General features: G+C 44.5%; 1 protein-coding gene across 1 annotated transcript; it reads right to left on the reverse strand.

The window, feature by feature from the left end:
- Positions 1-8,219: 8,219 nt before the first annotated feature.
- On the reverse strand, positions 8,220-99,108 carry CASQ1 (calsequestrin 1). The gene is made up of 11 exons (XM_073567020.1): positions 98,596-99,108; positions 86,261-86,345; positions 54,144-54,244; positions 51,481-51,592; positions 28,978-29,051; positions 26,146-26,276; positions 17,178-17,223; positions 12,989-13,043; positions 12,367-12,467; positions 11,828-11,902; positions 8,220-9,344 (listed from the first exon to the last, which is right to left on the reverse strand). Exons 1-11 carry the CDS (start codon positions 98,836-98,838, stop codon positions 9,096-9,098), a joined length of 1,272 nt encoding a protein of 423 aa, XP_073423121.1. The 5' UTR covers positions 98,839-99,108; the 3' UTR covers positions 8,220-9,095.
- Between the last annotated feature and the right edge of the window lie 45,071 nt (positions 99,109-144,179).

Consider the following 144,179-nt stretch of genomic DNA (forward strand, 5'->3'; position numbering starts at 1 on the left):
TGAATCCACCTAACAGTTGCCTTGTACATTCCATACTTAGCCATTTTTTCAATAAGGATTGTGTGAGATACTTTGTCAAATGCTTTGCTGAAGTCAAGATATACTATGTCTCAAGGGTTACTGCAGGAGGCAGAGGGGGTACTGGACCAACAGCCTCTCCCAGGGGAAACAACACTCTATCCCCTATTAGATCTCTCAGCAGGAATCAGGGTTCTTTGCACCATCCCCGCGGGTACCGGGGCTACGCGCGGGGGTCACGGTCCCTGCACGGATCATTCTCTCTGCACGTGCTGCTATCTCTGCATGGGCTGCTGTCTTTGTACTAGCTGCTGTCTCTGCACTAGCTGCTGTCTCTGCACTAGCTGCTGTCTTTGCACTGGACACAGTCTTCACACGGGGGTCAGGACAAACCTAATCTGTCACCGCAGACTCCAGCTTCACGTAGTCACGGGCTACGCTCTCTGCTCTGGCATCCGTCTCTATACAGGCTTCCGCCTCTGCACGGGTTTCAGTCTTTCCACAGGGACCAGAATGCACCTTGGCTGTCACTTCAGTATCCGGCCTCACGTACCTAAGGTCTGCAGTCTCTGTGCGCTGTACCACGGTCTTTACTCTGTGAACGGGAGCTCTGTCTCTCTCCCCGTCTGCATCAGCATCCTCTCCTGTTTGCTGCCCAGGCTGCTCTGAGGAAAGCGCATGCTCTTTTCCCGCTCTCTGCTCTGCTGGCTTCCTGTGCTCAGCCCCTTCTCTGTCCCCCGGGGAACCTGCTGCCCTGCTCAATGGTTCCGGACATGGAGCAGAGGAGGCAGCCCTCCCCCAGCTCTTCCTGCACTTCACCCCCTTACATTCCCCCTCTCTTTTAGCTCGCCATTCCACGGTCGAGGGGTCTTCGTGCTTCTCATCGCTCTTTTGAGGGGAGACAGGTACCTGCAATCCTCGTGTCTTCTCCTGCCTTTCTTCTGCCAGATATTGCCATACTAACTGGTTTAGGAGTTGCTCATCGGTTAGGTTGGGATATTCTTCCTCTACTTCATCGGCAGCCGTAGAAGAAAATTCCTGAGACGCATTTTGTGTTGTCACATAAAATTTTCCAATGGCATCCACTGTCTTCTTTTTCTTCTTCTTCTTGGCTTTGCCGCTAGCAGACGTTTCGCCCTTTACTTTATCATCAGCGGGAAACATAGGGGCTTCTTCCTGGGCTCCTCAGTTTGGCGACTTAGCCCTGGCAATTCTTCTCCATAGCTCCCCCTCTCTTTGACAGGAGTACTCTCGTCAAAACTAGAACCGGATGGATTAGGATCATGCAAGCGGGAATTTTCACCATCCACGCCGGGCTCTGCGGGCGTCACATCCCAGGGCTTCTCAGCCACACTCCCTGTCCCGCACCGCTGTTCTATCTTATCTGTCCAGTCAGAATCTTATGAGCCGACAGCCGGCACAGGCTCCACCTCAGAGGACGACACTAGTGGCTCTTTCTCCTCTTTGACCGGAACCGCAAGAACGTGTATCTCAGAAACTCTTGTCTCCTTTTCTCCTTGGCTAGCAGCTTGTGGCGGGTCTGATAGTAACTCATCTCGATGGACCACTCGGACAATCGTCTCTTCCTCCCCTACGGGTCGAATTTCACCGTCGTGGCCTCAAGAGCCAGGTTGGGGTTCAACCAATCCTGCCTCCACGTGCCGGGACAGTACAGACATATGTTCGTGGACAGTTGACATCCTCTGCACCTCTTCTCAGCGTCCTGTCTTGCTCTGAGCGACGCTCTTCTTCTTCCGCTGCACCATTCCTTCCAGGGGCGACGCTCCCTCCAATTAGCAGGACCCTCAGAGGAGTGAGCGGATCTCTGCCACCGCCTTTCTTGGGTAGGGCAATTTCTGGACAGGTGACCCACTCCTCTGCATGCCCAGCACTCACGTCTGCATCTGTCTGGTGGGCGCTTTGGTCTGGATCGTCGACCTCAGTGGGAAGCGTCTCTCATCGGTGGTTGCTCTTTACTCCCGGCTACATGGTTACGCTCTGTAGCCGCCGCTGAAGTCTTCCTCATGCTCTGCACTTCTCCTCTATCTTTCGCTGTCTGTTTCTGCACGTTACCTCGCATGCCGCTGCTCCCCAAGATAGCAGTAAGGGCTTCCCCCCAGACTCCCAATCTCCTCCCAGAGTCTTCTTATCTTCAGCCAGGAATCCTGGGTCCATGCCGTCTCTTCTTCGTTCGGGCTGAGTACTCCGCAGTTGTAGCAAGTAGACGGTCTTCTTCGCCACGTGGCACTAGTCTCACGTTGGGGGGCAGTCTCCACAGCAGGAGCCCACTTATATTTGGCTATTTCCTCATGGACTTGCTTAATCTCTTCTTTCAAGTCTTCTACCCATTGAGGGGCAGCTACCTCCCTGCTCCATACCTTCACCACCGATGCTATAATTCCCTGTTCCTGCTCGCCTCACTCTCAACCTGAGAGAAAGTCAAGTCTGGTTTTTCCCGCATGCGCTCTCGCAGGGCCTGCTTCATCAGCACATCTCCCAAACTGATCACCAAGTGATCTTATAGCACAACGTCAATTAGCCCTACACCTATGCAGTCTTTCCGCATAATGGCAGTATGGAGTTCCTGCAGGGCATTCATAAACTGCGTCACGGTTTCCCCCTCTCTTTGTACCCGGCGAAACAGTTGCATGCGCAGCTCCCCTACGTCAGTGGGGTCCCCATGCGTCTCCTCAAGTATCCGTAATACTTTGCCCAGGGTATCTCTCTCCCAGGGGGACCTATGCATGACAGAATCCCGTGCCTCCTCCTCAGGGCTGGTGTCATGGGATGCATCCACATCATTCCTCGGATACGCTCCATCCAGCCCCACAGCATCACATTGCTCCCATTAAACCTCAGCAACTTATTCAACATGGCTCCCAGTGGAATGCTGGTCCTGGGGCCTTCCCTAACTGCTTGGTCTGTCCCTTCCTTAACAGTGCAAATATGAATATTGTGAGAACGAATTATGAAAGCAGACAAAAGCATCAACAGGATTAAACAGTATAATGAGAAGTTTTCCTATGAAGGAACTTATCAGTCTGAAGGAGTCTTGACTGAAGTGTCACTCTTCTCCCACGTTGGCGCCGTATCACTAGCAGCGCTTGTCGTCTGAAGTACTCTGTATCCTGTATGTTTTTAACAATGTTCAGTCGAGATATGAGGGGTTACTACTGCAGTCAGAGGGGTATGAGATAAACGAGATCCCCTCTGCTCCAAGTCCTTCTCTCCAACTCTACAGTGATGCTCTCTTACCGGAATCAGGGGCTCTGCAGTAACACAAGGGTTACCGGAACTTCCCATCATTACCATCTCCCACACATCTCATCATTGCCCTCTCCCACACATCCCATCACTGATCTCTACCACACATTGATCATTGTCCTCTCCCCCACATCCCATCAATGACCTCTCCCACATCCCACACATCCATCCTTGCCCTCTCCCACACCCCCACCTATCTCATTGTCCTCTCCCCAGTGCATTGGAAAAAACTAATCAAGAAAACTACACTCAGCTCTCCGTACGTTCCCCGAGGCATTGCTGCTTCTTTCTTTGTCTCCGGCAACTTTCTCTCTAACACAGGCGCCTGCTCCATGCAGACATCATCAAACCGTGCGCGCCTGTGTCAGAGAGAAAGTGCCAGGCAGGAAGCAGAGGACGGATTCCTGGAGCTCTGCTGCCATTTTCTCCTGTAGACAGCGGAGCTGCAGGGATCGCTCCCTGCCTGCCGCATATGAGGACAATCTGTCCATGGGCCCCCCCCGGAGTTTTGGGCTCCAAGCAACAGGCCAGACTGCCCTCATTATTAGCCACCCTCCAAGATCCCCTCGTCTACTTCTGGGCACTGTTGCAGCTGCACCGGCTGTATGTCCGCCCCTGATTATTTTGTCCTTGTATGTGACTTCTTGCCTTTGACTCTTCTTGGCGACCTTTCCTGCCTCTGATTCACTCCTCCAGTTGGCAGCACTTTCATACAGTTGTGGCCAAAAGTATTGACACCCCTGCAATTCTGTCAGATAATACTCAGTTTGTTCCTGAAAATGATTGCAAACACAAATTCTTTGGTATTATTATCTTCATTTAATTTGTCTTAAATGAAAAAACACAAAAAGAATTGTCCTAAAGCCAAATTGGATATAATTCCACACCAAACATAAAAAGAGGGTGGACAAAAGTATTGGCACTGTTCGAAAAATCATGTGATGCTTCTCTAATTTGTGTAATTAACAGCACCTGTAACTTACCTGTGGCACCTAACAGGTGTTGGCAATAACGAAATCACCCTTGCAGCCAGTTGACATGGATTAAAGTTGACTCAACCTCTGTCCTGTGTCCTTGTGTGTACCACATTGAGCATGGAGAAAAGAAAGAAGACCAAAGAACTGTCTGAGGACTTGAGAAACTAAATTGTGAGGAAGCATAAGCAATCTCAAGGCTACAAGTCCATCTCCAAAGACCTAAATGTTCCTGTGTCTACCGTGCGCAGTGTCATCAAGAAGTTTAAAGCCCATGGCACTGTGGCTAACCTCCCTAGATGTGGACGGAAAAGAAAAATTGACAAGAGATTTCAACGCAAGATTGTGCGGATGTTGGATAAAGAACCTCGACTAACATCCAAACAAGTTCAAGCTGCCCTGCAGTCTGAGGGTACAACAGTGTCAACCCGTACTATCCGTCGGCATCTGAATGAAAAGGGACTGTATGGTAGGAGACCCAGGAAGACCCCACTTCTTACCCCGAGACATAAAAAAGCCAGGCTGGAGTTTGCCAAAACTTACCTGAAAAAGTCTAAAACGATTTGGAAGAATGTTCTCTGGTCAGATGAGACAAAAGTAGAGCTTTTTGGGCAAAGGCATCAAAAATCAAATCAATCAAATCAAATTTATTATCGCCAAGTACATATTACATATATACAAGGAATTCTTTGTGGCAAAGAGGCAACATAATATATAACAACAGATACAACAGAGTTTACAGGAGAAAAAAAGAGGCATTCAAAGAAAAGAACACGGTCCCTACAGTCAAACATGGCGGAGGTTCCCTGATGTTTTGGGTTGCTTTGCTGCCTCTGGCACTGGACTGCTTGACCGTGTGCATGGCATTATGAAGTCTGAAGACTACCAACAAATTTTGCAGCATAATGTAGGGCCCAGTGTGAGAAAGCTGGGTCTCCCTCAGAGGTCATGGGTCTTCCAGCAGGACAATGACCCAAAATACACTTCAAAAATCACTAGAAAATGGTTTGAGAGAAAGCACTGGAGACTTCTAAGGTGGCCAGCAATGAGTCCAGACCTGAATCCCATAGAACACCTGTGGAGAGGTCTAAAAATGGCAGTTTGGAGAAGGCACCCTTCAAATATCAGGGACCAGGAGCAGTTTGCCAAAGAAGAATGGTCTAAAATTCCAGCAGAGCATTGTAAGAAACTCATTGATGGTTACCGGAAGCGGTTGGTCGCAGTTATTTTGGCTAAAGGTTGTGCAACCAAGTATTAGGCCGAGGGTGCCAATACTTTTGTCTTGCCCATTTTTGGAGTTTTGTGTGAAATGATCAATGTTTTGCTTTTTGCTTCATTCTCTTTTGTGTTTTTTCATTTAAGACAAATTAAATGAAGATAATAATACCAAAGAATTTGTGTTTGCAATCATTTTCAGGAAGAAACTGCGTATTATCTGACAGAATTGCAGGGGTGTCAATACTTTTGGCCACAACTGTAGGTAGCAATCCACTGGACTCCGTTGTAAGTCCAGATCCCTGTATAGTGGTTAATGGGTGGTGGTTTTCTCTGGAATCTACTAGATGGAGTGCTTGTTCCAAGGGTGTCCGAGGTAGCCTTTTTGAACCTGTGGCCTCAGACAGACATTACATATACATGATGTGGAGAGATAGATATGTGATGGAAAGATAAATAGATGGATATGATGGATATTTAATAGTAAATATGTGTTGTTACTATAGGGAGCAGCACATTTTCCAGTATCAGTAGTTGCTTAGCATCACTCTGGTCTCCTTCCTAGGGACTGTTTTGAATGACGCACCTGTCAATCAGTCGCGCAGGTATCACTTTATGCTGTAGTGGAGCCTGAATAATTCTCTGTGCAGATCCCCAAATGAAGCGGAGAGAAGATATGTAATTATAGCATAAGCTCCAAACTCAGAAGTAGATATTATATATAATTATTCCCCTTGTTGTTTACTGATAGACTGCAGTCTGGGATAACCCCTCTCTGAGCATTGCATTGTGGAACGGTTGATTTACAAAAACAATTCTAAACTGGAGAGAGAATTGGCGGAGGTGGAGGACATCTTGGCATTGCGCTGCTACTGTAGGAGACCGTCCTTACTCTTACCCCTGTATATTTGTTACTTTCTCCATAAAAATTAATTCTACTCTCTTCTCCCAGACCTCGTCTGACAATCTTCTCCAAGAACTATAAGAAGAGGCGCAACTTGATGAGTGATTTAAGCAGGGACAGGCCACTGTATTGTTAGTAGGAGTGTCAATTTTGAATTTTAGCTTGGGACCAGGATTGAATTTTTTGCCCTAGCCAACTGAGAATGACTTGTGGCCCACATCACCCATCACGGCACTTGCTATACTATGAGCACATTACTTGGTCTTTACAGGTTACAGAAGTCTTCATAAAAGCCAAAATCTGCACCAAGACCACCACCAATCATGGGTAATTTATAGAACTTGTGTCCTCCTAAAAGATACATGATCCCACCATAATTGCCAACTGTAGCCATACATATTCAGGCCACACCCTTTGATGCGTGTTTTCATTAGATTTTCTCTGCCCACAGGGTTAGTTCAGGATATCTCCCCTTTTCCTGGAAGTATTACAGATGTTCTTCAGTGGGGTGTCAAATATGTCATACATTATAGCCAATGTGTGACTATAGCTTCAGCTTTTCCTTATGGTTATACCCCTGCTTACAGGACTAGGATCTATACCCATCATTTCTGTTGAGATTAGCCCATGGTAGTAAAACATGCCCCACCTATCTCGGTATTTAAGATTTATTAGGTCAACAGTCATAGAATCCCCCACCCAAATATTGGTCATGGGAGATATGTTAGGGAAGTAATAATAAAAAAAAACTCACATAAATCTCAGTCATGGAGATCTGTTAGGTGAACTATCATAGAAAACTCCAGTCAACTCTTAAGGGGGCTTTACACATAGCGATATCACTAAGTGTCACCGACTTTGTGACGCAGCAGCCATGTGACACTCACCTCTGACTGGCCCCCCCGCTGGCTATCGCTGATCACGCGAGATCGTCCCGGTCCATTTCTCGTCGTCGGCTTCCTGCTGGCGCCGACGAGCGAGCCATGGACGCGGGCGGAAGACGATCATCATCACCGTGTCTGACAGGTGAGTATCGACCGCCAACCGCTGCTGCATCACTAGTGATATCTGCCTGTTTGGCAGCTCACTAGCGACCATTTAGCGATGCACCAGCGATCCTGATCGGGTCATATCGTGGGCGGGATCGCTGGTGCATCGCTAAATGTAACGGGCCTTAGTAATGATGATTTGTTTAGTCAGCATTAATGGAAAACCTCAACCGAATTTCATTTATGGAGATCTGTTAGGTTAGAAGGCACTACTCATACTCGGTGATTGAGCTATGTTAGATCAACAGTTATGAAAAACTCCATGCACATCTGAGACATACAGGTCTGTTAAGTCAGTGATCTTGATAAGCTCTACCCAGACCTTAGGACTCTCCATGCTGTGAAGCATTGTTTTAAGCTGTATAATTAAAAAATAAGATGTCTGGTCTCTATCATATAACTTCACTATACTGGTAATCCTACTTAATTTGCATACTATAACACCAATTCTATGAAATTCTTCCAGCCTCAGTTAGTCATTACCATGGCATCTGCGCTGGCATGGAATCCATTGAATCTACTATATTACTAGTCCTACGCAGCTCATATGTGTACATATTGATATCCGATGCCAAATCAGAATAAAACATAAAACAGGCAAGAGTTCTAGCTTGAAAGAACAGCTGGCCTCAGTCTACCATCAAACAGGCGACAACGAGCTGAGATTATTGGGATCTAAAATCTATATGATGTGTAGTGGGGGTTATCCAACTTTTTAGGCCCCAACTGTTACCTCCATGCTTGGCTAAAGCTACGCCATCACCATCACGATTCCCAAGAAAGACACATACAAGGTTTTGGGTGTTATCAATTTTCTTTTTTCCAAATTGTTTGAATTGTTTTGTACCACAGAAGTCACAGTAGAGAACCTTTAAGACCTTGACAGTGATGCATGAAATTCATAGACAAATTTTGTGCAAACATCAAATGTCCAGAGGAAACAATTTTGTTCAAAATGTCCAAGTTTATATCCACGCTACAGACGGAGGGAGGTTAATGTCTCATTCCGATTTTTTTTTTAGCCTACACAGTGGGATAATCACTAGAACAAACTTACAGATGCCCTAATATGTGCGATTGCGCAGGCCCACCCATCCCCAAAGTGCCAGTGATTGTGTGCAAAACACCTATAAAATAAGCTCCTTCCCTTGAAAACCCCCTTTAACTACTTAGCATAATCAAAAGGTGTCATGTTTGAAGCTCTTTTCTTTAGGCCCTACATCTTGGAAACTTGTTTCAAAGGAGTTGAATCACTTGACCCGTTAATTGGCACTTCAGTGGATAGCTGTCCCCACTAGTTTGGCATTGACATAACAGAAATCGGGTCTGTTGTTTTGATGTGTTTTCCTTAGTATTGGGATACTTATGCTTTTTTGAGCCTTAGGTGGTTTTCCATGCGTGTATAGAAGAGATAGTCATCATGTGGTCATGAAATTTACATATTTAGGTGGCACTGGTTGATTATGAAAGATATCCTGAGAGATGCCCTTTGCCCACAACCATGGGTTAACCATGTTTTCTGCTGATTTTTATGATTTGAAGTAGATGTTACATGTTTGGGGTCAATGTAAAGCTTATGAGCTTTCGAGAATTCATACAAAAATATGTTGTTACTAAAGATTTTAGACTTGTGAATAACTAGTTAGATGCTAACGACTTAATCAATGACGTTTAGTCATCGTCGTCGTCATCATCATCATCGTCGTCATCGTCATCATCATCATCGTCATCATCATCGTCGTCATCATCGTCATCATCATCATCATCGTCGTCATCATCATCATCATCATCATCATCATCATCATCATCATCTTCTTCAGTATTGATATCTCCTTCAAGAACATCTTCAATCCAGTCTTCTAGTTCATCTACCGAAGGCAGGTCTTCTTCATCATCCATGTCCATCCAAACACTATCGGCCTGTGGGAGAAATTTTTTAAAATTCCATCATTAATCAATAACTCCAGTATTGCTACCATATGAATCACTAATCCATATCAACCATATCTATGATGGGAAAGGTTGGCCAATTCCAGAAATTCCAATTGATCGAACATGACAGAACAATTTCCATCAAGTGCCACTACAGATGAAACAGGACATTACAGACGTCTGGAAGGACCAGACCTCCAACGGTGGAGGTGGCATAGCTAGAACACTAAGAACCTGAGATGTTTCATTGTTCACAGTGTTTGATGAAATATCTCACCATTCATGGACAATGTGAAAGGATATCAAATGAAGTAGCAGTTCCTATGTTCAACTCTACCCCTCCCCCATACTCAAAAGAGAGCTAGTAGCCAAAATCTCTTGAGTCTCCTATAGATAGGAACACTCAGCATTGCTGTGTCATCTTTGAGAGAGCCCATGCCAGAGTTCTCTGGCAAATAATTAACTCTTGGAGACCAAAAGGATCAGCTGTCAGAAATAGGACAAGTCAGATCATTTGCTACCCTGACATCGTCTGTTGAGGAAGAGTCATAAGGCATGATTATTGGGCAATGTTCTTCTAATATGGATGGAGGCCTTAAGTGTGGTTACAAGGAAGACAATCTGTCATTTCTGAATTCTGATTGTAAAGCTGATGTTTTCCTGATTTTGATACTATAACGTCTTCTTTTTAAGCCCAGGATGTAGAGGTAGGTCTGCCGATCAGCTTCAAATTGCTAAATAGCAAAGCAGCATTGTCTGATGATTATAACCAGACTTCTGCATACCTCATCATCACAGACAACATTGCAGGAGGCAGCCAGAAAAAGCAGTAATTAGGTTCCACAGCAAGGACACAATGCGGTATCAGGATAATAGACAGTGACGATGGCAGACAGTGGAGATGGCAGTCATGGAGGCATGTGGAGCAAAAGCTTTCAGAGGAGCATTGAGGAGATGGACAACTTAAAAGGAACCATGGGAATTAGTGGGTTAGGGGGGATTGGTTGGTGATAAGAACATGTGAATAGGCAGCACAATATCTTCATAGGCATGCTGGATCATTAGATATATGAAGAATGAAACTGAGCAGGTCCTGTAAACGAGTGAGAGATGTTAACCAGATGGATCTACACGCTTTGAGATAGATTAAATACTATCAAGCAAACGTTATAATGCATAATTGGAAGACAGCCACAGATCAAAGGAACAGCGGGAAGACCTGTAGCTAATAGATGGAAGATCTGAGTGGAGAATATGAGAAGGAAAATTGTTATTAGTCCATATTTGATCATGTTTTACTGTAGCGTTTCATCCCTTCAACCACGTCTTATGGCGATAATATTTAGTGTATTTTATTGTTTCTAAGGTTCACAATAGTTCCATATTCACCCTCCTTTTCTGGTACAGGACTGTGACTTTGATTGATCATTGTACCCACTTGATCAGCTTGGGTAGATAATTGTAAAGATGACTAAATCTTAATTCGAGTCCTCTTCCAATGATTAATTTCTATAATTAGTAAATGATTGTTTAATTTTAATACCCATAGATCTATAATTTTGTCAAAAAGTCACCAAGACTTTACAAAAAATGCACCTCTCCCTTTCTTTCTGTTGGTTTATATATTGAGTTAATTTATGGTCTCCTGACAGTAAAAAGCCAGAAAGTTCAGATAAAATCATAGGTTTTTACCAGAATTGGATTAGAGGTAAAGATACCAGGTCAAAAAAATTGGGGAATTTACCGAGATGACCACAGACCTCTTCCAAGCCATAATTTGGAATGTCTGCAGCTTTTTACAAGCAAATATGATTACTTCATTACGAGTACATTGTGACACCCACGATGGATTAGGTATGTACTGGTTCACAAAATAAGCCACCAAGGAACCAGTTTTCTTGCCAAGTGATTTTAGCAATCTGATCTGAAGAATTAGTCTCGGTGGGAAGAGTTGGGTGATGGATGAGCAAGGTGGTGGAGGACCCAGAACACATGCCTAGTGACTTTTGAGCGAAATTGAGTGAAGTAGGAGTTCTTGCCTTCATCGTTAAGGTCACCATGGAGCAAGTTTTCTAATCTGTTTGTGATTTTAAAACCTGATCTGAAGAATTGGCCTTGGGGTGGAAGAGTTGAGTGATGGACAGTCAACATGATGGAGGATCCAGAGGACATGCTTAGTCGCTTTTGAGGGAAATCAAGTTAAGTAATATTTCCTTCCTTCATTTCTAAGGCCATCAGGGAGCCAATTATCACGATCTGGTTGCGATTTTAAAAACCTGGTCTGAAGAACGGGCCTAAAGAGTTTGTTAATGATCATCACTAGGTCTTGAAAAGTGGTAGAGAACCTGGAGCACATGACTTTTGTCCCTTTGTATAACAAAACTATAGGTTGAACATTTCCACAAATTTTACCCCAAGACAATAAACATAGATATACATGGAAATCACTGTGGTTTCTCAGGCTTACTTACATCAGTCACATTCACCACACCGATATGTGGGCGAGACAGGTCAATACCAAACTTCTCTTCCCAGTAGGGAATCAACTAAAAAAACAAAAATAAGTAAATGAAAAATAGAATGCACACAGATCCAGTTCTCCACACTTCTCTTCTAATCCTATTCATTCTACTATGCAACTAGGCACACCGTTCTTACATTCTGAAGAAACATTAAGGGTGCCAAGAACACCAAGGACACTTCATTCAGCTATTCCAAGTGTGCAACCATCTTGAACTGCACGTTAATCATCAAAAATACAGCATTTTTTTAAAGTAGTTCCTTGTGAGCCAGGCTGTGGGATTACAGCTTTTAATGTAGCTTTCCAATACAGTACTGTAAGAACTACGAATTTTACTTTAGTTTTAGTTAATCTAAAAAATGTTGTTCATTTAGAAATTTTCGAAAATCTAAATCATGTAATGTAATTTTAAAAATTCTTGTCATTTGTTAGAGAAAATTGCAAACGCTAAGCAGTAATTTCTTATATCCAAATAAGTGATTTCCTTACCAATGGGAAGTCCTCAGGGTCGATCCAGATAATGCTGAGGTCTGGGTTATCTGTATTATCTTCTGCAACCTCTTTGATGATTTCCAGGAACTCATAACCATCTGAAATACAGATTATGATCAAGGATCTTTCCATAGTTGCAAGACTTTAGTTACTGTATTTTAGGTTCTCCTTTGCTAATAATGTCATCATTTTTCAGAAAAGAGAACCATAAGGTTCCTCAAAACATCTTTGTTGTTAAAATTGGAATTTCTAATTTCATTTTGTGAATTTCAAAATTAAAAATCTTGGCAAAGATTTTTTTTCTTTTACACCAAGACATTTAGATTTTGATATATTTTTTAAATTAACTTATGAAATGGTAAATTTTAGATGCACCTCTACATGTCCATCTCCAAAAGTGGAAGCAAAGGTTGGGCTTGTTGACATGATACCACTTGAATACCACATAAACCTGAATATTTGGCCTATGTGTGCCTGTCAGAAAACTTTGCTGGCATCTCTGCTGTCTCGAAAAGATGCCAAGAACAGTAGGATAGGCTTGAATAATTTCTAGTTGCTTCCATGTGGAATATTTTTTTTTAAAGTTTTTGTTTGCACCCCTGAAATCTATACTACTTACCAGGATCATCCTCTTCTGCGAAAGCTACGATGTGGATTCCATTCAAATCATCTTCCTATAAGAAGAAAAAAAAGAGACGTTAGCACAGGGAATGGTGAGAGTCAGAAGCTTGATTTCAGCTTCCAGTTTCTTTGGAGCCTAATGGATCTTTCACACATAGCGAGATCGCTAGCGATCTCGCTAAAAGCGTCACCGATTTTGTGATGCAACAGCGATATCGCTAGCGATCTCACTTTGTGTGACACGTACCTGCGACCGGCCCCCCCGCTGGATATCGCTGATCGCGCTGGAATGTCCTGGGCCATTTTTTCGCAGCGGTGCGGCGTGACAGGTAAGAGCAACCCCCGTCGGATTGCTTATCGCTGCTGCGTCACTGGTGAGATCTGCCTGTTTGGCAGCCCACTAGCGAACATTTAGCGATGCACCAGCGATCCTGACCAGGTCGTATCGTTGTCGGGATCGCTGGTGTATTGGTAAATGTAACGGGACCCTAGGAGGGTGAATAAAAAACTGATATACACCCACTCAAAGTCTCTAACTAGAGTGATTTTGTGGAAACCAGGACTGTTACATCTAATTTACCCAACAACAAATAAGATAAGGATCTACATTACAATGAAAGGGTCTCCTAACAATCTTATGTTCATGAGGCCTTGTGGACCCATAACTAGGATCCTTTCCAAAGGATGCAAATAGGGAAAACACAGATACAACAGGATAGGATTTATAGTGCCAAGCTGACTCCCATAGCTAATGACTCTTTATAAATCTAATATTGGTGAAACCTTTTGGACCCATTCTAGTTAGTAGCTAATAGATGCCAACAGAGAAGCAAGTGGATCCAACAGGATACATTTTTTCTGTACGTTAAAGGTTGCAATAAATGTTTGATGAACATGTCATCAGTGGCTTACCTGTCTCTGTCCCTAAAATTTAGCTATTTCAGCAGAATATATGTAATGCGTTCCAAGTTTAGAAGGAGGACTGTTATCCATAAAGTGTATGACAGCTGAAGAACTAGAGGTGGCATGTGCTATAATGGATTATGAGCACATGCACGCTTAGCCTAGTTGAATGTACATATGTTTTGGTGGATTAGAGAGAATAGTTGTTGATTGACATCTATCCAAGGTGTATAGTCACCCTAAGGATACTCTACTAACCCTACAATCTTGTGGCTTGGAAAACCCTTAGCTAATTGTAAAAAAACAATGACCAAGATGATTTTATCCCTGGGAGTTAAGAGACGCCAGGAGTGTTCTCGGTCTTATAGAAGGACATATAAACATCTTGATACAGGAATTAGGACCTATACTTATTTACACTAAATCTATGGTCAGTTTGTGTTAGAGGCATTAACTAACGTAATTTTCATTATTCCCATCATTCTCGGTGCTCGTCTCTTGCTGCTTGTATATATGTCGTCCGCCTTTATTACATCGTTTACTTATTACTTTCATTAGTTCTGCTTTGTATCTCCTATATTAATCTCTGAAATGACACATCGCGCCGTACGGAGCTGAGAATCCTGCCTCAAATTACACCTTCCATTGCCTCAGTGACTCACAGCTATGAGAATGCAGTATACACCGCCAAACATTGCACATTAATAAAGGGCATGATGGTTTGATGAGGGAGATCAGCTGAGACTCAATGTATTGATAGATTTTATGCATAAATCAATTCAAGGAAAACTTCTAATTAAGTTGCAGAACACACAGTGCAATGTAAAACAGAAAAACTGGATTAAAGCTGTGAAATATAAAAAGGCCCAAAACACCATCCACATCAATTTCCACACACATACATGCCTAACTGTTGTGAGGGACTGACAGGGCTGTAGTCAAGGCCACTAACATCTGCATCAGTGTATCCTGGCCTCCCATCACATAAACACGCTGCCCATCACTCAGCATACCCGCAGCGCCTTTCACAGGGCCATCAGGGTCCTCTGCACGTTTCTAGAGGACTTCAGGATCCACTTTCGAAATAACAGAGTCACAGTCCGGTTCGAGAGGCGGAGGGGGAGTCCAGCCCTACGGGTCAAGGGTTGAAGTGTACTCACCACCTCCGGCTGCTATCTTCCGACCACACCCGTCCCGCGGTCGCTGTATCCCTCCGTGGAGGTTGGGCAGATGGGTTTCCCAAGAAGCAGATTGGGTCTTTGCCTTGCTCCTGGTCCAGGCTCCTTTGGGGCAGTTGTTATTTCCTTTCCTCCGGCTTTTGGTTCCCGCTGCCAAGGTTCCTGCTCCTGGCGACACGAAGACTCTGGTTTTGTAGGGGAGGATGACGGTCCTGACTGAGGCTTTGGTGTTGGATCCTGGGACTCTCACTGATGTAGCTCCCGCTCTGCTGAGCCTTCCCGCTTTGGGCCTTCCAGGCGATGTACCGTTTCTGTTAGCCGCCAGGATCCCCTAGCTTCAGGTGAGAGTGCCGCTTCCAACGCCTCACCGCTCTGCCGCGAAGGCCAGGCCCGCTCCTCCTCCTGCCGCCATCTCCATTCTATGCGGCCCACTCCTCCGCAGCGCAGCGTGCAGGAGTGATGCATCACCGCCGGTGCTGGGTCGCATAATGGCAACGCGCAGCTGCACCCATAATTTTCTTCTGGGCCCCACCCGTTCCAGGGTGTGTCGCTTCTGGCCGCTCCACTTATTTCTTGTCAATCTGCTTCAGAAAACGGGGTGCCAATGGCACTCGCCGCATCCTCTGAGGGCGGTCCCATGGACGTCGCCTGGCAGGTCTTCGTGCCATATCAGTGTTCCCACGAAAGACGTCATCTTGACAGTAGTAGTCCTTCTTGGCGCCAAATTCCTCCATCTTCTCAGGTGCCATGTTTGTCATAGACATGATATCAGCATCATACACAGTCTTTTTCACGATAAGGTTTTTTGCCATTTCCAGGGCATCCATTCCTCCTGGATTCCAAGTTGCTGTCACATCCATTTTATCACTTGCAGAACTTCACTGTTTCCTTTGGTTGTAGTTTTTGCGGCTAGTAACACATCATTCTCTTCTCTATTCGCGGTCCCCCCGCATAGCACGGTGTCGGCATCCTTCCAACTACGCCAAGTGTGAGGGACGGACAGGGCTGTAGTCGTGGCCACTAACATCTGCAACAGTGTGCCCTGGCCTCCCATCACATAAACACGCTGCCCATCACTCAGCATACCTGCCGGGCCTTTCAAAGCTCCATCAGGGTCCTCTGCATGTTTCTGGAAGACTTCAGGATCCACTTTCGAAATAACGGAGTCACAGTCCAGTTCAACTTTAAACAGAGCAACTTTACTGAGATTTGTACACAGCATATTCATATTCTTTCCAGCATCATCATCATCAGGGTTCACAGCATACAACTCCTCTTCTGTCCCTTTCCTTCTCTCTCTATTACTAAGCCAGCTTCCGGTGCGGACCGTGCTGAACGGTCCCACAGCATCTTCAATGCCCAGCCACACTCCAATCAGGTGTTTCCTCAGCCGTTTTGCCCTGGCTTTGAAGGCATCAGCCCACAAGATAAGCTGCCACATGGTGAGTGCTTTGCCCATACTGCACCAGCAACTGCAGACCCACTTTAACTGCACTGCCAGCACTGCTGCTACAACTCCTTCCTGTCATAATCCTGGTCAAAAATATATGCTGAGTGCTGTACTTGCCAAATGTTACGTGGCACAGTGTTGCCCAGGGCTATCCAGTCCTCCTGAGCTAATGGGCGCCCTTGCCCTGACTGACTTTTATCAGGCTGTATCCTACACCTTACCCCGTGCCCCTCTTATAGTAACCATTTCTATACTATGTACTATAATTCCCCCATCTAGTGGCCCATCTGAGGCAATGTTCCCCTTTTATATTATGTCTCATCTAGTGGCTGACCCGGGGTAACTTACTTTCCCTAAATATAACAAGCATAGCAGCACAATAGACAAAACATCTTACACAGTCATGTACTTTATATACAGCGGTATATACACTGAAGTAAACATGTATACCAAACTTAATGGGGTTAAGGAGAAATGTCATGCTTTGCAACCCCTTACATTGCCACTAGCCAGTTGGGGGGAGAAGATAGATGGTGATTTGGCTCCACTTAAAGCCTTGATGATAACACTAATATTAGCAGACAATGGTACATTAAATGTTATGATAGGGACAGCCCAGATGAAGGCTCATAAATAGGGTAACTCGTGTCACTTACCCAAGTCTCGTACATGCTGTCAGGCTGGAGTTTTCTCAGTGTTGGTCTGGAAGACAATAAAAAAAAGACATGGAATATTACCCTACAAAACCATCCGGAGTCATCATCCAAGCGTCTGACCCCTCAGCTGCCCATGAGCCCTCCAGAACCTATTGCACTTCATCCTCTGTTATGGTCAACCTATTGCTTCCTACCTACAGAAGTTCAACTAAACGGTGGCCTCCCTCACGCTCCACAGAGGGACACTATGCCGAGTTGGTCAACTTTTTTTCCCCCACAATACAAAAATATAATGTCATTGCTGTGTAGGAGGTGCAGTAACTATTTTCTTGTGGTCACAATGTTAAATGTTAGGATGAGCACCATAGCTATTATGGGTGCAAAATTAGTTTTTATTGAAAAATTGCTATTTTATGGGACACCATGACCTCTGCTATAGGGGCACCATGATCTTTGTTATAGGGATACATAACCTCTGCTATAAGTGCCCCATTACCTTTGCTATAGGGGCACCATGACCTCTGCTATAGAGGCACCATGACCTCTGCTATAAGGGCACTATGGCCTCTGCTATAGGGGCACTATGACCTCTGCTATAGGGCACCATGTCCTTTGCTATAGGGGCACCATGAACTCTGCTATAGGGGCACCATTACCTATGCTATGAGGGGGCACATGACCTCTGCTGTAGGGCACCATGACCTTTGCTATAGGGGCCTCATAACCTCTGCCATAGGGGCACCATTACCTTTGTTTTGGAGGACAATGATCATTATAAGGTTTTTATTGAGAGGGCACCATGGCTATATTTCTTATTCAAAGCCATTATTATGGAGGCCCCATGATGTATTGTTATATGGACATAATGGCAAATGTTATATGGATGTTACAGCTATTATTATGGGGACACCGTGGCTATTATTAATGGGATATCATTGCTTTTTTATGTTGGCACTATGGCTACTGTTAAGGGGGGCATTATGGTGTTTGTTAAAGTGAGACCATAGCTATTGTTACAGGGGCATCACATATATTGTTCTTGGGGACCATTCATATCTATATTAATTGGAAAAGTAATGGCTACTCTTGTGGGGGCACCATGGCTATTGCTATTTGACCTTATGGCTAGGTCATTTTAGATATTGTTATGGGACCATCAAGATTATTGTTATGGTGGCACCACATCTATTTATAATTAAGACCTAGTCTCCTGTTATAGGAGAAATATTGGCTATTGTTATGGGGGCATCATGGTTCTTGCTATTGGGCACTATGAGCATTGATGTGGGGCAATCATGGCTGTTGTTATGGGGCATCATGGCTATTATATAAACATTACGGCTATTGTTAACGTGGGGTATAGTTATTGTTATGGGGTCACCATGATATCTATTATGAGGGCTTCATAACTATTGCTACAGGGCACTGTCGCCTTTGTTAGGTGCCTTATGGCTATCGTTATGGTGGTGCTATTTCTTTAGTGCTTTGTGTATGGGGTACATGGAAACTGGTTACAAGGGCACGGTATAGGAAAGAGAGGACATGGCCGCCATGTTTGTTGGTGGAGCTTCTGTCTTAGGAATTTGTTCTTTTTCCTACTTTCTCTTTGAAGTAATTTCTTAAAAGTAAACAAGTCGTCGGTCTCGGCTGCGGTCATTTTCGTGATCCGTGGAGCGCTCTGATTTAGTATTAATGATGTGATATGTAAGAAACAACAATAATAACGTATTTACTCAGCACGGAGTAAAGGCCTCGCTGTCATGGCAACCATGGTCTCTGAACTGCCAATATTTAAAGTGTGTCTGTAGAGAGGAGCTTTCATCAGCCATACTGAGAAACACGGAGCTGTAAGACGTCCTCTTATCTACAGTTAACCCTCACGAGACACCTGTGATAGAGGCCCCACGCCCCTGCAAGGAGCAAAATGGAGATCTGCGAGCTTCTCTAAAGAGTATCACACCGCTCAGATGACCGTATTGCACATTGTAGGCTAGATACACTAGCTCAGTCATCAACAAGAAGAGGCAGATGAGGTCTGAGGAGACAGGGAAGAATCAACCATAGGAAGAGACAGGCGAGGTCTGAGGAGACAGGGAAGAATCAACCATAGGAAGAGACAGGTGAGGTCTGAGGAGACAGGGAAGAATCAAACATAGGAGAGACAGGCGAGGTCTGAGGAGACAGGGAAGAATCAAGCATAAAAAGACAGGCGAGGTCTGAGGAGACAGGGAAGAATCAACCATAGGAAGAGACAGGCGAGGTCTGAGGAGACAGGGAAGAATCAGCCATAGGAAGAGACATAGGAAGAGACAGGCGAGGTCTGAGGAGACAGGGAAGAATCAAGCATAAAAAGACAGGCGAGGTCTGAGGAGACAGGGAAGAATCAACCATAGGAAGAGACAGGCGAGGTCTGAGGAGACAGGGAAGAATCAAACATAGGAGAGACAGGCGAGGTCTGAGGAGACAGGGAAGAATCAACCATAGGAAGAGACAGGCGAGGTCTGAGGAGACAGGGAAGAATCAACCATAGGAAGAGACACACGAGGTCTGAGGAGACAGGGAAGACTCAACTATAGGAAGAGACAGGTGAGGTCTGAGGAGACAGGGAAGAATCAACCATAGGAAGAGACAGGTGAGGTCTGAGGAGACAGGGAAAAATCAACTATAGGAAGAGACAGGTGAGGTCTGAGGAGACAAGGAAGAATCAACCAAAGGAAGAGACAGGTAAGGTCTGAGGAGACAGGGAAGACTCGAACTACTATAATACTGAGGAGACAGGGAAGAATCAAACATAGGAATAGACAGACGAGGTCTGAGGAGACAGGGAAGAATCAACCATAAGAAGAGACAAGTGAGGTTTGAGGAGACGAGGAAGAATCAACCAAAGGAAGAGACAGGCAAGGTCTGAGGAGAAAGGGAAGAATCAACCATAGGAAGAAACAGGTGAGGTCTGAGGAGACAAGGAAGTATCAACCAAAGGAAGAGACAGGCAAGTTCTGAGGAGACAGGGAAGAATCAAGCTACTATAATACTGCCCCTATGTGCAACAATATAACTACTATAAGGCTAAGTTCACACGTAGCGTTTTTTTCCCGGCGGTTTTAAACGCGCGATTTTGCCGCGAAAAATAAGCATCCCATGCATTCCTATGGGATTCCGCAATGCTGTGCTAATGCTGCATTTTTTTCCACGGTGGAATCGCTTTGCGGTAAAAAACGCAGCATGCTCATTAATTTAGCGGAATCGCGGCGATCCCACACCCATGGGAATGCATTGTTCTGCTTACTTCCCGCATGTGGCTGTGCACACCATGCGAAAAGTAAGCAGAACATTTGGGGATGGTACCAACGGTCCGGAGGAGAGGAGACTGTCCTCCGGGCTCTGGGCACCATAACCCTGTAAAAAATAGAATTTAAAATAAAAAATATTGTTATTCTTACCTTCCGGCGTCCCGCGCAGCCTTCCCGCCTCTCTCCACGCTCCTGGTCCCAGTAATCCTTTGCGAGAATGACTATCTTTTACTACTGATGCTGCATAGGCACTATGTTTGACGAGTGTGACCAACCTGTCAATCAGTTCTCCAAGCGATGCTCCAGATCACTTGGAAAACGCTAGCATTCTGCAAGCTAATTACGCTTGCAAAACGCTAGTTTTTCCGAGGGAAAATCGCGGGAATTTAAAATGCGATTTTCCCGCGGAATGGAATCCGGAATTCTCGCGGTAATTTCCGCAAGAGTTCCGCTACATGTGAAAAAAATCGCATAGCACTCGGACCGCTGTGAATCTATGGGGCAGCTCCCATTATCCATTTTTTCTCGTCCATATTATTCACGCGAGTGAAATTGCAGCAGGCTGCAATTTGCACCGTATATCGGCCAAGACTCGTCAATGCAAGTCCATGGGTGCGAGAAAAACTTGCACACCACACGGATCAGTATGACTCGCGAGAAATATGCACCGGTATCCTTTGAAAAGCCAGCAATTCATGTGCGGTGTACAGTAAAATCACACTGACAGCTTACCATAGAATAGATAGAATAGAAATATATATATATATGTGTATATATATATATATAAATATATATATATATAGTATATATATATATATATATATATATATATATATAGTACAGACCAAAACTTTGGACACACCTCATTCAAAGAGTTTTCTTTATTTTCATGACTATGAAAATTTTAGATTCACTCTGAAGGCATCAAAACTATGAATTAACACATGTAGAATTATATAATTAACAAAGAAGTGTGAAATAACTGAAAATATATCTTATATTCTAGGTTCTTCAATGTAGCCACCTTTTGCTTTGATTACTGCTTTGCACACTCTTGGCATTCTCTTGATGAGCTTCAAGAGGTAGTCACCGGAAATTGTCTTCCAACAGTGTTGAAGGAGTTCCCAGAGATGCTTAGCACTTGGTGGCCCTTTTGCCTTCACTTTGCGGTCCAGCTCATCCCAAATCATCTCGATTGGGTTCAGGTCTGGTGATTGTCACTCTTCTTCTTGGTCAAATAGCCCTTACACAGTCTGGAGGTGTGTTTGGGGTCATTGTCCAGTTGAAAAATAAATGATGGTCCAACTAAACGCAAACCGGATGGAATAGCATGCCGCTGCAAGATGCTGTGGTAGCCATGTTGGTTCAGTATGCCTTCAATTTTAAATATATCCCCAACAGTGTCACCAGCAAAGCACCGCCACACCATCACACCTCCTCCTCCATGCTTCACGGTGGGAGCCAGGCATGTAGAGTCCATCCGTTCACCTTTTCTGCGTCGCACAAAGACACGGTGGTTGGAACCAAAGATCTCAAATTTGGACTCATCAGACCAAAGCACAGATTTCCACTGGTCTAATGTCCATTCCTTGTGTTCTTTAGCCCAAACAAGTCTCTTCTGCTTGTTGCCTGTGCTTAGCAGTGGTTTCCTAGCAGCTATTTTACCATGAAGGCCTGCTGCACAAAGTCTCCTCTTAACAGTTGTTGTAGAGATGTGTCTGCTACTAGAACTCTGTGTGGCATTGACCTGGACTCTAATCTGAGCTGCTGTTAACCTGCGATTTCTGAGGCTGGTGACTTGGATGAACTTATCCTCCGCAGCAGAGGTGACTCTTGGTCTTCCTTTCCTGGGGCGGTCCTCATGTGAGCCAGTTTCTTTGTTACGCTTGATAGTTTTTGCCACTGCATTTAGGGACACTTTCAAAGTTTTGCCAATTTTTCGGACTGACTTACCTTCATTTCTTAAAGTAATGATGGCCACATGTTTTTCTTTACTGAGCTGCTTTTTTCTTGCCATAATACAAATTCTAACAGTCTATTCAGTAGGACTATCAGCTGTGCATCCACCAGACTTCTGCACAACACAACTGATGGTCCCAACTCCAGTTATAAGGCAAGAAATCCCACTTATTAAACCTTACAGGGCACACCTGTGAAGTGAAAACCATTTCCGGTGACTACCTCTTGAAGCTCATCAAGAGAATGCCAAAAGTGTGCAAAGCAGTAATCAAAGCAAAAGGTGGCTACTTTGAAGAACCTAGAATATAAGACACATTTTCAGTTGTTTCACACTTTTTGGTTAATTATATAATTCCATATGTGATTCATAGTTTTGATGCCTTCAGAGTGAGTCTACAATTTTCATAGTCATGAAAATAAAGAAGGCTCTTTGAATGAGAAGGTGTGTCCAAACTTTTGGTCTGTACTGTATATATATATATATATATATATATATATATATGTCAGTGACACACATACTGTACATGTATATATCTTTATATTTCATAGAGACACACATACTGTACATGTATATATCTTTATATTTCATAGAGAGATAAATAACAGAATAGCTGATAATTCATTTGTCAGCTTCTGTAAAATCAATGCAGAGCCGACAGGATGGGGGACATGGTTTACAAACAGTAAACCCATGCAGAACAGTTAGATTTATATATGTCAGTGTCTAATACTGTTAGTAGTATGTGTGTGTAAAATTTGGGACCTGTATGTATTTACTAAAAGAATGCATTCACAGAAAAAACTGGCGTGGGCTCCCGTGCAATTTTATGCGCCAGAGAGGGAAAGCCAGTGACTGAGGGCAGGTATTAATAGCCTAGAGAGGAACCATGGTTATTGGCCTGCCCCCTGGCTAAAAAAATCTGCCCCCAGCCACCCCAGAAAAAGCGCATCTGTAATAAGTGCCAATTCCGGCACTTAGCCTCTCTCTTCCCACTGCCCTGTAGCAGTGGCATATGGGGTAATAAGGGGTTAATGTCACCTTTATATTGTAAGGTGACATTAAGCCTGGCTTAGTAATGGAGAGGTGTCAATAAGACACCTATCCATTACTAAGCCTTAAGTTTTGTAAAGGGTTAAATAAACACACATGCCGAATAAAGTATTTTAATGAAATGAAAAAACACACAGTTTTGCCATCTTTATTCTTATGCTAAATCCAAACGATGCCCTTCATCACCTGAAAAATTACAAAATAAAAAAACAACAATATGCCATAACTGTCCGTCGAAAAGTCCCATGCAGTAATCCATATCTGGGGGTTAAATAGTTTACAACCGGGAGCGGTGCTAATGCGACCGCCCCGGCTGTAAACCACTGAGGATTGAATGAGAAGCTACCGACAACAGCATTAGTGATGCCAGCGCAGCCTCCCAGCCTGACCTGAGGTGAACACTTGAGCATGAGAAAGTGACAGTTCATTTTCCCACGCTGCCGAGATCATAGCAGGTCAGGCTGGGAGGCTGCGCAGCATCAGTGACTAGCGGTGACGTCATTGATGCTGCGCAGAGTCACAGCCTGACCCCTGGTGAACTCGGCAGCATGGGAAAATGAACTGTAATTTTCCCACGCTCAAGAGTTCACCTCGGGTCAGGCTGGGAGGATGCGCTGATGCCACTGATGCTGCTGCTGCTGCCGGCAGCTTCTCAGTCATTCCTCAGTGGTCTACAGCTGGGGCGGTAGCATTATCACCACTCCCGGTTGTAAAACATTTAATCCCCAGATATACCAGGTATAGTATATTGTTGTTTTTTTATTTTGTATTTTTTTTACAGGAGATCAAGAGCATTGTGTTCTTTCATTTCATAAAAATACTTTACTACAGATGCACCTTTTCTGGGGTGGCTGGGACAGATTTTTCTAGCTGGGGGGGAAATAACCATGGTCCCTCTCTAGGCTATTAATATCTGCCCTCAGTCACTGGGTTTCCCTCTCTGGCGCAGAAAATTGCGTGGGAGCTCACACCAGTTTTTTTCTGTGAATACATTAAAGTATTTTAGTAAATACATATAGGTCCCAAATTCTACACACACATACTACTAACAGTATTAGACACTGACATATAAATCTAACTGTTCTGCATGGGTTTACTATATGCAAACCATGTCTCCTATCCTGTTGGGTTCTGCAGTGATTTTACAGAAGTCGACAAATGAATTAACGGCTATTCTGCTATCTTTCTATGAAATATAAAGACATATACAGTATGTGTCTCACTGACATAGATATATACACATATATATATATATATATATATATATATATATACATTGTATATACTGTATGTTTGGACGTATATTTGAGGCCATGGATAAGTTAAATGTCCATTTTGCAAGGTTGCCATAAAATCACGGCATACGGATGCCATTCGGATGTCACACGGATACTTAGATGCGAGGAAATCACATCCTCGCATTGCAAACGGAGTACATACAGATCACTGTTCACAAAACATTGATGCGATTCTCGTCCGTCAAAATCGGACTGATTTTTTTATACGTTAAGTGAGACTCCAGCCTAATACTTCTCCTACGTACAAGAATACAGTTACTATAATATTGCTCCTATGTACAAGAATATAATATAACTACCGTACTTTAATTCTGCTCTCTATGTACAAGAATATAACTACTATAATACTGCTCCTATGTACAAGAATATAACTACTATAATACTGCTCCTATGTACAATAATATAGCTACTATAATACTGCTTCTATGTACAAGAAAATAACTACTATAATACTGCCCCTATGTACAAGAATATAACTACTATAATACTGCTCCTATGTACAAGAATATAACTACTATAATACTGCTCCTATGTACAAGAATATAGCTACTATAATACTGCTCCTATGTACAGGAATATAACTACTATAATACTGTCCCTATGTACAAGAATATAACTACTATAATACTGCCCCTATGTACAAGAATATAACTACTATAATACTGTCCCCTATGTACAAGCATATAACTACTATAATAATGTGCCCTATGTACAGGACTTCAAGACTTTAACTACTATAATACTGCTCCTATGTACAAGAATATAACTACTATAATACTGCTTTCTATGAAGCCGAAAAGGTAATTTGCACAGGTAGATGAGTTCTCTGTTCTGTATAATTATGAGTCACTTTTGTAGCTGAAGGGAAATTGTTGGGTTAAATTGACCTGAATATAAAGTAGGTGACACTGTCCTGTTATATATAATGTTTCTATGGCAGCTAAATTATTATGCCAGGTGCCATGGTAACTTCCCCACAGAGCTGCCTTGCGCCCCTAGCTGGAGATGGACTGATGATACTATAATACTGCAAGTGTTGTTCTATATCTCGAGCTCTCAGATTCAAGACATAGATGGATGAAGGCCAAAATATCTTCATGTTCTAAAACTATGGTGGATCTATTAAATAGATCCCACAAAATCCCACAAGCCATGGATACAGTAGATATTAGGATAATTATCATCCGGCTTGTGTTATCTCCTCGAACCATATTTCAGTTTGCACCAAGTGATCTGAGGTGGAACTATGCCCGGTTTAAGTTTTTGTGAAGTTGGCATGATATGTGGTTGACACAATCAATAATCATGGGTGTCTTTGAAGAAGATCCTTGTCCTAACATCTTGAGAGTACCAGCCTAGCAGTAACTTACCTCTTGTGCTGGTGCAGGAAGTCTACAATCTCCTTTTCACTGTTGGGTTTGTTGGGAATTGTTACAGGCTCATCATGGAAAGGTTCATAGTAGTCAATCTCGTTGAGCTTCAGAGTCAACTTCTTGGCAACCTGGATTCATAAACAGATAATTAATTGGTATAAAATACAATTCAAACCTTATGAGTACCATCCCTGAAGAAACAAGTTTCCAAAAGCAACTTCTTGTCCCCAGTATCCCAAAATAGGTGATTCGAGGATTGGAATCCACAGTCGTTTTTCGGATGCACAAGCATGACTCATTGTCGGTGATGATAATATAAGAACTCTGATAATTCTAATGATTGGTGGAAGGAAGCATTGAGGAGTTGAACTTCTACCATCACTCTTGGACTACTCATAATTGTTGAAATGTGGACACCCCTTGAAGTTGGACTTTAATCCAAGAACTATTTTTCTTATTATGGACACAATAAAATGATCATAACCAGTATGGATTCCAATGTATCATCATTAATGACCACAACATGCCCTTTAAGATTAGAGAAACCACATTAGTTATTTTTCTTTAAATGCCCATCAAATGTGGCCAAATGTAGACTGTACCATCTAGCCACTTTATAATTTATAATATTCCGAGACTATTGTGCCCATTTTTTCAATTTCTCGGTGGGTTGCTGTCCTCCGCCCCTGATGTGTAGCCCACAGATGAGACGTCTTATCCAATACCTCATATGTAGTTTGCGCCTACAGCAGAAATTGATTGGGATACAGTAGAGCAATTAAGTCTTGTTATTGCACATGTGTTTCGGATATTAGTTGTAACTCGTGAAGGCAGACGGTAATTTTATTGCCTAAGTAAAGGGCCTCAGAACAGATCCCAGTCCTGTCAAATTTTTAACCCCTTCTGTTCCCAAACTTGACCCTGTTTGGAGATGTTCTACGACGTTAAGTGAGCAAACGGTGAAGAATCATTCAGGTTATACCAACCATCTAGAGATAAGGGTTTTTTTTCGATGGCTTATTGATGGGGAGAGGCTTTAGCATGTCATGGGAGAGTGTCCTACCACATCCTTAAGGCTGAATTACAGTGAAACCCATCAGCACTCAGATGGGTCACGATCTACAATGAAAGTTGTTGATCTGTGAAGGTGAACATACATCAATCACTCGCTGATCACCTGGTGTCAAAACCTGGATACTTCCAAGGGGCAGAGGTAACAGTTGCAACCGAACCAACGGGCCCCTTCACTAAACAGGAAGACACCATTTTAAACTGAACATATTTTTTGGTGGGTACAGGATTATCTAGATACCCTTTTTGAGTTGACTTGACCACCTTTTCCTTTTAATACTGACTGGGTGACAATGAACCCGGTTGATATTTTCTTTGAGGAACATAACGGGAGCAGGATTACTTGAGAGTTTATTTATGCTCTTCAATACTGTAACTTTTATTTAAGTAGTTTGCTTGATCTAGTAGAATTTTTGTGTTCTGTCCCTTTAAAAATGTTAAAATTACGGTAACGCAATACTAATGATTAATAACTAATGACTATGACTATTCCCTACCTTTATCAGCCAATGCTTCCTCCATATGTGACAACTCCAAGTCAGTGACTAACTACCCTTCCCCTGAATACACAATATATAGCCAAAGTAGAAGTCATGGCTTTTAATTGCAAAGTAGTGAATTGTATGAAAATACCAATTTCTTGGTCTGGTCACAGGCTTATTTCTTGCGCTTCTGCCACATCGAAAAGATTTGTATTCTAGCGCTAGGGTAATATAGCAGCACCTGTGTGTGTAGCTAACAGGCGATATTAACCTCTTCCTATCTTGTAATGGGTCATCGGAACTAGTAAGGAGGCAACATAAGTGGTAGTCAATGGTGTTGCCTTTATTCAAGAAAGGGTTATGGCAACTGTAAAACCTTTTTTGGGTGGGAGATTTCTAGAACTCAGAATCCCAGACGTGGTACTTCTCAGAGAGTACAATTGATTTTATATTCGATTGAGCACCAATTCATTGGTACTAGGATATGAGGTAGGAGTATGCATGACCAAAATTCGCCAGTGTGGCAAAATTTTCCCAAGAAATTCAGTTTGTCGCAAATCAAAAATACTCAATAACCTTCAGTTTTCCTGAAGAAACCATTAAGGTGTAATTCAATTTTAGCAGCACAATAATTGGGCTGATCACTCAAGCAGACACAGCTATGTATCCCTCCATGGCCCGTCCTCACAGGCGCAGTGAGACTTCTATTTTTCTCTCCTTATCCATTAAATCTATATTATTGTCTTCTCCTCACACACTAATCCTCTTCGTTTCTTTTCTGTCACACATACAGTTTCTTCAGTATTTTATGGCTTTGTCTACTCGCTATCCAGTTTCAGCACAAAGTGGCTGCTGCATGCCCTGCTTCAGCTTTTATACAGACTACGACAGTCCCTCTTGATAGGTTGTGCTATACTATTTGATGTGATAGCTGCAAGGCATCATGGGAAATCCACCAGAGGTCATGTGTTCCTTTTCTGGCCAATGCAATCCTCTGCAGTGTATAAATGTGTTTAGGCTATTCATGCAAGGCCAATTGCAAATTGTTCAGAAAATTGCTAATGATTCGACACATTCAATTTGCTCATCACTAGTTTTGCGCCTACTATTGAGTCTTTCCATGTAGTTAATGGGAACTCATGCTCCTTTACAGATATTTTCTTTCAATATGTCTCATTCTTAAGATGGAAGAACCCTTTAAATGTATTAATTCTATAGAGCGGATGTGATGAAGTTTAAAGAAATTGGTTTCGACATCAGTCAGGTTAACTCTTACCTTGCTGTCAAAAGTAGCGAAGAATGGTATGTAGGGGTGAAATTCTTCTGCGGCGTCCTCATAGGCCTTGTAATCTGCAAAAGGAAAACATATTCTGTAACCTATTAATTGGATTAATTGTGAAGGAAGTAATTATAAAAGATCGATCATCGCCTGATAAAAACGACCTTTAGCTCAATTGGCACAAACAATTGGAATAAGAACAGGACGGTGAACTGTACACATAGTTGTCAACTCTCCCAAATTTCCCAGGACTCTTTAGTCAAAAGGGTGTAGAATTATGTAAACCCCACCAAAAAAAAACATTTCTGGTCAGATCAGGACATTAACAAGAAGTGTGGAGCATGCCAGAGAAGGACTTGGCAAGGTTGGAAGCAGGGATAAATCATGAGAATTGTTGGCAACTTATTGAACCTTAGACATGACTTATCATTACCAAAGAATTGTCAAATCAGATACATTTTCTTTAGGCTTCTCCATTTTTGGCAAACCGTTTCTCGGAAAATTATAATCCAGTCTGCTGGCAGCATACTATAGATCAGGAAGAACTGAGGAGATTAATATGTATTTTTGTTGAAAAAACCCCCAACAGAATATTCTGGAACTCCTTTATTGAAACTTCTGCTCATTTTGGGTGTCCACTGGGTGGTTTTTCTCAATGAGTTTGCTTTGAGTCACAACTGAGTCACAAGTAGGACTGCCTACTGGACTTAGCTCTGAACTTAGTAGGTTTACAGAAAATGTGTATATATACTGTATATGCTGTGTATATATATATATATATATATACACTGCTCATAAAAACAGCACTTAAACTACACAATGTAACTCCAAGTCAATCACACTTCTGTGAAATCAACCTGTCCAGTTATGAAGCAACACTGATTATGAATCAATTTCTCCTGTTGTTTTGCAACTGGAACAGACAACAGATAGAAATGACAGGCAATTTGTAAGACAACCCCTATAAAGGAGTGGTTCTGCAGGGGGTGACCACAGACCATTTCTCTGTTCTCATCCTTTTTGGCTGTTGTTTTGGTCACTTTTACATTTTGCCATTTCTACCCCTAGAGTTACAGTAGCATGAGGCGGTTTCTACAATCCACAGAAGTTGCTCATGTAGTGCAGCTCATCCAGGATGGCACATCAATGTGAGCTGTGGTAAGAAGGGTAACTGTGACTATCAGCACAGTGTCCAAATCATGGAGCAGATACCAGGAGATCTGCCAGTACACCAGGAGACTTGGAGGGGGCCGTCGGAGCGCAACTACCCAGCAGCAGGACCGCTACTTACTCCTTTGTGGAACAGAAGGAGCAGTGCCAGAGCCCTGAAAAATGACCTCCAGCAAGTTACAAACATCCATGTCACTGAAAAGAAAGCGGCGAGCACCACCGATAGCTCATGAGAGCTGACAATTTCAGCTGAGAGGAAATACATCAGGCTAGTTTCACACTAGCGTTTCTGCCATCTGCGCACGGCTGCCGATAAGCCCCGCCCCCTGCCGCGCCCCCTCCTGACATCACCGCCTATTATCGCACATGGCCGCATGCGATCTGCGCACCCTATCTTTAATATAAGGTGTGCAGACCGTGCGCTGGCCATGCGCTAGTAGGATTTATGAGTGCGCTGCGCACTTTTGTAGGTACGCCGGTTGCAGCATGTTGCATTTTGGCGCGCTCAAAAATCCTACTAGCGCACGGTCTGCGCACCCTATATTAAAGATAGGGTGCGCAGATCGCATGCGGCCATGTGCGATAATAGGCGGTGATTTCAGGAGGGGGCGCGGCAGGGCTTATCAGCGGCCGTGCGCAGATGGCAGAAGCGCTAGTGTGAAACTAGCCTCAGGCATAAAAACCCAAATTCTTTGCGTGCACACAAAAAACAGTAGAAAAATCCAAATAGAACAAAAGAGGTGGCACTCACCAGAATATAATCCAAACTTTATTGGTCAAGTTTTTTTAACCCCTTCACCGCCAAGGGTGGTTTGCACGTTCATGACCGGGCCAATTTTTACAATTCTGACCACTGTCCTTTTATGAGGTAATAACTCTGGAAGGCTTCCATGGATCCTGGTGATTCTGACACTATTTTCTCGTGACATATTGTACTTCATGTTAGTGGTAAAATTTCATTCATATAACTTGTGTTTATTTGTGAAAAAAATGGAAATTTGGCAAAAATTTTGAAAATTTCGCAATTTTCCAACTTTGGATTTTTGTGCCCTTAAATCACAGAGATACGGCACACAAAAAAATTAATAAGTAACATTTCCCACATGTTTATTTTACATCAGCACAATTTTGGAACCAAAATTTTTTTTTTGTTAGGAAGTTATAAGGGTTAAAAGTTGACCAGCGATTTCTCATTTTGACAACACCATTTTATTTTTACGGACCACTCACATTTGAAGCCACTTTGAGGGGTCTATATGATAGAAAATACCCAAAAGTGACACCATTCTGAATACTGTACCTCTCAAGGTGCTCAAAACCACATTCAAGAAGTTTATTAACCCTTCAGGTGCTTCACAGGAATTTTTTGAATATTAAAAAAAAATGAACATTTAACTTTTTTTCACAAAAAAAATATTTCAGGTTCAATTTTTTTCATTTTACCAAGGGTAAAAGGAGAAATTGGACTGGAAAAGTTATTGTGCAATTTGTCCTGAGTACGCTGATACCTGATACGTGGGGGGGAACCACTGTTTCGGCGCATGGCAGAGCTCAGAAGGGAAAGAGCGCCGTTTGACTTTTTCAATGCAAAATTGGCTGGAATTCTGATCGGATGCCATGTCACGTTTGGAGAGCCCCTGATGTACCTAAACAGTGGAAAACCCCCACAAGTGACCCCATTTTGGAAACTAGACCTCCCAAAGATATGTGGTGAGAACTTTGAACCCACAAGGGCTTCACAGAAGTTTATAACGTACAGCGGCACGATTAAAAAATCATATTTTTTCCACAAAAATGATCTTTTCACCCCCAATTTTTATTTTCCCAAGGGTAACAGGACCCTAAAAGCTATTGTGCAATTTGTCCTGAGTACGCTGATACCCCATATGTGGGTGTAAACGACTATTTGGGCGCATGGCAGAGCTCAGAAGGGAAGAAGCGCCATTTGACTATATTGGCTGGAATTGAGATCAGACACCATGTCACGTTTGGAAAGCCCCTGATGTACCAAAACAGTGGAAATCCCCCACAAATGACACCATTTTGGAAACTAGACCCCCCAAGGAACTTATCTAGATGTTTGGTGAGAACTTTGAACCCCCAAGGGCTTCACAGAAGTTTATAACGTACAGCCATACAATTATAAAATCATATTTTTTCCATAAAAATGATCTTTTTACCCTCAATTCTTACTTTCCCAAGGGTAACAGGACCCTAAAAGTTATTGTGCAATTTGTCCTGAGTACGCTGATACCCCATATGTGGGGGTAAACCACTATTTGGGTGCATGGCAGAGCTTGGAAGGGAAGCAGCGCCATTTGACTTTTTTGGCTGGAATTTGAGATCGGACACCATGTCGCGTTTGGAAAGCCCCGGATGTACCTAAACAGTGGAATCCCCCCACAAGTGACCCCATTTTGGAAACTAGACCCCCTAAGGAACTTATCTAGATGTGTGATGAGCACTTTGAACTCCCCCAGTGTTTCACAGAAGTTTATAACGCCCGGGCGTGAAAATAAAAAAATCGTATTTTTTCCACAAACATGGTCATTTAGTCCCCATTTTTTTATTTTCCCAAGAGTACCAGGAGAAAATGGACCCCAAAAGTTGTTGTCCAATTTGTCCTGAGTACACTGATACCCCATATGTGGGAGAAAACTACTGTATGGACACACGTCAGGACTCGGAAGGGAAGTAGGGACGTTTTGCAATGCAGACTTTGATGGAATGGTCTGCGGGTGTCATGTTGCCTTTGGAGAGCCCCTGATGTACCTAAACAGAGGAAACCCCCCACAAATGACACCATTTTGGAAACTAGACCCCCCAAGGAACTTATCTAGATGTGTGGTGAGCACTTTGAACCCCCAAGGGCTTCACAGAAGTTTATAACGCCCATGCGTGAAAATAAAAAAATTGTATTTTTTTCCCACAAAAATGATATTTTTGCCCCCAATTTTTATTTTCCTAAGGGCAACAGGAAAAATAGCACCCCAAAAGTTGTTTTGCAACTGAGTAGGCTGATACCCCATATGTGGGGGTAAAACACTGTTTGGGCGCATGGCAGAGCTTGGAAGGGAAGGAGCACCATTTGACTTTTCCAACGCAGAATTGGCTGGAATTGACGCCATATTGCGTTTGGAGAGCACCTGATGTGCCCAAACAGTAGAAACCCCCCAATTCTAACTCCAACCCTAACCCCAACACACCCCTAACCCTAATCTCAGCCCTAACCCTAGCCCTCGCCCTAACCCTAGCCCTAACCCTAGCCCTAGCCCTAACCCTAATGGGAAAATGGAAATAAATACATTTTTTTAATTTTATTATTTTTCCCTAACTAAGGGGGTGATAACGGGGAGTTTGATTTACTATTTATGGCGGTTTTTATTTTTGGCAGCTGTCACACGCTAAAAGATGCCTTTTATTGTAAAAATAGTTTTTGCATCACCACATATTGAGAGCTATAATTTTTCCATATTTTGACCCACCGAGTCATGTGAGGTCTTATTTTTTGCGGGACGAGTTGACGTTTTTATTGGTATCATATTCGGGCACGTGACTTTTTTGATCGCTTTTTATTCCGATTTTTGTGACGCAGAATGAACAAAAACCAGCGTTTCATGAATTTCTTTTAGGGGGGTGCATTTACACTGTTCCGCCCGCGGTAAAATTGATAAAGCGGCTTTATTCTTCGGGTCAGTACGGTTACAGCGATACCTCATTTATGTCTTTTTTTATGTTTTGGCGCTTTCATGCAATAAAAACAATTTTATATAAAAAATAATTATTTTTGCATCGCTTTATTCTGCGAGCTATAACTTTTTTTATTTTTTCTCTGATGATGCTGTGTGGTGGCTTGTTTTTTGCGGGACAAGATGATGTTTTCAGCGGTACCATGGATATTTATATGTGTCTTTTTGATCGCGCGTTATTGCACTTTTTGTTCGGCGGTATGATAATAAATGATTATTTTTTGCTTGGTTTTTTATTTTTATTTTTTAAGGGGTTCGCTAAAGGGGTTAACTAATGGGACAGTTTTATAGGGCAGGTCGGTACGGACGCGGCAATACCAAATATGTGTACTTTTACTGTTTTTTTCTTATTATTTCCAAAAAATGAATTTATTAGGGAATATTTTTTTTTTTAAAATGTATTTAGCGATTTTTTAAAAATTACTTTTACACTTTTTTTTAAACTTTATTAGGTTGTCCCAGGGGGGACATCACTGTCCTGTGACAGATCGCTGATCTGTAACATCACAGATCACTGTGACAGATCAGCAATCTGTCACAGGCAGTGTGCAGGTTTCCTCCTTGCCTGCGCTTTGCAGGCACTGAGGAAGTCAGCTCCCTGCAGGCCCCGGAAGGTCCCCGTCGCCATCTTGGATCCGGGGACCTGCAGGGAAAGAGCCCCCCGCAGCAGCGCTGCACATTGCGCTGCTGTGGGGGTCTCAGGGAAGCACGGAGGGAGCCCCCTCCCTGCCGATGCTTCCCTTTAACCCCGGTACACCGCGTTCATGTTTGATCGCGGTGTGCAAGGGGTTAACGTGTCGGGGGCGGTCCGTGACCACCCCTGACACATAGTGCTGGGTGTCAGCTGTGATAATCAGCTGACACCCGGCCGCGATCAGCGGCGCTCACCACGTGGGCGCCGCTGATCGCGCTAGACGTACTATCCCGTCCATGGGCATAGGGGCCCGGGCCTCATGGACGGGATAGTACGTCTGATGTCAGAAAGGGGTTAAAACATCTTCGGCAGTCGGGGGGCTGAGGAGTGCAGTGACCAGTAGAAGCGCAATACAGGGCGAAACGGCCATCGTCCTTGCACTTCCCAGTCCCCTGACTGCACCAAAATTGGCAGATTCGACATTGGCACCGTTTGCTCTTCACAGATGAGAGCAGGTTCACACTGAGCACATTTGACAGACAAGAGAGTCTGCAGATGCCGTTGAGAACATTCTATTGCGACATCCTCCAGCATGACTGGTTTGGCAGTTGGTCAGTAATGGTGTAGGGAGGCATTTCTTTGGAGAGCCGCATAGCCCTTCATGTGCTAGCCAGGGTACCCTGACTGCCATTAGGTACCGGGATGAGATCCTCAGACCCATTGGGAGATCATATGCTAGGCCTCATGTGGCTGAAGTGTGTCAACAGTTCCTGCATGATGAAGGCATTGATGCTATGGACTGGACTACCCGTCACCCAGACTTGAATCCAATCGACCACATCTGGGACATCATGTCTCGTTCCATCCACCAATGGCATTTTGCACCACAGACTGTCCTGGAGTTGACTGATGCTTTAATCTAGGTCTGGCAGGAGAGCCCTCAGGAGAGCATCCGTTGCCTCATTAGGAGCATGCCCAGGCTTTGTAGAGAGGTTATACTGGCAGGTGGAGGCCTCCCACACTACTGACCATCATTTTCTTGTCTTGAGGCATTTCCACTGAAGTTGGATCAGTCTGTAATTTGATTTTCCACTTTGATTTTGAGTATCATTCCAAATCCAGACCTCCACGGGATATTAAATTTGATTTACATTGATTATTGTTATGTTTTATTGTTTCCAACGCATTCCACTATGTAATGAATAAAGATTTGCAACTGGAATATTGCAACTGGTTGGGATGGTTGAGTCATCAACATTCATAGTCATATATGCTCAAATATGTTGTTACCTAAAATATGGAGTCCCATATCAAGAATGGGAATGAGCCCTCTCTGGTGGATGCCATCCCTTACATTGTCAGAGAAGAAGCCAATTTGACCATTTGCTTATCTGGCACTGTTGTAGAGAAAAATTAAAAATCCAGACTGACATCTCCAGAGAGGGGATGTATCCCGCCCACATTGAAAATATGGGATTAAGTATAGCTGGGAAAGAAATTAATTATAACTAGGGAAGTGAGAGATGACAACCTCCATTGAAGTAGGGACCTCCTGCACTGAACCGCAATCACCGTGTCACAGGTTTACCATGACAGAGAGGAACCAGAAGACATCTAATTTCTTCTACTCCTGCACTGATTAGAAGCAGTTCACCTTCATATTAAATGTTGTAAATTTCTTTAAGCAGGGCAGGGGTTAATTTGCTCAGTTGAGAGCTCCTGAAAGCTTTCCTGTGTTAAAGATCTCAGCTGTGCACTCTTAGCCACTCCAATCTCCTATATAAACTGGGTCCTGGCTAGCACTACTTGTCAGAGTAGTTTATGCTGCATGGTTGGAGGTTGTTGGTAGTTGTTATTGGAGAAGGTGTTCGGTGGATTTATCTGTGACTGTTGCTAGGCTTTGAGTGTGTGATAACTCCCTTTCTTCTCCTACCTTGGTTTAACTGCATCCTCCACTCCCCGGAGTTTACCTCTGTTGTTTATGTGTGTATATTTGTATGATTGGTATTTTTCTTTATCCCTGTTCGTACCTTGTTAGTCTGATTGGTGTATTACGATATACTACTACTCCCCTCTTCCCTGGGTCGGAGAAGAGTACAGACTGAGGGCAGATTTAGGAACTAAGGCAAGGTACATGGCCCCGGCGTCTTCACCATCAGAAGTAATCTGGTGAACAGGGTGAGCTAGGGTGCCCCTAGCGTTAGGGACAGGGAAGGAGCCTCTGGTCCTGGGACACACGACAACAGAGTTGTGACAAACCACAGGAGATTTGCTCTGGAAAAAAATACATCAAAACTGAGATTTGTTTGCGCAGAGGTGGGGAAGTACACGTCAAAGACATGAGCTTCCTCTTATCAAAGCACAGCTTTTAGACCTTTTGGAGCCAGTGGTCAATGATGAATATGGGGGTTTGCATAGATCCGATACTTATGAGAGATATATTTTTGGTGTTGTAGCGAAGGGAAAAACATAACACATCCACTCACATCACCAAAAGGCTGGCAGATCTCCTCCAACTTAATATTAGTCTGATGGATGGTGATATCCACGCCATGTTCCATCAATGCAGACAGGGAAAATTGTGATAAGAAACGTGACGACAATATCTACCGCCTGGGACATTGTGCTGTTCTGTCTAAGTTATGCTTCTATGGTTTATATAGATTGTATTATTATTTCCATTCTGTGTATAATTGTCTTGCATTTGCTCTGCTGCCACCTGCTGGTCTTTTTTCTGTATGGCAGCCTGCAGCTAATTAATTCTTGTACATGCCTTTCACTTCCGGTTCAGAGGTTACACCTTCTCTTCCTGCTTCCAGCCATTGTTAGTTTCACTTTCACCTGGGAGAGACATGCTTGTACTGAGCTGTGAAAGGCATCAGCTTTTCGACCACCTTGCTTTATCACTTTGGTGTATCAGTTTGTTAACACTCTGCACGTCTGGAGAACCTATTGTATTACCAATCATGCGCTGTATGTCCAGATTTCCAATTAAACAAGTCTGGACTGTACAATCCCTGGTGTGCATTATCTCTCCAGATGCTGAGCAACATGGTCCTGTCTGCCCTGCATTAAGGAAACGAAGGTAGGAATCTCTCCCAGCCCCTATTCACCAGCCACATCTTCATTCGCCTCATGCTGGGACAGAACAGACATCAAGTGGCAAAGATATCCTGTAAGTTTGGGAACTCCTAGCACATCCTACAACCAGCCCCCACATAGTTCACCAAGGGAACGTATGAGGGCGTAACCTTGATCTAATAAAAAGCAAAAAGAACAGCTTGCTATGATTCTGTCTGGTTTCCTATGAAGTATATCTCTCCTCTAAACTCTGAGCCATTACCATGACACAGATTTAGTAATTTTCTTTTGTTATCGCTTTTATGTCATGTAATTGTATATACTGTATTGCTTTGTTCCCATTTTGTATCATCTTTGTATATTTTATTTATAAACACTGCCTATTTTTCCAGAATAAATATATAAAATATAATTGCCCTGATCCTCTTGCTCTGTAAACTGCACCCCTGAAGCCATATGCTACCTTGTAAAGGGTTTCCAATTGGCCTGCATAAACGATTGGTGGTGGCAGCTGGTAGTTCCTTTTTGTCATTTTGGAGCTGGCAGTGAGCGAACTGGGATATCTATTCCATGCGTTGGAATTGGAGGTGTATATACCATACGCTCACTGGACGTTCCCCAAGAAAAGTCTAGTAGTGAAAGCAGCAGCAGCATTGTCCAGAACTCATCGGTCAATTGCATAATTGTTCTGACGATTGGAGGCAGTGGAGTTGTGTCCCCTGATAGACTTGTGACAGCGGTGGACTGGAGCACCTTGGGCCCACCAGAGAAAATCATTCTTGAGGTCCACTAGGTAGCTACATAGAAATAAATACAAGACCACCAATTGTGCAGTAAAACGCGCTAATATCAGGCTACAATACAAGATAGTACATGTCTTAATTATGTAGCAGAGGTTGGGGTAGCCCCCCTAATAGAATATAAAGTAGCCCCCTCATAAAATATAACGTAGCCCCCTCATATAATATAATGCAGCCCACTCATAGAATATAATGTAGCCCACTCATAGAATATAAAGTAGCATCCTCATAGAATATAATGCAGCCCTCACATAGTACAATGCAGCCCACTCATAGAATAAAATGTAGCCCCCTCATAGAGCATAAAATAGCACCCTCATAGAATATAATGCAGCCCTCATATAGTACAATGCAGCCCCTCATAGAATATAATGCAGCCATCTCATAGAATATAATGTAGCCCCCATATAGTGTAATTCAGCCCCCTCATAGAATATAATGCAGCCCTCATATAGTACAATGCAGTCCCCCGTATAATACAATGTAGCCCTTCATAGGGTATAATGCAGCCAGCCTTATAAAGTATAATGCAGCCCACACAGAATATAATGTAGCCCCCCTCATAGGATTTAATGCTGCCCCCCTCATAGGGTATAATACAGCCCCTCTCATAGTGTATAATGCTGCCCCCTCATAGGGTATAATGCAGCCCACCTCATAGAGTATAATGCAGACCCTCTCAAAGGGTATATTGCTGCCCCCTCATAGAGTATAATGCAGACCCCTCATAGGGTATAATGCAGTTCCTCTCATAGGATATAATGCTGCCCCCCTCATAGGGTTTATTTCACCCCCCTCATAGGGTATAATGCTACCCCCCTCATAGATTATAATTCAACCAGGACTCACTGATATACAGTATATATATATATATATATATACTGTATATATACAGTATATATATATATATATATTAAAAAAACAAACCACAATACTCACTTCTTCTCCTCGTTCCCAAGCTGATTCCGACTCTGCTCCGGTTTCAGCAGCTGTGTAAGGAGATGGCGAGGACCCTTGTGTACCTTCTTTCTCCTTGACGCTGTTCAACTGTGTCACATGCGGCACCCTGATGTTTTATTAATGTCTCGCTATTGTGTGCACTGTAATGTAAATGTATTTGTCATTTGATGCGCTTAGGCTTAGGGATAGATTAGGAAGTAGTACAGGACCATAGGGGGATTAAAATAGAGGGGGCACATTAGAGAATAGGATAGATTAGAGTGTTAGGTTAGGCACAGATAGCAAGGGGTTATTCAATGTGGAGCAGTTAGAACAGAGCAGCACAGACCAGGGAGGTATAGGACAGATACTTCCTGGTTCTGTCAGAAGCCCGGGCAGCCTACCCAAGGGCAGGATATGTGAGTAGAGAGAGAACAAAGGACTAAAGCTGTGGGGAAAAGTCTTCATATTTCAGTAAGGAGCCCCAGGCTGGAGAACAGTGTAAACAGGCACTAGCTCAACAGATTCTTCCCTAGGAAGGATTTTGGATCTAAGACCCGGGTGGGAGCAGCTGAGATAGTGTTCGCGGCACCTTTCCCTAATGGAACCAAATGAGGGGCTGACAGGGAGCTGGTGACGTGTAACATGCAGAAGGGACACAAATTGTTCAAAGAGGCTACCCAGATGGCAGGTACAAGAGAGACATGGGCTGGACACAGATTGTACAAAGAGATGGCAGAGATTGCCAGGATCAAAGAAAGAGAGATTTTAGAGAAGACAGAGTATGCCCAGAAGGCAGGGAAAGTACAGGAAACGTTGCCCTGTGTGAACGGTGCTGCTGTTGTGATGGATGCCTTTTTATTTAGTAAAGTTCAATTGTTGGAAAAGATCTGTGACTCTGTGGTGTTTCCTGGAACCTGGAAGTCAGAAGCTGGAGTAACAGAGATTGAAGGGATCCCAGCAACGGAAGTGAGTACTCGGTTGCATCCATCACACACACAACAAAAAGAACTTTGTATTTCATCTGTTGTGCGCCAGGGTGTGGGAAAAGTACAGCCCGTTGCCACGACTACCACCCTAACCACCTTACAGCTGCACTGTCATCTGCCCGGCACACAGCGGGTACGCAATGAAGTGACTTCATCTCGTACCCGCTGTGTAAGAGGCAGGGGAGAATGATAGTAGAGGGAGTGTCATATGACGACCTCTCCTCCATTATTGCTTTCAATTGTATCGTCATCTATGATGCTGATAGAGTTGAATGCGGCACGCACTGGGGGGCAGCACTGGCGTCGGGCACTCTTGACTTACGGCTCCATAGTGGCCGTGTGGACTGGGGGCCCCTGGGGGAGCGGGGACCAAGGTTTGCCGGCCCTGATAGCGGGCAGTGTTAGCCGCAGCCTGTGGCAAACACTGCCTGCTATTAAAGTGAAATGAATATTCACTTCTCTCCACGCCCATGGGGGCGTGGGGACAAGTGAATGTTCATTTTTCTTTAGCAGCGGGGACAGGCTTTAGCCGCAGCAGCCGGCTCCTGCCTCCTGTCACCCACTGCTGTTGCGCTGGCAACGTGGGTCCCCATAGCAGCTGCATGGTGTATCGCTCTTAGCGACACGGCACTGGCTGCGGACCTCTGGAGCAGTGGGGGCCCTAGGCAATTGCTGGCCCTGTATGCCCACAAATGTCAGTGCCGGGGTCCACCGGAGAATCTTACAGTTCTCCAGTGGGCCAGTCTGACCCTGTGTGTAACCCCCCTGGCTGTTAACCCTTTTACCACAACAAAGAGCAGCCAAAAGATGTCAGCGTTTGATTTCACGTACTCCTGCACTGATTAGAAGCACTTTCTTTTTATATTAAATGGTGCAGGTTTCTGTTAGCAGTGCAGGGGTTAAACTGCTGTTCAGCTTGGAGTCTCTGAAGCATTCCTGCTTGGATGATCTCAGCTATGCAGTATTGGCCACTCCCCTCTGCAATATATACACGCCTCTGGCAATCTGGATTGCCAGTGTTAGTATTATACTGCCTGGTGTGGAGTAGAGTGCAAGTGTTGGTTGTTGATAGAGGCGTTTGGACTGTTGATCACGGATTGTTGCTTGGTGTTTCTGCTGTTTGCGATTCCTCATCCTCTCCTATTTTGTTTACCTCCCTTTTTCCCAGGTGTTCTCTGTTGTTGAGTGCATGTTTGGTATTTTCATTTAGCCCTGTACATCCTCCCTTGTTAGGCTTGTTTGTGTATATACATAGACTATTACCGGGGCGCAGCTATAATGAGGCCATTTGAGCCTGTTGCTTCAGGCGGCAGACAGCTGCTGTGCACAGGGGGCAGCATTATGCACTCTGCTACCCGCAGCACCTACAATTTAGCCTCTGCACACTGGTGCTGCTGGTAGCGTGCAGAGGCTTGTAATTGATGAGGTCACAGGCGGGAAGGTGTCAGGGCCCCCCTGATCATGTGACCCCTGACTCCTCCCCTCTTGTGACCTCATCACAGGTCCTGTGCGCATAGCCCTCGGAGTATGCAAGACTCTGCTGTGCTGGTTGTCATCGTGCTGAATGAGGGAAGTTTATGTGTGGGGTCTGGGGGGGTTTACAGGGTGGATGTAGCAGAGCTGCGCGTGTGTGAGGTGTACGGAGCAGAGCCATGTGTGTACAAGGTGTATGGAGCAGAGCCGCTCATGTGCGAGGTGTACAGAGCGGAGCCGCGAGTACGGAGCTGAGCCGCACGTATGTGAGGTGTACGAAGCGGAGGTGTACGGAGCGGAGCATGTGCGAGGTGTAAAGAGCAGAGCCGCACGTGTACAAGGTTTACTGAGTGGAGCCATGTGTGTATAAGGTGTACAGAGCATGGCCACATGTGTAAAAGGTGTACGGAGCAGAGCTGCATGTGTACGAGGTTTACGGAGTGGAGCCATGTGTGTACTGAGTGGAGCCGTGTGTGCGAGGTGTACAGAGCGGAGCCATGTGTGTAAGAGGCATAAAAAGTGGTACCATGTGTGTATGAGGTGTGCGGAGCTATACGTATACAAGGTGTATTGTGGGGAGCATTCATACCTCACAGCGGGACAGTCCCGATTTTGAGAGAGTCTGCCCCACTGCCCCGGCTGGGAGCTTACTTTTCCCGCAGACACAGGAGTACACAGCGGAGCCCCGAGGAGCACTTTAAAATTCGCATGTGACGTTCCACCGGAAGTGTCGTGCTAGAAGCTGACCGGAAATAAGGTAATTTTGGGAGGAGATTGTGACGAAACCATGGAGGCACTTCAGGGAATGCTTTAGATCCATCACTGTGTCCTCCTCCGACAGCACGGACAGCGGGATCGCCTTGGACTTGGGGATGCCATCCATGTGAGCGTATCATGATATGTCCTGCATCGGGAGGCTCAGGTGGGCACTACAATGGGAGCCGGGCTGCTATAGTATCTTTATAGAATCTTTCTTTCTCTCTCTGTTCTTTCTTGCTCTAATCTTTCTTTTTTTATTTCTCTGTTCTTTCTTCCTTTCCTCTCTCTCTCTGTTCTTTCTTTCTTCTCTTCCTTTCTCTTTCTCTCTGTTCTATCTTTCTTTCTCTCTCTAATCTTTCTTTCTTTTTCTCTGTTTTTTCTTTCTCTCTCTGTTCTTTCTTTCTCTCTGTTCTTCATTTCTCTCTCTCTGTTCTTTCTTTCTCTCTCTGTTCTCTTTCTTTCCCCTCTTTTTTTTCTTTCTTTCTCTCTGTTCTTTCTTTCCTCTTTCCCTCTCTGTTCTTTTTCTCTCTGTTCTTTCTCTCTCTCTGTTCTTTCTTTCCCATTTTTCTTTCTTTCCCATCTTTCTTTCTCTGTGTTCTTTCTTTCCCCTCTTTCTTTCTCTCTGTGTTCTTTCTTTCTCCTCTTGCTTTCGTTTTCTCTCCTTGTTCTTTCTTTCTCTGTTCTTCATTTCTCTCTCTCTCTGTTCTTTCTTTCTCTCTCTGTTCTCTTTCTTTCCTCTCTTTCTTTCTCTCTGTTCTTTCTTTCTTCTTTCTCTCTCTGTTCTTTCTTTCCCATCTTTCTCTCTCTGTTCTTTCTTTCCCCTCTTTCTTTCTTTCTCTGTTTTTTATTTCTTTCCCCTCTTTCTTTCTCCTTTCTTTTTCTCTCTCTCTGCTCCTTTTTTCTGTCCACTCTTTCTTTCTCTCGCTGTTCTTTTTCTTTCTTCTTTCTCTCTGTTTTCTTTCTTTCCCCTCTTTCTTTCTTTCTTGCTGTTCTTTCTTTCCCATCTTTCTTTCTCTTTCTCTCTGTTCTTTCTTTCGCTCTGTTCTTTCTTTCTCTCCCCTGTTTCTTTTGCTCTCTAATCTTTCTCTCTCTAATCTTTCTTTTTCTCTCTGTTCTTTCTTTCTTTCTCTTTGCTCTTTCTTTCCTCTTTCTTTCTATTCTTTCTTTCTCTCTCTGTTCTTTCTTTCTCTTTTTTTCTCTGTTCTTTCTTTCCCCTCTCTCTTTCTTTCTCGCTCTGTTTTCTTCCCCTCTTTCTTTCTCTCTCCCTCTCTGTTCTTTCTTTCCCCTCTTTCTTTATTTCTCTCTCTCTGCTCTTTTTTTCTGTCCCCTCTTTCTTTCTCTCTCTGTTCGTTCTTTCTCTCTGTGTTTCTTTCTCTCTGTCTCTCTGTTCTTTCTTTCCCCTTTCTTTCTCTCTCTGCTGTTTCTTTCTTTCTTTCCTCTCTTTCTTTCTTTTGGCTGTGGGATTTGTGTGGCAGGGCTGCATTTTTGTCCCAGTCCGGCCCTGTGGCAGGCCTACCATTGCCAGTATTGACCCTTGTTCTGTATACTTCTCTGTTGTTCTTGTATGTGCGTGTGATGGCGCTTACATCCTTGTGTTTGGACACCTTTTTTCTATTTATCTAAATTAAAATGTCCACTATTGTACTCAGTTTTACAATATAAATATAAAAATTTACTTTGTGGGCGGGGGGAGGGGGCATCATATTGCTGTTCAGAGAGGCTAGGTTCACCTCTGACTATTACTCCCCACTTCTTTGAGTGGGAGAGGGGGACATATATAGGGCTGATTCAGGAGGTCAGCAAGGTATGTGGACCCAGCATCTTCATTATTAGAAGTAATCCAGAGAACAGGGATAGCTATGGCACCTCTAGTGTTAGGGACAGAGAAGGATCCCCTGGCCCCGAGGTCTGCGTGATCTCCCCAGTGTCTTCCAAGACAGGCACAATTGTAGTTTATGGAGCATCTCCAATGGCCTGCAACCTCAAACATATGGACCAATAGGTCCTCATATAAATGTCAACCAACCATGGCCAATCTTAAACTGAGTTCTTCTGACTAACATAAACTCACATAATTATAGAATATGACAGCGTCAAGGACTTTGCTCGCTTGTGCATTCTGAAGATTAAGCTCATCTCCCTTCCTCCCATCCACCTGTACATTGTATTGAGGAAATCCTATGGTCACCTCATCTCAAAGGGAGCAGCCATCCATTTTGATTTGATTTTTACTCAGCAGTGTCACGTTAGCCTCCTCCATTATGAAGAGCGGTGCAGGCCATGTCAGCCTCTCTCTTATCATTGCACTACACATGTCGGAACACTAAACATTAAGCTGAAGACTTGGTAAGAGGACGTCAGACTGAATGATTAGGTCAGCGTAAAATATGGTCGATGTTGAGTTCGATATCAGCTTTGAACCTTCTTTTCATCCATTGTCAATTGTTGGTTATAGTAACTATGAAACACCCATTTGAATCAGAGCATCTGACAAAAGGTGTATGAGTACAATTACATTTTACGTCCCTGAGATGGGTTCAAGAATTGAGCTTGAGGTGGCTAGGGTTAATGTGGCTTGAATTAGGACTCCTATGACACAGAACCCCCACCTCCGGGAGGTGTTGCCTTTTTCCAGGAGATTCATGGCCAGCAGTTTTCTTGAGTATGGCCTATAGTCAAAATTATTTTGGCCTAGTTCCTGCCTTTGAAGGCTTTGGGAATGACCATGGTTGGTTTGAATATTGACTTCTCATGGACCGAGCTCCGATTAGGTGGCTACCAGTGGCCTCCATACTTATGTTAGCAAGTTGTGGGATGCAGTGACAGACAGAAGGCAGAGCAAGGGTTAACAAATTTAACTGTTTAATTTATCAAGGGATTAACTCCTCGCAGGGAGACAAATGGTTAATGGGAAAATGTGCAGAACAATAAGTGCAGAATAAGAACAGTCTTTTTAGAAAGAACTTATAGTGTCCTTTGTTCTCATCTACAGCAGATGATCCCGCAGGGAATTGCAGCATCAGCAACAGCTGAAACGATGTCCACAGGGAGGTCCTTTACACGACGGTCTGTCTTCTGGTGGCAGCGGTCGGTGTCCCGTACCTTCCGCTGAGCCCCTAGTCCATGAATACGTGTGACTGAAGCAAACAAGGCCACAGCACTCCCAGAGTCAAACGTGAATGGCCGTGAAGCAAGTGGCTGGGAAGGCCGCAATGTTCTGTCCAGTACTTGGCTCTGCCTGCTCTGCACGTGCACAGTACTCACAAACAGTGGGCGCACGGCACCTCTATCTCTGGCAGTTACTGAGAACACGGCACCTCTCTGTGGAGAGGTCCCACTGCAGATGACGGGGACCAACCGACGAGGCCTGTCGCGGCGCTGGTACGCGGGGAACGGAGAAGCGCGCTGCGTGCCTGTCTGTGCGCTGCTGCTGGTTGGCGCCAAAACTGACTGCTTCCGTGTACGCTGCTGCATTGCTAGGCCCCCGCCCCCTGCTTCCGGGTTACGAGATTTGTCCGGTCTCTTATTCTTTTCCCCGGACAACAGAGGAGACAGCCCCGACAGTTTCGAACCAGGCACAGGAGAGGTACCCGGAGCCCGGTCTTCCTCTTTACACTTACTTCCCCAGTAAAGCTTATATAAGATGTGCGAGGCTAGAGAAGCGTCATATATCTTCTATGGATTGTATGTAGTGGCTTCTCCGATGATGAATTGCTCATGATCCATCACAGGTTATTATCGCCATCAGATACGATCATTTTGCTTGGCATTCGGCAGATCCCCGTCATGCACTTGCTTGCTCATTACTAGTGGAGTGAGTTTACTCTGCACGCTTGTCAGGACTGTGTGGCAGGAGAAGGTAGGCATATAGAAATATAGGAGGATTAATAGATTGTGGAGCTGAAGGTATGACCCAATATTAGAGAAAAATAATAAGAGGCCTGGGCTACAGACACAGAATGCTGCAGCCTCAATTTCACATTTTAGTAACCCTTTGTGAACTGAACAAAGAGAAGTATCAGGGCAACTTCTCCAATAACCCTCTTGTGTAGTTCCATCCGAAACACCAGCCACCACCGATGGTCTCATGTTTGGTTGGAAAGGTATACAGGACATGGTACTCGCACAGCTGTACTGCGTACTCAGCCAGAGCTGAAGATTTTCCACCATAATGGTCATACCATGGACAGATGAGGAAATCATCCTTGTGATAAACAGAGTCCCCAATCCATGTAGGATGACAGATTTCCTGTGCTGATTTCAGGGTTCTGTTCTCTGGATCTTTTTTCACAGTTCTAAAAGGAAAGTTCTATCAATGCTCGCAGTAAACAAGTGAGGTGGGGGAGGAGGCTGATGGTGAGGCTGCGGGCTGGGGGTGCTGCGGAAGCAGGTTTTGTGCACCAATGCAGTGAATGGAGTGGTGGAAGGCTGGCTGCTGACTCACTAATTCTCTTAATACCACCATTAAATGTGGCTTTTATATGAGCAATTAACCCTTTGGTGAATCGCTAGTGACTGTATCTATTCAAAGAGTACATGAGTTTGAAAAGATTGTATGTGATGATGTATAGATAGGAGGATGCATAAATAGACGATACGTGAGAATGTGTACATAGTTTGTCAGGATAGATAGTATATGAGGTCGTAGATGTAGGATGGTTAAAACATTTTTTTGCCCTCTTTCAAACATCACAGACTGTTGCTGAGGGTTTGGTGTTGTGTGCATCAATACATTTTGTAGACAAAGTGCCCCAGGTGTAATATGCTCAGTCAGCCTCTGAATAGCAGGAAGGCACTGATGTCAAGAGCGGAGAGAAGGGACAGGGACCAGCACTGTGCACTGCTGCTCTTTGGAAAAGCAAAGAGATTGTTTCTGTAGAGAAGGAAGTGCTGCCAAGGTGTTTGCCAGCTGATTGTGATAACTACAAGAAAAGTGTTGCCAGTGTTAGCTCATTGCTATAAACCAAATTTCTATTTCTGATCAGGAAAGATATATATCTTTGTACCGTGTTAGCCAGTAGATAGAAAAATATTCAGAATTGAGAGTCCTCAGTGGTTGTGATACCTTTTAATGGCTAACTGAAAAGATAGTAACACATTGCAAGCTTTCCAGACTACTCAGGTCTCTTCATCAGGCAAGACATACAAAATCTGAAGAATCACATATTTGTACACAACACAGCACAGAAATAATATTATAGATAAGACAAGTGATGTGAAGCGGAACTATCATTATGGAAGAGTGATAAACAGTTGTGGCCATAAATATTGGAATAATTCATAGATAAGGAGTGTGAATGTTTTATTGTCCTCTGATTGGGGTTTGGTTCTGTGTTGTGATGCCGCCACAAGGTCTGAGGAGCAAATTCCTTACTTGATGTAAAAGACATAAATCCATGCGACTCATTCATTCCTGCACTGAGTGTGTCAAAGGTTGTTATAATATACTCTCAGACTCTTCTGTCTCTCTGAGATTTGAAGTTACCTTTTAATACAAGTAATTTCATGTCCAAGGTGCTGTGATCAGGGATTCAAAAATATTTTGTATGGATTTATGTCTATGGAATTTGCTCCTCAGACCTTGTGGGGGTGTAAGGATGGTCCAGGACTGTAATCATGGCCGAGCACTCCGGTGCATCTGTGCCCTGGCCTCATCTTACATGAAAATGGCATTCTTTCACCAGCATACCTTTGTCTTCTCTCACTGCGCCATCAGGGATACCAATGTGGTGCTGAAGCCTTTCTGCAATTGGTTTTGCAAGACTTGAGACAGTCCGGTTCAAATACAACAAGTGAAACTTTACTTGAATAACTTGGCAGAACATTCTTGTCAGTTACAACATCAACAGCAAGTTTCATGCTGTTCTCATTCTGTTCTTTCCCTTTACTCAGTTCCACGTCCTCCAGTACATTAAGGGGTAATAGCGACTTAGGCGGTACCGCAGCGTTCTCCCTGTTCAGACTTCCTGTGCTTGGGGATTCTCTGGCCCATTTTGCCCCTTTCCTGAGAGCATCGGCCCATGCAACTATCTACCACATGTTCAACAATCTGCGCCCTGTACTTTCCCGGACCGCTTCCTTTCTCCAGCTATGAACTGCTGCAATCCTGTTGCTTGACATTATACTTCTGTCCTATTGACTCTGAATGGCTAAGCTTCTCTTTAACATTATGTGACTGCTGTCGTGTCCTGGGCCCAGAGCCCATGTGGAATATTCGGGTGCCCAGGCCCTTCTGACTACCTAAGGGAACATTCCTAGCTTACCACACAGCAGCCCCTCCTATAGTTAACCCTTTCCTACACTATACACTAGCTGAAAGCTCTGTAGACTATAATGCCCCCATCTAGTGGCCAATCCAATAACTGTGCTTACCCTTTACACTATACATAGCAACATTACAATGGTATAACATTATACATATATACATTTAGCAAGATACGGTAATACACATAACAGTGTAGAAGTACCATTATATAGACATGGTAATACACTTAATCGTGCAGCAGTACCATAATGTATAAACAAACGTACATACACTGATAATATATGGCACCGGGACGAAAGAGAAAGGCAAGGGCATTACCATAATATATCATACCCCCTACAGGGGCATCACAACACAGAACCAGACCCCAATCAGAGGACAATAAAATGTACACACTCCTTATCTATGAACAATATTTATGGCCACAACTGTTTATCACCGGGTCACTGGTGTGTTGGCATGACAACCGGAGGTCTCCTGGAGACCTCTATAAATGTCAATTTCTGATTGCTGTGAGCGCCACCCAGTGGTCGGCACTCATAGCAAGTCAGCAATTCTACTACATAGAGGCGATCTGACCATTGCCTCTATGGAGCAGAGCCAATCGAGTTGTAGCAGCTTCTAGTATCCTATGGTGACTGTTGAAGCATGCCAAAAGTAAAAAAAAATGTGTTTAAAAATATTTTAAAAAATGTAAAAAATATAAAAGTTCAATTCACTACCCTTTCGCCCCATTCAAAATATAACAATAAAAATAAAATCAAACATACATGTATTAGGTATCAGCGCGTTCAGAATCGACTGATTTATCAGTTAAAAAAAGGACTAACCTGATCGCTGAACGGCGTAGTGAGAAAGAAAGTGAAAACGCCAGAATTACGTTTTTTTCGTCGCCGCGACATTGTATTAAAATGCAATAACGGGCGATCGAAAGATCATATCGGCACCAAAATGGTATCATTAAAAACGTCAGCCTAACAGGCAAAAAATAAGCCTTCACCCAACCCAAGGTCACGAAAAATGGAGACACTACGGGTATCGGAAAATCACGCAATTTCTTTTTTTTTTTTTATAGCAAAGTTTGGAATTTTTTTTCACCACTTACATAAAAAAGAACCTACACATGTTTGGTGTCTATAAACTCGTAATGACATGGAGAATCATAATGGCAGGTCATTTTTAGCATTTAGCGATCTACTAAAAAAGCCAAACAAAAAACAAGTGTGGGATTGCCCTTTTTTTGCAATTTCACCGCACTTGGAATTTTTTTCCTGTCTTCTAGTACATGACATGGTAAAACCAATGGTGTCGTTATTGATGGAAAAATAAAAAAGTTATGGCTCTGGGAAGGAGGGGAGCGACAAACGAAAAACCGAAAAAAGCTCTAGAGATTAAGGGGTTAAAAGGTATCAACCACTGAAGACTCTCAATTCTAAATATATTACTTCTGCTCAAGTTTTTTACCTCTTATAGAGACATTATAATCATTCAGATTGTTGTATCCCAGTGAGCAAAATTCAAAGTGGAAAGACCATTCTGTCCAACTTGGGCAAGTGTATTCATACTGTTTCATTAAAGCAGCTACCACAAGCAGAGTCCCTGGAGTGGGAGCCCTTTCATATAGGTAGTATATAAAGATGTATAGATGGATGTAAGGATGTTTAGATATTATGTGAGGAAAGCACTGATAGTATGTGCAAATGTATAGCTAGTACATTGGAATTTATCTATCAATTGTATCTGAAGGCATACAGATGGCTCTGCACTCTCTCAAATTCTCTGGCCCTCTTTCTGTAAACCCATTGTACTGGGGATCTGCTGAGTGTCATCTTATAATCTGGCTTCATAGATACAAAATTCCTCTAACAGACCTTCCTAAAACCCTCATCAGCGTTTTACACAAACTGAGTTCTATCTCATTGTGATTGTGGTAAAAAGACAGAACTACTGTCTAGTAGGCATCAGAATGCCATATAACCCAGTGCCAGATTGACAGATGTGTTGGGCTAAAGTTCATGATCGAATCTTTGCATGCTGGCTCATTGCCTCCAGATAATCAAATCTCACAGAGGACCATTTATTGTTCTTGTTACAGAACCACTCAGCACCCAGAATATGTTGTGCATGTATATATAATAGGTTCCATGTGAGATGCATGTCCCTAATGTATCAGCAGTGTCCGCCCTCCCCCCACCTTTGTAATTCCCACAGTAAACATCCGCAGGCTCCAGCCACCTGCGGCTTTTGTAATGCATGTCTGGCCTGCCGCTTTTATATTGGCCTGCCCTCTGTATCTGTGTGATATATTCTGTGTCCTGTGAGTCAAGTGTTGTCAGACTGGAAATACATGGAGAAGCAGTGATCTTTTATATGCGCCCATGCACTCAGAGGAATTCCAGCCAGCATCCTTCATTCAGACTCCAGCCAACGCAGAGTGGACCTCCGAAAACACGGGGTGGTACTGAAAGAGGTACCCCAGATTGGAAGACCCCGTTACAGTTCTTGTATCAGATTTCTAGCTATTTCGGTCTGTCGACATTTGAGTGGCCTCCTCTATGTTGAGTACCAATCACCAATGGTTTCAATTTTTACCAGTTGTCAATTGCGTAGAAGATGAATACATAATTAAAATTCTACTTACGCTCTGAGTCCTCATTTTTGAAATATCCAATCAGCTTAGGTTCGTCTTCAATATTTTCGAAGGCGGCAAGTTCATGACTTCCATCAATAAATTCCACTGGGTCCTCCAGAACCTGCAGAGGACAGGGTCAATATTAGTTAGTTATCTTCTCTTTTCATGATCCCTCAGTGAGCTACACAATCTTGGATGACATGAATTACACGTAAGAAGTCTATGGTCGAATATCAACAAAGACCTCAATATATTAGCCTTTCTGGTTCTTTTTATGCTCGGATGGAGAGTTGAAAGAGGACATGACTTAGGAAAAGGAGTGGGGTTAAAATGTTTGGTGTCTATTGCATAAAGTCATATGGGAGGAAGGTTTTTGTAATGGCAAGCTGCCTCTCAAACTAGAAGCTCCTCTATATCTGGTTTGGTAACGCCGTTTTACAGGCTCCACTTGTAGAATGTTTTTTTCGATAGCATTAAACTTTATGTGACCAAATATGAAATATAAAAAGCATAATTTATTTTGTCTCTTGCACTTTGACTTGTGGTGAACAGTCAATGCGTGACCAGGAGGACCTTCAAAAAGGAAGGTTAATTGTTAATATTCGGCTTAAATAACCTCATAGGTTCAAACCGTGTTATTCCAAACATGTCTGAATCCCCTGAAGGGATTTCAATTGCTTTTTCTGATTTGCGCTGTGCAATCTTTCAGATTTCATAATATTCTGAAGCTGTAATTGGGGTCAGTCGGGACTTAATTCTGTAAACACTGCCGGGATTTACTGTCTGTGCCAAAGCAAAGCGTGTTCTCTTTAAATATAGCTGCTAATAACTGGTGACAGGAGGCATCTAAAATATGAAAAAAGAGGTATTAGAGCTGCCATTTAGCTTGAAATGTGGATCTGAAGTCATCTACCTGAAGACAAGGTTCTCTACATTACAGCTCAATATCCTTCTCCTACTGAGACATCTGCCCTCCCCCCATCATCTGTCTCTTGAATATCAGGCAGGGGTTCTATGTATTTTACTTCTCCTGATAATGTCATTCTTCTATAGTTTGGCCTCCCGTTGCTCTTGTCTTGTCTTCCTCATTACATTTCTTTATTTTTCATCGTAGACACCTCCTCGTCTCTCTAGTCATCTATCTTCTCATTACTCTGATTTTTCTCTGTATCTATATTGCGTCTTGTGTCCCACTCAGCTGACTTTTTAGTCTATCCTTCCTCCCGGGATTTTTTATCCCCTTGTCCTTTATTGTTTCTTACTGTCTATTACATCCTTCATCACCAGATTTTCTACTTGGTTCCTCCTTTTCTTCAAGTTGCTCATCTATGTCTTTTTTCCCCTCTTTCTTCCTCTTTGCATCCTCTGTTTCTTCTGTCTCATTTTATTCTCTCTTACTCTTTGTTTTTACTTTCTGTGACTGTTTTGTTTCCTTCTTGTCATACATTCCTTCCTAATATCTTCTCTCCTTTTGATCCAATTATTTTCTGTTCATTTTTCTTTCCCAACCATTTTTCTATCCCTTTCAAATAATATCTCCTCTTTCTAACCATAGTGTCCTCTTATCGCTTCACCACCTTTATTCAGTCTTTTTTTTTTACCCTGTCCAACCCTCCCTACCTTTTTTCATTCTTTTTTTCATTTTACCATTTTGACTTCATCCTCTTTCTATTGTTTTGTTCTTTATATTGACCTTTTTATCCTATTTTTGCCCTTTTTTCCTTCTGACCTTCTTTCTTTTCTTTAATTTCCAACTTTCATCTTTTACTTGATCTTCTATCTTGGACATTTCCTTTAGTCCCATCTCGTTAATTCTCATCCTTCGACTTCTGTACTTCCTTTCTCTCCAGCGCCCTTTCACTTTTGTCCTTTTTCCTTCTGCTTCCCTATTCTCCAACTTCCACCTCTCACTATATCACTCTCGTTCGCTTCCCTCTAGTTCACCTTTATTACTCTCTTCTGTCCTCATTCTTTCTTTACTTTTGCCTCTCCCCTTCTCTCCTCCTTACTAGTTAGGATTATGCTAGCCTATTTCGCTTTCCTTTCCCTGCTTGTAGTCCTTTTTTTCTCCTTTCACGTCTTTTTTTCACTCTTCACCTCTCTTCATCACTATTTTTGTCCTTTTGCCTTTCTTTCTCTCTCTCTCATACCTATTTATTTTTCATTTTCAGTATTAAAAGTGGAATTCTGAGTTCCATGTTTTGAACTCTCAATGATTACATTTGGAAATGTGCAATGCTTCTTTTCTCCTGCAGAGGCACTGCAGGAAATCTGAGCACTTGCCGTCAGGTTCCTCCACAATTTACAGTTATTGAGGAAACCTTCCAGATAATCAATTATCTAGAGCATTATTTTAGTATCTCCTAGATCTGTTCCAGATTGGTGTTGGTCACCTATCACAAGGAGCACAGATCTGTACATTGCATAGTGGCTGTAACTGGTACTGCAAGCTTTCTTATTGTTTGTAAGGGGAAAAAGCTTGCACTACCATTCCCAACCACAATGTATGGAGCTGGGCCACTTCTGGTTTACCGTGCACTTTTAATTAGCTGATCGATGGGGTTAGTAAGGGGGTGCCATGAGTTGGACCCCTCAGCGATCTGACTTTGAAGAACCCATAGACTTTATGTACAGACATCGTAACAACAATAAATGACTCTCACCACACTTACATCAAGTAGGAACTCCACCAGAGTGTCTGCTGAAAACTCCCCGTCATATTCAATTATCTCATCATCCTTAAACACATAGATACTGTCTTCTTCATGCAGTCCTGGATGATAAAAAATAAGAGAAAAAAAGAGAAAAACTTTGTAGTTAGGTGATGCAACATACAAAAATTATGCATTTGTAATTTGATTTTTTTTTGCTGTTTATTTCTGTTTTTCTGTTTTTTTTACCAGTGTTTCACATGTTTCCTCATTAACACAGATTTATTTTTTCGGCGTTATTTATTAAAAATAATGCAACACTTTCAGACATCAATTGATATGTTACAGATTTTGTCTTTCATGTTGCGTTGGGTCTGTCTCCTGTTTTTTGAAGAGTTATCACTTTTTCATTTCTTGGATGCTATTTATTAAAATTTATTAAAAGTTATTTTTAGCCAATTTGGAGTTTTTTTCCAAAAATATGAAGAAATGAGGCTATCAGAGCTGTTATTATTCTCTCGGTGCTTATGTGGCTTTGCTCTGGATTGTGTAAGGAGATGGACTTACTGCTGATATTACTCCTTGAAGACGTGTATTGTTATGATGTGTAATGTGTATTGTGCCATGCGTCAATAGTAAGGGTGTTGTAGTTTCACCATCAGTAGGCAGAGTTAGGGTTAGTAATTGGGACTAGTCCAGACCTGGATTGTCTAAGGTGCCGGGACAGAGACAGTTTCCTGTCAAGAAATGAGTTAGGGCCCAGCATGCAAGAGAAGCAGATCTAATGTCAGACTAGTAAGCAGAGCCGTGTGACATTGGTGTCCCTGACGTAAGTGGAGACCGAGGCAGTGGATTTCGAGGTCCGATGTAGAAGAAGGAAAGTGACAGAAGGACATAGAGATGCACTGGAGACAGGGTGTGGAACAGGACTCCTAGCCTAATAGTATGGACCTGAGTACGCAAGCTGGAGAAGTAACCAGCAGACGGAATGGAGAACATGAGATGAAGAGATTGTCCAGGCCGGGAGATCCAAGGCGTCGGCAAGTTAAATATCTCACATAGTGGCAAACTAGTTTCCCTGGGAGAAAGGAGGACACGGAACCGTAGATTGAAGTACAGAACTCTTAGTTACTGGGCTTTAGTACTGAGCTGGGTTGTGGTGAAGACAGAGGAACTTGAGGCAGAATCAAGTACGCTTGGAAGACATAGAAACAAGTAAGCTTGGAAGACATAGAGAGATCATGTGTGAAGATGCTCCGTAATTTCAAGGAAGCATTTGTGAAATTATGCACCTGCTATCTATTCTACGTAGTTCCCACCAAGTTAATATTAAATAAAAGACAATTTATTTTTAAGTGGTGGTTTCCCTCACTGAGCTGATTAACATCTGGTCCTGGTCAGCCGAAGACACTGGCATCACACAGCCTGCAAGGGCATAGCGCCCTCTTAGACGAAGTCCACATACCCAGCCAGGACCACCATTTTCATTTAGCATGTTGGGGCGTAAAACATGCGTACCGCATCCACGGCTGCCGCCCCACAGCACGCTACAGTTGTACCAATTCTTCCAAGTCCTTTTGTGCCCATAATATTTTTGCTTTTTGTGCTCCATTTCAAGACAAGTTAGAAATGAAGTAACTTTGCCTATAACTGCAATTAAAAATCTTGTACCATTTTCTGTCTACAGCTCCTATTCAGAAAATATGTTTCCATTGTTGCAGACTACAAATAAAGAAACCCAGTATAGTTTGGTCCTGTAAATTATGTCCTACTTTCCTTATTCTGTCTCTACTTCTACTGTATGCAGACTAAAAGTTGGAGAAAACATCAAGAAGTATCTATACTTGCCAACATCACCATTGGAAAGAAAGGGTGTTTAAGTCCAGCTTCAAGGAACCTCCACTTTCATCCCAGCACATGGCCGAATATGTCTGGCTTGTTTTTAAGATTTGAGACAATACTGAAAAATTTAGGACTATTGACAACGATGAATTTCACATGAGTGCATGGTCTGACTACACAAGGGTTTTTTGTAGTCTGTTACCAAGGAGACTCCCGGTCTATATTTGAATTGTAGGAGTAAGGGAGGCTATGATCAAAGCATTATTGTATTGGAAATCATTTTTTTTCCCTCAATTTAGGTGTAAAATTATATTTTCATTAATTTCTCTGTACACTGTGTTCCAAATTATTATGCAAATTGGATTTAAGTGTCATAAAGATGTTATTTTTTGTTTTTCAAATAAACTCATAGATGGTATTGTGTATCAGGGCTCTTTGGATCACTGAAATCAATCTCAAATGCCTGTGATAATTAGTTTACCAGGTGAGCTCAATTAAAGGAAAACTACTTAAGAATGATGTTCCACATTATTAAGCAGGGCACAGGTTTCAAGGAATTTAGGAAATAAAAAGGATCTCTCTGCTGCTGAAAAGCATCAAATAGTGCAATGCCTTGGTCAAGAGATGAAAACATTAGATATTTCCCAAAAATTTAAACGTGATCATTGTACTGTTAAGAGATTTGTGGTTGATTCTGAGCACAGACATGTTTGTGCTGATAAAGGCAGAATGAGGAAGGTTTCTGCCAGGCAAGTTCATTGGATTAAGAGAGCAGCTGCTAAAAAGCCATTACAAACCAGCAAACAGATATTTAAAGCTGCTGGTGCCTCTGGAGTCGCTCGAACCTCAAGGTGTAGGATCCTTCAAAGGCTTGCTGTGGTGCATAAATCTACTATTCGGCCACCCCTAAACATGGTTCACAAGCAGAAATGGTTGCAGTGGGCCCAGACATACATGAAGACTAATTTTCAAACAGTCTTGTTTACTGATGAGTGTCGAGCAACCCTGGATGGTCCAGATGGATAGAGTAGTGGATGGTTGGGGGGATGGCCACTATGTCCCAACAAGGCTGCGATGTCAGCAAGGAGGTGGAGTCATGTTATGGGCCGGAATCATGGGGAAACAGCTGGTAGGGCTCTTTAAGGTTCCTGAAGGTGTGAAAATGACCTCTGCAAAGTATATAGAGTTTCTGACTGACAGCTGTCTTCCATGGTATAAAAAGCAGAAACGTGCCTTCAGGAGCAAAATCATCTTCATGCATGACAATGCACCATCTTATGCTGCAAAGAATACCTCTGAGTCATTGACTTCTATAGGCATAAAAGGAGATAAACTCATGGTGTGGCCACCATCTTCCCCTGACCTCAGCCCTATAGAGAACCTTTGGAGTATCATCAAGCAAAAGATCTATGAGGGTGGAAGGCAGTTCACATCAAAACAGCAGCTCTGGGAGGCTATTCTGACTTCTTGCAAAGAAATACAAGCAGAAACTCTCCAAAAACTGACAAGTTCAATGGATGCAAGAATTGTGATGGTGATATCAAAGAAGGGTTCCTATGTTAACATGTAACTTGGCCTGTTAAGCTATTTAACTCCAAAATATCCTTTTTGTTCAGTGAATGTGACCCCCTAATGCTGCAAATTCCACAAATGAGCATTTTCAGTTCTTTAAAACATATCAAATGTTTAGAAATTCTACTGTGCCTAATAATTTGGAACAGTGCAATTTGAGTTTTTATTCATTTTGGAGATTATACTGTTATTATTGGGAGGTTTCTTCAATAAAATTTGATGTATACTCTAACCGGTGATGACTTTTATTAGACTGACTGTCATTTGTACCGACTATTTAGGAAAATCAGAGAAAAATATCATTTGCATAATAATTTGGAACACAGTGTATATGTTTAAAGGGGTCTAACTTCAATTTTTTACAGCTATAGTCTTACAAGATAAATTCCTAGCTGTTGGCAGTCACACCACTAGAGAGCGCTCCATAGAAGTCAATAACCCATCTGTCTTCGGAAAGCTCCTCAGCTCCACATAGTGGTGGTTACAGATATTCAGTATTTCTATCATTTAGCACTATGTCTTTGGGTTAGGGTTAGAACTAGAAGCGTCCTACTTAGGAGAGTCCTGGTAACAGGCAAGACCTTGTTATGTATGAGGCATGGATACTTTATGCTCAGATGCCATGTTCAGAGAGGGAGATTTGGTGTTTTGTATGTGCTCCAGACTGCAAGCTCTGTGACAAAGTCCTTTATTTCAGGCTTATTAGCTTCTTCATGAACACTGATACTCAGCACTGTGAGGTATTACAACCAGCTGGCCGTGTGTCTGAGACATCTGCCTGCGGCTTCGTTACCGAGTAAAATATTTGATCAGATGGGTGATTTCTATTTGGGTAAATAAAAACTCTCCACAAGCTGCCGGCAGGAACATGGGAATCAATACTGGAGGCAAGCCAAACAAAGGTGTTTATTTCTGAGCTGAAGAACCTGCTGAGTGTAATAAGGTGTGGCTGCTGTCATATACCTGACATCTCACACTGTCTGAAGGTTTGGGCAACCACAAATGTCTCCCTGATCCTCAGGAATCAGCTGTGATCTGTCAGGAACTGTTAGCTTTTCCTGCAGTGCCACCACTGGAGAGACTAAGTATTACATTCAAAACAAAGGGCTCTTACATTCTCCTAATTGATATATTATTGGGGATGTCTTAGCCCCAGAGAATTGTCACTGCCATTCTCTTGGACCAGGGCCACATCAATGGGAGAGTCCGTAGGCTCTCAAGACTTTCCGAGACTTGTAGCTCACCACAGCTGGTGGACCACAGCTCCTATTTTCAGTTCAGTCCTAGTTTGAGGTCAACAAATACCCCCCCCCCCCGAGTCATTACCATTTTAGGCACTGTGCCACCACTTTTGAACATTTTTGCCAACTAGGAGACTCCTACCTAGGAGAGTCTTGGAAAAATGCAAGACATTGTTATGCATGAGGCCAGGGTACTCAATCTTCAGATACCATGTTCATGGAGGCAGAGCATGGGAATACAGAGTGCTTGTAAAATAAGTCTGGTGATGCAAAAATATTCCCAGTAATGGGGCCCTATGGTATGTTTTAAAAATTTGGCAGGTCCACAAGGGTTCACAGTTAACATGGCCCCTTTATTGGGATACCAGTACTCATCCATGCACCTATTCGGCCATAAGTCACATGGAGGAGGGCATAACATGGGATTTGCCATTCCTCCCAGCGATTCTGCCATTGGCAGTTGTGATTTTATCAGAAGTTTTCATCGTCTTGTTATAGTACCAGGAGGTGTTCATCTCCCCCGCACTGTTTATTGGAGTGTCAGTCACCCCTCATATCTAATTACAAATGAACTAGAGGAAATAATTATTTTAGCTGTCAAACCAGGTGCGTGCGCCTTTCTGGGTGCACAAAGAGACGCTTCCCAATAATCATGTTTAACAAGTGTAAGGGGTCATAGAAACTGTCTGGTACCCCAAACACGTCCTTGACTGGATATATTATTTATCTGTATGTATTTAATTGTCCTATAATGTTTCTGTAATGTGTATATTATGGGATTCTAGGGAGAGCATAGTATCCTGATTAGCCCACTAGATGGGAGTACATTAGTGTATATAGTTGAGATAGGAGGGGCAACTGTGGGTATGCTAGGGACATTTCCTTATTGTGGGCTGTAGGGGCTAGGGAGCCCATAGAGTCCGGTCAGGCTTTAGAGCCCAGAACAGCACAGTGACCCTACAACGTTTGAAGCTAAGAGCCCAGACATCCAGGGCCTATAGTGGCCAGAAGCTATAGAGAAGCTACAGCAGAAGCGCAGCAGTATTGACGCACAGGTCGCTCTAAGATGTAGCAGCTTACTACATGGGCAGATGCCCTCATGTCTGGGGTGAAACGGACAAGTGAACTCCTGAACGTCGTGAAGCTGGTCAGGGAGGACACTGTGGTACTGCTCGGGAAAGTACGACTGGGGTACAAACTAAAGGACATGGGGAAGAGCACAGGGAAAGAGAAGGATGTGGTTTGTGCAGAACTCTGTGTTGATGATGTAACTGATGTGGACATACTGCGATTGAAAACAAGTAAAGTTCTACGTTTAAAGTTGGATTGGACTCTGTCTCTTTATGTACCAGATCAAAGAAACAAGTGTCTATGTGTCTAAGGGAGGCCTCTGAGAACCAGGCAAGTGAGACAGTGAGACTTTATGTATGTGGTGCGGGTGGCCAGGGCGTGCTAAACCAGACACTTTTGCGGGCCATCATGGCCCCTGGCTGCCGCTCACACAAGTAAGCCATGTCTACTGTGGAGTAAGACTGCAGTAATATACATGCCACAAGGGATGCAGATTAAAAAAAATACTTTTAAAATAATATATATTTCTTTTAAAGGGCAACTCCACCCAATACATATTTCTTTATGGATGTGTTAGGGACAGATTCGGACTGACCCACAAGAGAACAGAAGAATACCCCGGTAGGCCCCTGTGTCTAGGAGTGCTAATGAGTAGTGCTACTACACTTGATCCACAATTTGCAGAAAAAGGTATCATCTAATCATTCATTAAACAACTTAGCCAAATTAATATTACACAGAAGCAAAAATAAACTTGTGTACTAGAGTCAGGTTATTTTTGCATGTAGTTCAACAGTGGGCACCAAGAATCATTGTCACTGGTGGGCCTTTACCAACACAGTCCGACACTGGTTAGGGATCACCATATGAATATACTTGTATCTTAGATTTTATAGAATATCAAATGAAAATGCTTTGGTAACGATACTCAAGACCATGAGCTCTGCAACAAAAGGTTGCCTTTGAACATCTTCTAAAGTGGGAAGGGCTTCCTCTTGAACTCAAATGTCTCTTTAGATTACAAAATATTACCTATTGGATAATTTTTAACTCCTCTGTCCCAATAGCAAGCCCTGACCACTAACACCAAGCAGTGACTACAAGCCCTATCTAGTAAAAAATGGGAACAGTACAGTTTCTAAAAGAATGGGAGGCGCTGAAGGGCACCTGGTGGGTACATGGTACCTAACATCTTAGCTACTAATGCCCCAATATAGAAGAAAACAGTTCTTGTAAGATATTTGCTCTAGATAAAACTGTTACATGATACACTAATAAACAGGACCTAAGGGGAAGGCCTATGCGAGGCACGGCATAGGTCTTCCCCTTTCAGAGTTATGTTCCACCCCTGCAAAACATAATTGCCAATTTTTGTGGATGAGGGAAAAGTAAAAAAAAGGGACACGTTGAGCACAGGTGAAAAAAAATGCTCCAGGCACAACTGTTACATGATATACGAATGTACAGATAGAATTTCCCCTTTTAGTGTCATGCTTTACCCCCACAGATCTTTTTTGCCAATTTTAGTGGTTGACTATGAGCCAGGAAAAGTAAAAAAAAAAAAAGTGGTACATCAAGCGAGGGTGCAATGATTTTCATAACTGTTCCTCCTTTGTGGCCACTCCCTCCAAACTTTATTTCCTGTCCCTTGTTTGGACAGAGTAGTTCATGCACAAGATACCTTCCTTTACCAGACGCTTCATTACCAACAATGAGAGTTTTCTTGTAACCGACTGCCTCCAATTGAAAACTCCAGGCAATACTGATAGACCCTTGCACTAAAGTTCAGAAGGGGCAGAACAGGAGTGGATTTCCTATTTCAGTGTTATGCTCCTCCCCCGAGGAACATATTTACCAATTTCTTTTTTTGGGGGTGCTGCATGAAAAGAGAAAAATGAGCACAGCTCTAGAAGTGCGCCAAAAACCTTTTCCAAGCCTTTACTGAGTCCTTGAGTTCCCCGCATTTTCCGGTAGCCTCCAGGACTTTTCTGCCCTGCACTGGGCTTAATACAGAGGACACTTTTAATACACCATCATATACCGTATATGTTTTCTGGTAGAAATCCGATTTATGGTTGCCGCATAGGATATATTCTACTACTTAACCTCGTGAGCTCAGTCATATTTCACGTTGAGGGCCTTATAATGATACCGGTATTCATGGTGATGTCTTTAGATGGTGACAAATCAAGTACGAGTAGGTCCGTGCATGACAAGGCCTCCCATGAGTGTGTCGCCCACTTGTGATAATGATCCCGGCGAGTCGTCCACATGCTGCCGCTGCCAGGAACATGATGTAGTGTTATCTCCACTGCCTCTTAATTATGCTAATAAGCTATAATTCAGACCGAGATGTGAGATTCAAGTGTCACAGCGAGAAAAATGTGAGAGGGCCGCCAGGGCAGAATGTGACAGTGACACCCAATATGTTCTGGATATACACTCTTCAATGTTGAGATTGAAACCACCAAGAAGGAAAAAGTTTTCACCTTTTGCATTTACAGGCTCTATGTGTCCCTGCACATTGCTTGTTGCAGAATGAGGTAACTGAGGTTCCTTTAGGAAGCTCATTCTTGGCTGTTTTATGACCACAGACCTCATCAAAAGGTGAGCTGTATTTTCATGTAGTTATAAAATTGAGAAGAGTGTCTCATTAGGGGAAATGCTGAAGACTTGTATCGGAGTGAGGTGAAAAGAATATGTGACAGGTGTAAAGCCAATAATCTTGTACTCAACACTAAAAAAACTGCTGAGATGTTTGTGTATTTTAGGAAAGATCAACATGAGATAATTCCAATCTACATCCATGACAAAGTGGTTCTTAGGGTCACAGAGACCAAATTCCTTGGTGTTATCATCTCTCATGATCTTAAATGGGGGAAAAATGTGGATGCTGTTATAAGAAAAGCACAACAGAGGATGTTCTTCCTGCGTTAGCTGAAAAGATATGGTTTGTCTAAGAATCTGCTGATCTTATTCTTTAATGCTGTCATCAGATCTGTGATTTGTTCCTCTCTGATAGTCTGGTATGGGGGAGCCACTGCGCATGACAAACTCCGCTTACAAAGGACTTTCAGAACAGCAGAGAGAATTATAGGTTCCCCCTGCCTAAAATCCAGGATCTTTATGATAAGAGTATTCGATCCCACGCATTGAAAATTTCATTCGATCCCTCTCACCCGGGACACTCCTCATTCCAACTACTCCCTTCAGGACGTCGCTTCAGAGTCCCCAAATGCAGCACCAACCGCCATATGAACAGCTTCTATCCACTCTCTGTTCAACAATTAAATCGTCATGTGTAGACTATATACTGTATCTGTCTTGTTAGATGTTACTTGTTGTATCTGTTGTTATATATTATGTTGCCTCTTTGCCACAAAGAATTCCTTGTATATATGTAATATGTACTTGGCGATAATAAATTTGATTGATTGATAAAAGAGTTAGAAAATCTTCATCAGAACAATCTTGCTGAAGGATCCTCAGTTAACTAATTCTGCAGCCAGCAATACACGGGAAAATTAAAATGAAAAGTGCAACATTTTTAGCTAACATGCGGATTTGAATCTGTTCCTCTCTGTGGCAGGATCCCCACAAATAGGATACAGTATGCATTGTGTATATATTTGTGGATCCAGGTTGTGCATCACTATAGAAGCCGTTTCCATGACGATTCTTAGTGATGGCACCCTCCCCCAATTGCAGAACTTGAAATGATCCTTTGTTGTGCAGAGAGGCAGAGATGGTGTATACATTCTCTATATACAGTCTATTCTGACAAGTATCAATCTACTGTTACCAGAGCAGCCGATACATGAATACAGGCCACACGGACCTCACATGTACCGCACAGCACCGCGCAGACCAAGGACTCGTCACACCACGTGGCTGCTAGAGTTGAGCGACTTTTGGTTTTTTAGGGTCGAGTTTCGTTTCGTGAAACCCGACTTTTCCAAAAGTCGGGTCGAGCAAGATCAGCCGATTATAGGGAAAAGTCGGGGTCGTCCCGAAACACGAAACCCAATGTAAGTCAATGGGGAATAAAAGTCGGCAGTGAGAGGAGGACAGGAAACACACCTACAGTGCCCATTTGAATGCCAAAAGCATCAATTCTTCTTACTTAAGCTTGTCAACCTTAATTAACTTCATAATACAAGTTACGCACTGAAAAATGGGGGTTATTTGGCTAAAGTTGTGGGGGGGTAGGGCTGGCTCCAGGTTTTCATGTGCCCTGGGCGAAAGAGCGCCCCTTTAACACATACCACAACTCATGATGCTCCGATACGGCAGAGAAATAGCGGTATAGTACAATGAAAAATACTTCACTTTTTACATCTCATGACGAGGCCCATCTATTTCTCCATACAGAATCATTGGTCCCATATAATGTTTGAAACAGTATATGATGAGCTCCACATAATGCTACAGTATATGTTGGTCCCCATGGATGAAGCTCCACTGTCTTATGGGCCCAAATAATGCTCCAAACATAATGGGCCCCATTTCTAATGCTCTAGTGTATAATGGGCCCTGTAAATGCTGCTCCAGTGTCTGATGTCCACCTTTGGAATGTTCCAGTGTATGGTGGGCCCCATCTATCATTCTCCAGAGTATAGTGCTCCCCAAAAATTGCTGTCCCAACATTGAAAACAATCAAATAAGTCTCCTCGCTAGGGAATCCCTGTACTAGTCTGGACTCCTCGTCGTCCCCATCTTCCATCTCACTGCACAGTATTTCAACCTTGCAAGTGCTGTGATCCTGAGCAAGCAGGGGGGGCCCACTCGTTGGCGACGGCACTGGCACAGGGCCCCTGATAGTACGGTGGTGTGTCTGATGGCGGGTGGGCCGAACCTGCACTTTCATCTGCAGCTTCCTCTTTGTCACCGTCTAAGATGGAACTGTATATGGGAAGGGTAACCTGAGTTTCATCAGGGTCAGATTCAGGCCGTGTAGCGTGCGAGGGGAATGTAGTGGTCTGGGTCAATGTACCAGCAGATTCATCGAGCAGTGGCTGGGCATCAGTGCACTTGTGTCGCCCCCAGGAGTACGGTCGCCACAGTGGCATTACCTTCCTCCTAGGGAGTGTGATGTCATGCTTGGGAGCAACGAAGGATCTCTCTAGCAGGTTAACTGATTGGGCGGCGTTATTCCCACGAGTCATGACCCTCCAAACAGCGTTCATGAAGGCAAAGTGTTTGTTTTATGTGGGCAGTATGGTTGCAAAGCTGAACCTTAAAGGAATGTCCAGAAGGGCATCAGCAGGAGTGGAGCCTACGGTTAAATTCGACTCCACCTGGGAAACCTCAACCATGCCAGCTACAGAACAGATGCACACATTGGAAGCTTAATTCCGTTAACGAACGAGACTCCGTCATGCCCCGCGGTCCGAGTCCGGCTTACTAGAGGGACACGTGAGGCTCTGGCACATGAGATTGGCCAATAACTGGTGTGTCATGCCCTTACATATCCGTGGCTGCATGTGCGCTACACTGAAAAGGCCAGCGTTTGTCGCTTACAGGTGCAGATAACCCGCTGAACAACGTTAGTGATGGGGATCACTGATTACAATTATTACCCGCGAACGATGATTTCCCAGTAAGTGCAGGTCAACCGCAGTTCCGAAATTAGGCCTAACCGTCATTCCTGAAAAAATGAAAAACTTACGTGTGCAAACCACAGGTGCTGTAGCTTGCTTAACAGCTCGCCAGCCGTTCTCACGCCCAGTATGGATTACACGTGATTGCACAAAGGTGAGAAAAGGTACCGTATCCCCGGATAACATGTATGGATAGCGTACACATTCAAAATATATGTCTATACATCAAGAGGCAGGCTCAGACGGTGTTAGGCCCAGTATGGCTTGCACGTGATTGCACAAAGGTGAGAAAGGGTACCGTATCCCCGGATAACATGTATGGATAGCGTACACATTCAAAATATATGTCTATACATCAGGAGGCAGGCTCAGACGGTGTTAGGCCCAGTATGGCTTGCACGTGATTGCACAACGGTGAGAAATGTTACCGTATCCCCGGATAACATGTATCGATAGTGTACACATTCAAAATATATGTCTATACATCAGGAGGCAGGCTCAGACGGTGTCAGGCACAGTATGGATTTGACAGCCCAGACTACACAGCGGAGGAGCAGGGAGAGGTAAAGATTGCAAATGCTGGGGCCCTGCCCAAGCAAGGGGGGCCCACTCGTGGACGTCGGTACTGGCACTGGGCCCCTCATAGTACGGCGGTGTGTCTGACGGCGGGTGTGCACCACCACCGTCAGAGACACTTGATTGCACTATGAGGGACCCTGTGCCAGTGCCCGCGCCCAAGAGTCGGCCTACCCACCTGTCCAGGGCAACGGCACTCGCACGGTGTCATGCGCTAGGTGGTGACCCCGGCCATGGGGGGGGGAGGCAGCACAGTTAGGGAGTTTTAGAAAGTGGCAGGAAGAGGTGGACCAAAGCAAGCCATTTTTCTGTCACCCTATGTGTCATCAGGGGAAGGTGGGACAAAATCCTGGGAAACCCATGCATGGTTCATTTTAATGAAGGTTAGATCATCCACATTTTGGGTTGACAGACGGGTCCTTTTTTCTGTCAGGATTGATCCAGCTGCACTGAAGACTCTTTCCGATAGCACACTTGCAGCTGGGCAAGCGAGCTCCTGTAAGGCATATTGTGCCAATTCAGGCCAGGTGTCCAGTTTAGCGGCCCAATAGTCAAAGGGGAATGACCTGTGTGGGAGAACATCGATATGGGAAGAAAAGTAGTTTGTAACCATAGTTGACAACAGCTGTCTCCTGTCACTTTCCATCGATGCTGTATTACCAGTTGTGTGAGCGGTACTTGAAAAATCAGTCCACAACATTGTCATGAAACCCCTGTCTCCAACTCCACTTCTGCTGTGTGCACCATGAACACCTCTGCCAAGCTGCCCCCGGCCCGTACAGCTCGTGTGAGAACCATCACCGCTGCTGTGTGCTGGGAATGCCTCAAGCAACCGATTTACCAGAGTTGCTTGTTTATTAGCCAATATTAGGTCAAGGTTCTCCTGTGGCATGATGTTTTGTAATTTGCCTTTATAGCGTGGATCCAGGATGCTGGCCAACCAGTAGTCGTCATCGTTCATCATTTTGGCAATGCGGGGGTCCCTTTTTAGGATCCGCAAGGCATAATCTGACATGTGGGCCAATGTTCCCGGTGTCAATGATGCACTGCGAGTGCTGGTTGGAGGAGCACTTTCTGGCAAATCCACATCCCTCCAGTCACGCACAAACCCTGTACCAGACCTTGCCACGCCAACATTTTCACTTGCCCCACGAGATGCATCCTCCTCCCCTAAGTAATCATCCCCATCATCATCCTCTTCCTCCTCTTCTTCCTCCAACTCGTCCAGGAGAGGTCCCTGAGCAGACAATGGCTGAATGTCATCAAGGATTCCCTTCACCTCTTCCTCCACGTCAACATTGGCTGCAGACGCCTGCTCCTTAAGGTGCGTCAAAGTTTGCATGAGCAGACGCATAAGTGGGATGCTCATGCTTAGGATGGCGTCGTCTGCGCTTACCAGCCGTGTGCATTCCTCAAAAAACTGAAGGACTTTACAGAGGTCTTTCAGCTTCGACCACTGCACACCTGTCAACTCCATGTCTGCTCTCAAAGTGCCTGGCCGTGTATCCTCCCACAAATGCATTATGGCCTGCCTCTGCTCGCACAGCCGCTCCACCATGTGCAGGGTGGAGTTCCACCTTGTTGCAATGTCGATAATGAGGCGGTGGTTGGGAAGGTGGAGCAATCGCTGCAGCTTCTGCATACGAACGGAGTGTACAGGCGACCGGCGGATGTGCGCGCACAGTCTTCGCACCTTCTGGAGCAGGGCTGTTAACTCCGGATAATTTTTGAGGAAGCACTGCACCACCAGGTTCAAGGTGTGAGCCAAGCAAGGTATGTGGCTGAGTTTTGAAAGGGCTATGGCTGCCACAAAATTATCACTAACTACCTTGCCTGCCTCAAGATGTACACTGCCCAGCCATGACTCAGTTTGTCGCTTCAAGTACTCGGCCAGCACCTCGGCGGTGTGTCTGTCGCCCAAACACATCATCTGCAACACAGCCTGCTGACGCTTTCCACTAGCTGCTCGATAGGGGGACACCTCGTGTGCAACAGTGGCAGCTGCAGATGGAGTGCTCGTACGACTGCGCTCTGTGGACGAGCTTTCGCTTCTGGAGGAGGAGGAGGGTCGAACGCCTACAGCCAACTGTTTCCTATACCGTGGGCTAGGCAGCACTGTCCCACCACCGCTGTCCCCTGTGGACCCTGCATCCACCACATTAACCCAGTGCGCAGTGATGGACAAGTAACGGCCCTGGCCATGCCGACTGGACCATGCATCAGTTGTGAGGTGCACCTTTCCACTCACTGACTGCTTGAGTGCATGGACAATGCGGTCTTTTACATGATGGTGGAGGGCTGGGATGGCTTTGCGAGAGAAGAAGTGGCGACTGGGTAGGTCATAGCGTGGTACTGCATAGGCCATGAGTTTGCGGAAAGCTGCGCTTCCCACCAAACGATAGGGCATCATCTCAAATGAGATTAGTTTGGCAATGTGGGCGTTCAAACCCAGTGTACGCGGATGTGAGACTGAGTACTTTCTTGACCTACTCATAGTGTCTGGGAGGGTGAGCTGGACTTGAGAGCTGCATATGGTGGAAGTAGCGGTGGACAGGGCGGACTGAGAGAGGGTTGATGATGGTGATGGAGTTGGTGTTCTTTCTGATGGCCTAGATTCAGTATTTCGTTGATATAACAGTGGGATTCCCTGACTGCTGTGGCCTTGCAACGACACCTCAACATTTGCTGCTGTGCTAACCGGTGGGCTTACAGTGGGGGAAACAATGTAGCGTTGCTGACTACCTTCTTTGTGATCAGTTGCACATGTGGCACTTGAGGTTTGGTGTTGTGTCCACGCTTGCAAGTGCATGGTGGTTAAATGTCTAGGCATGCAACTGGTATTCAAATTTTTCAGATTTTTCCCTCGGCTAAAGGTCTTTGCGCACTTCTTACAGATAACCTTGGCCTGATCATGAGGATTTTGTTCAAAAAAGTGCCACACTGCACTCTTCCTACTTTGGCAGACATTTTGCGGCCTAGCACGCTGTGATGTTTTGACCCTCTGGACAAGCTGCCCAGCAACTCTTTTGATTTTTGGAACCTGTCTTTGGAGTGCTCCTGGCCTGCCAGATAACAGCTGTTGCGATGTCGATGTCTGCTGTGGATGCTCCTCATCTGAGCTATTGGAAGCAGCACCCTCTTCCCCCAATGGATGCCAATCTGGGTCAACAACTGGGTCATCCATCACCTCCTCTTCAATGTCATGTGCACCTTCCTCTGTGTCACCGTGTATGGTGGTATAGTGTGCGGGAAGGGGCACCTGAGTCTCATCAGGGTCAGAATCTGGCTCTGTACACTGCGAGGACAATGTAGTGCTCTGAGTGAATGTACCAGCAGAATCATCTATCAGCGGCTGTGCATCAGTGCACTCCATGTCAGATTCATCTTGGCCTGGGTAATTCACCATTTCACTTGATAATCCAGGCATGGTATGTGAAAACAGCTCCATGGAGTAATCAGTAGTATGGCCTGCGTCATCCTTCAATCTTGGTTGGGGTGAAGGACACAAGGAAAGGTGTGGTTCAGGAACATGAGCCTCCAATGACGACTCAGTGCTTTTATTTTTTACAACTTCAGAAGAGGAGGCGATAGAGCTGGAGGCTGAGTCAGCAATGTAAGACAAAACTTTTTCCTGAAGCCCTGGCTTTAAAAGCGGTTTGCCAACTCCTAGATAACTAAGCCTTCGAGGCCTTGTGGAGCCAGACGATGACGCAGGCTCAACACCTCCTGCATTCGGTCCTATTTTGCTTTTGCCACTACCATCAGATCCACCACCAACACCATCATTACCAGCTGCCAACCCCCGCCCAATTCCACAGCCTCTTCCACCAGCTTTCCTCATTTTTGGTAGAAATGTAGACAAAATCCAACAAACTATATAGTAATGTAAAACAAGGTACAAGGTGTCTATAGGACAGGGGAAATTTTCTGCACACACTAGTGGACACTGGACACTTTTGGATTGTGTGAGGCCCACTGAATATCAGAGCGCTATGTCAGAGGCTCGATGGCACAGGTGTGAAAAAAGTGACTACAGGATAAGGGAGATTTTGAATTTCTGCAGACACTTGTGGACACTGGACACTTTTGGATTGTGTGAGGCCCACTGAATATTAGAGTGCTATGTCACATGCTCGATGGCACAGGTGTGAAAACAGTGACTACAGGATAAGGGAGATTTTGAATTTCTGCAGACACTTGTGGACACTGGACACTTGGATTGTGTGAGGCCCACTGAATATCAGAGCGCTATGTCACAGGCTCGATGGCACAGGTGTGAAAAAAGTGACTACAGGATAAGGGAGATTTTGAATTTCTGCAGACACTTGTGGACACTGGACACTTTTGGATTGTGTGAGGCCCACTGAATATCAGAGCGCTATGTCACAGGCTCGATGGCACAGGTGTGAAAAAAGTGACTACAGGATAAGGGAGATTTTGAATTTCTGCAGACACTTGTGGACACTGGACACTTTTGGATTGTGTGAGGCCCACTGAATATCAGAGCACTATGTCACAGGCTCGATGGCACAGGTGTGAAAAAAGTGACTACAGGATAAGGGAGATTTTGAATTTCTGCAGACACTTGTGGACACTGGACACTTGGATTGTGTGAGGCCCACTGAATATCAGAGCGCTATGTCACAGGCTCAATGGCACAGGTGTGAAAAAAGTGACTACAGGATAAGGGAGATTTTGAATTTCTGCACACACTAGTGGACACTGGACACTTTTGGATTGTGTGAGGCCCACTGAATATCAGAGCGCTATGTCACAGGCTCGATGGCACAGGTGTGAAATAAGTGACTACAGGATAAGGGAGATTTTGAATTTCTGCAGACACTTGTGGACACTGGACACTTGGATTGTGTGAGGCCCACTGAATATCAGAGCGCTATGTCACAGGCTCGATGGCACAGGTGTGAAAAAAGTGACTACAGGATAAGGGAGATTTTGAATTTCTGCAGACACTTGTGGACACTGGACACATTTGGATTGTGCAAGGCCCACTGAATATCAGAGCGCTATGTCACAGGCTCGATGGCACAGGTGTGAAAAAAGTGACTACAGGATAAGGGAGATTTTGAATTTCTGCAGACACTTGTGGACACTGGACACTTGGATTGTGTGAGGCCCACTGAATATCAGAGCGCTATGTCACAGGCTCGATGGCACAGGTGTGAAAAAGGTGACTACAGGATAAGGGAGATTTTGAATTTCTGCAGACACTTGTGGACACTGGACACTTGGATTGTGTGAGGCCCACTGAATATCAGAGCTCTATGTCACAGGCTCGATGGCACAGGTGTGAAAAAAGTGACTACAGGATAAGGGAGATTTTGAATTTCTGCACACACTAGTGGACACTGGACACTTTTGGATTGTGTGAGGCCCACTGAATATCAGAGCGATATGTCACAGGCTCGATGGCACAGGTGTGAAAAAAGTGACTACAGGATAAGGGAGATTTTGAATTTCTGCAGACACTTGTGGACACTGGACACTTGGATTGTGTGAGGCCCACTGAATATCAGAGCGCTATGTCACAGGCTCGATGGCACAGGTGTGAAAAAAGTGACTACAGGATAAGGGAGATTTTGAATTTCTGCAGACACTTGTGGACACTGGACACATTTGGATTGTGTGAGGCCCACTGAATATCAGAGCGCTATGTCACAGGCTCGATGGCACAGGTGTGAAAAAAGTGACTACAGGATAAGGGAGATTTTGAATTTCTGCAGACACTTGTGGACACTGGACACTTGGATTGTGTGAGGCCCACTGAATATCAGAGCGCTATGTCACAGGCTCGATGGCACAGGTGTGAAAAAAGTGACTACAGGATAAGGGAGATTTTGAATTTCTGCAGACACTTGTGGACACTGGACACTTTTGGATTGTGTGAGGCCCACTGAATATCAGAGCGCTATGTCACAGGCTCGATGGCACAGGTGTGAAAAAAGTGACTACAGGATAAGGGAGATTTTGAATTTCTGCAGACACTTGTGGACACTGGACACTTGGATTATGTGAGGCCCACTGAATATCAGAGCGCTATGTCACAGGCTCGATGGCACAGGTGTGAAAAAAGTGACTACAGGATAAGGGAGATTTTGAATTTCTGCAGACACTTGTGGACACTGGACACTTTTGGATTGTATGAGGCCCACTGAATATCAGAGCGCTATGTCACAGGCTCGATGGCACAGGTGTGAAAAAAGTGACTACAGGATAAGGGAGATTTTGAATTTCTGCAGACACTTGTGGACACTGGATACTTTTGGATTGTGTGAGGCCCACTGAATATCAGAGCGCTATGTCACAGGCTCGATGGCACAGGTGTGAAAAAAGTGACTACACGATAAGGGAGATTTTGAATTTCTGCAGACACTTGTGGACACTGGACACTTTTGGATTGTGTGAGGCCCACTGAATATCAGAGCGCTATGTCACAGGCTCGATGGCACAGGTGTGAAAAAAGTGACTACAGGATAAGGGAGATTTTGAATTTCTGCAGACACTTGTGGACACTGGACACTTGGATTGTGTGAGGCCCACTGAATATCAGAGCGCTATGTCACAGGCTCGATGGCACAGGTGTGAAAAAAGTGACTACAGGATAAGGGAGATTTTGAATTTCTGCAGACACTTGTGGACACTGGACACTTGGATTGTGTGAGGCCCACTGAATATCACAGCGCTATGTCACAGGCTCGATGGCACAGGTGTGAAAAAAGTGACTACAGGATAAGGGAGATTTTGAATATCTGCAGACACTTGTGGACACTGGATACTTTTGGATTGTGTGAGGCCCACTGAATATCAGAGCGCTATGCACAGGCTCGATGGCACAGGTGTGAAAAAAGTGACTACAGGATAAGGGAGATTTTGAATTTCTGCAGACACTTGTGGACACTGGACACTTTTGGATTGTGTGAGGCCCACTGAATATCAGAGCGCTATGTCACAGGCAGAAATTGGCTAGTGTATCACAAACTACAAGGTGTATGTAGAATTGGGCAGAATAGGAATCTCCCTAGAGTGTAGGTCTGTAAGAACGGAACAAGTCCTCCACTTATCCTTCCACAGTGACACACAGATAGCTTCACTGTGGCTGTGATAACAGCCGTTACACGGTACTGTGTGAGGAGCGTACACCGCTGTATGGTGTGAAAAAATGCACGCTCAGTACCTCAGCAGGACAAAAAAAAAAATTGGGATTGCTTTTAAAAAAGCAGTTTGCAGAGCAGTGGGGAAACAGCAATGCAGCTGTCAGGAAGCCTTAGAAGGCAGCCTAACAACCAACACCACTGATCCACCACAATATAGCCTCCCCTTGCACTGCACACACAGTGACTGGTGTGTTGTACAGGCAAAATCGCTAGCAGCAGAATCAGTTTTTTTTTCTTCTTCCCTGCCTAACGCTCTCCCTACAGAATCAGCAACCTCTCCCTATGCTAAGATCGGCAGAAGTAAGATGGCGGTCGGCGTGCACGCCCTTTTATAACCCCTGTGACGCCCACCAAAGCAAGCCAATCACTTGCATGCCCTTCTGAAAGATAGTGGTGACCCCTGCCTATGTCATCACGTTGCCCACAGTGTCCGTGGATCCTGATTGGCTGAAAAAGAGCGCAAAACAAACTTTTGAAACGCGACTTTGGCGCGTAAGTCGCCGACCTCGTGGCCGACCTCATCCTAGGGTCGAGTTTCGTTTCATGAAACCCGACTTTGCCAAAAGTCGGCGACTTTTGAAGTTTTTCGACCCGTTTCGCTCAACTCTAGTGGCTGCTGGTGTCACTGTGTACATACATTACTGATCCTGTACTGATCCCGAGTTACATCCTGTATTATACCCCAGAGCTGCACTCACTATTCTGCTGGTACAGTCACTGTGTACATACATTAGATTACGGATCCTGTACTGATCCTGAGTTACCTCCTGTATTATACCCCAGAGCTGCACTCACTATTCTGCTGGTGCAGTCACTGTGTACATGTAGGAGGGTGGACTGATATGTGGACCTGTCTGATGAAGAAGGAAAATGTAAAATATGCTGTGTACAATGCTTTATTGTAAATTATATAAAGATGTGGGGAAAACAGTAGGAATTAGTGAGAGACGGTGTAGTACTGGGTTTTGGCCACTAGATAGAGACATAGGACAGTGAGTAAAGGGCTTAAAAGCAGCTGAAGCTAGGAAACGCAGAGTCATGGTGGGTGGAGTTACAGGACTGAGGAGGGGAATTCCCAGGAAAGGTGATAAAAGGAAAGAGAGTCCCAGGGTTAGAGAGAATCCAGGAGGAGACAGAGGAGAGAAGAGCTCAGGAGAAGACAGAGGAAGGAAGAGCTCAGGAAAAGTCAGAGGAGACAGATAGTAGGGGGTGGCCCTGACAGGACAGCTGCAGGATGAAGGACGCAGGACAAAGGAGGCCTGGGGTATCGGACGGCTGGACACCGAAGGGGTAGTGTCGCAGCGGGCTCATTCGGTCGGGGAAAGCGCTGTGGCCGTGGGCCTAAAGGCAGCCACGGTGAAAGAACCCAGAGGGTCATCGCTAACAGGAGTAGGAGGAGGTGATAGGTACCCGGGCCAATGTGCAGAAGCTGTCGTATCGCTGTGGATGTCAAGGAAGACACCCAATAAAGTGGACCTGATTGAACGGATTCTTGCGTCTGACTCCAGTCTGTTCCGCAGCCGAAAGGGACCACCCCCCAGTCGGCACACGTACTACATACATACATTACATTACTTATCCTGTGCTGATCCTCAGTTACATCCCGTATTATACTCCAGAGCTGCACTCTCTATTCTGCTGGTGCAGTCACTGTGTACATACATTACATTACTTATCCTGTGCTGATCCTCAGTTACATCCCGTATTATACTCCAGAGCTGCACTCTCTATTCTGCTGGTGCAGTCACTGTGTGCATATATTACTGATCCTATATTGATCCTGAGTTACATCCTGTATTATACCCCAGAGCTGCACTCACTATTCTGCTGGTGCAGTTATAACAAGGTTGCACGGGATGGTAGTCGCAGGCGAGGTCACTAAGGCACAATCAGTCCACACCCCGGCCCCTTGCACATGAATAAACAGGACGGATATGACTCCAGGGGATTTACCTCCTCCGTCACTGTAGCCCAGGCAGTTAGGATCCAGAAGCACAATTATGATCCAACAGGGAGATTATTTATTTGTGAACAAACAAGGTAGAAAAGGGTAGAAGTAGTTGCAGTAAATCCAATACAAGTTCCTGCTCTGCCCCTATTGCTAGTCATTGCAGTGTCAGCAGCAGAAGTGGAGTTGCTTCAGTGGCCGGTATCTGGACGCTTATAGTCCCTTCGGCGGAGCACTCACAAAGTCCTGTTGCCCTCTTCACTGCCCATGGGTCTGGGGCAGCACGCCTTTCCCCTCCAGAGGAGCCTTTTCCTCCTCACAGTCCTGAGCACCTGCCCAGGGCAAACGTGCCCGGGCAACATGGGACACAATCTCAGCAGTTCTGGACCCAGCATGATGCAGGCACCTGCAGCCCGGTCTTCCTCCTTACACAGTCACTGAGTACCTACATTACATTGGTGATCCTGTAGTGATCCTGAGTTACCTCCTGTATTATACTTCAGAGCTGCACTCACTATTCTGCTGGTGGAGTCACTGTGTATATACATTACATTACTGATCCTGTACTGATCCTGAGTTACTTCCTATATTATACCCCAGAGCTGTTTTCAATATTCTGCTGGTGCAGTCACTGTGTACATTGCTTATCCTGTAATGATCCTCAGTTACATCCTGCATTATACCCCAGAGCTGCAATCACTATTCTGCTGGTGCAGTCACTGTGTACATATGTGGCGCTCCTGAGGGTTCAGTCGCCACAGAGGTACTGCACCTCCTCCTGAGGTGTGGTACCCCACCATCCAGGTAAGGTGGGGACACCTGACCACACTCCAACACCTGCATCCCACACAACATAGTAGTGTAGCAAAGCACCCTTTGGTGGCTCCCTGCTTGGAACACGAGGAGTGCTGGGAGGTGGGTGGAGCTTAGTCTGCACCAAAAGATTGGGAAGAGTTTAGGATTTAGTCAGGCTGACGGGGTCAGAAGCAGAGAGAAGATCCCCGGAGTGGGATGGACGAGGGAAGTGCTGCAGCAGACCTCAGTGACCTGGGTCTCCTGGCACAGGAAAGAGACATTGATGGAAAGCCTGACTCTTTATAAGAAAGATAGATTTGAACGGAACGTAAGGAGAAGAGGAGGTCTGAGGATTAGGGTTAGAGCAGAACCCTTCCCAAGTTCACAGCGCAAGGCCGGGGTCCGGTCCCCGAGGTTGTATGAATACTAATGGTCCTGCAGCAGACACCGGAGGAATAGAAGTTGTCACCACTTTATTCCCACACAAGACTTGGGGGCACAACAGCAACGTGAGTGAGCCTGGACTTAGTGGCAAGGAGTCCCCGAAGCTGGCTACAGCTGTCTGCCGTACAAGTAGAGTTCATAGGAACAACTGACAGGAGGAACTCCAGTGTAACTCAGTACTGAGAGTACTTCACTATAGGTGCAAAAAGGGAGACGTTCAGAAAAGGCACATATGTTGGCGGAGTGTTGGAACGGAGTACTTCATCTTGCCTGGAGGTTGGCTGAGCCCCTGACCTGGAAGACACAGCACCGAGGCGGGCACCTGTATGCACAACAGACTGTGAGTAAAGCTTTGGAACTACATGCCCTGGTGTCAGTATCTAGTCCTAGAATCTGTTTTTTCTTGCCCTTAGACTTGCCCTTAGTTAACATGGATCTTGATGTTTCACAAGTCGGCCATCTTGCTTCCTGCCAAAGCTGTATATGAAGCCAGCACCTGTTCTGTTTCATTGCTTGAGTATTATGTTTTGGACTTTGTGCCTCTGCAGTCCCAAGCCTGGACTAACTATCCCTGTTGGTCTTCTCTTAACGGCGGAGTCCTCCGTCAACCACAAACGGACGATTGGCAAGTGCTATTTTCCTGGCAAATTTTTGAATGTACACAAGCCAATTTACCGCCTCCAAAATTGCAATATGCGTTAGCTGTGCCTCACACGCACAACCCGATACAACACATGCGTAAGCAAACGCGGTCGAACGCATACAAACGCATGTACCTGCGCCCACAACGTTAAAGATAGGAAAACACGACGCATGCGGATGTATGCATCAGTAACGCTGCGAACACAACCGCAAATGTGAAACCGACCTTACTTATCCTGTACTGATCCTGAGTTACATCCTGCATTATACTCCAGAGCTGCACTCACTATTCTGCTGGTGCAGTCACTGTGTACATACATTACATTACTGATCCTGTACTGTTCCTGAGTTACCTCCAGTATTATACTCCAGAGCTGCACTCACTAATTTGCTGGTGCAGTCACTGTGCACATACATTACACTACTGATCCTATGCTGTTACACCCTGCATTATACTCCAGAGCTACACTCACAATTCTGCTGGTGGAGTCACTGTGTACATACATTACATTACTGATCCTGAGTTACTTCCTGTACTCCAGAGCTGCACTCCCTATTCTGCTGGTGCAGTCAATGTGTACATACATTAAATTACTGATTTTGTACTGATCCTGAGTTACATCCTGTATTATACTCCAGAGCTGCACTCACTATTCTGCAGGTACAGTTACTGTGTACATACATTACATTACTAATTTTGTACTGATCCTGAGTTAAATTCTGTATTATACACCAGAGCTGCACTCACTAGTCTGCTGGTGTGGTCACTGTGTAAATACATTACATTACTTACTCTGTACTGATCCTGAGTTACATCATCTACTATACCCCTGAGCTGCACTCACTATTCTGCTGGTGTGGTCACTGTGTACATACAGTACATTACGTTACTTATCCTGTACTGATCCTGAGTTACATCCTGTATTATACCCCAGAGCTGCACTCACTATTCTGTTGGTGTGGTCACTGTGTACATACAGTACATTACATTACTTACCCTGTACTGATCCTGAGTTACATCATCTACTATACCCCTGAGCTGCACTCACTATTCTGCTGGTGTGGTCACTGTGTACATACAGTACATTACGTTACTTATCCTGTACTGATCCTGAGTTACATCCTGTATTATACCCCAGAGCTGCACTCACTGTTCTGCTGGTACAGTCACTGTGTGCATACATTACATTACTAATTTTGCACTGATCCTGAGTTAAATCCTGTATTATACACCAGAGCTGCACTCACTATTCTGCTGGTGCAGTCACTGTGTACATGCATTACATTACTGATCCTGTACTGATCCTGAGTTACATCCTGTATTATACCCCAGAGCTGCACTCATTATTCTGCTGGTGCAGTCACTGTGTACATACATTACATTACTAATTTTGTACTGATCCTGAGTTAAATTCTGTATTATACACCAGAGCTGCACTCACTAGTCTGCTGGTGTGGTCACTGTGTAAATACATTACATTACTTACCCTGTACCGATCCTGAGTTACATCATCATTTATACCCCAGAGCTGCACTCACTTTTCTGCTGGTGCGGTCACTGTGTACATACAGTACATTACATTACTTATCCTGTACTGATCCTGAGTTACATCCTGTATTATACCCCAGAGCTGCACTCACTGTTCTGCTGGTACAGTCACTGTGTGCATATATTACATTACTTACCGTATCCTGCACTGGTCCTGAGTTACATCCTGTATTATACTCCACAGTTGCACTCACTATTCTGCTGGTACAGTCACTGTGTGCATACATTACATTACTAATCCTGAGTTACATCCTGTATTATACTCCAGAGCTGCACTCACTATTCTGCTGGTGCAGTCACTGTGTACATACATTACATTGCTGATCCTGAGTTACATCCTGTATTAAACCCCAGAGCTGCACTCACTATTCTGCTGTTACAGCCACTGTGTACATACATTACATTATTGATCCTGAGTTACATCCTATATTATACTCCAGAGCTGCACTCACTATTCTGCTGGTGCCGTCACTGTGTACATACATTACATTACTGATACTGTGTTACATCCTGTATTATACTTCAGAGCTGCACTCACTATTCTGCTGGTGCAGTCACTGTGTGCATACATGACATTTCTGATCCTGAGTTACATCCTGTATTATACTCCAGAGCTGCACTCACTATTCTGCTGGTGCAGTCACTGTGTACATACATTACATTATTGATCCTGAGTTACATCCTATATTATACACCAGAGTTGCACTCACTATTCTGCTGGTGCAGTTACTGTGTGCTTACATGACATTTCTGATCCTGAGTTACATCCTGTATTATACTCCAGAGCTGCACTCACTATTCTGCTCGTGCAGTCACTGTGTACAGCCATTACATTACTGATCCTGAGTTACATCCTGTATTATACCCAGGGCTGGCATTAGGGGCAGGCGGGCCAGGCAGCCGCCTAGGACCCCGCTTCTCCAGGGGCCCTCAGCTAGTGGCGTGCCGCTATTAGCAGCACACCACACAGCCGCTATGCGGCCCCTGAGTAAGAGGGGCCCGGTGCTGCGCTGTCCCCCTGCATCACACATTCAACTTATCGACAAAGATGCCGATATATGGTTGAAAGCCCTGATGGAGGAGTGTCACATGGTGCTGCCTTTCTCATCACTCCCCCAGCCTCTGCCTCTGCCTCAGCATATTTCAGCAGTGGAGCTGATGAGACACTCTGCAGAAGTCTGAGCAGCAGCAAAACAAGGAGGAGAGGTAAGTATTGTGTGAGAGTGAGTGTGTGTGTGTGTGTGTGAGTGTGCATGCATTATAGTGTGTGTGTGTATGCATTATAGTGTTTGTGTCTGCTGCACTATACTGTGTGGGGTACTGCACTATACTGTGTGTTTGTGGGGGGCTGAATTATACTGTGTGTAGGGCTGCTTTATACTTTGAGGGGGCTGCTTTATACTCTGAGGGACTGCACAATACTGTGTGTGTGGGAGGCTGCATTAAACTGTATGTGGGGACTACACTATACTGTGTGAGAGGGCGGTATTACACTGTGTATGGAGGGCTGCATTATACTGTGTGTGTGGGAGGCTGCATTATACTGTGTGTGGGGGTGCTGCACTATACTTTGTATGTTTGTGGGGGCGCTGCATGTGTGTGAGGCTGCTTTATACTCTGAGGGTGCTGCATTATACTCTTAGGAGGCTGCATTATACTCTCAATGGGCTGCATTATACTGTGTGTGTGGAGGGCTTCATTATACTGTGTGTGAGGGGGCTGCATTAAACTGTATGTGGGGACTGCACTATACTGTGTGAGAGGGCGGTATTACACTGTGTATGGAGGGCTGCATTATACTGTGTGTGTGGGAGGCTGCATTATACTGTGTGTGGGGGGTGCTGCACTATACTTTGTATGTTTGTGGGGGCGCTGCATGTGTGTGAGGCTGCTTTATACTCTGAGGGTGCTGCATTATACTCTTAGGAGGCTGCATTATACTCTCAATGGGCTGCATTATACTGTGTGTGTGGAGGGCTTCATTATACTGTGTGTGAGGGGGCTGCACTATACTGTGTGTGTTTGTGGGGGGGCTGAATTATACTGTGTGGGGGGCTGCATTATACGCTGAGAAGGCTGCATTATACTCTGAGGGGGCATCATTATATTCTAAAGAGGCTGCATTGTACTCTGAAACGGATGCATTATACTCTGAGGAGGCAGTATTATACTGTATGTGGGGGGTTGCATTATATTCCGAGGGAGCTGCATTATATTCTGAGGGAACTGCAGTATACTCTAAGGGTGGCTGCCTTATACTCTATCAAGGACCATGGGGTGTGCGACTATCTATACCAATCATTCTAACTCAGCCGGAGTAGGGTAGGTGCACATGGTCAGTAAATGATGCGGGTTGGACGCTGCGTCCTCGTGCAGCGTCCAGCTGTTACAGCATAGTGGATGAGATTTCAAGAAATCCCATGTCCACAATGCGTGCACAGACGCCCACGGCTAACCCATGGAGAAGGACATGTGGCACGTCTCTCCAGACCACAGCATATTTACCTTGCGGAGACACGAGTCTCCGCAAGATAAATTTCAACCGTACAATGTATTGGCGCGGTGATTCCGCTCGGTGAACATATGCGGATTCACCTGCGTTCAATAGCCGGCACTGTGTACATAAGTTACATTACTTATGCTGTACTGTTCCTGACTTACATCCTGTATTATACTCCAGAGCTACTTTCACTATTCTGCTGTGTACATACATTTCATTAGTTGGTCATGGTTTTTGCTATATCCTTCTACATACATTATGAGGACAGGTCTTGTGACCCCTCGTCAGATACAAGGACCATATATCGAGTCCCTGGGAGAAGCTCATCTCTTCAGTGAGCGCTTGAAGTGGGCTTCTAACCTCTACATGACAACACTCAAGATGTTGGCAGGGAGCAACCAGGTCGGCTCGAGGTATACTTGGGCTTGTGATGTCTGTGCCAGGCCTTAATCGCGGAGCATTAAGCCAAACGACCGCTAATGAAGAAATGTTTGATCAGTGAGGTTAACGGCGTCTGCTCTGTTTGTTCTTCATTCCGACAAAACATCGTGTTCTCGGTGAGGCTCCGAGCACCCCCAGCCCCCCGGTATAATCAGAATAGGGGTCTCTATGGCAACCAGGCGCTTCACTTTTAAATTTAATTGGACTTAGTATTTAATGTCTGTAACCTGCTCCTTCTGTAGGATTGTTTACCAGGGGAGAAATAAACTGCCTTCTTCTACAGCATAAATGAGAAAGATGAAAGTGTGCCTCATGCCAAAGAAGGAGCTATTTTGTGAGACGTAATCGTACACTGGTTGCAGCTGGTAGTGTTGGGGTTCATGTAAGAGAACCAGGGTGGGGTTGGACAAAATGTCCGCCTTTATCATGTGTGGGAGTCAAAGTGTCTGCCTCTATCATGTGTGGGAGATAAAATGTCCCTCTCTCGTGTGGGAGACAAAATCTTCGCCTCTGTCATGTGTGGGAGACAAAATGTCTGACTCTATCATGTGTGAGAGACAAAATGTCTGCCTCTATCATGTGTGAGAGACAAAATGTCTGCCTCTATCATGTGTGAGAGACAAAATGTCCGGCTCTATCATGTGTGGGAGATAAAATGTCCCCCTCTATCATGTGTGGGAGACAAAATGCCCCCCTCTATTAAGTGTGGGAGATAAAATGTCTGCCTCTATCATGTGTGGGAGATAAAATGTCCATCTCTATTATGTGTGGGAGATAAAATGTCCCCCTCTATTAAGTGTGGGAGATAAAATGTCTGCCTCTATCATGTGTGGGAGATAAAATGTCCATCTCTATTATGTGTGGGAGATAAAATGCCCCCCTCTATTAAGTGTGGGAGATAAAATGTCTGCCTCTATCATGTGTGGGAGATAAAATGTCCATCTCTGTTATGTGTGGGAGATAAAATGTCCCCCTCTATCTTGTGTGGGAGACAAAATGCCCCCCTCTATTAAGTGTGGGAGATAAAATGTCTGCCTCTATCATGTGTGGGAGATAAAATGTCCATCTCTGTTATGTGTGGGAGATAAAATGTCCCCCTCTATCATGTGTGGGAGACAAAATGCCCCCCTCTATTAAGTGTGGGAGATAAAATGTCTGCCTCTATCATGTGTGGGAGATAAAATGTCCATCTCTATTATGTGTGGGAGATAAAATGTCCCCCTCTATCATGTGTGGGAGATAAAATGTCCCCCTCTATCATGTGTGGGAGATAAAATGTCCATTTCTATTATGTATGGGAGATAAAATGTCCCCCTCTATCATGTGTGGGAGATAAAATGTCCCCCTCTATCATGTGTGGGAGATAAAATGTCCATCTCTATTATGTATGGGAGATAAAATGTCCGTCTCTATCATTTGTGGGAGATAAAATGTCCCCCTCTATCATGTGTGGGAGATAAAATGTCTGTCTCTGTCATGTGTGGGAGATAAAATGTCCATCTCTGTAATGTGTGGGAGATAAAATGTCCGTGTCACGATCCAGGTTGGATTTGACAGATTAAATGCGCAAAGTAACCTTTTTTTTTTCCTTGGCTGTGGGCCAAAGGTGGTTTTGCCCCCGGTCATTGCACTGTGGTGATTTCAGTTGTAGTTTTCCCCCCAGTGGCCATTAGGGTCATTGCATTCTGGTTACCTTAGTTTGTGCACGTAATTATGTAACAGATGTGTTTGCTCTATAAAAGAGTGTCAGGTGTGTCAATCACGGTTGGTGATAAGTTCCTCATTTGCAAGCAAGCCTAGGTGAAGAATGGAGCTGAAGGAGAGTCACGGGCAGCTCAGTGAGAGTCCTCGAGTGTCAGCTATGGTGTCTGCAAGGAGGGCTGGCATGGCTTGGTGGAGTCGCAGCTATGGTGTCAGCAAGGAGTTCTTGCATGGCTTGGTGGAGTGGCAGCTATGGTGTAGAGCTTCACTCAGGATGCTGGATTCGGTTGCTGGAAAGCTGGACTCAAAATGTTGGACTCTTTGGCAGAAAAGCTGTAATCATTTGCTGGACTCTGTTTCTGGACAGCTGCACGCAGGTGGTGGACTGTTTACTCCAAGGCTGCACTATGGTGTTGGATCCGGTCGGAGGAAAAGATGCACGCAGGTGGTGGGCTCTGTTGCTGGGAGCGTAAGCAACAGAGCAAAGCTGAGTGGTGTTCCCCCTGTTTTGTCACTTTTCCTTATGTGTGTTTTAGTGCAGTGGTGGGATTAGTTTCCGCATCGACCATTTCCCTAATGAGGGTTTAGGTGCAGGGCGAGCTAGAGATATTAGGTATCCTGATCAGCGCCCGGTGCGGAACCGGCCTAGGGAACGTTAGGAGTGTAGAGACACTGACTCAGGGGAGTGCAGGAGGTCTCCACTTCCCCGTTCCCTATCGCAGGGTCACCATTGTTATTGTTACCCAGGTTTTCCCTATCCCCTTTGTCTTATTGTATCAGTTACCGGCCTGCTGGCCGTGTCACTCAGGACGGGGCACGTGACAGTCCGTCTCTGTCATGTGTGGGAGATAAAATGTCTGTCTCTGTCATGTGTGGGAGATAAAATGTCCATCTCTATTATGTGTGGGAGACAAAATGTCCCCCTCTATCGTGTGAGAGACAAAATGTCCCCCTCAATTGTGTGTGGGAGATAAAATGTCCCCCTCTATCATGTGTGGGAGATAAAATGTCCCCCTCTATCATGTGTGGGAGATAAAATGTCTGTCTCTGTCATGTGTGGGAGATAAAATGTCCCCCTCTATCATGTGTGGGAGATAAAATGTCTGTCTCTGTCATGTGTGGGAGATAAAATGTCTGTCTCTGTCATGTGTGGGAGATAAAATGTGTGCCTTCACTGTAGGCGAAGGACAAAACAACTTCTTCTACACTTCCTCCGAACTTTGAAAAATAAAAATGAAAGATTCACACTGCGAAATGCGCTGCAGTAATGTTTCTAATGCTGGACCCGTAGAGGCGTTTCTTGACGCGAAACGATCGTCGTCCACTTTCCTCCCTGCTGTCTTCCCTTACCTATGAAGCGTGTCCATATACCGTGCATGGTTGAATAAAGGACTGCATTTTATTATAGCTTACGGGTGAGTGCCGCATTTTTTTCTATTTTTTATGCAGTAATATTTCTATTGCAATAAGCCACTTGCCTAACCTGGCCTACTCCTGTGTGTGAGCACACAGAGAAAAATTCTCGTAGTGAGGTCCACACAGTACAGTACTTTTCCCCATAGTGACCCCCACACACAATATGACGTCCTCACAGAACATGTACTCACACACACACAGTATGATGTCCCCACAGTACATCCCCCCACACCTTATGATATTCGTACAGTACATTTCACACACAGTATGATGTCCCCAAAGTACATTCCCTCACACACGCAGTATGATGTCCCCATAGTTCATTCTTCCTCATGCACGCTTATGATGTCCCCACAGTACATTCTCCCCACACACAGTATAATGTCCCCACAGTACATTAACTTGGGCACAGCATGATGATCCCACTGAAAATTCCCACCACACACAGTATGAAGCCCCCACAGCACATACTCACACACAAAGTATGATGTCCCCATAGTAGATTCTCTCACACACAGTATAATGCACCACCTGGCATATTCCCCACAATACATTACCTTATAAACAGTATAGTGATCCCACAGTAAATTCCCACACGCCGTATGATGTCCCCAACGTACATTCATCCACACATAGTATGGTCTTCCCACTGTAAATTTTCCCATGCACAGTATGATGTCTCCCCACAGTACATTCCCTCACACACAGTATGATGCCCCACATACAATCCCCCACACAGTATGATTCCCCAACAGTACATTACCTCCACATACAGTATGATGTGCCTACAGTACATTCCCCCAAACACAATATGATGTCCTCACAGTAAATTTTTTCCCACACAGTACGTTCTTCCCCACACAGTATGATGTCCTCTTAATAGATTCCCCCACACACAGTATGAAGTCCTCACAGTACATTCCCCCCACACAGCTGATCTTTTCTGCCTGTCACATGAACTGAAAATTCTTCAGTCTTTACCTGTATAGTACCATGGAGTAGGGATCCCATGGTTCCCTGCTCCACCGTGGTAGTCAACTGAACAGCCAAACAGATACCGAAATTTGGGACTGTTCCTCTAGATCTAGGTTTACTTTTAGACCACTTCAAAATTATCTCCAACATCGGTCCAGTTTTAGTGGTCTCTAAGTTTACGCTAAATTCTAAATATTCGAACTTGATTATTCGCACAGATTTTGCCACAATTTGACACTTTTTTCATTGCAGGCATAGATTTCATTTCTTTGCATTTAAACAGTCTTAAAGGGATATTCCGGTATCGAGACTTTATCAGTTATCCATAGGATAAACCAGTGACGGTCCAACCTCTCAGGCCCCCACCGATTTACCGGCATGGGACAACTTTGTCCTTTGGAATTTATGAAAGATCAAACTAATCTTCAACAAGTAATTACTTTGTTATATGTCACCTTAATTATAGAAAACCCCTGTAAAGAGAATCTTTATCAGATGCAGGATTTAAAGTCCTTTTGCCCACTAGAGGGCAGGCTATGTCCTAAGTGTCAAAACTTCTAATCTAACTATGATACAGGAAAAATATATATCTTTGTAACAGTAATCTAACTTTGCAGATACTGAAAATAAAGTGATGTTCTTTTGACACTCACCTAACTTTTTGGCTACTGCAGCATCGTGTTCAGAGTCCACCAACCCAAATCCCACACCTTTATCTTCTAGGACTTGGGCAGCTAACTAGGGAAAAAGACAGAAAGGGAGAAAAAGAGGAAAGAAGAGGAAAGAAAATGTTTTAGGACTATAAAACCAGACATAGGGTTTGGTGCATTATATGAGATTACAAATATGTTAGCATTCACAGCAGAGCCCAGTACTGTAAAAGCAGATCTAATCACAACTACATAGAAATCATCTCTAAGTCACATGGAAGAGGTTTACGTTTTGAAAAATATCACTGCCTCCTATGTACAAGAATATAACTACTATAATAGGGCCTCCTATGTACAAGAATATAACTACTATAATACTGCCTCCTATGTACAAGAATATAACTACTATAATAGTGCCTCCTATGTACCAGAATATAACTACTAAAATACTGCCCCTATGCAGGGCCGGCGTTAGGGGCAGGCAGACCAGGCAGCTGCCTAGGGCCCCTGCTCCCCCAGGGGCACCCAGCTAGCGGCACATCATGCAGCCGCTATGGGGCCCTGTGAGGCATGGGGGGCCCGCCTGCCCCCAGTGCCGACTTCCCCTGCCCCCAACACCACTCCCCCCGCCACCGCATTGAAGGAGGCAATGATGGAGGAGAGAGCATCAACTGATGCTCCCTCTCCCATCATTCCCCGCCCTGCCTCTGACACAGCGGGTGCGTGATGACGTCATCGCGCACTCACTGTGTACCAGGCAGAGCAGGAGCCGGGAGCAGCGCAGGCACGAGGAGAAGGTGAGGAGTGTTTTTTTAATGCAAGAGTGAGTACTGTACCATGGTGCTGTGCTGGAGGGTGCTGTATACCGCTGTGCTGTGCTGGGGGAGCTGTATACCATGGTGCTGTGCTGTGCTGGGGGGAGGAGGGCTGTATACCATGGTGCTGTGATTTGCTGGGGGAGGGGGGCTGTATACCATGGTGCTGTGCTGGGCTGGGAGGGGCTGTATACCATGGTGCGGTGCTGTGCTGGGGGGGAGGGGGGCTGTATACCATGGTGCTGTGTTGTGCTGGGGGGGCTGAATACCATGGTGCTGTGCTGGGGGGAGGGGGGCCTGTATACCATGGTGCTGGGCTGGGGGGGCTGTATACCATGGTGCGGTGTGGTGCTGGAGGGGAGGGTTGCTGTATACCATGGTGCTGTGCTGGGGGGCTGTATACCATGGTGCTGTGCTGGGGGAGGGGGGTCTGTATACCATGGTGCTGTGCTGTGCTGAGGGGGCTGTATACCATGGTGCTGTGCTGGGGGCTGTATACCATGGTGCTGTGCTGGAGGGGGGCTGTATACCATGGTGCTGTCCTGAAGGGGGACTGTATACCATGGTTCTGTGCTGTGCTGGGGGCTGTATACCATGCTGCTGTGCTGGGAGGGAGGGGGCTGTATACCATGGTGCTGTGCTGGGTTGGGAGGGGCTGTATATCATGGTGCATTGCTGTGCTGGGCGGGGCTGTATACCATAGTGCTGTGGTGTGCTGGGGAGGCTGAATACCATGGTACTGTGCTGTGCTGGGGGGCTGTATACCATGGTGCTGTGCTGGGGGGCTGTATACCATGGTGTGGTGCTGGGGGGGAAGGGGGGCTGTATACCATGGTGCTGTGCTTGGGGGTCTGTATACCATTGTGCTGTGCTGGGGGGAGGGGGGTCTGTATACCATGGTGCTGTGCTGGAGGGGCTGTATACCATGGTGCTGTGCTGGGGGGCTGTATACCACGGTGCTGTGCTGTATGGAGGGCTGTATACCACGGTGCTGTCCTAGAGGGGGACTGTATACCATGGTGCTGTGCTGTGGGCTGTATACCATGGTGCTGTGCTGGGAGGGAGGGGGGCTGTATACCATGGTGCTGTGCTGTATACCATGGTGCTGTGCTGGGGGGGCTGTGCTGTATATCATGGTGCTGTGCTGGGGGGCTGTGCTGTATACCATGGTGCTGTGCTGGGGGAGGGGGGGCTGTATACCATGGTGCTGTGGTGGGGTAGGGGGATCTGTATACCATGGTGCTGTGCTGGAGGGGGGCTCTATACCATGGTGCTGTGCTGTATACTTTGGTGCTGTACTGGGGGGGCTGGGCTGTATACCATGGTGCTGTGCTGGGGGGTTGTGCTGTATACTATGGCGCTGTGCTGGGGGGCTGTGCTGTATACCATGTGGGGCTGTGCTATATACCATGGTCCTGTGCTGGGTGGGTGTCTGTGCTGTGTACCATGTGGGACTGTGCTGGGGGAGAGGGGGGCTGTGCTGTGCTGTATACCATGTGGGGCTGTGCTGTATACCATGTGGGGTTGTGCTGTATACCATGTGGGGCTGTGCTGTATACCATGTGGGGCTGTGCTATATACCATGTGGGGCTGTGCTGTATACCATGTGGTGCTGTGCTATATACCATGTAATGTTGTGCTATCTACCCCTACTGGGGGATGGGGGCTGTGCTGTATACCGTATGTGACTGTGCTGTATACCATGTGGGGTTGTGCTGTACACCATGTGGAGCTGTGCTGTATACCATGTGGGGCTGTGCTGTATACCATGATGTGCTGTGCTATATACCATGTGGGGCTGTGCTATCTACCATGTGGTGCTGTGCTATATACTATGTGGGCAGTACTATATACTATGTCGCTGTGTTATATACTATGGGGGTACATTATATTCTATGGGGGAGGCTGTGTTATATTCTATTCGGGGCTACATTATATTCAATGGAGTGCAGTATTATATTATATTCTATGGGGGGTTATTGCATCATACTCTATGGGGGGGCTACATTAGTGTATATGAGAAGGCTACATTGTATTCTATGGGGGGCTAGATTATATTGTATGGGGGGCTTTATTATACTTTGAGGGGGCTACATTATATTCTATTAGGGCTGCATTATACTATATGAGGAGGGCTACATTGTATTCTATGGAGGGGCTACATTATACTATATAAGGGGCTGCATTATATTCTATGGGGGCTGCATTATACTCTATGGGGGTTACATTATATTCTGTGGGGTGGCTGCATTATGTTCTAAGAGGTGGCTGCATTATACTATAAGAGGGGGGCTGCATTTTATTCTATGGTGGGTTGCATTTTATTGTATGGCGGGGCTGCATTATACTCTGTGGGGTGGTTGCATTATGCTCTATAGGGTGGCTGCATTATACTATATGTGAGCTGCATTATAGTGTATCCAGGACTATAGGGAATACATTATACTATGTGAAGAACTATGGGGTGTAAATATACTATGGGAAGTGATTGTACTACATGGATGACTGGGAGTGTATTATACTATATGGAGCACTACGATGAGTGTATTATACTATATGGAGGACTGAGCAGTGTATTTTAATATATGGAGGACTATAGGGCACATTATATTATATGGAGGACTATGGGGTGTAAACTGCAGATATGCTGCTGATAACATGATACTGTATGGGGACAGATTGATCCATTAGTGATAGTTCTGTCCCCATCATTCTTTCTCAGACGGTGGAAAGAGGCCGAGAAACAAGTGTTGAACGACATAAATATTGTTGATCACACTCATTTAGCGGCCTGAACTCAGCGCATGTAACTACAATCGAAATGCTTCTGTGTGATGTGCAGTATGTTAGCATTTGGGCCCCATTTTAAACTTTGCCTAGGACGTTCTGACCATGAGCAGTGCTGGCTTCTTTCCTTTTTTACTATAATACTGCTCCATATGTACAAGAATATAACTACTATAATCCTGCCCCTATGTACAAGAATATAACTACTATAACATTGCCCCTATGTACAAAAATATAACTATATAACTAGTATAATACTGCCCCTTGGTACAAGAATATAACTACCATAATGCTGATTTTATGTACAAGTATATAACTACTATAATACTGCTCCTATGTACATGAATACAACTCCTATAATACTGCATTCTATGTATAAGAATACAACTACTATAATACCGCTCCTATGTACAAGAATATAACTACTATAATACTGCCCCTTTGTACAAGAATATAACTACTATAATATTGCCTCTATGTACAAGAATATAACTACTATAATACTGCTCCTATGAACAAGAATATAACTACTATAATACTGCTCCTATGTACAAGAATATAACTACCATAATACTGCCTCCTATGTACAAGAATATAACTACTATAATACTGCCCCTATGTACAAGAATATAACTACTATAATACTGCCCCTATGTACAAGAATATAACTACTATAATACTGGTTGGCCTTTATCTGCGCTCACCTTTCTGGCTTCATGGGAGTGATTCAGAAACGCTTCAGGTACAGTGTGCATTTAATATGGTCTTGCTTTTAATACATTTAGGACGCCTCAATGGCACAGCAAATATAAAAACGTAGAGTAGGACTGCCCCATATGAGATTGCCTTGGCGTTGCGGGGTAGCTCAAATGATTGACCAATTTTTTGCTAAATGTCTCATTTTAAAATACAGTTAGAAATTAATATGTGCATATGCACTTTATGTATTGCGTTCTGACCACGAGCGTTGCTGGCTTCTTTCCTTTTTTACTATAATACTGCTCCATATGCACAAGAATGTAACTACTATAATACTGTTCCTATGTACAAGAATAGAACTACTATAATACTGCCCCTATGTACAAGAATATAACTACTATAATACTGCCTCTATGTACAAGAGTATAACTACTATAATACTACCCCATGTACAAGAATATAACTACTATAATACTGCCCCCTATGTACAAGACTATAACTACTATAATACTGCCCATATGTACAAGAATATAACAACTGTAATACTGCTCCTATGTACAAGAATATAACTACTATAATATTGCCCCTATGTACAAGCATATAGCTACCATAATACTGCCCCTATGTACAAGAATACAACTACTATAATACTGCCCCTATGTACAAGAATATAACTACTATAATACTGCTCCTATGTACAAGAATATAACTACTATAATACTGCCCCTATGTACAAGAATATAACTACTATAGTACTGCTCCATATGCAGAAGAATATAACTACTATAATACTGTCACTGTGTACAAGAATATAGCTACTATAACACTGCCCCCTATGTACATAAATATACATACTATAATACTGCTCCTAATGCACAAAAATATAACTACTATAATACTGCCCCTATGTACAAGCATATAGCTACCATAATACTGCCCCATATGTACAAGAATATAACTACTATAATACTGCCCCTATGTACAAGAATATAACTACTATAATACTGCCCCCTATGTACAAGAATATAACTACAATAATACTGCTCCCTATGTATAAGAATATAACTACTATAATACTGCCCCTACGTACAAGAATATAACTACTATAATACTGCTCCTATGTACAAGAATATAACTACTATAATACTGCTCCTATGTACAAGAATATAACTACTATAATACTGCTATGTACAAGAATATAACTACTATAATACTGCCCCTATGTACAAGAATATAACAACTATAATACTGCCCCCTATGTATAAGAATATAACTACTATAATACTGCCCCTATGTACAAGAATATAACTACTATAATACTGCCCCTATGTACAAGAATATAACTACTATAATACTGTTCTCTATGTACAAGAATATAACTACTATAATACTACTTCTATTGCAAGAATATAACTACTATAATACTACTTCTATTGCAAGAATATAACTACTATACTATACTACTATAATTCAAATCAGAACCTGTAGAGGTAACGTTTGGAGACCTCTGTAGTAATTCCAGACTACTTTGTGAGTTCAGCAGGAACCTTCCACTCTTTTAGGATGTCCAATCACTTTAATTTATATGTTGCATTTCAGATTTCTTAGATTTCTTTTTTAATTTTCATTATTTTTTTTTACATAGCAGATAATAGACATGGCTAGTTGTTCTGGATTCTTGCGTCCTGGATCCATCAGTTGGCTCTTCACTTTTCTATAGAGGGTAGAAATTATTTTACAAGGAAACCTTGTGAACTCTGTCTATCGTCTGTCTTCCATGACACATTGCTCTCGTGACGCCACCCACATAAGAATCTATTATGCTTGGATGCAGTAAGTGAGACAAGCAGATGCTCAAAACATGAAAAATAAAAAAAAAATCCCATGCTCTCTGTTGTAAACATTTGGCTACAAGAAAAGAATGGATTTGCAGTTTGTGATGCCATCTTGTGGAAGAATCGCCTATGTGACATGTCAATAACATCTACTCCAGCCAGGTGTAATAGGCAATGTTATGCCAATATAGGTGGATCGAAAGTGTAAATGGGTGGACTTGTTCCATAGCTGGGAATTCTTTGGGTGGATTATAAGGGGACATCTTATTACCCCAGAAGCAGCCGGTGGAGAAGAGGAAGCTTAGGTTGATCCCAACTATCTCCATGGCTGTTGAGAACTTTTACAGGACTCTGCCAAACATAAAAATAGGATCAAACTAAAGGTCACATTTCCTCTTACAAGGAACTGGAAGGAGAGTGATGAACTTGTGTTGGGTTTCCACTTTTTTCGTTTGGCATGGGTGTGGCCTAAAACCGAGGAGCCCATTTTTGAGTTATAAAATAAATACCGGAAAGAACAAAAGTTTAGTACATACACAGACTAAAGTTCCCCAGGTACAAAGAAGTTTTGAGTTGGGAGGAGATATGAGATAAGAGGTGTCCCAGGTAGAGAGGAGTATCGGAGAGGTTGCGCAGTCTAAAAGAAGTCCCAAACTAAGGACAATGAAGTAGTCCTGTATAAAAGTAGAGATTAGCACAGGGTGGAGAGATGGCACAGGCTACAAAAGATCAAGGGTAGAGAGGAGAACCAGTCTATCTGGTGTCCTAGTCTAAAAGGAGTCCAAGGCTAAGAAGAGTCTCCCTATAAAGTTTAGAAATTAAAACTCCTTGAGAAAGAGGTGTCCAAGATAGAGTTAAGGCCCATGTAAAGAGAATACTAAGCCAAAAGTTGTCCTAAGCGAAGATGATCTGGAACTATAAGGAGTCCCAGGCTAAGAAAAATTCAGAACTTATAGATATCCTCATTCAACAATAAGTCGGCGGCTATAAGATGTCTCTGCTAAGAGTGTCGGTATGATAGGTGGAGTGCCAGTTTGATAGGTGGACTCCTGGTTTGAGAGGTGGAGTCCTGGAATGATAGGTGTAGTCCTGGAATGATAGGTGTAGTCCCAGGATGATAGGTGGAGTCCAGGTTTGATAGGTGGATTTCTGGAATGAAAGGTGTAGTCAAGGGATGATAGGTGCAGTCATGGAAAAAGAAAAGTACTAGGATAAAAGGAGTCATGGAATGAGAAAAGTACTAGGATAGGAGTAGTCTGGGGATAAGAAAAATACTAGTATAAGAGGAGTCTCAGGATGAGAAAAGTACTAGGGTAAGAGGAGTCATGGAATAAGAGTAGTCCCAGACAGTGAGTTTTCCTTTCTGCTCTGTGTGGTTGACCCCTCTCCATTGAACTCCTTTCTTTCTGGGACTCCTCTCTGCCTTATAGTACTCCCTATCTGGATTCCTTTATGCTTAGAAGTCCGATCTGACTAAGGGTGTGTGCACACGCTGCGGATTCTGCTGTGGTGTACAGTACCATTATTCCCTATGGGAATTAAAAACCGCAGTGCAGACAGTGCGGATTTTTCCGCGCGATTTTTCTGCGGTTTTGAAACCGCAGAAAGAATTGACATGTCAATTCTTTCTGCGGATTCCGCTGCGGTTTGCCATCTCCTCCATTGAGATGAAAAACCGCAGAACAATCCGCAGGTCTTTTGACCTGCAGATTTACCTGCGGATTTTACAAAATCCGCGTGGCCAAATCCGCACTGCAATTCGCAGCGTGTGCACGTACCCTTAGACTCCACTTTTGGGACTTCTCTGCTTGCGTTTCTTCTGCACCCTGGACTTTTCACTGCTTGATACTGTTTATCTAGGACTCCTCTCTGCCCTGGATTCCTCACTGCTCTGGAGTCCTCTTTGTCTTGGACTACTATCCTCACTGGGCTCCCTTTATACCAGGACCCCTTTCTGCTTTAGACTCTTTGGCTAGGACTCTTCTCTCGGTCTGAAACGACTATAAGTCCACTTGAGAGAGCGCATGAGTCCAAGTGTATTCAGTCTCTGCCCACCCAGCCATACTAAAAGCTATTCAGTCTCAGGCCACCCAGTGTGAGAGCTGCAGCTTGTACTGAAGAGTGTGAGATGTCTGCATCAGAAGTGAGTATGGACACTGAGGAACCGTCAATCAGACTTGGTGAGTGGACTTTCAACTGCTGCATTGAGGTGGAGCACTGAGGAACTGTCAGGATTGATGGGGTGGAGATTCAACAGCAGGGAGGAAGGGCATTGAGGAGCTGTCAGGATTCATGGGTGGTGATTTAACAGTAAAGAGGAAGGGCATTGAGGAGCTGTCAATCAGGATTGGTGGGCGGAGATTCCCCAGCAAGGAGGAGTGGCAATAACTCTAGAAGAATTATTTAGCAATTCTGAGATTAGATTTTAAAAGTAAATACAGCAGCCCCTTCAGGTCTAAGGCTATGTTTCCACGGTCAGGAAACCTTCAGTATTTGCTGTGGATTGGATTTCATGAAATCCCATGTCCACTATGTGCACACGGCTGCATCCGGTGGCCCTGCGTAACGGGACATGCGGCGCGTCTTTCTAGACCGCAGCATGTCTATTTATCTTGCGGAGACGCTCAGTCTCTGCAACAAAAATAACCTAGTTTATGAATAGGATGCGGTGATTCGACATGGTTCAATGAGCACTTCCGGAATCACCGCGTGTATAACAGGGGGCGGCGCTTTGGGCAGAGGGGGGTTTCCGCTGCGTCCAAAGCGCAGGGATTCCTGACGGTGGAAACATAGCCTGAGGGTATGTGCACACAGAGTTTTTTGGCTCTGCGGATTTTGGAGTGAAATCCACAGATAAATCCGCAGGACTAAAGTCCTGCGGTTTTGCCTGCGGTTTTACATCTCATAATGGATGAGGTGTGAAACTGCAGCGTTTCTGCACTAAAGAATTGACATGCTGCGGATTGTAACCCGCAGCAAAACCGCGCGGAAAAATAAGCAGCATGTGCACAGCGTTTTCCAGTTTACCATTGAAAACAATGGTACTGTACAATGCAGCTAAGTCTGCTGGGGACCCGCAGTTGCAGAAACGCTGCACATCCGCAGCAGAATCCGCACCGTGTGCACATGGCCTAAGAGATCCCTGTATATACACAGTTTGCATTGTGAAATCTAGTGAGAAATCCCTTTTAAGAAAATGAAATCTGTGTTGTGATTGATTGTAATAATAATAATATATTGGTCTCTGTTATCAGCCAAGCTGCGGAGATGCTCACTTTAGAAGAGGCAAATGCTGGGATCTATTGCTCGCTGTTATCAGCTGTTTCAGGGCAGGCAGTAAGGCTTCAGTCTGGCTGTACAGAAGTAAAGGGAATCTATTGCTCTCTGCTAGAGGCTCAATACAAGCTGTTTTCTCTGCTGTCAGTCCCTTCAGGTTGGACAGGTTCTGTGTGTGGGTCCCCGGCCATTAGGGGCAGGGTGTTAGGGCTTGATAAGGCCACAGTGGAGCTTGTGTCCGGAGTATTTTGGGTGCTATTGAGGCGTCCAGGGAGCGGGCGAACCTTATAAAGAGTCTATTTTTGACCCGGCGGCGGGTGCGGAGTTGTAAGCCTGCGAGAGACGACCATATGGAGCTGTGCTGCGAATCCCCTGAATGTGCACTTCAGCCTGTAACCTAAGCAGTGCCCGGGGGGTGGCATGCCAGCTCGCGCCACTCATCACATCTCTCATTCCAGTCCATCTGCCCTGGGCCGGCCCATTCTTGGCCACAGCGACTCATCTCCTTCAGTGCACTGGAAGAACTGGGAGGGTTTCAGTTTTTTTACTGGTGTCAGCGAAGACGCTGTGCCCAGACCAGACAGCATTCCTTATAAAGGTACGGGGCCTGGAGCCACAGAGGCAGCAAGGCCGCCATACAGTAAATATAGAAACGCCATACTGTAGAGGAGAACTCCCCCTGCACCGCACACACCACTACTACCCCATCATCATTAGTACCCAATGACAGAACATGGAGGACGAGCGATGGCTCCACTAGGAAAACCAACACATCCATCTGGGCCAGTGTGGAAAAGAAGTCGTGTAACCACCTCAGCTACAAATATATCTGTTATCTATCTATCTATAGATCTATCTATCTATCTATCATCTATCTATCTATCTATCATCTATCTATTATCTATCTATCATCTATCTATTTATCTATCTGTCATCTATCCATCCTCAGCCACATATGTGTCCAGTATAGGAGTGAAATATTATTTATCATTCTTACGTCAGATGGGTGAGGTCTGCATTAAGATGTGGACCATAGCCATACTCTATATTGGCAATATGGAGATCAAAATTTAGAATATTTTGGGCACTCATTACTCAGATTGGTTGATAAAAACTACCAAAACCTCCCATTGGTCTATTGACCCAAGGGACTTCCAATTTACTCTTTGTCAACCAAACTGGCCTCTGATTGAGACAATCAAGGGAACAAGTACAGCAGCTCTAGACTTATAATTGGATGCTGTCCCTGATGATGGAAACTTCTTTGGAAACTGGCTGCTCATTCCATCCGCCCACAGAAAGATCTAATATAACCAATTAGCCTGATAACGTGGCCAAAATTGGTAACGGGCAATTGCGATTAATTTCAGGTGGGCATTATCATCTGACCTATCTGACTGTACTCTATGTTCTTAAAGTTGTGCCAAATTGGAAAAAAAACATGGCTGCCTTCATCTTGCAACAGCGCCACTCCTGTCCTCAGGTTGTAGGAGTTATTGCAGCTCAGTTTCAGTCACTTTAAAGGAGCTGAGCTGCAATACCAGACATAATCTATGGAGAGGTGTGCACTGTTTCTAGGGGAAAGCAGCCATATTTTTCTCTGGACTGGCCCTTTAGGAACCACCCAGGTCTAGGAGGATCTTTGTTTTTCAAACCACCCATTCTGTTCTGCATCTTCGATGAACCTCTGATGTATAGAAAAATAAATAGAGTGGACCCAAGATAAAGGGTCATCAAAGACTTGACCAAGACTCACAACCCCATCGAGGCTCATTCAACCCTTTTTATACTTTGGGGACTATAAGGAGCCGTAATACTCAATGTTACTAAAGGGTCCTTTCATTCCTGAAGAGATTTCATTTCACATATTAAACATAATTACCTACGGGGGGTAACATTTGCATTGATGTATATGGCAGATAGTAATGGTAAGGCATGGTATTACAAGCAATAAAAAAATGTACAAAAACCTTTGAAGAAATTTTGTGCAAGAAATGGGAAAAACTGTTATAATAGACAAGATGAGCTATGTAACATTATATATTGTGAAATAGGAGTAAATTTGCAACAGTTTGTGCATTCCCTTTAAGTGTGTAGTTTACAGGCCCAATTAGTTGTGTCTTCTAGCACATATTTTTATATAAAACATAAATAAGGCAGATTTAGGCACAGAATGCCCAGTCTACCTATGAGTGGGGGGTTATAAAAACCAATGAGACAGAGATGCTGACCTAATTTAGGGATATTCTGAAAATCTGCCTAGCTGGCAGCTCTAGGGATGTGTGGCATGTGTCATTTAAGCTATTGCTGAGCCTGGAATACTAACCAGTCACGTCTGTCATCTCAGCAGAGTTTCCACATCTTACTGTGAGGAGAGCTATGATTGGTCAATATTGCAGCTCGGCAATCGCTTTGTGTAAAGGAATTGCCGCTCCGTAGAAAATGTCTCCCTAAAAATGTTACGACGTGATGCTAACCAGCTCCAATATAAGTCCCGTTCACAAAATTTGCCTCTTCGATATCTATAAACTGCTTAGAAGGTCACGTGACAATCAAAAATAGAATATATTTTGCCAAAATTTGATACAGTTTACCCCCAAATTAGCATGAATTTGCATATTTCATAACATAAAGTGATGATGTCACTAAGTGATGCAACTCTCTGTACTTAACCACTAAAGACATGGATGAAACTGTAAGATTGATACCACTAAGGCTAAGCAAAAGAATAAACAAATGTCATAGGGAGAAAATCACCAATAGGCTAAAGGCTTCAGATAAATTATTATGCCTTTTAGTGGCTCAAGGATGCAGTTTTGATCCACTAAAGGGTACCATAAGTTAGATTTTGGGGGCTTTTTATGTCCATTTTGGTTACATGAAGCCATGACATAAATAATAGGTATCTTTCTGGGTCTCTTTGTACCTCCAGTATCAGCTCCTCCATTTCAAACTGTCTTTGGGAAGCTTTGTCATCCTCAATAGGTTCATGGTATAGCAAGGCCAAGACTTCATACTTCTTTAGGGCAGCCTTATAGTTTTTCAAGCTGATGTGGATGACTCTGTCCTCTCCGTCATACTCTGGGAAGTCGAGTCCGTCCTCGGCCCAGGCACCCAGGTTGACCAAGGCGAGGCACAGAGCTGCCAAAGCCAGCCACAGCCCCTTCATCCTCTCGCACGTTCCAAACCAATAGGTATCGGTCCCAGTTTAAAGTTAACGTAGGGGTAGGAGGATTGTACCAAAACCCTTTCTCCGTCCCCTTATAGGAATAGTTTCGAAGGACAGGTATCTCCTCTGGCTTCTTGATGAGGTAGCTCCACTCTTTAAGGATTTTGGGGACAGCTCCTCGAAGCTGCTTGAGATGGAGGTGAGAGTCTGGGAACAAGTGGTGGTGGCTATCCCAGTGTGCACAGGCTGAAAAGCAAAGGGAAAATCTGACACCCAGTCCATAAATGAGGATAAGGGGGCTGGATAGGAGGTGGTCAAGAACTAGGGTGGGACATCCTATCCTAACAGGCTTGCCAGTCTGGACATTCGTCACTTGAACTCCCTACTCTTGTAACCACTGTCTATATATGTCTACATGAGATAGGTCTCCTAATATACTATGCATCCTCAAGTGTCGACTGCCAGAAGCACGACAGGGGGGATACAGGCAGCCAGACAAGTCAGCACACAGCCAAATATCAGGGTCTCCTTCATCAGAAACAGCCTGATAAGGCAGATTTGGTGGGATCTATTTACATTTTAGGATTGTATATTATATTTTGTAGACTTCTTGACCACCACTCTGTAAAAACTCTTTTAGAACACGGACCCCTGTTCTACTAACTCCTAGAAACTAAACATGTGATTAATGGTTTTCCTGACATTACACCTTTAGGATGTCAAAACTAAACCCCACAGATGTCTTCAAAATTGGAGGCGGTCCTGGCATGTTGACTTTCCCTATGTCTGCCTCCTTCCCCAAAACAAAACCTTACATGTTGGAAGGTTGTCCATGGTAATCCAGCTCAGCATCACTTCAATAGTATATTGTATATCCAAAGAAAAAAAGATGATTAAAAGGCTTTTATTACTAATATAAAGAAAGACTTTATTGTTTGGAACCATAGATAAAATATTACATATCACCAATTAGGGGAATAAGGGGAAGTAAACATACACATATGTATATTGTGATTACACATCTAAAAAGACGCACATAACCAGCACCTGGAGATGTAAACTATACAACTCCAATTATATGACTATCCAAAAAATGGCAGTTTTGCTGAAAAATAGTACATCAACCTCAAAGTGGACAATACAATATTATATCCTCATATCCTACAACTGATTTAGAGAATTCATATTATGGATGTCTATTATATTATGCCTCCACCGCCGAGGAAATAGCCGTTATATATAATAGACGTTATCACTTGTAATAGTAAATCTATATGGTGTGGTACCTAAATGCAGCCACTTATCCTGGCTAATCACCCATAATGTTATCTATAATACCGCCAGCAAGTGGCCGCTAAACATCCATGCCATAGTATATTGTATAATATAATAATTATACAGTATATATATACAGTGCCTTGCGAAAGTATTCGGACCCCTGGAACTGTTCAACCTTTTCCCACATATCATGCTTCAAACATAAAGATACCAAATGTAAATTTTTGGTGAAGAATCAACAACAAGTGGGACACAAATGTGAAGTTGAATGAAATTTATGGGTTATTTTAAATTTTTGTGGAAATTCAAAAACTGAAAAGTGGGGCGTGCAATATTATTCAGCCTCTTTATTTTCATTGCAGCAAACTCACTCCAGAAGTTCATTGTGGATCTCTGAAGGATCCAATGTTGTCCTAAATGACTAATGATGATAAATATAATCCACCTGTGTGTAATCAAGTGTCCGTATAAATGCACCTGCTCTGTGATAGTCTCAGGGTTCTGTTTGAAGCACAGAGAGCATCATGAAGACCAAGGAACTCAACAGGCAGGTCTGTGATACTGTTGTGGAGAAGTTTAAAGCAGGATTTGGATACAAAATGATTTCCAAAACTTTAAACATCCTATGGAGCACAGTGCAAGCGATCATATTGAAATGGAATGAGTATCATACCACTGCAAGTCTACCAAGACCCGGCCATCCCTCTAAACTTTCATCTCAAACAAGGAGAAGACTGGTCAGAGATGCAGCCAAGAGGCCCATGATCACTCTGGATGAACTGCAGAGATCTACAGCATATACGGTTAGGTCCATATATATTTGGACAGAGACATTTTTCTAATTTTGGTTCTAGACATTACCACAATGAATTTTAAACAAAACAATTCAGATGCAGTTGAAGTTCAAACTTTCAGCTTTCATCTGAGGGTATCCACATTAAAATTGGATGAAGGGTTTAACATGTGCCTCCCTGTTTTTAAAGGGACCAAAAGTAATTGGACAATTGACTCCAAGGCTATTTCATGGACAGGTGTGGGCAATCCCTTCGTTATGTCATTCTCAATTAAGCCAATAAAAGGCCTGGAGTTGATTTGAGGTGTGGTGCTTGCATTTGGAAGGTTTTTGCTGGGAAGGAAACATTCGGTCAAAGGAGCTCTCCATGCAGGTGAAACAAGCCATCCTTAAGCTGCAAAAACAGAAAAAACCCATCCGCGAAATTGCTACAAAATTAGCAGTGGCAAAATCTAGAGTTTGGTACATCCTGAGAAAGAAAGAAAGCACTGGTGAACTCATCAATGCAAAAAGACCTGGGCGCCCACGGAAGACAACAGTGGTGGATGATCACAGAATAGTCTCCATGGTGAAGAGAAACCCCTTCACAACAGCCAACCAAGTGAACAACACTCTCCAGGAGGTAGGTGTATCAATATCCAAAACTACTATAAAGAGAAGACTGCATGAAAGTAAATACAGAGGGTTCACTGCACGGTGCAAGCCACTCATAAGCATCAAGAATAAAAAGGCTAGACTGGACTTTGCTAAAAAACATCTAAAAAAGCCAGCACAGTTCTGAAAGAACATTCCTTGGACAGATGAAACCAAGAACAACCTCTACCAGAATGATGGAAAGAGAAAAGTATGGCGAAGGCGTGGTACAGCTCATGATCCAAAGCATACCACATCATCTGTAAAACACGGCGGAGGCAGTGTGATGGCTTGGGCATGCATGGCTGCCAGTGGCACTGGGTCACTAGTATTTATTGATGATGTGACACAGGACAGAAGCAGCTGAATGAATTCTGAGGTATTCAGAGCCATACTGTGTGCTCAGATCCAGCCAAATGCAGCCAAACTGATTGGTCGTCGTTTCATACTACAGATGGACAATGACCCAAAACATAAAGCCAAAGCAACCCAGGAGTTTATTAAAGCAAAGAAGTGGAATATTCTTGAATGGCCAAGTCAGTCACCTGATCTCAACCCAATTGAGCATGCATTTCACTTGTTAAAGACTAAACTTCAGACAGAAAGGCCCACAAACAAACAGCAACTGAAAACCACCGCAGTGAAGGCCTGGCAGAGCATCAAAAAGGAGGAAACACAGCGTCTGGTGATGTTCATGAGTTCAAGACTTCAGGCAGTCATTGCCAACAAAGGGTTTTCAACCAAGTACTAGAAATTAACATTTTATTTACAATTATTTAATCTGTCCAATTACTTTTGGTCCCTTTAAAAACAGGGTGGCAGATGTTAAGGAGCTGAAACTCCTAAACCCTTAATCCAATTTTAATGTGGATACCCTCAAATGAAAGCTGAAAGTCTGAACTTCAACTGCATCTGAATTGTTTTGTTTAAAATTCATTGTGGTAATGTTTAGAACCAAAATTAGAAAAATGTTGTCTCTGTCCAAATATATATGGCCCTAACTTTAGATATAACCTGGGCATCTTCTGTATATAATTATATATGTGCAGCTGGTATAACCTGGGCATCTTCGGTATATAACAGATATGTACAGCTGGGATAACATGAGCATCTCCTGTATATCATTATATATGTGAGGTAAAATCTGGGAAACCTCTGTTTATAATTGTATATGGGCACCTGTTATAGACAGGTATGAACAGGTTTGAACTGAGGTGCCAGACTAAGCATACTGCCCTGCGCCAGCATCGGCAGCAGGATGTTGCACGATGAGGCGGTTTGTATTGACAACACACAATGCTGATTGTGTGGCTCCTTCACGAATGCCACATTACTTCTGTATTATGCCAAGAAAACTGATGGCAAGTACAACTAATGGAATTCGAGATAGTGCTGGAAGATGCGTTCCTAGGTCTGTAGGCAAGCAAAAAGCTACTTGGTTCACCTGAGTATGGTCAATGCTCATGACGTACCAGGATCAAAGCCGCAAGGACGTCTTGGGGCTGATATCACTTGGTCAAAAGGGAAGATCAAAAGCTGCTACGATATCATAAAGTTCTCGGAACTTGAAATGTATGAACCATGAACCAAGGCAAACTCAAGATTGTCAAAACTGAAATAGACAGAACAGGACTCAACTTACTCGGAATTAGCAAACTAAGATGGACTAAGTACGGACATTTTCAGTCAAACAAACATTGGACCTACTATTCTGTCAACGATATCTGAAGACGAAACAATGTAGCTTTTATACTCAACTGAAGATGGGCTGGCCCTGTCCTGAACTAAAATGCAGTCAGTGATAGAGTCATCTCGATACTATAACAAGGAGCACCAAGCCACATCAAAGTTATACAAGTCTACTCACCAACAACAGATGCTGAGGAGGAGGACGGTGAACTTTTCTACAATCAAGTTGAAGAAGAAATCATCAAATTGCCAAAATTAAGACTTACTCATTATAATGGGAGACTTACACATGCCGAAGTGGGACATGACAAACATGGTATTGTTGTTGGAAACTTTGGACTTGGTGTATGGAACGAGGCTGGAAGAAGATTCTTTGACTTTGACGTTTGTACGACAAATTAACTGTACATCATAAAGACCTTTTTCCAAAATCACAAATGGAGAATCCACACATGGACATCACCGAATGGGGCCTATAGGAATCAAATTGACTGCATATGTCTTCTTCAAAAATGAAGTAGTTGATCAAAGATTAGTCAAGCTGTACGAACAAACTACACAATAGGCCATTTACAACTTCAATTTGACGAGCATACTTGATGGACGGCTATGGGAGGCGGGGCACAGACGGCAGCACACAGGGGCATGAGGTATGGCTATGGGAGGGCGGTGCCCAGACGCTACAGAGACATGATTGACGGCGAGGAGGCGGCTGCTTCATGGGGAGACTCCATACCTATGGGGCCAAGTCCAACTCAAGTCAAGTCCGGTGTTGTCACAAAATCTTTAGTAGGCAAAATCCAGTATTTCTTCTCCAGATCCAGTGACTACTTGCTCCTTTTCCTGGTCACTTTTCAGGGGCACAGCAGTCGCACCCACATCATCATCATTAACTCTTCTTTCTGCCGGTTCTCCGCATTGCGAGGTAGTCACATCCTGCCGACTACGCCAAATGTAAGGGAAGGCCAAGACTATAGTCATGACCAGAGACACTAAAGCATTAGTGTCCTGTCCTTTCCTCACAGGAAATTGTGTTTCACTCTTCAGCGTACCTGCTCCTCCAGGTTCCGGTCCCCCTGGGCACTTCCCAAGCGGCATGGGCTCTCCTCCTAGGCGACTCTCAATAACTGAGAGTACCAGTTAGCAAAGAGTAATAAATACAACAAAGAACATTTTTACTTAACCCCTTTACAATGTGATGGCCGATGGTCACCTGAGTCAGGTACCTGCCAGAACTTCTCAGAAGGAAGGAGGAGTGTCAGATTCACTGACTGCATGAAGGCTGTTCTCTGCAGCTATCAGTGGTAGTGAAGAGGCAGAAGGACTGGCGGCGACAGCTGGAAATCTGGCCAGTAAGTGCTGATGGATGGACTGATGACCCCCAGGATGGAGCTGCTGAAGATGGAAGAATGCATCTGCTAGAGGGACTTGTGTGCGAAATAAAATGTGTACAGACTTACTATTATCTGTGTGTGTATATGTATATATAAACCTGTACACAGTGCTCACAGTGCTTATATGTATCTATGTGTAGTGTGGTTATCTGTGTATGTATGAGTCTATACACACACAGATAATAGTAGGATATATACAGTGGGGCAAAAAAGTATTTAGTCAGTCAGCAATAGTGCAAGTTCCACCACTTAAAAAGATGAGAGGCGTCTGTAATTTACATAATAGGTAGACCTCAACTATGGGAGACAAACTGAGAAAAAAAAATCCTGAAAATCACATTGTCTGTTTTTTTTTTCATTTTATTTGCATATTATCGTGGAAAATAAGTATTTGGTCAGAAACAAGCAATCAAGATTTCTGGCTCTCACAGACCTGTAACTTCTTCTTTAAGAGTCTTCTCTTTCCTCCACTCATTACCTGTAGTAATGGCATCTGTTTAAACTTGTTATCAGTATAAAAAGACACCTGTGCACACCCTCAAACAGTCTGACTCCAAACTCCACTATGGTGAAGACCAAAGAGCTGTCAAAGGACACCAGAAACAAAATTGTAGCCCTGCACCAGGCTGGGAAGACTGAATCTGCAATAGCCAACCAGCTTGGAGTGAAGAAATCAACTGTGGGAGCAATAATTAGAAAATGGAAGACATACAAGACCACTGATAATCTCCCTCGATCTGGTGCTCCACGCAAAATCCCACCCCGTGGGGTCAGAATGATCACAAGAACGGTGAGCAAAAATCCCAGAACCACGCGGGGGGACCTAGTGAATGAACTGCAGAGAGCTGGGACCAATGTAACAAGGCCTACCATAAGTAACACACTACGCCACCATGGACTCAGATCCTGCAGTGCCAGACGTGGCCCACTGCTTAAGCCTGTACATGTCTGGGCCCGTCTGAAGTTTGCTAGAGAGCATTTGGATGATCCAGAGGAGTTTTGGGAGAATGTCCTATGGTCTGATGAAACCAAACTGGAACTGTTTGGTAGAAACACAACTTGTCGTGTTTGGAGGAAAAAGAATACTGAGTTGCATCCATCAAACACCATACCTACTGTAAAGCATGGTGGTGGAAACATCATGCTTTGGGGCTGTTTCTCTGCAAAGGGGCCAGGACGACTGATCCGGGTACATGAAAGAATGAATGGGGCCATGTATCGTGAGATTTTGAGTGAAAACCTCCTTCCATCAGCAAGGGCATTGAAGATGAAACGTGGCTGGGTCTTTCAACATGACAATGATCCAAAGCACACGGCCAGGGCAACGAAGGAGTGGCTTCGTAAGAAGCATTTCAAGGTCCTGGAGTAGCCTAGCCAGTCTCCAGATCTCAACCCTATAGAAAACCTTTGGAGGGAGTTGAAAGTCCGTGTTGCCAAGCGAAAAGCCAAAAACATCACTGCTCTAGAGGAGATCTGATGGAGGAATGGGCCAACATACCAACAACAGTGTGTGGCAACCTTGTGAAGACTTACAGAAAACGTTTGACCTCTGTCATTGCCAACAAAGGATATATCACAAAGTATTGAGATGAAATTTTGTTTCTGACCAAATACTTATTTTCCACCATAATATGCAAATAAAATGAAAAAAAAACAGACATTGTGATTTTCTGGATTTTTTTTTCTCAGTTTGTCTCCCATAGTTGAGGTCTACCTATGATGTAAATTACAGACGCCTCTCATCTTTTTAAGTGGTGGAACTTGCACTATTGCTGACTGACTAAATACTTTTTTGCCCCACTGTATATATATATATAAATATATACTGTATATATATATGTGTATATATAAATATGTACACAACCGTTCAAAAGTTTAGGGTCACTTAGAAATTTCCTTATTTTTGAAAGAAAAGCACAGTTTTTTCCAATGAAGCTAACATTAAATGATTCAGAAATACACTGTATACATTGTTAATGTGGTAAATGACTATTATAGCTGCAAGCATCTGGTTTGTAATGCAATATCTTCATAGGTGTTGTGGTGTAGTAACCACTATGTCCGCTAGGGGGCGCTGTGTGGAGGTTCCAAGAGAAAGGATGAGTGGCAGAATCCTGAAGGATGGTTAGGTATCTCAAAGTGGGTGGCTTTGAGATGGAGACTTAGTTAGGTGTATTGATCAGCAATGATATTGCTGAAGTGTTATTTCAAGATATAAGGGAGAAGTTTCCAGGTAACTCGGGAGTTGGGCGGGCCGGTTACCTACAAACCCTCCCAGGGGTGTGTCTGAAAACGCCTGTAGTAAAAGACTATGTGGGTGTGTGAAGGACCTGTGATGAGGTCATAGTCACGTGACCCGGTGGGTGTGGCTATAGACCATATAATGTGGCCAAGGTAGGTCACATGTGGTGAATGCTGGGACCTGGTTGGTCCAGTGTGGAAGGTCCCGCTGCGATGGAGCTTCCTGCCGGACAGCACGTGTGAAGTGGCTGTGAGCAATGGCGATGTGTGCCTGAGAGTTCCCTGAAGGGAATGAACGTGTGCGGAATGCTGAAGCCGCATGAGGAGCCCTGACTTGGGTGAGACCGTTGTGAGGCTAAGAGAGCCTGCGTACTGGATATTGGTAACCAGAGTGAAGCATTATAATGGATGCTATGCTGGTAATGCTGTTAAGTGAACTTTCTGTTGCTGCTGTAGTTTATGAGGCGTGAATAAACCGCAAGGACTGTATAATTTGTTGGGAAATCCTGTGCCGGAACTGGTTTTTGCTCGCTGCAAGCGAGAATCCCCTAAGTAAATGACAGCGCTACCTCACATTTGGTGGAGAAAGCTATGGGCATTGTTGTAGCCTTGTTGCTGGGAGCAACGGAAGAGGACTGCAAAGTTGCGGTTGCTAAGGACAACGGTTTCCAAAGGCGTATGTTGCAGTGCTGGCAACGCTGAGCCAGGAAGGCTGACGATTGTGGAAGCCACTGCCCGGCTGTGGTTCTGGAACCGTGGGGCGGCCTAGTGAGTAAGGCACTGTCCGGATCGGTGAGCCCTGTGCGGCCGTTTCCTCAGGAGCAAGAGACTGGTGATTGCTATAGGGTGCCTCTGTGGAGAAGAGGTACCCGAGGACCTGTGTGGCCGACACAGGTAACAGATTGGTGTTCGTGTGGTACTGACCTGGGTCAGTGAGTAAGACTGTGTACCTGGAGGGTTCAGTGAGCAAGGTCCTGGAGGGTCAGTGTTGGGAGGTTCTGGGAGAAGAATCGGATCCCTGGAGCACGTGGCATGACCTTGGACCTGGTGAGGCGTAAGTGTTGGGCAGTCTCAGGCCGAGACGGATGTCCTGAATAGCACCCGCTAAGCCACTGGACCTGGTGAGGCCGGTGAGTTGGGAAACCCTGGAAAGAGGGTCGGCTCCCTGAATAGCACCCGGTGCACCCTGTGTGTTGGACGGTCTCAGGTGGAGACGGTGCATCCTGAATAGCACACAGACAGGACACGTGAGTTTTGTGTTGGTGTGGCCGGTGTGTTGGGAAACCCTGGGAGAAGGGTCGGCTCCCTGAATAGCACCCGGTGCGCCCTGTGTGTTGGACGGTCTCAGGCGGAGATGGTACGTCCTGAATAGCACACAGAAAGGACACGTGAGTTTTTGAGTTTTTTGTGTGGTGTTTTTCTTTTCTTCTTTTCTCAACTCAGCCTGCGGTGGCTCAGTGGGAGTCAAGAAGGTAACAAGCGGCTTGATGTGGCTCAGTGGAGTCACGAAGGTGACAAGTGGCTTCCGGAAACTCGGCGGGGTTACGAAGGTGACAAGCAGCTTCCTGTGGATCGGCTGGTCCACGAAGACGGCGCAGCAGGAGCTGCAGTGACTCCAGCCGCTGTGTGTGTGTGAACAGCAGCCGGTGGTGTCGGTGATCAGTGACACCTGGAGCTGTGGTGGTGCCAACAAGGACTTGTGTGGTATCGTTAAGACATAAACTGTGCTGTGTGAACTGTGGTCTGAGAAGACCGGTTTAACGGACATGGGGAGATCCCGAAAGGGGGTGGAGTCCCAGAAGGGGGCGGTGACCCATAGCGGGGTGGTAACCCAAAAAGGGGTGGAGACCCGGGAGGGGGCGGCAACCCAAACTGGGATGGTGGTCCAGAAAGGGGCCAAGTTTGAAGGAATGACAGCACTGGGTGACTCAGTGGGTATGTCTGGAGTACCGCAGTGTATGTGTATGTCATTTCCAGAATGTGGGATATTCTTTCCGAATGATGACGGGCCGCAAGTGTGTACCGTGATGCTACATCGGGAAGGGATATCGCGACGGCTGGACTCAAAGTGTCAGGTGACTCTGGTAGGAACTCCTCTCACTCTCTGTCTGACCGAGAAAATGGTCCTGGTTCGCTGTGCACATGGGGTCACAGTGAACTATGCGGTAGACAGAGTAATGTTTAAGGAGTTCGGAGGCAGTAAGTGCCTAGGTGGCAGTATACCACCAGACTTAGTTTATGCCTTGGAGTGCGGCCGGGACTTGGTCAGGTTTGATGACCTATGTCAGGAGGATAGAGACGTGTCTACTGTAGGGCTAGCAGACACTGAGACGCTGACGCCTCCTAATGTGGACAGGCCAGACGTAGGGGCAACCGGAGAAAGGATGGCGTCGGACGAATTTACTGACCTGACGTCACCTGAAGGGTACCTCAGTGTGAAGGAGAAGGGGGTGGTAAACCAAAAGAGCAGAGCTGACACACGGAAAGAGAGTGCCTTGGGGGTTCACCGGACGGTGTGGTGTGACTGTGACGTGTTATTACCAGTAGCCACCCCTAGGACAGAATCTAGTGCTGTGCTGACTGAAACTCGTGACAGGACGGATGGTAACCTGGTCGAGAAGATAACGGGAGTAGAGACACAGTCAGAGGGTAACTGGGGGGTTCACTCGCCTGACGGGACTAACCCAGAGGTACCTTTTGACGATATGATTAAAGAAGTAGTAGTGCAACACATACTGGCCAAAAGAGAACTAGAGCAAGAGATACAGTCAATAAAAGAGAAAGTAAGGGATCATCTCGAACATGAAAGTGTGAAGAGGCAAACGGCCGAGCACAGAGTGAAGGATCTCGAGAAAGAAGTCTTGAACCTCAGAGGTCACCTGTCAACGTGGCACAATGTGAACAACACCTTAAGAGAGGATGTGGTAGGGCTTGAGAAAGAAGTCTTGGAGCTCAGAAGTCACCTGTCAACGTGGCAAAATGTGAACAAGACCCTTACAGAAGAAATGGAAGAACTCAGAGGAGTAGTTAAAAGTCTTCTGCGGGAGAAGTTGGATGAAGATTTACCGCAGGTGAGCGCAAGTGATAACAGGACAGAATGGCCAGTAGCCCTCGGGGCAAAGGGTCATGAAGGGACCAAGTCATGTGAAGTTGATGAGTTAAGAATGGAAGAAGACAGTCACCCGGTCGGGTCAATGGCAGTGAGGGAAGGGTCCGTGGTAAAGCTATAGCCTCCGGTCCAGGAAAAGAGCAAGACCACAACCTTCCAGTTTGTAATTGATGTACCAGAGGACATGCAAGAAACCTGTGCGGAGGAAGGAGTGCATGAGGCTTTCAAAGAAGCGGTCAAAGCGTGTAAGGTGTGCTGGGCACCTAAGACTAAGCAGTTGGTGATAGTATCGGACAGAGAAGATACATCAAACCGAGTAGCTGTCCTGAAAGAGATGCATCTACAATGTCTCCACACCAAACAGCGGGTCAGGCAGAGTAATGTGAAGGCTGCTCGATGCCTAGAGGTAGCAAGGAAGACTATGGATCAGCTGGGTTTGCGGAAAGATGTGGTGCCGGTACCCAAAGCTCTGATTGGGAGGATCATTGGAAAATCCGGGAAAGTAATGCAAGACCTTGTGAATATCTCCAGTGTGGTGAGAGTGGGGATCCCTCCTGATGATGAAGACCAAATATCCAGTGAGCTGGGTAGGATTCCCATCCTGGTGGTTGGCTCTGTGGAGAGCCTGAGAGACTTTCAGATGCTCTTGGAGTATCGAGTGAGGTATCTGCAAGAGATCGAGCAGTTGAGGCAGGACTGCCAGCAAATTAATAAAGAAGTACGGAATACCAGGTGGCGGCCGCCTGCAACCCAACCAGATGTAAGAACTCGAAGAGTTCCGCCAAGAAGTGACAGGGCAGATGGCCGAAGAATGTCAGCAATTGGTAGCTCGACTGGCAGGATGACGTTAAGAGACCGTAGTTCCTGTGAGACCCTGAATGAATCAGACTCAGGCCAGACAGTAGGCCTGATTAGGACTGATGACCGCACCAACCGGGGGAGCTGGTCGGGGAACGGAACAAACAGAGAGGGGAAGGTGGTGACTGGACCATGTCTGATGACGCAGACAGACTATAACTGGAGGGTCAAAGATCAACACCGCTGGGGGCGGGGGAGGCCTAATGTAGAGCGGAGGCCGTATGACACTTGGAAAAGGTTTTCCCGACCTGTGGGGCAAGGTGTGATGAGTGCCTGGTCTCGAGAGCCTGATGTAATGTGTGTTCAACCCCACAAGTTTGAACAGAGGGGCGAGGTATGTGGTGTAGTAACCACTATGTCCGCTAGGGGGCGCTGTGTGGAGGTTCCAAGAGAAAGGATGAGTGGCAGAATCCTGAAAGATGGTTAGGTATCTCAAAGTGGGTGGCTTTGAGATGGAGACTTAGTTAGGTGTATTGCTCAGCGATGATATTGCTGAAGTGTTATTTCAAGATATAAGGGAGAAGTCTAGGTAACTCGGGAGTTGGGCGGGCCGGTTACCTACAAACCCACCCAGGGGTGTGTCTGAAAATGCCTGTAGTAAAAGACTATGTGAGTGTGTGAAGGACCTGTGATGAGGTCATAGTCACATGACCCGGTGGGTGTGGCTATAGACCATATAATGTGGCCAGGGTAGGTCACATGTGGTGAATGCTGGGACCTCATTGGCCCAGTGTGGAAGGTCCCGCTGCAATGGAGCTTCCTGCCGGACAGCACGTGTGAAGTGGCTGTGAGCAATGGCGATGTGTGCCTGAGAGTTCCCTGAAGGGAATGAACGTGTGCGGAATGCTGAAGCCGCATGAGGAGCCCTGACTTGGGTGAGACCGTTGTGAGGCTAAGAGAGCCTGCGCACTGGATATTGGTAACCAGAGTGAAGCATTATAATGGACGCTATGCTGGTAATGCTGTTAAGTGAACTTTCTGTTGCTGCTGTGGTTTATGAGGCGTGAATAAACCGCAAGGACTGTATAATTTGTTGGAAAATCCTGTGCCGGAACTGGTTTTGTTCGCTGCAAGCGAGAATCCCCTAAGTAAATGACAGCGCTACCTCACAGTGTATAGAGGCCCAGTTCCAACAACCATCACTCCAGTGTTCTTATGGTACTTTGTGTTTGCTAACTGTGTAAGAAGGCGAATGGATGGTTAAAATACCCTTGAAAACCCTTGTGCAAGTATGTTAACACAGCTGAAAACAGTTTGGCTGATTAGAGAAGCTATAAACCTGACCTTCCTTTGAGTTAGTTGAGAATCTGGAGCATTACATTTGTTGGTTTCATTTAACTCTCAAAATGGCCAGAAAAAAAGAACTTTCATGTTAAACTCGACAGTTTATTCTTGTCCTTAGAAATGAAGGCTATTCCATGCGAGAGATTGCCAAGAAACTGAAGATTTCTTACAGCGGTGTGTACTACTCCCTTCAGAGGAGAGCACAAACAGGCTCTAATCAGAGTAGAAAGAGAATTAGGAGTCCCCACTGCACAACTGAGCAACAAGACACGTACATTAGAGTCTGTAGTTTCAGAAATCGACGCCTCACAGGTCCTCAACTGGGAGCTTCATTAAATAGTACATGCAAAACATGCCCTGGGACTACATCTCCGCTTGTGGGGAGCTTTACCATCTAAGGTGCGCATACCATCAGTCCCAGAGGATCTGCCCACAGCGTCGGCCTAACATCACACTTGCCGAGCACCACAGGTGGCGTCACGAACTATTCCTATAAACTGTAACCTAAACATCCACCATTGACATTGGGCGCCCAGGGCCACGGACCGGGTCACCGCTGCTGTGACACATCCCCCTGACACCGGCCCGGTACCGAGTACCCCACAGCCCTGGGTGCGACCCAATTTTGGCGTCACGAACAGGATGACGAGACCCGATGCCATCTGGTTCTGTGCTCCTGAAATTTGTGAGACTTTGTGCTTTTGAAAATGTGCAGAAGACCTGATTTACTAGACTGTAAAATGGACATTAGAAATGGCCGCTGGCGCGGAGAAGAAGGGCGTGAAGAGATGGGAGGTCCTAAGAAAAGACCTCAAAGAGTATTGGGCCTTCCCTGCCTGAATTACTATGTGACAGATACATGGCCCACCCCCCGAGGGGTTCGCATACTGGCTTGGTATGGAGGCGCTGGAAGAAGACTCCGCCCCCGGAAGGAGGGGCAGAAGAAGCCAGTGGCGGGAAAGAGGCCTTGGCAGGGAGAAGAACGCGAGAACGCCATTTTGGAGAGTGAGGGTAGGAGGCCTGCGGAGCGCGGGGAAACGGATCTCCCTGGCGCCATGGCTGAAGACTCCGACCCCGTCTCTGCGATGAACCGCCAGCAGCTAGAGGACGGAATCGCCAAGCTGACATGCCGTCTGCGACTGAGGCAGGAGGCCTTATGGAGACTGAGCAGGCCGCACGCCCCAGAGGGGCCTACACCGCCGGCGCCCCTGAACTTGGTACCCTTGCCACCGGTACCTGTCACCGCTGCACCGGAGCAGAGACCACACCGCCAGGAGGCCCCAGGTATGTCTGATGTGCCGACAACTGGGAAGGCCCTGGGGTGCACCACGATCGCAGTGGCTGGCCAGGTCGTGCTAGATCTGGTCAGGGACCGGGATATCAGTCCCCGGGGGAACACTGGAACCCCTGAAGGTGGCGCCGCGGTGTAAGCTCACAACTAAGAATTACACTTTTCCAAATCTCGTTACCCAGGAGGGTTTTGTTTGCACCAGTTGTGCCTTTTTGTTATCATGTTTTTCTGGTAGCACTTTTGTTGCCTAGTTTTTGCAATGGCAGCGTTTTCACCATTTGAACTAGCGATCATGAACTTGGAGTGATCCAAAAACTCTTACTTGTAAGATATGTAAGGGACGGTGCTGTAAATAACAAGAGGGAACTATGTAATAAGGCAATATATATACTGTAATGAGAGGAGACTGTAACAAAAAAAAAATATATATATATCTGTTGCTTGGTGGCGATAAAAGGAGGGGGGCCCAGACACATTTCTTGCGCAGGGGCCCCAAGCTGTCAGTGTCCGCCCCTACAGCACCCCGACCCCTTGCATATGTAAAGACAGGTGAATAAAGACAGGTGAAATCCCAGTCCTGCTGTACAGTAAGTTACCTTCATTGCACGCTCACTCCAGCCGCTGGGGATGAGTATTCAGGAAAACACCACAGGCCACAGTTCTGTTCCAATGGGAAAACTTTACTGTAAACAACACAATGCTTCCTGCTCTGTCCCTTTACCTTCATGAGGCTGCACAGCATCAATGGCTCCCATCCAGGTTTGGGAACCCACACTCCTTCAGGGGACGTTCCCACAGTACCAGGGCCCGTCCACACTGCCCGACAGCCCGTGGCAGCTTTTATCCCCTCAACCAGGGTATCCTCTGATCCGGGCTGTCGTGAGTGTCCTGCCCTGGGCAAGCCTGCCCTGCTCTAGGAACAGGAAATCCTTTTCCTCTAAGGCCTGTTTCACACTTCCATTTTTGACAATCAGTCAAGATCCGCCAAATTGGGAAAAAAACGGATCCGCCGTTTTTCTTCGCGGATCCGTTTTTTTACCCATTGACTTTCATTATTGGCGGATTTTGACTGATGTTCGTCCGTTGCGTCCGTATTTTTGCAGATCCACCAAAATTTGGCTGTCCGCAAACATTTCCAACCAGACCATGCAACGTTTTTTTGGCCTACGGATCCAACAGACACAGATTTAACCCGCAAATCTCTGTGGGTGCCGGATCTCTCTCTCCGATGCTCCTCCTCCTCGCCTGCACCCGAGATCATCACTCCTCGCCTGCACCCGAGTTCTTCGCTTCCCTCCTCCTCGCCTGCACCCGAGATCATCGATCCTCATCCCCTGCACCTGCGATGTCTGCCCACATCCCGCGATACTCCTCCTCGCCTGCACCTGAGATCATCGATCCTCCTCGCCTGCACCCGCGATGTCTGCCCACATCCCGCGATATTCCTCCTCGCCTGCACCTGAGATCATCGATCCTCCTCGCCTGCACCCGCGATGTCTGCCCACATCCCACGATGCTCCTCCTCGCCTGCACCCGCGATGACTGCCCACATCCCGCAATGCTCCTCCTCGCCTGCACCCGCGATGTCTGCCCACATCCCGCGATGCTCCTCCTCGCCTGCACCCGCGATCACTGCCCACATCGCTGGTATGAATTCCCAGGCGCGGTTCCTTTAAATTTTTAACTTCGCCGGATCCGTACATCCGCCGATCCCTTATCACACGTTCCTGTCAGTCCGCCTGCGGATGCATTTTCCGCTATTTTGGCGGATTTAGGCTGACAGGAAAAACGGAAGTGTGAAACAGGCCTAAGCCTGCTGTGCCATCCCCCTTCTTATCTCCTCCCCACTGTGTAACCCATTCTGTCCCTAACTAAACATTCAGACAACATATACAGCACATTACACATTAATACATGACATCACAATATAAAACATGAGGGAACCATTGGGGTGTCACATGGACTCGGTGTGTAGGAGAGAGGAGGCAATTGAGGGTCCCCACCACCTCCTTACAGCTGTACCATCTGATCAATCTCATTAGGAACCTTTACATCGACCAAGAAGCAACAGTCCGAGTGGAACAAAGCAACACAATACAGTTCAAAGTAGAGCGGGGTGTCAGACAAGACTGCATCCTCTCACCATTTCTCTTTAGTTTATGTGTACAAGCTATTTTCAGGAAGGCTGGACTTACCAAAAAAGAAGAAGGAATCAAAATTGCTAGACAAATTATGAGCAATCCTAAATGCGCAGACAATACAACATTGATAGTAAAAACCGTAGATGGAATGAAGGACTTTTTACGGAGCTTTACGATGGAAAGCTTGAGCATGGAACTGCCACTCAACACAAAGAAGAAAAAGACTACTGCCAGGTACAACCGGGACACATGTCAGATGGATGTCCACAAGCTGGAAGTTGTAAAGGACTTTAAACTACTCAGATGGATAATCACTCAAGATGCAGTGCCGACACCAGAAGACAATAGGAGAATAGTTATGTGTAAATCATCAATGAAGTCACAGGACGAGGTCTTCAAATCGAGAAACATTTCACTAGCGATGAAGACACAGCTCGTACATAGTTTAGTCTATTCTGTGGTAACATATGGATGTGAAACCTAGACGATAAAGAAACAAGACAGAACAAGAATCAACGCCTTCAAAATGTAATGCTGGAGAAGGATGTCATTAATACCATGGATGATAAGAAGACCAAACAATTCATTTATGGAACAAATGAAGCCAAATATGTCTCTCGAAGCAAGGATCACTAAGGGACCACTTACCTATTTTGTACATATCATACGTAGAAAGCAATTACTGGAGAAGAACATCATGGTCAGAAGAATAGAAGGAACAAGGCAAAGAGCAAAGAAACCAGATGAATTGATACTATCAAGAAAACAGAGGAGAAAACCCTGGGGGACCTATCTAGGCTTGCACAAGATCGATCTTCATACAGATTGTTCATTTATCAAATCACCATGGCTCGAGATATAGCCGAAGGCCATTAAATAAATAATAAGAAACAACTGGTAAAACCTACGCATTTTCTGTATGTAATTATGTGTGTACAGCTGTTATAACCTGGACATCTATATAATTATATATTTATAGCTGGTATAACCTGGGCATTAACTGAATATAATTACATATGTACAGGTGGTAAAATCTGGACATCTCCTGTATATAATTATATATGTGCAGCTGGTATAACCTGGGAATCTCCTGTATATAATTACAGTGAGGAAAAAATGTATTTAGTCAGCCACCAATTGTGCAACTTCTCCCACTTAAAAACATGAGCGTGGCCTTTAATTGACATCATAGGTAGACCATAGCTAACAAGCGTCCCGGATTCCGCGGGACAGTCCCGTTTTTGCCCCTCCCACCCGCTGTCCCGCCCACGATACTATTTGTCCCGCACTGCAGGGAGACAAGCCGCACGCCCCTCCCCATACTCGCCCTCCCAGAGACGCACCGAAGCCAGTCACAGCCTGCAATCAACGCTAGGGTGTAGTTAGTTCTCTTCTCTGTGCGCACAGGACCTGTGATGAGGTCACAGGAGGGGAGGAGTCAGGAGTCATAAGACACCGGGTATATGAGGTGAAGCTGGCTCTGGCGAGGATAGTCAGGTTTCGGGTAGATAGGAGGAAGCTGGCTCCAGCAACTTTAGTGTTGTCCACGGGTACAGATGGCGGAGTGGCGGAGTGGCGGAATGGGAATGAACTTGAGAGTAATGGTACCGAAGTTGTCTAGAATAGTCGAACCAGTGGTCACTGATGTTCTGCGGAGGCTATAACAGGCTATAACAGCGTAGGCAGAACAGAGACAGAACAGGGATCAGCAAGAGTAGATACTCATTGCTCCAGCACCCTCCCTATGACAGAGGAGCCAGAAATAGTAATCAGTGCGCTGCCATTGGTTAATTAGTATTTTCAAAATTTTTCAAAAAATGCGCGCTGTCTCTTTAAGAGACCTAAGCACTCTCCCTGCAGGCCTGCTGGCAGCGCGCCAGGAAGCAGAGGAGAGAGAGACAGCAGCAGGACGTTGAGGAGCAGACAGAGAATGAAGATCCCGACAGGGACCCCGCAAAGGTGCAGGGGCAGCCTCTGGAGCAGGAGCAGGTGAGAGACCAGAACTGGGACCAGCACCAGAACCGGGTGTAACAGTATCCCCCCCTTTAAGCCACCTCTTTTTCAAGCCTGCGTGGACTCTTTTAAGAAGGAGAGGGGCCTGGATGTTCTCTTTAGGCTTCCACGACCTCTCTTCAGGGCCAAAGCCCTTCCAGTCCAACAGATAATAGGTCTTACCCCTTACTCTCTTAATGGCCAAGATGTGCTCTACCTCAAAGACATCATCCTCAAAGACAGAATCAGGAGTGGTACCCGGTTCCTTAAAGAAGCTCAAAACTACTGGTTTAAGGAGGGAAACATGAAAAGAGTTAGGCACACGTAAGGAAGCAGGCAATTTCAGTTTGTAAGAGACCGGGTTGGTCTGTCTCAAGACTTCAAAGGGCCCAATAAAACGGGGTATTAATTTGTAGGAAGGCATCTTCAGGCGGAAGTACTTGGAGGAGAGCCATACCTTTTCTCTAGAGCGAAAGGTAGGAGCATCCAGGCGTTTCTTGTCCGCATGCCTTTTCATACATTGCGAGGCTTTCTCCAAAGCAGACTTGGCATCTCTCCAAACTTTCGAGAAATCTTCAGTAAAAGTATTGGCAGCTGGAACGCCAGACGGTCCATAGATAGGAAGAGGATTTCTGTGTTGGAGTCCAAACACAATCTGAAAGGGAGATTTTCCTGAAGATTCACTTCCTTGGTTGTTGTAGGAGAATTTCGCCCAGGGCAGTAACTGAACCCGATCGTCGTGGTGTGCGTTGACGAAATGCACAGGAATCCGGACAGGATTTGATTGGTCCTCTCCACTTGCCCATTGGATTGAGGATGGTATGCTGACGAAAAATCCAGTTCTATTTTTACCAGTTTAGACCGCTTTCCAGAACTTCAAAGTGAACTGGATATCCCTGTCGGACGATTTGTGGAGAGTAGATCCATGGAGACGGAAGATGTGCTGAATGAAGTGATCCGCAAGTTCAGGAGCAGATGGGAGAACGGGTAATGGAATGAAGTGAGCCATTTTAGAGAAGCGGTCCACCACAACCCATACTACTGAGCAGCCATAAGAGATGGCAAGATCGGTGACGAAATTCATGTGCTGCCAGGGAGCGGACGGAATCGGAAGAGGCTGAAGCCGACCAGCTGGCAGGCGTTTAACAGTCTTGTTACGCGCACACGAAGGACAAGCTGTGACATACTCCTGTGTTGTGAGTTCATTTTTCCCTTCTCCAGTGAGGTCTGATGAACTCCCTCTTCTGGCGAAGGAAGGTAGTGAGGCTGATTACCAAACAGCTGAGCAGGTAGATGATGACGTGGTCACAGGAACTGATGACTGGATATAAGGCAGCCGACGCCCTGCTGCCTTGCTGGTGATTTTCCTGCTGGATTCTTGGAGACCAGTCTGATTTCTGCTTCTCAAAGCTAAGTTTTGCTCTGCCTTTTGTACACTTTAGTTCTAGTTTTGTTTGCCTTGTTTTTTGGAGTTCAGCCATCCCCGGCCGGGTGTGAGCTGAATACCATTTTTGTCTCTGATCTGTTGATCTCTGGCTCTGTCTTCAGAATATACCTGAGTGCTGATATAGTCTTTTTGAAGCCTAGCGACTTCAGGGCCTGTTTTTCCTATCAGTCTGTTGGTTCAATTTTGGATAGGGTTTTTGCGGATTGCAGACAGCAGCTTTTCTATCCTGTCCTATTTAGTTAGCTTGGGCCCCATCATTTGCTCAACCTATCTTTCTATCTGTGTTAGTGTTTTTTCATCTTGCTTCACAGTCATTATATGTTGGGGGCTGCCTATTGCTTTGGGGTCTGCTCTGGGGCAGTTTAGATTTCCACTTTCTGTCTTTAGGCTAATTTAGTTCTCCGGCTGTGATCGAGGGGTCTAGGGCACCATAGGATCCCCCCACGGCTACTGCTAGTTGTTGTGGATAGGTTCAGGGATCTGCAATCCGATAGCTTCCAACTTCTCTGGTTTTCTGGACTTAGCTATTATTTTTGTTTTTTCCTCCTTCGGTGACTCATCCATAACGCTCCTGGATATCCTTACCCATGGTAGGCCACCAGTAGTAACGGACGATGAGTTGCAGAGTCTTTCTCTGACTGGCGTGACCAGTCAACTTGGAAGAGCGACCCCCTCGAAGGACACGATTACGTTCCGAGGTGGTCACGAGAGTTTTCCCTGGGGGAAGCTGAGCAAGATCAACAGAGGATACTGAGACTAACCTTGATGGTTCAATGATGTGCTGAGGTTCCTCTTCCAGATCAGAAGGCAGAAAAGCTCTGGAGAGTGCGTCTGCCTTGATGTTTTTGTCAGCTGGACGGAAATGACGCACAAAATTAAATCGAGCAAAAAACAAGGCCCACCGGGCCTGACCAAGATTTAGCCTCTCTGCAGATTGGAGGTAGGCAAGGTTTCTATGATTGGTGAATATGACTACCTGATGAAGAGCTCCCTCAAGAAGATGTCTTCATTCTTGCAGGGCTAATTTGATAGCCAACAATTCCCGATCTCCAATGGAATAGTTCCTCTCTGCGGGTGAAAAAACCTTAGAAAAAAACCACAGGAGATCAACCGACTGGTAGACGATTTCTGGGTGAGAACCGCTGCTGCACCTACGGAGGAAGTGTCTACCTCGAGAAAAAATTGGACCATTCCTTGGAGTTTACACCTTTCCGGGTTAAGGCGGTGATGGGTGGAAAAGTGTTCAATGAATTGCCGGTAGTAGTTGGGGAACCCTAGGAACCGTTGTATGGCTTTCAGCGCAGATGGACGAGGCCACTTGAGGACTGCAGACAACTTCTCCGGGTCCATCTTTAATCCTGTGAAGGACACTAGTTGTGGTCTACCTATGATGTCAATTACAGGCCTCTCTCATCTTTTTAAGTGTGAGAACTTGCACTAGCAGTGATGGAGAGGAACGTTCTCTACCTACGGTGGCCTCTCCCACCGAGCCTAGGCTTTGGAGTTTTCTGACCTCTTAGGACAGGTGCGAATCAGGTGTTCATGACTACCGCAGTAGAGGCAACTTCCCTCTTTGCGACGCGCCTCCAGGCGGCAGCTGGCCAAACTTATGCAATCAACCTCTATGGCTTCAGGGAAGGAAGACGAGGTAGCCGACTTAGGAGAACTAGAGCCCAGATGGTAGGGCCTTTTGTCTCGTTTGATCTCCTCGGAGCTTTCTTGAAAACGCAGATCTATCCAGGTTGCTAGAGATATCAGATCATCCAAGGTAGTAGGCCTGTCCCGTCCCGCCAGCTCATTCTTAATTCTACCCGAACAACCCTCCCAGATGGTAGCCATCAAGGACTCGTTGTTCCTGGATAATTCAGACAAAAGAGTGAGGGATCGAACAGCATACTGAGCCACCGTGAAAGTTCCTTGACGTAGACGGAGCAGAGCTGAAGCTGTCGACCTGACACGACCAGATTCATCGAAGGTCCTGCGAAAAGCTTCTAGGAAAGACTGAAGATCATTAACCAGAGGATCCTGCTATGATTGGGTCACCGAGGAGGAGAGCAAGACCAAGCTAAGCCACAGAAAACCAGAGAGGTTGGTAACTAAGCGGATTGCAGACTCCTGATCCTATCCACACAACTAGCAGTAGCCGTGGAGCGTACCTACGATGATCCCAGATGCCTCGACACAGCCGAAGAGCTAAATAAGCCTAAAGCAAGAAAGGGGAAATCTAAACTGCCCCAGAGCAGACCCCAAAGGAATAGATAGCCCCCAAAGATATATTGTCGGTGAGACAAAGATGAAAACACAAACGCAGGTAGGAAAATAGACTGAGCAAACGATGGGGCCCACACTAACTAGACAGGACAGTAAAGGAAAGACACTGTCTTCAATCACGCAAAAAACCCTGCAAAAAATGTCCAACACGTCTGATAGAAAAATACTGAAGTCGCACGACTTCGCCCACTATATCAGCACTCTAGTATATTCTGAAAGCAGAGCAAAAAGAGGCCAATCTAATAAGGGACAAAAACAAACTGGCACAAGCAGTAACATATGGATGGTGATTCAGCACAGCCCCGGCCTGACCTGGCTGACCCACACAAAACTGAAACAGACAAAACCAGATCAAATGAGAACAATAGCAAAAGAACATTTAGCTGAGCATGCAGGGACTGAGCTGGAAACTAAGACCTCAGGAGGCAGGAAAAAATCACCAACAGGGATAAAGGAAGTCGGCTGTCTTAAATCCAGTCAGAAACCCCAGATCTCCAATCGTCCCCCTCATTATCAGGTGGCAAGCCTCTGTTAATCAGATCAGCTCCATTACCTCCAGTAACCACCAGAGGGAGCCCGGAAAGAGAACTTGCGACCCCTCTGTCAGTACAACCAGCTCCACTACCTTCACTAGTAACCAGAGGTAGGCCAGAAAGTGAATTCACAACAGTACCCCCCTTGAGGAGGGGTCACCAAACTCTCATCCACACCACCAGGCCGATCAGGATGGGCCCGTTGAAAAGCACGAATCAATCTATCGGCATGAATGTCAGAAGCAGAGACCCAAGAATTATCCTCCTGGCCATAACCCTTCCATTTGACCAAGTACTGGAGTCTCTGTCTAGCCAAATGAGAATCCAATATTTTCTCTACCTCATATTCCACATTGCCTTTAACCAATACAGGGTCAGGAGGCACCGCCATAGGAATTACTGCTCCACAAACCTCTTCAACAGAGATTTATAAAACACGTTATGGATCTTAAACGTAACTGGAAGAGCCAATCGAAAAGAAACAGGATTAAGAATCTACAAAATCTTATAAGGTCCAATGAATCTTGGCTTGAACTTTGGAGACGCAACCTTCATAGGAATATTCTTTGACGACAACCAAACAATATCACCCACTTTAAACTGGGGACCAACGGTCCTATGCCGGTTGGAAAACCGTTGGGCTTTTTCCTGAGAGAGGGACAACTTATCCACCACTTGGTCCCAAATCTGCTGCATTCTCTCTACCACAGTGTCCACACTTGTGCAGGTCGAAGATTCCACTTGCCCTGAAGAAAATTGAGGATGAAACCCAAAGTTACAGAAAAAGGGTGACATCAAAGTGACAGAACTAGCTCTATTGTTTAGCGCGAATTTGGCCAAGGGCAAAAATGAGACCCAGTCATCCTGATTAGCAGATATAAAACATCTCAAATAGGATTCCAAAGTCTGGTTTGTTCTCTCAGTCTGCCCATTGGTCTGAGGATGAAATGCAGAGGAGAAAGATAATTGAATTCCCAGTTTGGAACAAAAAGCTCTCCAAAATCTGGAAGCAAACTGGACTCCTCTGTCCAACACAATGTTCTCAGGAATCCAGTGCAACCGAACCACCTGTTGTACAAATAAGGGCACCAACTCTGAAGAAGATGGCAACTATGGGAGTGGTACAAGATGGATCATCTTAGAAAATCTATCACAAATCACGCAGATAACAGTCATTCTCTGAGAGACAGGAAGATCGGAAATAAAATCCATTGAGATATGGGTCCATGGCCTCTTGGGCACCGGCAGGGCCATCAACAACCCACTAGAACGAGAACAGGGTTTGGCCCGAGAACAAGTCCCACAGGACTGCACAAAATTCCTGACATCACGAGATAAGGCAGGCCATCAAAAAGACCGACTCACCAAATCTCTGGTACTAAAAATACCTGGATGACCAGCCAACGCAGAGCAATGAATTTCAGACATTACTTTCTTCCTCCACTGGTCAGGGACATACAATTTTCCCATAGGGCAACGTTCAGGTTTGTCCTCCTGAAATTCCTCCAGGGCATGTCTCAAATCGGGTGAGATGGCGGAAAGAACTACCCCCTCATATAGAATGGTAGTAGGCTCGGTCACAATAAGATAATTCGCAAAGAAACTCCTAGAAAGGGCGTCTGTCTTAACATTCTTAATGCCGGGAAGAAAAGAGACCACAAAATTAAAACGTGCATGCAAGGAGGAAATAAGAGTAACTGGGTGAATATAGTAAAAATACATCTTTATTAGTTTACATATGTATCACATTGTACAAACACAGACAGAGTAAAACGACACCACATGATAGAAGACAGAATTACCCGGGAGAAACACCCAGCCACATAATATCAAATAGCAAGACAATATATATGGTTTGAAAGCAAATGTAGCCACAGTCAGGTGAATAACTAATGTCTGCTAATTCCCCATCCTCCGGAGAGAGAACTTCTACGCCAATATGTGAAGCCATTAAAAGAACCAGTGCGCAAAAATAACTCTCATATGGCCAAGTATAAGAGCAATGTCTTACCAGATATAAGGATGGAGGCTAAGTGGACCCGGGACCAGGTAGGGGGGACGCCCGACGCGCGTTTCACGTGACTGGAAGCACGCTTTCTCAAGGGAAGTATGCCGGGGGGTGAGCACAGGACCTTCTTAAGCCCATGTGACTAATCACATGGCTCCCAATGAGCCGATCAGAGCAGTTTCACACGGCGCATGTGCGCTGTGCACCCGAAGTGCTGGACAATGCAGGAGAAAGCGTCATACGTTACCCCGGGCAGCAGGGGAGGGGAAATCCCCGAGAGCCCGGAGGAAGGCAAAAGACATTCCTCCGCATGTCGGCCACGAGCAGGGACAGCGGGCATGTGCACAACCACTATCACCAATGAATGTAAATTTGTATCAAAATAGTGTACAAAAATGGGCGCAAGTCAAATGGACAAGAATATATAAATAAAGACATCAGATGGAAAAAACAGTTACAAATGGGAATTATAAATATGTATCAAGAGACAACAAATAATTCAGACATCATAACATCAAAGCACATGTAGTCTCCTTGGATTGCAGCATCTCATATTCATCCATAGAGACCGATGTCCAAGGTGGTGTATATATAGTGCAGATACGAACATTAGGGCCAATGGAACAGCCAGATAGGAATATGGAATATGGATCCAGGGGGAGAATAAGAGAAAGGTCCGACGTAAACTGAAGAAACATGAATAAAGCAACATACATTAAAAAACTACATAAAAAATAATAAAACCGACCCAGAACCTGGGATATAGAGCAACAGTGGAGGAAGAAGGGCAAAAATACAAGGAACCAGAAAACCAATACTCAAAAAGAATATTTAATATTCAGGGTACCCTACAAAAAAGGGGAAAAGGACAATGATTCGTTTAGCCCTCTAGGGGCCATTGTGTCCAGTGTAATAATCCATTTAGCTTCAACTTGAGCCAACCTTCGTTTGTAATTCCCCCCTCTCACACCTAAATGTACTTGATCAATCCCTCTAATTTTGAGGGAAGTTAATTTGCCATTATGATGTTGTCGAAAATGGCGGGGCAAAGTTTTAAGGAGGGACATATCGGTCACTGTCTTGGACTCACAAATGTCCCGCACGTGTTCACATACCCTCATCCTAAGTTCCCTTGACGTAAGTCCAATATAAATTTTTGGACAATCACATGTAGCATAATAGATCACGGTCATACTGCCACATGATATTCGATGGCGTATATCAAACTGTCTCTGTCCATCCGAGGAACTGAAGGTAGTGCAGCGCAGGACATTTGTGCATGCAAGACAGTGACCGCAAGGTGTAGAGCCAGGTGTGGGGCCCCTAGAGCCAAACGGATTAACCTGTGCAGGTAAATAGTGACTCTTCACAAGAAGGTCCTTAAGATTTTTTGATCTTCTTGGAGTCATTGAGGGATATGGTCCCAGAGACGCTCCTAGAGAGGGTTCGGTACCCAAAAGGGACCAGTGTTTTATAAGGATCTGTCTCATATCCTCCCATTGATGGTTAAAGGTAGAGATAAATCTGATAGGTTCCTCCCTAGTTGAACGAGAGATCCTCTTTTGGGACTCCAGGAGACTGCCGCGTGGTGTGGCCCTTGCTCTTAGATAACCTTTTTTAATACTTCTATTTGAGTACCCACGGCTCAAAAATCGTGTCTTTAAATCAGCCGATTGGGTCTCAAATTTAATATCCGATGAGCAGATCCGCCTCACCCGTAGGAACTGTCTGACTGGGACGACCCCTATGGTGGAAGGATTGTGGGCAGAGGACGCATGAACCAAAGAATTGACAGATGTCGGTTTACGATACACATCTGTCTGGATATATCCGGCGTGATCAACACTCATGGCAATATCCAGAAAATTGATTTTAGTAGTATCATAAGAATAAGTCAAATGAATATTAAATTCATTATGGTTCAGCGTCCTCATGAAATCTCCAAGCTGTTGCACCGATCCGTCCCACAAAAAGAAAATATCATCTATATACCTATGCCAGCACAGCATATGGGAGGCGGCCGGCGCGCCTGCATCGCCAAAAATTAATCTCTCCCACAAACCGAGGAAGAGATTAGCTTACGCAGGCGCACAGACCGCGCCCATGGTCGTGCCGCGCCTCTGTAGAAAAAATTGATCTTTAAAAGTAAAAAAATTGTGGGTAAGGATAAAGTGCAACAACTCGAGGATGAGCCCACACAAGGGGCCACCCAGATTGGAAGCACCCAGGAAGAGGCGGACCGCATCCATACCGTGAGACTGTTCAATACACGTATAAAGGCTCTCCACATCGGCAGTCACCAATAGAGTCCCTTGGTCCACAAAAACACCATTGACCCTAGCCAGGGCGTCTGTAGTGTCACGTATGTACGATGGTAGAGTTTCCACCAACGGTTTCAGGTAAAAGTCAATGAATTGACAGATAGAATCACAGAGTCCGTCAATGCCTGACACTATAGGACGCCCTGGAGGGTCAAGGGCGTTCTTATGGACCTTAGGTAATAAATAAGAAGTTGGGATCCTCGGGTACTTAGTCACAAGACCATCAAAGACCTGCTTCGAGATGACATTATTATCCAGAGCCTCCAAGAGGATGTGCTGGAGGTCGAGAGAGAAGGTCGCAAGTGGATTAGATGGTAAACGCAAGTAAGTATTAGAGTCTCTTAATTGGTGAAAGGCCTCACGCTCATATTTATCGTGAGGCCAGACGACAATATTCCCCCCTTTCGGCTGGTTTAAAAACCACATCAGTTAGCGCTTGTAGCTCTCGTATGGCAGTACGTTGAGCATGTGTCAGATTATCATATCGGCGCTTAGTTGACAATTCTTTGAAGTCTTCATAAACCAACTTGGTGAAGACTTCAATAGCCAGACATAAAGACAAGGGGGGGAATTTAGTTGACCTTGGAAGAATAGATGATGGAAACCTACTTGTAGGCCGTTTCGCGATTACTCGCTTCTACTGGACCCAGCGAGTAATCGCGAAACGGCCGTTGTCCGGCACCTCCCTCCCCTAGCATTCCTCTAACGTCCTGCATGTCCACATATCTATTGATGGAATTCATGTGAAATAAAGATGCACAGTTTTTCAGCTATATCGGTGAGTGCTGCATATTTCTCCTTTTTTCGCTTCATATTGAAATATTCATGTTTTTTCATGCAAGCACCTCCGTTTTTTGACTAAAATATATACCGCAATACTTCAGATAAATAGCTCCGTCTGTTAATGTGGTTATTTGTGTGCCCTAGTATGCTTTTTATCTGTTTGCTCTTTGCTGAGTTGCATTGTTAACTCTGATGGCCTCTTTCCATCACCGTGTCCTCAGTGACAGCGTGATCTCCTTGGAATCGGGGATGTTGGCCATGTGAGCGGATCATGATATGTCCTGCACTGGAAGGCTCAGGTGGGCACTACAATGGGAGCCGGGCCGCTATAGTATTGTTATAGAATATTTCTTTCTCTGTTTCTTTCTCTCTCTCTCTCTGTTCTTTCTTTCCTCTTTCTTTCTCTCTCTGTTCTTTCTTTCTTTCTTTCTTTCTCTCTGTTCTTTCTTTCCCCTCTTCATTTCTCTCTCCCTTTTCTTTCGCTCTGTTCTTTCTTTCCCCTTTTTCTCTCTCTAATCTTTCTTTCTCTCTCTAATCTTTCTTTCTCTCTCTGTTCTTTCTTTCTCTCTGTTCTTCCTTTCTCTCTGTTCTTCCTTTCTCTCTCTGTTCTTTCTTTCCCCTCTTTCTTTCCTCTCTTTCTCTCTCTCTGTTCTTTCTTTCTGTTCTCTCTCTCTGTTCTTTCTTTCTTCCCCTCTTTCTTTCTCTTTATGTTCTTTCTTTCTCCTTTTTCTTTCTCTCTCTCTTTTTTCTGTCCCCTTTCTTTCTCTCTATGTTCTTTCTTTCTTTTCCCTCTTTCTTTCTCTCTCTCTGTTCTTTCTTTCCCCTCTTTCTTTCTCTTTCTCTCTGTTCTTTCTTTATTTCTTTCTCTCTAATCTTTCTTTCTCTCTCTAATCTTTCTCTCTCTGTTCTTTCTCTCTCTCTGTTCTTCCTTCTCTCTGCTCTTTCTTTCTCTCTCTATGTTCTCTTTCTTTCCTCTCTTTCTTTCTCTCTGTTCTTTCTTTCTTCAATCTTTCTCTCTAATCTTTCTTTCTTTTTCTCTCTGTTCTTTCTTTATCTCTATGTTCTTCCTTTCTCTCTCTGTTCTATTTCTTTCCTTCCCCTCTTTCTTTTTTATCTTTCTTTCTTTCTCGCTTTCTGTTTTTTCTTTCTTTCCCCTCTGTCTTTCTCTTTCTCTATGTTCTTTCTTTCTTTCTCTCTCTAATCTTTCTTTCGCTCTCTAATCTTTCTCTCTAATCTTTCTTTCTCTCTCTGTTCTTTCTCTCTGTTCTTCCTTCTCTCTCTCTGTTCTTTCTTTTTCTCTCTATGTTCTTTCTTTCCTCTCTTTCTTTTGTTTCTTTCTTTCTTTCTCCCTCTCTGTTCTTTCTTTCCCCTCTTTCTTTTTTCCTCTCTCGGTGTTCTTTTTTTCTGTCCCCTCTTTTTTCTCTCTCTGTTCTTTTTTCCCCCTCTTTCTTTCTCTCTCTCTGTTCTTTCTTTCCTTCCCCTCTTTCTTTCTATCTCTCTGTTCTTTCTTTCTTTCTTTCTCTCTGTTCTCTTTCTTTCTTTCGCCCTCTCTGTTCTTTCTTTCCCCTCTTTCTTTTATTCTTTTTCTCTCTTCTTTTTTCTGTCCTCTCCTTCTCTCTCTGTTCTTTCTTTCTTTCTCTCTGTTTCTTTCTTCTTCTTTTCTCTCTGTTCTTTCTTTCCCCTCTTTCTTTGTTTCTTTCTCTCTGTTCTTTCTTTCTTCTTTCTCTCTCTCTGTTCTTTCTTTCTCTCTCTCTTTGTTTTCTTTTTTCTCTCTGTTCTTTCTTTTTTTCTTTCTTTTCCTCAGTACCAGTCAGTGTGCCCACAGTACCAGCCACTGTGCCCTCAGTACCAGTCAGTGTGATCAGCAGTGGACATGGGTGTGACTAGTTGTGAAATGGGTGTGGCCTAAAATTTGCCACGCTGCATTGTGCACACCACAGCCTTTGTCCCTTTTTCCCTTCTTCAAAAGTTGGGAGGTATGGGATGTTACTTTTTGTGCTGACATCATCATAAGATATACTGTCTTTTCGGATCAGAGTAACCAATCAGAGCTCAGCTCTCATATTACCAATGCTAACAACCAGAGCACAGCTTTCATATTAGCAACCAATGATAGCTCTGCTCTCATATTATCATAGCTACCAACCAGAGCACAGCTCTCATATTAGCAACTAATCAGAGCTCAGCTTTCGTTTTACCTCAGCATTGTCAGAACTGAATGAGGCGCATCAGCTGCATCCTGTCAGATGGCGTTTCTCTGCTGAGGTCAGGCAGCACTGGGCACAGACTGCAGGAGGAAAGGATGCCGAGTCAATGTGTATTGTAGCATTAAAGCGGTCGTCAACGTTCTCTCATCCCTCACACGCTGACCAGTGACCAGCACTTTTGTACTTACTATGGCTGGGGGAAGAGCATGTGAGCTGATCAGCCCTTCAGCCTAGTCCAATGATAACACACCACACCAGAAAGTTGCTTTTCTATTGGAGGAGGCTGGCTGATAGACTGATCTGGTCACATGCTCCTCCATCAGCAGATGTTTGTGAGGAAAGCAGCACTTAGGCCTGTTTCACACATCAGTTTTTTTGTGTCAGTTAAAATCCGCCAAAATGGCGGAAAGAGGATCCGTTGGTAACTGATGTGAACGGATGCCACCAGACCGTTTTTGACGGATCCGCCGAATGAAGAAATTTAAAGGAACCGCTGCCCGGGAAAAGGAGAGAGAGAGAGACAGTTTTTTCTGTCCGCCAGAAATGATTTCAGGGTTAAATTTCCGCCTGACTTCATTCCTCCGGGCATGCGCACTATAAAAATGCGGATCCTGCAGCACAAAAAACGCTGCATGGTCCGTCCAGGCATCTCGGCGGACGCAAAAAAATTGACGGATCCGCAAAAAAACGGATCCAACGGATGGCCATCCATCAAGATCCGCCGGTAATGCAAATCAATGGGGGAAAAAAACGGATCCGCCAAAAAAAATGGCGGATCCGTTTTTTTGCAAAACGGCGGATTTTGACTGATGGTCAAAAATGGAAGTGTGAAACAGGCCTAACCAGACAGCGAGGCCAAGCCTTTAAGTTTGTTTTCTTTAATTAAGACAAATGAGGCATATATGGGGAATAAAACTCTGTGGGGAGCGCTGCTACTATGGTGGAAGGCGATAATGGTGAGTGTTACTGCATGAGGGCACTATTATTATTTATTATTATAGAACCATTTATTCAATGGCACCTTACATGTGAGGAGGGGTATACGTAATAAAAAAACAAGTACAGTAATCTTATACAATACAAGTCACGACTGGTACAGGAGGAGAGAGGATCCTGCCCTCGAGGGCTCACAATCTACAAGGGATGGGTGAGGATACAGTAGGCGAGGGTAGAGCTGGTCGTGCAGCGGTTTGGTGGATCGGTGGTTACTGCAGGTTGAGGCTTGTGGGACGAGGTAGGTCTTCAGGTTCCTTTTGAAGGTTTCCATAGTAGGCGAGAGTCTGATATATTGGTGTTGAGCGTTCCAGAGTGGGGGGGAAGCGAAATCTAGTATGCGATTGTGGGAGGAGGAGATAGATGGGAGTACAGAAAAAGAAAGAGATCTTGTGAGGATTGGAGGTTGCGTGCAGGTAAGTACCAGGAGACATGGTCAGAGTTGTATGGAGGAGACAGGTTGTAGCTAGCTTTGAATGCTAAAATTAGGGTTTTGAACTTGGCAATGGGGATCAGTGAAGGGATTGACAGAGGGGAGAGGCCGGGGAATAGCAGGGAGACAGGTGTATTAGTCAGGCAGCAGAGATTGGAAGGATGCAAGATTGTTAATAGGGAGGCCACAGCGCAGGAGGATGCAGTAGTCGAGGCGGGAGATGATGAGGGCATGGACTAGTGTTTTGTAGTGTTCATGCACAGCTGATATAACCCTAGCATCTTCTATATATAATTATATAGGTACAGCTGGTATAACCTGGGTATCTCCTGTATATATTTATATATGTACAGCTGGTATAACCTGGGCATCTCCTGTATAAAGTATATTTATATATGTACAGTTGGTGTAACCTGGGCATCTCCTGTATATAACTATAAATGTACAGCTTGTATAAGCTGGTCATCTTCTGTACATAATTATATGTCTACAGCTGGTATACATGGCTACAACTGGTATACATGCAACCAGAAGAAAACGGGACTACAAATACCCATATAAAATATTAATTTTATTGCATAATAATAAATATTCAATGCAAAATTGTAAAAGTATTAAAATTTACCATATACAAATTCCAAAGTAAAGGACACATGACCTTACATCTGACACAATTACAGATTTTATATAGACCTGAGATTCAGACATTATAAAATTTACATATCGATATAATCCATATATATATACACCTATTATAACACTGTCATAGTGCTGGGCACTCACAGAGATCACTATGGGTAATGTCAACTCAAATGTAATTATATCTCCATAGATATGGCCCCATATAGATCCTAAAAGTTACCACAAAGAGCACACCCAGCACAAAAAAGAGTTTCACCCAAATTGGTCCTGGTAAAGGTCAGATGGTGCAGCCCCAAAGCGCGTTTCGCATGGGCTTCCTCAGTGGGCTATGCACCATCTGACTTTTACCGGGACCAATTTGGGTGAGACTCTTTTTTGTGCTGGGTGTGCTCTTTGTGGTAACTTTTAGGATCTATATGGGGCCATATCTATGGACATATAATTACATTTGAGTTGACTTTACCCATAGTGATCTCTGCGAATGCCCAGCACTATGACAGTGTTATAATAGGTATATATATATGGATTATATCGATATGTAAATTTTATAATCTCTGAATCCCAGGTCTATATAAAATCTGTAATTGTGTCAGATGTAAGGTAATGTGTCCTTCACTTTGGAATTTGTATATGGTAAATTTTAAAGGGAATATGTCACCTAACCTTTGGCCCGCGATGAAAACGAGGTCGGTCCGGTCCGATGGGCGGTGTTCCCGATGTGTGCCGCCTCCCCATCCTTGCCCGCCGTCCGCAGGTTATTGCTGAATTGGAGTAGGTGTACGCCACTTTTTGCGCGTGCGCTAAGCAGTCATACCTAGCGCACGCGCAGTATGCTTTGCCCAACTGCGGACAAAGCCGAAAAGCCGGACTGCGCATGCGCCGGTTAACTAAGCCCCGGAAGTATTTTGCTGTGTTTCGGGGCTTAGTTAACCGGCGCATGTGCAGTCCGGCTTTTTGGCTTTGCCCGCAGTTGGGCAAAGCATACTGCACGTGCGCTAGCTATGAATGCTTAGCGCACACGCAAAAAATGGCGTACACCTAGTCCGATTCAGCAATAACCTGCGGACAGCGGGCAAGGATGGGGAGGCGGCACACATCGGGAACACCGCCCATTGGACCGGACCGACCTCGTTTTCATCGCCCGCCAAAGGGTAGGTGACAGATTCCCTTTAATACTTTTACAATTTTGGATTGAATATTTATTATTATGCAGTAAAATTAATATTTTATATGGGTATTTGTACTCCCGTTTTCTTCTGTTTGCATAGTTCTATTTGGAGTACACCTTTTTGTGGTGAATTTTATTAATTTAACCCATTTTTTCTGGATTTTTATTCATGGTATACATGGCTGGTATATATAGCTACAGCTTCTATAAGCTGGTCATCTTCTGTTTATAATTATATGTCTACAGCTGGTTCAACTTGGGCATCTCCTGTATAAAATTATATATAACACTGCTCAAAAAAATAAAGGGAACACTATTCCATTTGCAACAGGCTGTTGCTATCAGTGTGTCAAGAGTGGGAGAAGAGGATTGTATTGACAATCCAACACAATGGGAAGCATTTTGAACACATTTTATAAGTGGTCATAAACGTGTAATAACTTAACTCATGAAAGAATAAAGTTACGTTAAAACCAAGCACACCATTGTTTTTCTTGTGAAATTCTCAATGAGTTTGATGTGTCACATGACCATCTTCCCATTGAAAAAAATAAAGTTGGATCCAAAATAGCAAACTTCAAAATGGCCGCCATGGTCACCACCCATCTTGAAAAGTTTCTCCCCTCCAATATACTAATGTGCCACAAACAGGAAGTTGATATCACCAACCATTCCCATTTTATTTAGGTGTATCCATATAAATGGCCCACCATGTATTATATATTAGAAATGTGTTTTGTAGTGTTCATGTACAGCTGCTGTAACCCTAGCATCTTCTGTATATAATTATATATATACAGCTGGTATAACCTGGGCATCTTCTCTGTGTAATTCTATATGTACAGGGCTGCAACTAGGAATTTCGGGGTCCCATACTGGCAAAATTTTCGGGGACCCCTTGAGACTCCGCCTAGGCTCCACCCCAGCCCCGCCTCCACCCCTCCAACTGTCTACAGTTCCACCGCTCTCTCTTGGAAAAATTCCACTTCTCACCAATCACACAGTTCCCATCACAATATCATGCACATAGCTAGCAGCTTTTGGCCAAAAGATTTTATAAGCAGCCACCATGACAAGGCAGACTCTTTTGGCCGGGCCCTATGCTACTCTAACCTATTAAACATTTGTTAAAATATCCAATACAATTTAGGGATAGTTTTATTTATTTTTCAATTTTTAAAATGACCAATAATATCACATACATGGGACAAATACCACCTCACCATGACCAGACACCATATTACCACCACATAGTGACCTATAATACCACATACAAGGAACAAATACCACTACACCATGACCAGACCACATATTACCACCACATAGTGACCAAAAAAATAGCACATACAAGGAACAAATACCGCCACACCATGGTCGTACATGATATTACCACCACATAGTGACAGAATACTACAATACTGATCATTAACAAAAAAAACACAATACTAATATCACTATAAGTGCCATTATACAGAGGAGATCTGTACTTAGTATGCAGTGTCTGGTAACAGGTAATACAGTGATTACCAGTGACATTATACACAGGAGCTCTGTATACATTGTTAGGTGCCAGCAGGAATGCGGGATGCAGTGACAAGCAGGAGGCAAACCAAGTGTTGTCAGTTTTATGCAAAAATAAGAGTATCAGTTTATGCTCCTTGCAGGGAGCGCGGGGGTTAACAGTGGTAAAACAGTACACAGACAATGTGCAATAAACACTTTCCAGAGAGAGGAGTCAACAAATAAAATGTGTAAACTTATCAGTGTGTAGCTCCTAGATGAGGTTGGAAGAGTCCTCGATGGCGGTGAAGGTGTCGCGAGATAGCGTTGAAACGGTTGCAGATGAAGTTACTGCACAGTCTCTGTCCTGAAATGGTGCTCCTTGACTTTTCCTGGTGAAGACTCTCAGTCCTGGTACACGATGGAAAATAGATGAAGCACTCTGGAGCTGAGTGTGTAGTGTGAGATCCCGGTGCGCAGGCCACCAACGCGCCCTCGCGTACAGGGCGTACAGGGCGGTGACGAGACTCAGCGGTGGTGTGCATGTCGGACTTAGTTGGGGACACCGGTCTGCGAGGGCAGCTATAGATCTCAGTCTCAGGTAATGAGCAGTCAGGTAACGCACAATCAACGAGCGTGGCAGAGGGAAGGCAATAAACCTGGCTGTAAGCTGTGTCAAGCAGTGTGGAGACGGAGTCAACCTTCTCCCTTCCGGTCAGCTCTCCTCCCACCAAAAGCGCGCCCTCTCTACCTTTTATAACTGCCCCGCCCCTTAAAGTCAGATGCTCAGGTCTGTCCTGGTCATAAAAGTTTCCCCTCAGCAACGATGGTGACAGACCCGACAATTCCAGCCCAGAGACGCATGAAGCAGCCCTAGCCCGGTACATCCTCGTACAACAGTATCAGTGTACTGGTAATACAGTGATCAACAGTGACATACACATGAATGCTGTATATATTGTACAGGTTATACAGTGATCAATGACATTATACACAGGAGCTCTTTATATAGTGTCAATGTAAAGGTAATACAGTGATCACTGGTGACATTGTACACAGGACCACAGTATATAGCATACAGTGTATAGTATCAGTGTACAGGTAACAAACTGACTCACCAGTGACATCTCTAAGTGAAGTCCTTCATCTTTGCTTTTCATCTTCATCCAGTACAGACCGCCATCACTTCTTTCATCGAGGGCTCGTCTCTGCAGGAAATAACACAGTTATCAAGAGCACCGCTTGCAGAACACATTACTTATTTTTTGCCAACTTCTAAACTACACCAAGTGACGAAAAAAGGCGACATAATGTCATTCTGCACAGGAACAGGACCGCCTCCCTGATTTAAAACAGTATCAAAAAATAAAATAAATAATAACTACAGTAATAACATCCCTTAATTATCCCCTATGGTAATAATATCCCCATCCTGGCCCTTGTGTGTCTCATTCCTGGCTCCAGTCATATGTTCTCCCATCCTGACTCCATGTTCTCCCAGCCTGCCCTCATGAGTATCTATTCTGCCCCATGTGATGGCCCATCCTGCCCCATATGATCTCCCCATCCTGCCCTCTCTGTCCCAAGATCCTGCCCCATCTGTCCCATGATCCTGCCCCATCTGTCCCATGATCCTGCCCCATCTGTCCCATGATTCTGCCCCATCTGTCTCCATCATATCCATCCTGCCCCATGATCCTGCACCATATGTCTCCATCCTGCCCCATGATCCTGCACCATATGTCTCCATCCTTCCCATCTGCCTCCATCAAGCCCCACCTATTTTCATCCTGCCACATGATCCTGCACCATCTGTCTCCATCCTGCCCCATATTCCTGCCCCATCTGTCTCCATCCTGCACCATGTCTCCATCCTGCCCCGTGTCTCCATTTTGCCCCATGTCTCGGTTCTGCCCTGTGTCTCCATCCTGCTCTGTGTCTCCATTCTGCCCGTGTCTCCATTCTTCCCGTGTCTCCATCCTGCCCCATGTCTCCATCCTGCCCCGTGTCTCCATCCTGCATCGTGTCTCCATCCTGCCCCTGTGTCTCCATTCTGCCCTGTGTCTCCATTCTGCCCCGTGTCTCCATTCTGCCCCGTGTCTCCATTCTGCCCCGTGTCTCCATCATGTCCCATGTCCCCATTCTGCCCCGTGCCTCCATTCTGCCCCATGTCTCCATTCCCATCCTGCCGTTAAAACATATTGCGGCTTGCCGCTTTCAATAAAAATTTAAAAAACCTTTCTCCTTACCTGTCAGCGGTCCTACGGAAATGCTCCCTCCAGGTATTTGCTGGTGAATGGCAATGATGTCATATGCCGGCGACATGCGCGCTGACGTCAGCTGCCAGCCTCCGATTGGTTGGTGGCTTTTAACTATTGCCGTGCAGGCCCGTATGGCAATAGAGTTTAACTGAACTGGCAGGCCACCTCTGCTCATTGGGCCCCGTATGCCAGTCAGGGCAGTAATGCCCTGATGGCAGACCCTGAATCGGTAAGTCAAATATCTACCACAAATCAGATTTGACATTCTATATGGATCCTTTCTTTACAGCAGCCAGAATCTCACAATCTATCTATAACAGATCCAAAAATCTATACCAGATCCCTTCTTTAAAACAGAGCAGATGTCACAATCTAGACTAGATATGACAATGTAACATACAGCTGAACAGGTCTGACAATCTTTACAGATCCCAGGACTAGATTGCTTCTTTACAGCAGTCTGATGTCACAATCCAAGCTAGATCTCCCAATCTACTCTAGAGCAGACCGGATCAGCCAAACTCTCCTGACCCCCCTGGAGCCGGATCCCGGATCTCTCCTGACCCCCCTAGAGCCGGATCCTCAGCCCCGGTCAACAGCCTCCTCCTCCCACACTCTCTTTGGATCTCTGAACTGGAGCTGAGCAGGTGCGGCCGCCTCTGGAGCCTGGTCTGGAGCCTTGGCTGTCACCGCTGCTGTCCGTGGTGATGATGAGAATGGGTAGGAACTGGAGGGCAATGCTCCCTCCAGGAATTTCAAGCACGGACTTACCGGCGAATGACAATGACGTCATACGCCGCGACGTGCGAGCTGACATCAGCTACCAGCCCGCACAGCAATAGAGTTTAACTGAACCTGCATCTCGGATGCAGGTTCAGTTTCTGGACTGGTAGAATCCTGCCTCAGAGGCCGAAAGAGCAGATACGGGCTCCCTCTGCTCATCGGGCCCCATATGCCAGTCATGGCAGTAATGCCCTGATGGCGGCCCTGTATATGTACATCTGGTATAACTTGGGTATCTGCTGTATATTATTAGATATGTGCAGTTGGTATAACCTGGGTAATGTCTATATATAATATACTGTATATGTACGTATGTACGTCCGGTATCAATTATACATCTCTCTTCCTTTATAGTGATATGGACCAGACTGGTATTACCTGGATTTCCTCTGTTTACAGTGGTATAGGAGGAGCTGGTATAACATAAGCATCTTCTCCAGCAGATGTTTCTCTGTACAGAAAGGATGTGGTTTGAAATTCAGGAGGTGGTGTGCCGTTCTGATTCAGGACGCTACGTTATAAGGAAAGTGGTAGAGCACCTGGGCGAATTCCTCTTCTTCACTGTATGTTCCTCTATCGGGTCTCGCATATGATTGGAAACGCTTTGCTATTGCTGCGGAGGAGCAGTTTTCAACCCGCAGTGCCCAGGCCTGTAAATTTGCCCATTTTTGTGCCGCCTAGTGCTTGGATCACCATGAATCCTTCTTTCTAGCTGATTCCAGCTTGCACACATGTTGAAGAAAATTATCCACCTGTAAACTATTGGCCATCTTCCATATTTTCTCCCATCACAATCCTACGATCTGTTAATGACTCTTGTCCATTAATTTCATGTCCCTAAGCAGTTCTCCAGCGAGCTCCTGAAATACAGATAGATATATATTTTTTTTTTTACAATCACCATATTAAGAAAGGAGACAGAGCAGAGGATCTAAATATAATTTGAGATGAGTCTGGAGTAAGATAAGAAGGCCTTGTGCGGATGCTGGGTAATTAGAGATTGATGGAAAGGAGTAGGGGAGAGATTGGGGAGAGAGGAGACATAGGAGACAACAGTGCGTGGGTGAGTCGCTAAGGCACCCAGAATTTATCTAGTATTACCCTGTCAGCTCGGAGCATGAATTCAGACTCCTTGGGTTTTCTAAGGTGTCTATATAACAGGCCTGGCTCATAAACCTCAGTATTTTTATTGTCCTCCTTGTCAATTTTTTTTTTAGTGAACTAGTAAATTTTGCTATTATATTCTACAAAGATAAAAACTTTTTCTGAGATAGGAAATTTTGCACATTTTTTCCATTTTTGTATTTCTCCAAGATTTAACTTTTTTTCTGAAAGTTTGATGATTTTTATTTCTGCATTTTTTGGGGGTATTTTTTAACACCTAAACCCAGCTCTTCACTAGGTCCAGCTTTTTAAAGTTGTCTTCCATGAGTTTGATCACCTTGGAGCGGATTTTTTTCCTAGAGACCAAATTATGTGGCCACCCATAAATGTGCTTTTGGATGCATCACAGCAATGAAAGGAACAATTCTTTTTTGAGAGGCTTTCTCCAGTGGCTATTTGGTAACTCCTTGCCACCTTTTTCAGGAGTCCAGGAGGCCTCCATGGTTTTCAGGAGTTACTCATACATCCTGGAATAGTTAGCAATTATTCTTTTTCATTTACAGTTCAGTTATTACTGTGCTTCCGACCCGCTTTTTTGTAGGCCCCTCTTTGATTCTGCCTGTTGAACACATATGTAGACATATGGTTTCGCCATACTCGAAAAATGCTGGAGTCCTGGAAAAGTTGGCAAATGTCACAGGTATCGCTGAAGTCTCCCAAAATCTTTGGAAATCCATCAGTTCTGAAAAGTTCCTAGCATGTGACACTGGGATGCTCCATCATCAGAAGTTCAATTGCACAAGAAGGCGGCTTTAAATAAGAGTAGGTGGCATGGAGAGGACGTCCTAAAATGGGGTCTCTGTGTGAAAAATTTGGACACCATAGTTTATATTCTCTGCAAAGTGCACACCTCAAAGTTGATAAATGTGGGTTTTGCTGTGCTAGTGCAGTAGAAACACTTTATACTGACACATCAGTGCGCTTACAAACAGAGACTAACATAAACCAGAATGAATTTTCATAGCAAAAATCACACGCCCCCAGGAAATTCTGATAACTCTCATCGTTACACCGATGCCTCTACCTTGTGCCAGTCATTACACTGGCTACCCATCCACTCCAGAATCCAGTACAAACTTATTACCCTCACCCACAAAGCTCTCCATGGCTCAGCACCACCCTACATCTCCTCCCTTGTTTCAGTCTACCACCCTACCTGCGCCCTCCGTTCAGCTGATGACCAGAGGTTAACATCCTCAATAATCAGAAACCTCCCACTCCCGTCTCCAAGACTATACACGTGCTGCGCCAATTCTTTGGAATGCACTTCCCAGGTCAATACGATTAGTCCCCAATCCCTACAATTTTAAGCATGCCCTCAAAACGCATTTATTCAGACTGGCCTACTGCCTCAACACATTAACCTAACTATCCCTGTGTGGCACAGCCAAAAGTTTTACCACAACCAGGTTCCCCGCATCATGTTCCCACATGCTTTACGCATCCATTAGCCCTCTGCGTCTGTACTGTTACACACTTAACATTATGGCTGGTCCATACAATCAGAGCAACTGTTACCATCCACCTTTCACGTCTCCCCTTTTTCCACATAGATTGTAAGCTTGCGAGCAGGGCCCTCATTCCTCTTGGTATTTGTTATGATCTATGTCATTATTGTTATGCTTTAATGTCTATCGTGTGTACAAGTCCCCTCTGAAATGTAAAGTGCTGCGAAATATGTTGGCACTATAGAAATAAAATGTATTATTGTTATTATTATCATCACTTTGTTGCTGTTTGCTTCTAATTTCTTTACTGTGACACTTCTCACAACCCCCATAACTGCAGCATAGGTTGCCACTTTGGACTGCACACAAATGGTTACAAGACCATGCATTTTGAGGCCAGCTTTCAACATTTTGCGGTCCTTCCTATGTTAAAGACTTGACGTGTGCTCGGATACAGATATGATCACTCTCTGTGCAACTCTGCATAGCAGGCTACTGCTGGTGGTGGATCAGCACTTTAGGCTGTGAGGTATGCCCACAAATTTTATAATTAGATTACGCTGACATCTCTGAGATGGAATCACACTATTCTAAAACTGCAGGGTCAATGTATGTCTATCTGGATGGATGAACTCCTAAATGTGCATCCTATAGAATCACAATTAGACAGGGAGATAAAATCTATAAAATTATAAGATTATTTATAAAAATAATAGAGAAAAACTTAATTGCTGTTAATCACTTGCAATGGGACCCTTGGAGATAGGAGATCTTGTCCTGATGCTATGATTAAGGGCACTTGGGACTCAAGAAACGCATTAGTTTTTTATCTTTGTATGTCGGGTTTTACAGTTTATACAAATAAAATAGTGCTTTTATTTCACCTGTGGAAGTGCCGTTTTCTTCACTTACTGCCTGGTACATGTTGAGTTACTCTGGTCTTGACTCCTGGCTGTTTCTGACGACACTCCTGCAATGCCGTTTAGATACTATTACTGGTAGTTCCAGTTCCATCTTGTTTCTGAAATGAAGTCTTCTCCTCCAGCTTGTCACATCCTGTCTGTTCTCTTAGTGATGAAACCAACTGGGTATGGGCTCTGCTCCCTTAACCCTAGTATGCTGAACTCTGTTGTGCTCCACGTTGGGCTTTGCAAGTGGCCCGACTTGCTCCTATGTGATAGACCACCTAGGCCTATATAAGTCCCATCAAGTCACACACTGGCGTCTTGGTATTAAAATCTTAAAATTGACTGTGCACCGCGACCTGCTCCATACCTATTTTTCTGTCTCCTGTCTGCCCACGTCCCCCAGTACTTTTAGTCCTTGGTTGCTGCATGGCTTAGCTGCCTGCTACACCGACACCTATGGCCTGTGTGCCCACCCTGACCTTGGGTTTGTAGGATCCACCTCACCAGTTGAGCCGAAACATCAAACTATGTTCCTCACCATGCCATGACCTGAGCAGACCAACCATTGCCAATGCATATTTCATGGTTGGTGCCAACTGGGAATCCTCTGGTACCAAAGTTTACTCCTCTTAATTTGGCTTGGATAGAATAACAGGTTATTTCTTATACCCTTGCACCCCTGCATAACCTACATCAAATGTATTTCAGTGGTAAGTGACATAGCAGCCCACCAGAGGAGTTTCCCTTTGATAGGCAAATCTGATCAGCATCCTTAAAAATATATGGTACATGCCAATTTTCCAAACAAGTCTTGGAGGCTCTGGGTAAAGAGGAGAGACCTCCCAAGAAATTGTCAAATCTCCTTGATGCACGGATGATCCTCCTAAAATCCTCCAAGATTGTTTTAAAAGATTCTACTTTGATCAGATGGAGTGCTACCGTCCAAACGTACATTTAAGTGGTGAGACACACAGTATTGAAAGGGAATGGGCTTGAGAAAAGTTTTGGTCACGGAAAACATTTGTTCGACTGAAATAACCAACAAACAAGCATCACCAGTAGTTTACTTAACAGTGAGGTGATTGCAGAGGGTCGTTCGGATAAAACCTTCCACAATCATCTGATACTGGTATGAAAAACTACCAATACTGCTTATTGTAGCATTAGGCGGTATTTCTTGAAGTCAATGAATTATTTTGTTATCCGTTGTAAGACTAAAAGCTGAAGAGATTTTTTTTCATAAAAATAGACAAAAGAACCGTAAGTCTTCATTCATCACGCTCAATCATTCACTACCCCATTGAGTCAGAAGGTGTCTATATGCTCATTAGATTTCAAGCTGATCAATTCAACATTTAAAGGTTTGACCAACTTTAAACTTTTGAAATATGCACAAAGCCAACCTGGAATGTCCCACCTCTCTTCAGGGGTCTTTAATAGTACCTTGGACTACCACAACAGTATTTACACTATTTGAGATCTGTTCTGGCTAGTTTGGGTATTGATGGGTATTTACGTATGCTCTGTTGGGTCATATGAACTGGATTTTGTTGACCCAATCAGAAATGTATTATATTCAGTATTCTTAAAAGATGGTGGCCCAATATGAAGACTCTATAAGCTGTTTGGCTTTGCCTCTTCTCATGTCAGTCAGTACCCATCACCAAAATAAATCTGTCAGTCCAGAGACCTTCATGAGCTTCTCAATCATCTCAAAGGTCACTGGTGTTCAACCCTTTAAGGATTTCCAAATTATTGACAAAATCGGTTGACCCCAATAAAGGGGACGTTCTCAAGGCTGTCCAGTTAGTACTTGACAGCTCATTAGTAGAGAGACATTACACAATTTGATACATCCCATTAAATGTGTCAGCAGCAGTCCTGCACCCTCTGCATTTGGCAAAGCCTTGTACGGACAAGCTCTGATTGAACTCCTTATTTTTTCCACACCTTTGACCTTAGTTTTCCCATGTAATTTCAAAAAAGTTTTCCTATCTGGTGGACAGTGTCTCCCCTCTTCTCCAGAAATAAGACTTAGTCTTAACAAGTCCTCATGATTACCCTTTAAACTGACTCATGATAGTTTTCTGGCCTGTGTTCCACCATATCTGTTACTGGTGCAGCCTCTGTCTTGTGTCTAAGCTGTTTTAAACAGCCTTTTGTTAAGTGATAGCGCCACAGCATTGCTCTGCCCTCGCAGGGAACATTGCTAAAAGGGTTTTAATTATTCAGGCTGTAATATTTATAGCTGCATGAATTATTGAGCACTTGAAAAGTTATAATCAGCTGGCAGACTGTTAACCCATCCACCACATATGAAATTGAACTAGTCTAGATACAATGTCATCAAACAGTAGATGTCTGAAGGTGCTCTGTACAGGCATGCCACTTAAGGTTGTTGGTGGATCCTGATGTTAGTCGGTTGACTTTGTATGAAACAAACAGGACTGAGAAAGCTTGAATATGACCCATGAGGGTCTTTTCCAGACATTTTATCATTTTGATTGAGGGCCCACCCTTATATTGCCTAAATCCCCTTTCATCCCCTGTTGAAAGAACAGATGTTTTCCTAAAAGGGTTTTTCAAACTCTGCTAATGTGTCACCTAGACAAATAAGTGTTCAGAGATGAGCAAAAATATTCAAAGTACCTTGGTTCATAGTCCAGTCCGTTCCTCCCTGGCAGCCAGACGAGTACAGTGTCCTGGGCGCTTTTGCTCCTTTCTCGACCCCCACTGCAACATGAGGTCACTAAGTGATGTTATAATGTGGTTTGTGCCGCAAAGCCAATACATAATAGTGGCCTAGTAAGCGACAGAGGCATCCAAAAATACCAGGCAGAGAAGAAACAGAAAAAAATGAACGTTGCTCTTGTCAGTCTTCCAAGGAGGTCTCAACTGAAAGCCACAGTAGGTTAGTGTATTATCACTGTGGGGCCATCTGCCTGCTACTCCCAGCTATCTCGAAAAAGAAGATTCCAAAGCTACATGTGTGAATAGAGCGGTAGTGCGCATTATCATAAATGAAGCATTGGTCAAGCATGCGCTTCACCAAAAATTATAGAGTCCACAGACATCATATTGGGGCTCGAGGACTTGAGCCTCTGCCTTGTAGGTATAGGTTTCTGCATGTGACTTCAACCTATTTTTGTCAACATCGAGTTAAGCCAATGTTCGAGTGCCAGTGATAAATGCAATCAGAGCACCAGCTGGTGACAGTGGGCCGAGCTCAGACTTTGTGGCAAGTGAGTATGTAAAGGGGGTTAAGTAAAAATGTTCATTGTTGTATTTATTATTCTTTGCTAACTGGTACTGCTACATGCTTACTTATATTACCACGCATATGGAATGGTACTGCTACTCCTTTTTGGGTATTGCCATTGCGTGTCTCTATGTCTTATTGTTATTGTTGCTTTTATCTTTACATAATTGTGATAATGTTTACTACATTTCAGGGTTTGTCATTTGTAGAATAGGGAAAGCGTAGTGCTCCCTTTGGAACACTAGGGGGGCACCCTAGTATATAGAACTTTTAACCAAATTGTGGCTCAATCAGAGCCCCCAAAGAGACATGAGCATTAAGCCAATGATTCAAAAAATATCAAAATTTTATTAGTTATTAAAAATATTTGCATAATTCCATTATGAAGTACAAGAACAAACATTAGTGACAAAGCTAACTCCTCAAAATCAGTATAAATTGCTGCATGGCACATGACATAGCGCTAATAACATATTTCAATTTTAACAAAGATTATGATCCTGCCTGTG

This window comes from Dendrobates tinctorius, unplaced genomic scaffold, assembly GCF_039654945.1.
Source record: "Dendrobates tinctorius isolate UK_male_01 unplaced genomic scaffold, ASM3965494v1 ptg000019l, whole genome shotgun sequence".
Classification (NCBI taxonomy): Eukaryota; Metazoa; Chordata; class Amphibia; order Anura; family Dendrobatidae; genus Dendrobates; species Dendrobates tinctorius.

What these genes read in the sequence shown, in the direction of transcription:
- CASQ1 (XM_073567020.1), bottom strand. Translation starts at nt 98,838, where the DNA reads ATGAAGGGGCTGTGGCTGGCTTTGGCAGCTCTGTGCCTCGCCTTGGTC. An exon ending in TGGAGGAGCTGATACTGGAG is followed by an intron (nt 86,346 to 98,595) that starts GTACAAAGAGAC and finishes CTTTTTCCCTAG; the next exon opens with TTAGCTGCCCAAGTCCTAGA. An exon ending in TTCCTGCACCAGCACAAGAG is followed by an intron (nt 17,224 to 26,145) that starts GTAAGTTACTGC and finishes ATTGTCTTCCAG; the next exon opens with ACCAACACTGAGAAAACTCC.